This window comes from Ochotona curzoniae, unplaced genomic scaffold (genome assembly GCF_017591425.1).
Source record: "Ochotona curzoniae isolate NIBS_2020 unplaced genomic scaffold, NIBS_Ocur_1.0 contig_2599, whole genome shotgun sequence".
In the NCBI taxonomy this organism is placed as follows: domain Eukaryota; kingdom Metazoa; phylum Chordata; class Mammalia; order Lagomorpha; family Ochotonidae; genus Ochotona; species Ochotona curzoniae.
In genome coordinates this window covers 8,207,166-8,308,365 of record NW_024465520.1, presented here as the reverse complement: position 1 = coordinate 8,308,365, position 101,200 = coordinate 8,207,166, and the positions used below count along the sequence as shown (strand labels likewise).

The following is a 101,200-nucleotide window of genomic DNA, read 5'->3' as shown; positions in this document are numbered from 1 at the left end:
TAATCACTAGTGGAGTGAGCATTGGAATAAACCATGATAAGTGGGAATCCCCAGATATCGAGACTGAAGATGATGCCTGATTTGTGCAAATAATTGAATCTGCTTAGTTAGTTGGGGGTAGAGAAGAATTAGTAGAATCAGAGGCAGAAGAGGTATTTTGGAATTTAAAGGTTAGTGGGTTAGGCTCAGACTGCTGGATCTCCCACTGAGACAAGCAGAGGCTTTGAAAGATTTGAGACAAGAGAGATGGTTCCAGGAGGTGAGGCCAAGCAGTTTGGCTGCAGTAGGGGTGAGGAAGATCACCACGTGAGGTCTGGTCCACCGTGGCGGAAGTGGGTCTGGGTGAAGAGTCTTGAGCAGAACCAAGTCTCTGGTTGAAGAGGAAGGGTGTCAGGATTGCCTAACATGTTCGGGTCAGGACGTGGGAGGCATCAGTCTGCGTGTTTTCCTTGAGACTTGCGAGTGAGAGTCAGAGAAGATAAATGGCCAAGAGAGGAGACTTTGTAGGGAGCTGGAGAAAACCAGGAAGGGTCGAACATATATCAGCTCAGATTCGCTCAATCCCAGGGCCTTGCGAGGGCTGGCCCTGATATGCATTAGGGCCCAGGGGAGTTAATCCACTCATGAGAATCTGAGCTCCAAGGATAATTTTGTGAGGTGGTTCTTGATAATTCCGCTGGTTCTTTCCAGCTTTCCTGAAGCCTGGGGACAGTAAGGAATATAGAGCTTCCAGATGATGTGCAAGGCCTCTGAGACCTGTTGAGTGATCTGTGAAATGAAGGCCAGCTTGTTGGCAGACTGGATGGATAGTGTGATGGACTGGTTCAGCCAGGAGCAATCAGTCCAATGGGAATAGCACCCCGGGAATTGTGGGCAAGGGTTCAGCAAATGACAGACACAACCACTCAAGACAGTTGTATGTGAGTGCTTTTTCAAAAGCAAGACATCAACTTATATACAATGGATTATTGCATGGACATTTTCTTTGTTTATTCATGTGGTTACATTTCTACAAACAATTATTCCAGTGAGCTAAGCGGGTCTGTTGAGAAAAGATTGTTCTCTAATAGCCTGGTGACAGGCTGCTGTTGCTATGTCTTGTGACGTGGTTTGGCAACAGCTGCAGTTTTAATCATTAAGCGGTTAGCTCTCATTGTGCCTTGTGCCTTCCATTGGTTTTAATATTAACCTGTCTATTTTTCTTAGTCTTTCTTCCTGTATGGTTTTTTAAGCTATAGATCTCTACTATAATTTTCTTTTGAGGAATCCTCAAAAATAGTATCAGGTAGGTTTATTAAATCAAGTGACCTGACAGTTTTTACCCATACAGCTTGCAATCTTCGTCCGGTCTCCTGTCAGAAGGCTTCATAGAATTATAAAAGAATATTGAGCATTTGCCCCACATAAATAGCATTATTCCAGCCATAAAGATAAGCGTAAAGAAAGTACAGCCAGGAATGTCAAGATCACTAGAGATACAGCCAAATCCACGAGGCATCCTTCCTTGAAGCTTCCACCTCGGCCTGGTCACTTCGCATGTTGCTTCCACTGGAGGTGGCATGACAGGATAGAGGCAAACCAAACCTGGGAATGAAGTGCTTAAGTAGGGATCAGCCAACTGCTGATGTTTCCTTGGCCCTTGGGAAGTTTCCACCCAACCTGAAAAGGTATCTTCCAGGGCATCTCTCAGTGATGGTATTTTCTGATCCTCAGCATATTGGGTAATGTAAATCTGCAATGATGAATTTATTTCAACTTTATTCTGATTTCTCAGTCAAATGTTAATCTCTCCTGGGGACAAGATCACAAATACAATCCAGAAATATCTTAGCACCTTTGTCAGCACCGCTTTCTTTGCTCCATAATGTTGATACAATGAATTAACCATTGCAGTAGAAACAGACTTAAATAGAGTGCAAAGGCACGGTACCACAGTTTTAAAAAAATGTGAGAGCAGCTATTGACACATGTGCATCCATGCTGTATTTGAAGATACTCTTCAGGGATGTTATCCTATCATTACTGTTGACCCAGCTCCCATGTGTGTTGATGCGGATGTCAGCCCGGCCCTGGGATGTCCACCAGGTCCCTCCATATGACTTAACATCACCAAACTTCTCAAGAACTCATGCCTGTGGTAGTCCTGTCCATGGAAGTCCCAAGGAGCCACCCCATACATCTCAGGCAAGCCCTTGTTGACCCCCAAGTCAGTCTGTGCCAGTCTGGTGTCCAAGGTCATCTGTTCCATCAGAGTGATCTGAGGAGCAGCTCTGCCGGAGGTACAGAAGCCTGATGCTTCAGCTCAGAACCTAGTATATTCACAATTTTCCATTAAAAACTAAATAAGCAAAAGTGTGATTTGTTTTCAATCTTTTTACACAAAAAACACATTTTTAAGACATTGATGTGAACTTCTTGAAGTCTGCCTCAGTGAAGACAAAATGAGCCAAAAGTTGTTCTAAAACCTGAGTATCAGTGAAGCCACTGGCTGAATGTGCAGTTTACCAATCCCAGGAAGTTCATTGTCCTCTTCATAGTGTTTGGCAGAGGACAGGCTTCCAGTAGAACTGATGAATCCACTTGGTTACATCGTGTTTAACAACCTGCCTGACATCTCTGAATGTTGTGTCTGCTCACATGTCACCATTCATTCCATGTGCAGTTTCCTCTTTCGGCAATGTCCATCTGCAAATGGAATGCCTGTAAATTCCTGAAGGGCCACCTGCTCATTGACGGCCTCCCTAGCACAGGCTAAGTTCAGCAGAGCCACATTCCCAGTGCTGCTTCTCTATGCCATGTGACAGGAACAGGGTGGACTGGGTTGTGTGCAGATTCAAGCAGCTGACAGCAGCACCCACATCCTCATTCTCCTCCTAGGTGTTAAGTCAGTCCACATGCTTGAATGGAAGGAGGTGTGCAGAGAGGAAATAAAGGAAGTAGGCAAGGTGTTAATTCCAGAATAGATGGCAGAATACAGAGAAACAAAGTGATGAAAGATGTTCAAGGAACTGTTATATATTCTATATTGTAAAAATTAACAATTATATATATATATATATGGTTCTTAACACAGCAAAAATGCTTACACAGCCAAGCTTTTAACACATATACTGTTTATTGAATCATTGTTCAGAAACACAAGTGATCTATTCTACTGACTGAGGAAGTCAACTCAGGTGCAATATCACATAATAATAAAGAACAAGATTAATGAAGTAAACACAATTAAAAATACCACAGGACTAGATGGAATATCTTGCCTTGATCTTATTATATAATAGGAAGCAAAAGAGTTCAAAACAAATGTAATATAATTGCAACCGTTTTATGGTTAAATTAGCTAGGATATCTACATATGAATTGTATATAAAATCAAGTCGTTTTCAAGGATAATATGGAAATACAGCACCATTTGTACATATTTACTGTAAACACATTCATTTGAATTAATTAAGGGTAATTCAATATAGTACTGAAGAATCATCAAAAAGATATGAAAAATAAATAATTTACAAGAAGTAATTATGTACCTACTTCTCCAGACATTACACACATTTTCACAAAAGTCAAAGCCTATGGTCACTTCTCTACCTGTCCACAGTCTCTTTCCATGTTGTAATGTTGAGCAAGGCCATGAAGCAGACCTTCACGAGCCCTGCCCTGGCTCCCTCCATGTGTCTCCAACAGATCAAATATTGCACAACAGATGCTCAACACAGCATGTTTTCTGAGGTGTAAGATAATGTTAATTTTACTTCGTTTTTATTTACAATATGCAAATGTAGACATTGGAGATTTTAGAGTATCAAGTATTTCCACTTTTTTGTTTGCTTTTTTTTAAATTTTTTTTTTATTGTTGCTTACATTGTATTATGTAGTACAGTTTTATAGGCACTGGGGATTCCCCCCACCCCTCCTATTTATTTGAATGGCAGAGTGACAGAGAAAGGGGAAGAATATTGAGAGAGATTTCATCCTCTGGGCCACTTCCCAGATAGCTGACTCAGAGCCAGGAGGCCTCTCCTTTCCCAAGGTGGCAGCAATAACTCCAGTATCTGGACCGTCTGTCTCTGCTTGTCCATGTGTCCTTGTACACAGCTGGATGAGAAGCACACGACGCAGTACCGGAAGCAGTGCTGTGGTCAGGAACACCTCCTGGCAGGTAGCACCTTAACCCTGCCGCAACTCAGCACCGGCCCCTCAGTTGGCTTGTAGCATTTCTCCCAAGTCTCAGCTTCACTCTGCACTGCCAGCCACTCACCAATGAAGAGCTACTACCTTGTGCTGACACCGTGTTCATCTCCAACTACCCCAAGTGTCTGAAGATTAGGGATGGCTTTTTCTAAAGTGGCCAAGGCCTCCCTGGCCTTAATTTTGGTATAGTAATACAGGAAGAGTGTTTGATGCAGAAGTGGAATTAACAATAATTGTCAATGGTCCCCCATATTGAGGACTGATTTTTAAAGGGATAAAAAAACCATAATTCAAATCAGTGTCATAGAAAAGTTTTTCAAGTTGCGATATATGGTATAGTTAAGTCACCATACCAGACTGTAAAAATATCTTCTTTATTGTGACACTGTTCAGCAATTGAGAAATCAAGACTGTTAATTAGAGATATAAAGACACAGTGCAAGAAAAAAAAAAAAGGCAAGTAGCTATTTTCACAGAAATGAGTGAAAGGCACCTAAAAATTGAATAAATTAAAAATAATTTTTGCTAATGTGAAAACCAAACAAACCAACTCACCTGAGTTATGAGAGTCTTACAAACATCACAGATGATAAACAGTTCAAATGTCAGTCCTGTGATTTCCACTGATTTGTTTCCTTTATTTTCTGTGCTGATACTTGTACACTTTTTTTATATAACATTGCTTATATTTTTGCTATAGGTTTTCCCTTAGCCAACTGAAATACTGTTTTTGTAATCTATTTCCAATTTTGAGCCCATCAAAGAAAAGAGCTCCATGCAGCCCATCATCTACATGGTTATGAGTCACCTCAACGCCAGCGTCCCGGAGTCGGGTCACATACATGATTCCATCATCTCTCAGGACATCATACTGACAGGTCATGACATAGGTCCTGGGCAAGCCACGCAACTGAGCGTCATCAGCCAGCAGGGGCGCTGCTCTCACATCTAGGATCCCTGGGAATCTTTTTGCCACATCAGAACTACCATGGATTGGTTTCTTGTAAATGTGGCCTTTCTTGAACTTCTCAGGGAGCAAGGAGCTCCAATTAACGAATCTGAGCAGGTGACTCGCGTCAGCTGGGACATGCTGATTGTGGAACATGGCCGTTTCCAGTGATCTGTCTGTGGTGAAGTACTCACTCCATAACCTGAGCATAAATGATCTGGGAAGAATTGGACGATCAGAGTTTTCCTTGAATGATGGTGTGTTCATATCAAGAGTCTGGAGGGCAGGATATATTAAAGCCTGGATCTTGACTTTGAGCTTGACTTCTGGGTCTTTGATGAGCTGAAAAACAAATTTTAGTACAAACTGCTTGAATAAAAGTGCTGATTTAGAAGATATTTTTTAATTTGAAAGCAAGATATTATATGCAATTAATCACAGTGATGAAATGCCTACCAGAGTACACTTAAATAGCAGAATGTTAAATTTGTAAACGTTATTAAAGGACTATACTGCTGTAAAAATATGGGAGGAAATTTGGGGAGAGGTCCAAGGGGAGGGAAAATGGGGAATCCCTTGAACTACAACAATATTTCACGGAAAAAGATAACAACAATGGAGAAGAAATGAAAGGTTGTCAGAGACAGCAAAATTATGTCCCAAATTCTTTCCAATATGAATATCGAACAAAAGGTTTGTTTGAATAAGTGCGGTGAACCAATGCAGAATAACTTGCACTAATTCTTCTGTGATTAGAAAACAAAATCACTCTTAACATTGAAAAAATAGCCTTACAATGAATTCTTTTTTTTCAATGGAAACATATGCGTATATTAAATCTAAAACAGTCAAATTAAGGGAAGAAACACCCTGCTGCGAATACAATGTGCTTCTGAAGAAGCCTAGGAACTCTTCTGTGAGATGTATTGATCAGACTGACCTGGTTTAAGCAACACATTTTTAGGCTTCTTATTATCCTTTATGCTGCCATTATTTATATACACCTCCACATTTTCTATAGACAGAAATATCCCAATTGGAAAAGAGCTCTTCCAAGGCAATAGTAGGTTGAGAATCATAAGGTCAAGAATATTTATTAGGGTCTGGCATGATAGCATAGCAGTTAAAGAACTCGCTTTAAAGTGCTTGGATCCCATTTGGGTTCAGGTTCTAATTCCAGCCACTCTATGTCTCATCAACTCTCTGCTGCGGCCTAGAAAGCCAGTCGAAGATGGCCAAAGTGTTGGGACCCTACACTGGCTTGGGAAAATGGAAGAAGCTCTGGGTTGCTGACTTTAGATTGGCTTAGCTCCAGCCATTGCAACTTCTTGGGGAGTGAACCATTGCATGGAAGATCATCTCTGTCTCTCCTCCTATCTGTATTTTTGCATTTTCAATAGAAATAACTAAATCCTTAAAAAAGAGAATATTCAATAAACTTAGGGAATGAAATCCTGTGAATCTATTTCATTGCTTCTATTTCAAGGCAATAAAATGGAATTGTTAAAAAGACTCATGGGTCCAGGGTCCCAAGGCTTTGGGCCATTCTCAACTACTTTCCCAGGCCACAAGCAGAGAGCTGGATGGGAAGCAGGGCCACCCAGGATTAGAACCAGCACCCATATAGGAACACAGAGCATTCAAGGTGGGAACAGCTACTAAGCAACTGCACTGGGCCCTGTTTACACATTTCAATCAAGCTCAAAGAATACCAACAATAAAAACTAAATTAAAAATCAATCCCTGAGTTCCACCAAGCTAGCAGATGAGATAAAGGGAGAGCTGTGATAAGAGGAGCTCAGGTCCTTAGGACTCTGCAATTGTGGGAAACCTGGAAGAAGTCGCTGGCTCCTGGCTTTGGATCATCTCAGCTCTGGCCTTTGCAGTCATTTGGAGAGTGAATGAGTAGATGGAAGGTCTAGATTTATTTAAATGCAATTTAGTGTAATAAATATGGAGAGTGAGAAGGCGAAGACAGAGAGCAAGAGGATAAGAGAGCGAGACTCTCCACCTGTTGGTTCACTGCACAAGCGACAACAGCAGTGCTAGTCCAGGCTGTGACCAGAAGCCAGCACTCCTTCTGGGTTCCACACAAAGGGTGTCAGAAACCCAAGACTCAGTCCATTATCTGCTGCCTCCAAGAACATTAGCTGAAATCTGTTACCAAGACAGAGAAGCCCTGGGCCTCCGTGGATCTGTCAGTCTAATCCAGAATGCAAGCATTGAGAGCACTGGCTTTACTTGCTGGGCCACAACACCAGCCTTGCTGGGTTTTTGTATATTTGTATGTTTTTTTGTTTTGTTTTGTTTTGTAAAGGCCTGAGTTATGTAAGAGAAAAGGATTACTCTGCTGTGCAGTAACAAGAAAATGATTGTAAGAAAATCATGTGGCTTATCCAAGACTGTAGGTAAACACTGCTTCATCTCCAAACATGAATGTTTCATGTTGCATTCTTAATGTGGCATCGGGATACTGCTCAGGAAAACAATGAGTGGTCTATATATATAATTAACTAGAGGAAGTAGCACACATCTGTTTTATTTAATGGGAAGAATCACTAAGTTTTACTTTTGTTTTGGCTTTGTATCAGAGGAACTGTATTTAATAGTACAAAAGCAAATGTTAATACACTTAAAAAAGCATAGCACAGGAATAGCATAAGATTTATTAAAAAATAACTTCAGGTGCAATTTCGAGGATAAACTGACATATGAAATTTATTTACAAAAGGACTTTGATTCCAAAACATCTGAGCCAGATTTTTTTAGTCAGATAACTAATATCAAAACAGTAAATTCGTAATTTAGTGAGCTAATTAAAACAGTCCAATGCTTTAAATTGACACCCATAAACATACAGTTTTAGTTCAAATATATAGAAATATACAAATAATTAATATCAAGAAGTGTAATTCCTTCTGCATTTACATAGCATCTATGAATATTTTCAAATACACCGTTTGATAAATCTGAAAGCAAAAATCATCATACAGCTTTTAATATGCTCCAGTGAACAATATTGGAATCATCCACTGCTTTGGTTATAGCAACTTTGTGAAATAAATGATTGATGTCACAACCACACCCACTAACATAACAAAGGAGATTGGGTAGTAAACTGAGCACATTAGTCATGTTTGACACAATGATATGGAAAATGTATTTTATATTTCCAAATTTATAAACTATTTACACAAATAGTAAGAAAAATAATCCTGAAGTGGAAAACCATGTTCTTCAATGGTCTGAGATATACATATTGATGTATCTTAGTATTTACTAGCATATATTCCTTGATATACCAATGTCTGAAATATATTGAAGTGGGGTTATTTAAAGGAAAACGAATACGAGCACCACACCTGCTGAGCCACTGCTGCAGCTAAGTTCCCACCAGCACTGTCTCCAGACACACCGACTCTTTGAGGATCTACTCCGTATTGGTCAAGAACATCTTGTCGTAAGAACCACTTTAATGCGTCATAGACATCTTCAAACTGAATTGGGAAATGATACTTAGGTGCAAGTCTGTAGCTGTGGGCAGAATAATACATACTTAGCAATCCATACTTAGCAAAAGCTTCATGAATATCAAGTGTAAAAGAACAAAAAGGAAACTCATGAATGCAGAACTTGGACTGAGCTTGAGGATTAAAACAAAGGGGGAGGGCTGGTGTCATGTTCCCCTCAATAACCTTGTCCCAGAATGATACTCCTGAACTCATCACACTGCAGCAATAACCAATAAATAAACAGAAAACGAGAGAGTCACTCTGCTTGAAGCGATCCTAGGCTGGGTTTGGAGAAAAGATTTTTGCTCCTTTTCCTTCTGCCTAATTTTGTGAGACGCTGATTACAACGGAGGGTTTCTTGACATCATACACTGAACTAACTTATTGAATAGTATTTAAAAAAAAAGAAAAATAAATGAAAGTATTTTTACCATCTAATTATTGAAGCAATCCTATTAGGTATAAAATACACTGCCGTTACAGTTTAAAAGCTGATAAGTTAAACTAAAAAGCTAGGATGAGATTACACACAGTCATGGAATTAATTGTAGACCCAGGATTTGAAACTCTTTACTTTAATCTTTGTTCATGAGATTCAATATTTTGATTTTTAAACATTCAATTTTTGATTCCTGTTAGATTTAATGTAATTTTTTTTCCTGTTTAAATTTTTGCTATTCATTCTTGTATTTATTTTATCTGTGTTTGCCATCTCAATTTTATATGAACAACTCCTGGAATTATCAAGAATTGGCCAAGAAACCTAAGCACAATGAGAGTGAAGTCAGCTTTCCAAACAACAAAGAAGGCGGCAGTGTACTCACTTGGTGGAGATGACGACTGTGTCGAGGTGATCAGCTGTACGTCTGGACAGAATATCATAGTTCTGCCAAGCTGAAATAAAGGGAATAGAATCTTACAGTGATGCATGAGTCATTGAGACTGATTTCAGTAGAATGCCTGGTAGAACACTTGTGGGCAGAAACTGTTGCTTGTATTATTTCTGTGTGTATGTCTTACTTGAATGAAAGAGAATAATGCCACACACACACACACATGTGTTTCAAATTTAAATTTGTGTGTAGTTTGAAAGGGGTGAGATTAGGATGCACATGTTTACCATTGGATTAAATGGGGGTTTCTGCCATGTATAGGAATAAGATGACAAAATAGGCTATTTTAGTAACATGTGCTCTAGTTGAAGCTTCAGGATACGCCCCTGTTCCTAAGAGGCACCTCTTATACTGAAGGAAAGTGATAAGAATAGTAGATATTATTTTGAGGGTTTTTTTTTCAAACAGATTCTGAATATTGATATGAAATCATAAAATCTCAGAGCACACACATCTTCAACCATTTTTAACTTCTGTGCTATCGAATCATATTTCTATTAAGTATTTTAATAGAAATCTGGTTTTTGACATAGAAAGTTTAAGATAATGCTGTCTTGCTTTATGGCTTATTTGTATACAGATCATTAAATCTATCTAAGCATACCCTTCAATTTCAAGGACACTTTGATATCAAAAGAAAGCTCTGCAGAAATAGTTTTCACAACAGTTACTTGTGAAAAACCAATTGTAAAGGTCGTATTTCCTGTGGAACCTGTCAGGTATGTTTTCTATCCAGATGTACATCCCTGGATGGATGAATAAAGAAACTGCACAGTGGACTATGACTCAGCCGTATATAAAATTTAAAATTTGAGGTCCAGCGCGGTGGCCTAGCTGCCAAAGTCCTCACCTGGAACGTGCCGGGATCCCATGTGGGCACTGGTTCTAATCCTGGCAGCCCCTCTAACCATCCAGCTCCCAGCTTGTGGCCTGGGACAGCAGTCGAGGATGGCCCAAACCTTGGGACCCTGCACCCATATGGGAGAACTGGAAGAGGTTCCTGCCTCTTGGCCTCAAATCGGCACACCACCAGCCATTGTGGCCACTTGGGGAGTGAATCATCGGACGAAAGATCTTTCTCTCTCTCTCTCCTTCTCTCTGTATATCTGACTTTGCAATAAAAATAAATAAATCTTTAAAAAATTAAAACTTGCATTATACAAAGTATAATCACACATGTGCATAATAAAGCACCCAATCCTAGGCATACCAATAATTTAAAATAAAGATGGAATAGTCTAGACAACCTGTTACTTCTTTTTCATATAACACCATCTTTCTTCATAATTTACACATTCATGTAACACATTTTCTTCATATTTAAACTTAACAAAAGAATGGTCACTGTATTGTGACATTTTCCACACTGTCCAACTCACTTTTTGAATGGTTTTCTTTGTAGTTTTTCATCAGATACACCATTAATAGTAAATTTCTACGCTCCTGAAACACTCTTACTATTGATTTGTTACATTCTTGGTTTTTATTATCCCCTCTTTTCAGCAAGTTAAAGTCATTTCTTTAATTTAATTGATCTCCAAGAAAATTCATTTCACACACATGAAGTGGTTTGTGATGTAGTATATGTGAGTATGACTTTTATGTAGAAGTTCACACGTAATAAAATTGTCTTTACTGTGATAAACTAAAACTTTTAAGAAGGAGGACATACCAGCATTTCCCAGACACCAACCGCCTCCATGAATATAAAATAAGCCCCTTCTCAATGTCTTTGTCTTCCGTTTGGGCACATACACACGGACAGGAATGTTGTTGAAAGTTGTGTCTGTCACGGTGACATTTTCATCAGATGTGGGTGGGACTAACTGAAGACTTGTTAAGAAGTTTGCAATGTCAATGGAATGAGCAATTCCCAAGAATTCAACAAATTGAGCCTTAAAGTTGAGAGAGAAGAAAAAACATTCACGGGGTTACACATTACCAAATGCCATTGATGTTTGCCAATGTGAAAGTGTACACGTAGTTCTGTCTATTCTCACAGGTGAACCTCATAACACAGAAATGGTGTAAGTTTAGTTTCGTGAAACTACGAATTGTTTCAAAGGGGACGGCATGGTGACACAGTAGGTAAAAGGACCATCTGTGATGCTACCATCTAATATGAGAATTGGCTCACCTCCTGGCTATTTTATTTCCGATTCAGATCCCTGATAATGGTCAGAGAAAAGCAACAGAAGATGACTAAAGATTGGAGCCCTTGCCGATTGCGGAAGATCTGGATGTACAAATAACTTTAATAACATTGAATAGGAAGATAAATGAGCTTGCTATATTTGAGAAGTAAAAAATTGAGTTTTTATTCCACAGTGTAGATGAACCACAGTTTGTTTGTTTGTTCTCTGTTATTTGGCTTTTAGGTTGTTTCCATGTTCTTGCGATCGGTGAATGTGCTGCAATGAACTATTTGGGGTGCATGTTGCTTTCTCGTGTAACAAGTCTTTTGGATATATTCCTAGGTGTGGTATTGCTGTGTATAAGGCAGGTGCCGTTTTAATTGCCTAAGTGTTCTTCATACTGGCTTCTATAGCGGCTGCACTAGCCTGCAGTCCCACCAGCAGTGGAGTAGGGTTCCTTTTTTTTGCAACCTCTCCAGCAAGTGTTGTTGGCAGTTTTCTGCATGTGGGCAATTTTTTTCTGGCGTTAAGTGGAATCTTGGTGATGATTTCATTTGAAAAATCCATTATTGCCAGAGAGCTTCAGTATTTTTGTGTGTGTCTGTTAGCCATTTGAATTTTTTCGTTTGTAAAGTGACTGCCTATTTCCCATGCGCTTTTCTGAACTGGTCTGTTTGTTGTGATGTTGTTGCTGTTTGGGGGTTCTTTGTATATTCTGGAAATTAACCCTTTGTCTCCTGTGTAGTATGTAAAGATCTCCCATTCTACTGATTGCTTTTTTAGTTTGTTGATTTTTCCTTTGCTCTGCAGAAGCTGCTTAGCTTAATGTAGTCCATTTGTTTATTTTGGTCTTGACTTTCTTTGCTTTTAATGATTTTTCCAGGAAGTCCGTGCCTACACCTATATCTTGAAGATTATTTCCAACTTTTTCTTTCAAAAATTTGATGGTTTCTGGGTTTAGCATTAGATCTTTCTGCATTTAGATTTGATCTCTGTGTATGGTAAAAGGTGTGGGTCTTGCTTATTATTTCTAAAGGCTATTAGCCAGTTGCCCCAGTAGCATTTGTTGAAGAGATTGTCCGTTTTTCATGGATTGTTTTCTGTTTTCTTGTCAAATATTAGTTGTGTATGAGTGAGTTCTATTCTGGATTTTCTATTCTACTCCATTGATCTACTTCTCCGTTTCTGTACCAGTATCCAGCTGTTTTGATTACTACCGCCCTATAATATGTCTGGAGATCTGGGACTGTGATCCCTCCCACTAGGTTCTTATTCTTCAGGATAAGTCTGGCTACTCATGTTTTTCGTGTTTCCAGATGAATTTTTGTATCATTTTATTTTCAGCTTTTTAAAGAACATTCTTGGTATTTTGGATGGAATCCAGTTGAATGTATTTATTGCTTTTGGTAGTATGGACATTTTAATGATGTTGACTGCTCATCCAAGAACATGGTACGTTTCTCCACTTTTTGAAGTCTTCTTCTATTTCTTGTCTTACTGTTTTTTAGTTTTCCTTATAGAGGTCTTTTGCATCCTTTGTTAGGTTTATACCCAGCCATTTCATCTTCTCTTTATTTTGAATGGTACCATGCTGGTTAGTCCTTCTTCAGCCTTGGGGTAGTTTGCATATATTATGGCTGTTGATTCCTTTTCATTTACCTTGTACCCTGCCACTTTGCTGAACTCTCATATAAGTTGTAGCAGTCTTTATTGAGTCTCTTGGTTATCCTATGTATAGAATTATGTCATCTGCAAACACAGATAACTTCACTTCCTACTTTCCCGTTTGAATTCCTTTGATTTATTTTTCTTGTCTAACAGCATTTGCGAGTACTTCTAGTACTATATTAAATAGCAGTGAGGATTGTGGACATCCTGGTCTGGTTCCGGATCTTAGCGGAAAGGCTTCTAATCTTTCCTCATTCAATGTGATGTTAACATTGTGTTTCATACAATGCTTTGATTCTGTTGTGGATTGCTCCTTTGATGCTTACATTATTTTGTGTTTTCAGCATGAAGTGGTGTTGATTTTATCAAAATCTTTTTCTGCATGTATTGAAACTACAATACAATTTTTGTTCTTCAGGTTTTTGATGTGATGTATCACTTTTATAGCTTCATGAATGTTGAACCATCCCTACGTGCCCGGGATGAATCCCACTTGGTCCAGATGAATAATCTGTCTGATGTATTTTTGCATTCTGTTGGCTAGTATTTTGTTGAGGATCAAAACAAAATACATTATTTTGTGGCCAAATGGGCCAAACTAAAGACCATTATGCTAAGGGAAATGAGCCAATCCCAAAAGGTCAGATATTATATGTTTGCTCTAATATAAGATAATATGATGTCAAATCTAGGAATATTACCTCTGAATCCTAACTCTTCTCACTTCATACCTACTTGTACCTTGCGTAATAAGATCCTATGAAGTAATTCATTAAGCAACCATCCATAAGTGACTGATAGTTTATAATTACTTGAGAAAATCAATGTCCCTTTTGCACTATTATTGGTACTAACTCTAAATAACGAAGATCTAGTCCTCATTGTAACTTCACTGGGATCCTGGTATACAAAAATGAACTAACAACGAAATGACTGACAGCCACCTACATGGTTAGGAGACACTCCAGCGGCAGTGTGATGGATTTGGGAAAATTCACAAAATACACACATTGTGAGACTGGAGCAGAGACTAGAAGGGCGGGGAGAGAACTTGGGGAAGGGGGAAGGGAGACTCCAATGCCAACAAAACTGCATCAAAAGACAGAAAATAAGAAAAAAAGTAACCCCCCCCCATGAGTTTTTAAATACTGGGTAAACTATGACATGAAAACTGAAAGAGCAAAAAAATTGGCCAAGCAAAAGGAAAATATTTTTCAACACAATGCACTCATCATGAAGAAACTCCTATTTACAACCAGAGAACTGGACTAGTTTAGCAAAGCTCTTAAACCAGGGGCAGACAGAGAAATGATACACGGCAGAGACCTCAAAGGGTGAAGGTGAATGAAATCCCAAATGGTCTTTTACATTATTATTACTTACTTTGTATTATGTGACACAGTTTCATAGGCTCTGGGATTCCCCCAACCCTGTGCCCTCCCCCCATGGTGGATTCTTCCACCTTGTTGCAGTATTACAGTTGCTTAATGTTAGAATTCCAAGATGCAAAGACATGTTAAGATTGGTTTCTTTATCTTAAAACAGTGTAGTATGGGCTGAGCCAATCTCACATTGCTTAACCATTAAGTCAGTACAAAAGCAATAAGCAAGTATGTGCATTTTCAACATTGAGTCAGCCCCATCACTATCCTCTTGAAAGGGAAGTCAGGCAATATGGGTCTGTACTTCCTGCCAATGCAGTTACAAATTCAATTATACCACCTTCAGTATTCTTGTAAGGCTAGAGGGAAACAGAAGGAAAGTTGACTCCCTCTGGACCACTCTCAGTATTCATGTGAACACACATGCATGCGTGCTTCTGATTGTTCTAACAACTACTGCATTAGTAGTGCAGGGAGCTAGAAATGTTGATGACTTTGATTCATTGCATTCTAAGGAATCTGTGCAGCCAGCATGCTGGTATAAGCTGGTCAAGCTGCAACCAGAGACACCATCCTCCCTTGAGGCCCTACCTCTTCTTCTGACTGCTCTGCAGCCTGCCTCTATCCCTGCTACTGTCCCAGGAGAAGCACCCTAAGGAGGGCCAAGTTCCTGTGTAGGACACCTAGAAGCTTCAGCTTCAGCTTCAGCCTGGCTCCACTCAGGCCATTGTGGCTACTTGGAGAGTGAGCCGGGAGATGAAAGACCTCTCTCTTTTGTCCTCTGTGGTCTTTTCGCAATTCTGATTTTAAATTAAAACAAAAACACATCTTAAAATTAAGTAAAGATTCTGTACTGTAGTATTATTTTCAGTGTAGCCCACAGGAGATCTCGGGAAGGAGAGCAATTAAGGCATGTTTTTGTAGATAGGAATGCCTTTTTTAAAAACATTTATTTTATTTTTATTGGAAAGTCAGAAATACAGAGAGGACGAGAAACAAAGAGCAAGATGTTCTTCCCACTGATGTCACTCCCCAAGTGACAACACTTTCCATGTTGGCTTGCTTATGAGAGGATATATGGTATTTGTTCTTTTGTGATTGACTCATTTCATTGAGCATAATGGTCTCTAGTTGGGACCACTTGGTTGTAAATAGAATACTTTTATTCTTAATAGCTGAATAATATTCCATGGAGTAGATGTACCACACTTTCTTTAACCACTCCTCTTCGGATGGGCATCTGGACTGTTTCCATGTCTTTGCTATTGTAGATTGTGCTGCTATAAATATAGGATTAGAGTTCCCATTCTCATATGAAGTTTTCATTTCCTTTGGATGTATTCCTAGGAGCAAGATAGCTGGATCATACAGCAGGTTTATTTGCAATTCTGAAAACACGCTCCATACATATTTCCATAGTGGTTGTACTAGTCTTCAGTCCCACCAGCAGTGAAGGAGGGTGTCAACCAGTAGGTGTTGTTAGTAGAGTTCTGAACACAGACCAACCTTACTGGAGTTAGATGCTACCTCCATGTGGTTTTCATTTGTATCTTCCTCACAGCTAGGAAGCCTGAGCATCTTTTCATATATCTGTGACCCATTTGAATCTGTTCTTTTAGAAAAATGTTTGCTCATTTCCTTCACCTGACATGTGATTTCTTAGGATATTGAGGATGAAGACATCCCAAAATATGTCAGGTGTCAGGGATGAACCTTGAGAAATAAAGGTACATGTTGACTAAATTCACCATCAGTGGCAAAATATATCCTCAGGGATCTCTATTTATGATAGGATTAAAATACCAGAGAACTGACATCATTGGATAATTACCAAAGCCATATTTAATCTGTGGTAAGGCATGACTTCTCAACGAAGCCAAAAGCAAAGAACCTTATCGATCTTGATCCCCTGAATAGAATCAGCATGCCCTGGCGAGGCCTATGCACCATTGTCAAGAGTTTGGACTATAAATATGAGTCCAACATATGAAAAGAAAAAAAATCTAATACAGGTACCCTGGGAATTTGATTTTACCATCAAGAATGGGCAATACCTAGATTATGAAAGAAGATACTGGTTCTGACATGACATTAGTTGTCAATGAACAAATGATCCACCAGGGAGAATTAGAAGATACAAACAGGAAATGGCACCTTTGAAGGATCCCTTATTCAAATGATGTGAGTTGGTCAGGGAACCTGTGCTTTGTAAATCCCCCCATTTGTTTTAATGAACAATGGATATGTTTGGTCACCACATTCAATATTTGTTCTGTTAAATGGGAGATAAAATGGAGAGCTAAAACTAACTCCTGTCCCTTATAATATGATAAAGCCAAAATGCTTCCCAGGAAGTCATCCTGGAGATTATTAACACAATCCAATATTTGAAAAATTCAGGTTGTGGTTCAGGTCTTTTGGTTACTATGAGCCTCTTCCTAATTGGTTCTCAAGCTAGCCTTGCGTCAGTACACATCAAGAATGATTTGTCAACAACCTTTACTTCACATTCAAAGACTTTTAAGCTTAACTGTAACAGCTTTAGGTCACACACCTGGATGATTCTCATCTTTCTACTGCCTGCAAGACAAAACTCAAACCTGTAAAAACAAAAACAAATTAAAAAAACCCAAAAACACAAAAACCTGCCCCCACTAGCACTAGGGTATAGTGTAAACAGTCCTAGAGTTAGAGCCCCTTTATGTTCTTTCGTGTTGTGTATCTGTTGCCTACACATTAGGAGTGTGGAAAAGGGCAGAAAAACATTTGACAATATCAGGAGATGTCCTAAGTTTAATCAGGCAGCATTCCACTTGCAGCTGCTCTTGCAGATGTAATCTCTTTAATCCATTATGTCTCATATCTCTATGCTAGATATAGAACATATACACAAACAAATGGAGCAATAAAAATAAGAAATGGCAACTTTGAACCGAATACCCTCTTAGGCATTCTATTATTTCAGACAAGTGATAGGTGAATGACGAGAGCATTTGACAATATTTTCTCAAATCCACTACAAATTGGAATACAAAGCCACAAAAGTTACTTCTACTAAGTAACTAATTAAATAAAAGATATGTTCATAACTGGCATGTAGTATAAATATGTTCATGAGCGTATTTTTAAAACTATGTTGTTATTTTAAGGCATGTGCTGTATTTTACATTCTCAATTTTTGAATGCAGCTGTCTGATGAATAACATGATGGGGCAAGGTAGAGCACAGTGAGGTGTACTTGACTGCACTGCTTCCATTTAACCTGTGCTTTGTGGGGCTTTTTTTGGTTTTTTGTTTTTTTGATACGTTGTGATCTGATTGGTTGAGGATAATGTAGTTTTACAAATTCTTACAGTGTTACAGAATCTACAGTGTTACTCTGTATTTTCCAATAATCTATTCACTGTAATGCTTCTTGGTTAACTTTCAAAGCATGAGATTCAAAGCTACTGGCAACATAACACAAAACAGGCTTAGCAGATATCCTCTTAAACCTACAGGGACTTGTAGCACTGAAGAAACTGCACCATGCCTTGTTGGGAATCTGTGCACTTACAATTTCAGAAAAATGAGTTCTTCTTCTTCCACAATTAAGTGTACCTTCTCTGAGATAAAATTTTGTTTTGTTGTTATGCATCAGTAACACTTGAAAATTTCCCAGTGAAAATGTAGATGCATTGCTTCTATACCTGTCATCTGCACCCTCTTTCTCTACACTTTTATTTATCTCTAGTCAATGAATATGTCAAATGGAAACACAAGGAAGTATATTTATAATTACACATTTGCATATGTATATGTGCTGATACACATATAAAGGATTTTTAAATAGTTTGTCAGCTGCATGTTATAAAAATATATTTGCGGATTTCAAAGAGTTTTGAAGCAAAGTAAAATTATCTTTTAGTTACTTTTTTCAAAAAAAAAAGTTAGAATCAAGATGGCTGAATGGAGTATGGACACATTTAAACAGAGAGATATTAGCCAGTGTGAAGTGGAGAGGGCACATTCCAGGAAACAGAAGACAGAACGACAGCAGAGGCATGTCCGAAAACTGACAGACACAGAAAACAAGCAAGAACAATGCTGTGGTGTTGTAGTGACTGATACCCCAGTGGCATTCAGCAAACAGTAGTCTGAATTGCACCGGCAGCCGAAACTCCACCAGCAACAAGGTGGGAAGGGATTTTCACCAGGAGGTCAGGAGGTGAATCCAGGCAAAGAATTGCTGGTCTGTTTGATTTGACCTGGGGCAGAGACAGAACACAGGTCCCACACAAGCAGTGCAGGAGCAGGGAGGATTTCACAGCCCAGTCCACCTCTTACAGCCAAATTAGGTGCCATTTTGTTTAAGGAGTCAAAAACTAGAGAAAGGACTGAGCATGTGCTGAGCTGAAAGCGAACTCATTGAACTGCAATAATGTGGCATCCTACAGGTTACACCCAAGACAGATCCAGGTAACCCTCAGACCTGTCAACCAGCAGAACTCCAGTAGTGACACATCAGGTGCAATTTTGTACAATGCAGCAAAGGCTTTAAGACTGCAGGGACAACAGTGAGCTGCGCATGTGCAGAGCTGTGAGTGACTCAACTCAGTCATTGCAATGGTCCCACAGGAAAATAATGCCAACTATGTCATCACACAGGTCAAAATAGGTCTGTGTGGCCCTCAGACCTATAGGCCAATAGGTTTCTGCAAGATCACCAACAACAACCTAACTGTATAAGACACCAGGTGTCTCCTTAATCCTGGGACCTGCTCCAACCGGAAGTGGGGGAAAGGTTGTACAGACAACGGTGCAGCCACAGCATAGTATCACAGGAGGTGGAGACTGGTGAGCCAAGAGTGGGGCTATTTAAACCATGGTGGAAATCTAACATAAGAACCCAGACCTGGAACTTGCTGGAGAGAGTGGCAAGAATGACTACAAACAGAGTTGTGTACCAACTGCAATAAGTAAAACGCATTGTAGACCTGTGGATGATACAGCTTAAAAACCTGCCCCAAGGAAAAGACTCTGCTAACCAGAAGTACAATGACCAAGAGCAAAAGGAGAGACAGCGGCACAATGAATATTACTGAAGACTCCCCTGGAAAGGAGCAAAAGTTTTTGTCAACCTCAGAGTTACCTGAGGAAGATATTGAAAAATAGGGAATACAGAATTCAGATCACTTGTTATAAAGCTTCTTATCAACAACGAGAAGCACGTAAAGCAGGCATTTAAGGAGTTTAAGAAACATGTCACACTGGAAATGAACCAATGAAAGCTGATATTAAGAAATTAAGAATACAGTGGAGCAAGTTAGCAGTACAGTGGAGAGTCTCCAAAATAGAATGAAGGAGGTAGAAGGAAGAATCTCCAAATTGAACGATATTTCCTGTCACCAGTGGGAAACAAACAAGAAGTTGGAAGCAGAGCTGGGTCAGGCTAAAAAAATTATTGAAGAATTAAAACATATTATTAAAAGACCAAATGCTTAGATAGACAGAGACCAATAAGGAAAGCTTAGAACCAGACAGGAAAAGGTCAGCTTGGACTCACATATACCTTACTAGGTTGAACACAAAGATTAGTTACTCCTCACTAAGGTATTGAAGATTTTTCTGCACACCTCTCATAAAACTGTTCTGTGCCTCAACTGTTGACATATGCCTTGTTAGAGTTATAAGCCAGTTTGGACTATCCTAAAATTCACCAAGTTCAGTATAAATTATGCTTCAACACTATAGACTGCTAATATAAAAATGGAAATAGACATGAGACAGCTGAATAGTACCCAATAGACATTTTAAGGTGTATAGAATCCGGTTGTGTATATAAACTAAAATCGAAATGTCAATGAAGTAGTCACAGGATGTGGTTAAGAACTTGCATTTTGAAACATATTGGCCGCTCACAAAAAGAACACTCAAAGAAACAACTGTTAAAAATTATAGTTGACATCAGAAAAAGAGAACTTCTTGGGGGTGAGAGTAAAATGAAAGTGAGCAGTTGGTGTTTGCCAGGCGATTGGAGCCAAACCACTGCAATAACATGTATATTCCAGGCCTTCCCCACACACAACTTGCTAATCATTGCCCTAGGACCACACATATCCCCTACCTATTCCTCTCCAAAATTACAGAAGGGATAGGGACCCAGAAGATACCTATCATCTCCACCTCTAGAAAGTGATATATGATGTTTTTTCAGCTTTATATGTGTGGAATTTTTCTAACATTATTCTAACAAAATATCGAAAACTAAAAAAATTCACCGTAATGCCAATCATGGCATTACAGATGATAACACAAACATATAGACAAGTCCTAAGAGTAACTGTAATAAGTAAATTTAAATTCCCACAAGCTGATGCAATGTTGTTACTGTATTTCTCAATGAAAATGACTAATGCAAAATTAGCTGGCATTCTGTGGTTTTAAGCCAATATCAAGTACAAGGAAATCTAAGCTCTCTCTTAGAACATGAATCAATGGACTCAACTGTATACTACTATAAATAAATAAGTAAATATAGATAGATAGATACATTAAACAGATAGACAGATAAACCAAACCAACATGGTATTGCCATATAAACAAACACATAGAACCGTGGAACAGAATGGAAAATCCAGAAATAAAATCTGCATGTCTACAATCAAGTTACGTGACAAAGGAGGTAAAAACTTTCCTGAACAAAGAAAAATCTCTTTGATCCGTGTTCATAATGTTATGTTTCCACATGCAGAACTTCGAAACAAGATATCTTGAAAGGAAACCACCCACCCAGTGAAGAGGCAATGAACAGAGTGAGAAAAATGCACACAAGCTAAGCGTGTGATACAGAATTAATAGCTAGTGCACATGAAGAGCTCAAGAAATTTAGCAAAAACAGTTTAGTAAAGAAGCAAACAAAAGATATGAACAGCCATTATCAAAAGAAAAAATAAAAATAGCGAAAAGACACTTGAGAAAATACTCAGCATCATTAGCCATAAGGAAAACGCACAAAAATTACAAGGGAGGATTATCTCCCTCCTACCAGAATGTTATCAGAAAGTTAATAAAAACAAGCAAGTGATGTTAAAAACGTAGAGAAAACTAATACGCTCTTGGTGTTAATGCAAAATAGTTCAAATGTAATATATATTAATTTTAAACAAGTTTACATATTTACTTCATATATAAGTTGTATATATTCATGTGCACACTATTTTTGAAAAAAGGAATGCATAAAGTGATATTACATACTGTGGGATGTATAAAAATGATCATGAAATAAGTAATGAAGGGTATATTCAGTCAAAATCAGTTATAAAGATTGGATACCAAATAATATGACATCCACTTATGAGAAAAACTTGGAATTTGGTTTTCTGTCTCTATCTTAGTTTTTGTATAATATTCTCCTGTTTTGTTCATTTTAATGTGCATGCCTTGGTCTCATTACTTCCATGGTTGAGTAATATTCCACTGTAGATACTTCACATTTTCTTTATCTAGTCATCATTTGTTAGCAACATTTCATATCTTTGCTATTGTGAATAGTACTACCATAAACATTGGAATACAGTTAGCTTTTAATGCAGACTTAATTTTCTTAATGTTTGAAGATACGCAATATATGGATCACATGACTGATCTGTTTTTAATTGTTGTACATTTTTTGATACCATTTCCCACAATCTTGTGTACCAGCTCTTGCATTTCTAACCAAGTTCCCTGCTAACATGCCTTGAGATGGCAGTGGAGGATGGTTGAAGTACTCGAGCCCCTGCCACCCACCTCAGGACTTGAACAGAGTTCTTAGCCTGTGGCTTTTGTCTTCGGCCATACCACCCTGAACGCACAGGATCTTGTCTGATCTGGGAAGCTAAGCAGGATTGGTCCTGGTTAGTACTTGGATGTGACCTGTGACTTTGGCTGCACAGACCTGCTTGCTGTAGCCTTTTGGATACTGAACCAACAGAATAAAGGCATGTGTGTGTGGTGGGAGAGGCAATGTTTGTGTGAATAAATAGGAAAAGAGATAAGTGGAGTAGCTGGGACTAGGACCAGCACTCTGACACAAGGTGGAGGGGTCCCAAGCAGCAGCTTCAACTTCTAGACCACAATCTGCTCCACAAAATCAATGCTTTTGGAAATGAACTGAAGCAACCCAAGAAAATCTTAGAATTAAGCACTATGTTGGAAAATCCTTTCACAGATGCTGGCAATTCCAGGTCTGGGAGAGGCGTACTGGTGCTGAGCGCAGTGTTTCTCATCAAGACTATATGCAACCTCAGAGTCCTTCCTGAGTGATGCTGAGTAACCTGGCCCAATGACACTGCCGGGGAGCATGTTCAGTACACCTGCTCCAGATGATAGCATTGCATCACAAATTACTGGCAGTTGATTTCATTCAAGTGCTTTCATTTATATCACTGAGTGTTACGTTTGATGGGCATGCATGTACACATTGATTGGTAAAGCAAGGGATACATGTCAACCAGCCCAAGAAAACTGTTGAATTTATTTTGAATGATGAAACTGGGAGGAAAAGTTAGACAAAAAATAGTGTTTCATCAAAAGATGATGGCTCTTATGAAGATTTTGAAAAAATGCCACATTACATAATAATATATTACACTTTGACAAATAAGTTATATCTTTTTATTTACAAAAACCAAGCAGGGTTTGAATTCCTCGCAAATACATACTTACACAACAGGAAAATAGGTGAAAGGGAAACAGCTGAGCAGAGCCCAAAGCCTTACGACCTGCACCCACATGGGAGACCTGGAAGAAGCTCCTGGTTCCCAGCTTTGCTTCAGTTAAGCTCTGTCCTTTGCGGCCATTTGGAGAGTAAACCAGAGGATGAAGGATCTTTCCCTGCCTGGCTTTCCTTTTTCTGTAAAAATTGTCTTTTAAATAAAAATAAATCTTTAAAGAAAATTCATGGAACAATTAGCTAAAAGTGAAAATAGAGCATGCACTTTACAACTACATTATATATCAGAGTGGTGACACATCCTTTCAAAACATGCAAGGAAATACAATAGTAAGCTAGATGTTTATTGCCTACACTTAATATTCATGAGGATTTAGTTTTGCTTTATTTTTTTCTTATTCTGTGATAAGGGATTTCCTCCTCAAGGAAAAGATTAAAGGTGTGGTGCATAATTTCACTCCCAACCAGCTGGCATCACTAGAAAAGAACCAGACAGCAAGCTGTGGACTCACAGCTCTGTCGCCTCCACAGCTTCCTCTCCTACAGTGGGTATTGCCTGGAATCCACCATCCCTTGGGCTTTTACCCATGGACTTTGGCACAGCACATGTCATTAGGAATGCATTTTCAGTACTGAGTCCAGTATCTTTGCATAGAATTGTGGACTTAATCACAGCTCTACTCATCCTTTCGTCCTCATGTTGCATTCATCCATCAGACTCACCATCAAGTTTTTCAGTCTACTTTCTTCAATCAACACATATTGCTCTTTTGCTGTTTAAAAGCAAAAAAACCTGGACTATTTCCTCATATTCATTCTCTTACACATCTGCTTTAAGGAATAATAAAATGCCTATTTTTAAAAGCATTAAATTCAGCAAGCAAACATAAATGGTAAAATGTGCATCTCCAAAATAGCATTTTTGATTGTTTTATGCTTATCAAATTACTATACATATTCACACAGAGGATAAACTCTTGAACTTACCCAGCTTCCTATTACTTTCATTTGTGCGGTCATAGCCATCAGTTTCCAAGGCTCCTCAATATTGTCCGGGAAAGGAGTATAAACATAATAAGCTGCCAGGACCCCCACAGTCACAAGCAAAACTGTCTTCATTCCCATGATGGCGCTCTTCTGCTTTGTGCTTCTGTGGTGACACAGGAAAGACAGACAGCTCCAGGCTTCCGGGTGCTGGATGTTAAGCCGCACCATGACGAGTTGCATAACTTCCTGAATGCAAAGTCCACCATACAGGTTTTCATTTCAAAACCAGTCTAGAAAAAACAATGGCCCATCATTAATATTAGCCAACTTTCTCTAAGCCATTATACTGTAAACTTTGTTATTTGACAGCTTAAAAGGCACTACCCAGATACCTGAAGTACAAGAACAAAGGCAAGGTATGCTAAATCAACAGCATTTATTGTCTGCAAGTTGTCTCAAATCTTACACTCTTACTAGGTTGCTAGGCAGAAGAAGTAAACATGTACTACATAATTACTGGTTGGAGACACTTTGACTGCAGAATAAGACTTTTTTGCAGAAAGGGTAGGTGGAGAGAAATAGAAGTTTTCAATTGTATTGATTGCTTTTACAAACTAAAGTGGCTCTATGTATTATATATTACCACTACTCTTTTAATACAACTAAAAAGATGAGTGCATATTATCAAGTAGATTAAAGTTTTGAAATAATCCCGAAGGCAGCTAATCATTTTTGAGCAGTTAGATTTTACTCCAGGCAGTGTACTAAAACAATTAAAACCAAATAAAACCTCTCAATAACACTAATGACATAGAAGGGGACATAGAGGCGAAAAAGTTCTTTGGATAATATATAATAAATCCATCAAATCCTTCTCTGAGAGCAAATTAAAAACTACTTGCTCCAGTTTTTAATTTCACAACACAGAGAAGCAGGTGAAACCAACACAAGCATCTGATTTACATAAACAATGGCCAATGTCAGAGACATTTTCTGTTCATTGCTATACATAGGACGTTCTGCTGTGCCTCACCAAATCTTAGGTGGTGCAATCTAACCCTGATGGTGATGGTGTTAGGAGGTGGGAAGGGTGCATGGGAAATAATTGGATCAAGAGGTTTCTGCCTTCAGGAACTAGATGGGCACCCTTGTTAAGGAGAACTGGAGGGCAGCCTGTTTTTCACTTCCCACATTTCCTACCGTAACAGGAAATAATTTGGACAGGACTGTATAGAAAGAAGAATAGGCTCTGATGAAACATTGCAACTTTCCCAGGCAAATACACACATCTTCTAACCAGATCCATCCTGATCTCCGCTAGCGGGCTAGTAAAACAGTAGAGATTGCAACAAGTGCTTGGGCCCCTGCATCACTTGGGAGACTTGGAAGCACCTGCTGGCCTCTGGTCTTAGATGGACCACCCCTGAAGTGATGGTGATCTGGGAAGTGAACAAGCAGACGGAATATTTTTCCCTCTGTCTGTTTCTCTCTTTTGTTCTATGACTTTGCCTTTCAAACAAGTAGGCAAGTTCTTGAGATGTGTGACCCTTTTAAATAAAGGTTTCCTTAAGTGAAGCCCAAGTGAAACTGTTAAGGAAAATCAAACCATTGCTGTGAATAAACTTACATTAGGAAACTGATAGGAGCCAGAACCAACTGATTCCTGGGTGAGATGCTCCAGTGATCATCTCCACACAGTGACGCTGCTGGAACAGTTTTTCATGCACTTTGCACATATACAACAGCTAAGAAAGAAAGACAAGCACGTTGCTGTATATACAGCAGCTCAGAAAGAAACACACACAAGACCATTGTGTCAGGTTTCAGTGTAAAAATAAAAAGTGCTTGGCAGTGTAGCCTAGCAGCTGAAAGTCCTTGCCTTGCACACGTTGGGATCCCATATGTGCGCCGGTTCTAATTCTGGCAGCTCCACTTCCCATCCAGCTCCCTGCCTGTGGCCTGGGAAAGCAGCCAAGGACGGCCTAAAGCCTTCGGACCCTGCACCTGTTTGGGAGACACAGAAGAAGCCGCTGGCTCCTTGTTCCTGTCTTCGGATCAACACAGCTCCATTCTTTTTGGCTGCTTGTGGAGTGAATTATTGGACAGAAGATCTTCCTCTCTGTATCTCCTTCTCTCTGTATATCTGCTTTTCCAATAAAAATAAATAAGTCTTTTTAAAAAAAAGTATAAGAAAAGAGACATTGAAGAAATCAGGAAACATACTCTGTACCTGCAATTACCGCATTTCCACCAGCAATGTACGGAGATGTCTCGCCTCCACTTTCACAGAGGGAAAAGGAATTAAACTCAGCTCTCAGACCTGAACCCCAGGAGTTATCTGCCACAGTAAAGTTCAGTGCTGTGGAGTGTCCCAGACGCCCACCTCCTTGTGCTAGTAGTTACAGATTATGCCACTATACTCTAGCTAGCTACACAGCCAAGAAATTTTCTCTATTCCCCCTTGTCCAAATTTGGACACAGTGTGAGAAACTTTGATTTCAGCCTCTGTGGTAGGATGGCAAGTAAGTACAGGTCTTTGACTTGTAGCTCTTTCCAGGCCTGCCATGATAAGATATAGCATGAGATATGGGATCTCTAGCTAAATGCCAATGTTCACAGGTGTGTCCTTTGAACCTCAGACAGGATTAGGTGGAAACCTTTGTCCTCATAAAACAGATTTATATTTTGGTTTGCATCAGTTTCAGCTGCATAGAGATCTGGCCTACAGCTGAGAGTACACAAGTCACTACACCTGTGAGACCAGGTGTGGCTCAGGTTGCTATCAGCCTGGGAAGCCAGAAACGGTCCCTCCCAGAGTCTGGAGCAATAGCCAAAAGCAAGACATCAACCAGATGGGATGAGAGTAGATTAGTGAACTAAGGGCTTTGCCAGTGCAACTAAGTGAGATTCACCATCATGTGCAGCTCAGTGCTGTCTTCTAACGTAGGCTGGTAAAGCCTACTCCTCCATGGATCCTAGGAGTAGCAGACCCACACCAACACCTAGAAAGAGACTCTTGAGCCAACTCAATGTCGGGCAAAGGTCCCAGTGAATAGGACTTACATCATAACCAACAACACCGGTGTTTGGGAGATACCGTCCTCAATTGTGAGTTCACCTTAGAAAGAGGCAGCCCAAGAAGCATAGACCAGACCCTTAACTCACAGTGTCACACCAGGCTTGACCATTCATGGATTTCAAGTGGGATTCAAACCTATGCACATATGGGAAGAATAATTGTTTGCAATGGGGAAGAAGAAAGATTAGTGTCAAATCATTTAGGATTCTCCTCTACGATGAGACAGAATCAAGTACGGAACCATGGTGCAAATCGCAGGAAAATAATATGGATGAAGCTTCTGGGACTCCCTCTGCCAGTGTAGAGACTTGCAAAGACAGAAACCCCAGCTTCAGACATTTTGAAAACTCAGTCTGAACACATCAACTATGAATTTAGGACAACCAATGGAACTGGGTCAACTTCTAGTGCTAAGACACTGACTAAACAAAAACAGCTGCTTGTGGTGCCATGACATTCAGTGCCACACAGTACGTTTAAGCAGCATAAAGTTCTGGATTTCAGAGAAAGTAAACACATGGCTCAGAATTTCTGAAAGTTTGAGCACAAAGATATATTACAAAAACTGGGGAAAAGTATCTAATCCTTAATGTGTGGACATTGTATGCCAACATGAATCAAGTATTTCCTTAGTCATGGCTTCCGTAAGTAAATAAACAAATAAGCTGTTAGAAACTGACCAGTTATTAATTTATATCTGTAAACTTTCATAAGACTCACCATAACCATTTTAAGGAAGCAAAAAGCACAATCAGATTTTAAAAACCACCTAAAACTGATTCAGTATTGTAAAAGTGAATCTTAAGAAAGATTAAAATGATTTTTTAAGATTTCAAACAGAAGTATTTGCATAGCACATTAAAGGAAATGAATAAATTGAACAAGAAAAAGCTTGTGTAGAATTGAGGACAAGTTTTTTTTTTTTTTTTTAATAAGCAGTCTCTGGAGAAAAAAGAAAAAAGAATGAAGAAGAATAAAACAAACATATGGGAACATTGGGACTGCACTGGGAAAGTGAATGAATGGGGTGAGAGGCCTTCAGAAGGGCAAAGGAGTTTAAAGACACAAAATAAAATTTACTACATTGTAGAAAACAAGATACAACTCTTGAGATAAAGGCAGGACAAAAGTCACAGCGTGACTTGATAAAGAACAGGGCAGTTCACATACTGCTGCTGCCAGAGACAGAGGTTGAACTCTGCCGGCAATGGTCTGAAAGTGGACAACAGGTGGAAAACGCACCAATAAGAACAACTGTTGACACAACTGCAGAAGACTATTCGCGTGAGTATTGTGCATGCATCATTCATATGTCAACTGTTAAAGCGGAAAACCAAGTCATTTAAAGACACTGACAGTGATATTGTGGCACAGTGTGCTAGTCCTCCACATTAAACACTTGTGTCCCCTATCACAGTGGGTTGAAACCCTGGCTTGGGATCCAGCTCCCTTTCAATGCACATCCTGAAAAGCTGCACCTGTTGGTTCAACAACTCAACTTCCTGTGTGGGAGAGCTGGATGGGTTTCCTGTATCAGATATGGTGCCAACTTAGCTGTACAGACATTATAAAATGAAACAGTGGATGGAAGGCCTCTCTCTAGTTCCCTCTCCCTGTATGTGTGTGTATTAATCTGTGCCTCAAATATGCAAATAAATAAATTTTAACAAAAAGAATCAGTTGATTATGAGATAAGGTTATAAAGCAAAAATTCAAACCGTGAAGATAAAGGAAAGCTTTAAAAGATAGAGATTTTTAAAGGCATATATTTTTCTTTGTGTTAATTTTTTTTCTATTTCACATTTCAATTTCTATATTCTGTTATCATTTAAAAATATCCTATTGCAACCAAATTTTCATAAAACATGATAACTACAAAGAAAAGTTTATCATAGATACAATAATAGTAAGGACTCAAAATACGCTACTAAAGAGAAAAAATTAAATACAAAGGAAAGTTGTAAGGCAGAGAAAAACAAAGCAACTGTAATAAAACGATATATATATATATGCAAATGGCAATAATAAGAGCCCAGCTGGTGAAAATCACACTAAATAAAATAGATTGAATTATCTAATAAAAAAGACAAAATGATTAAATGGACTTTTTAGAGCTAAATCTATGCTTCCTAGAATAAAATCACTTCATCTCTTCTAAGTACAAAGATTAAAACTGAGCAGTCAAAAAAGATATTCCATACAAATAGCATAAAAAAGAAGTGAGGAGTAACCATACTTAAATCAGATAAGACAGACTAAATCAAAAGTGACGAAAAGAGAGCTACAAGGCCATTGGACAATGAGAAATGGTTCAATCAGCAGCACATGCGAGTCCAACACTGGAAGGCAGAGTACAGAGAGCAAACATTGATAGAACTACAGGAAGCAGTCTAATCCAACAGAATAAGAACAAGAGAATTTAATGCCTGTTTTCAGCCAGGAGCACATCATCCACACAGAAAATCAGCAAATAAAAACCAGAGTGAGACTGCAGCCTGCACCATTGGGCTTGCCATACATCTACAGCGCATTCCACACAGAGCAGCAGATGACACAGCTATCTCATCAACACATCATCATTTTTCAGAACACATAACCCTGGAAACAATAAAACAAATCTCAACACATTAAAAATATATATATATGTATTTTCCAATCAGGATAACTAAAAATCGAAAGACAATAATTTTAAATCAGCAAAAAACAACTTACCAGACATTTGGAAAATCAACAACAGATTATTCAACAACCCATTGACAAAGGAACACATTAAGAAGGAAATGTCAAAGGATCTTGAAACAAATGAAGAATGAAAATAGAATATATCCAAACATTTGGATGCAGCAGAATCAGAACTAAGAGGAAAATTCAAATCAGTTAATGATCGCAAATCAGGGATCTCAAACAATTTAGCACTATAACGAAAGGGTATTGCAGGAAGCCGTGCAGTTGGGTCAGATGGCATGGATATGAGATGAGCACCACTCTTTGCTTGGCAAGACTGCCAGGAGTTTCTGACTGCTTGGCAAGGCCGGGAAGAATGTCTCTAGTCACTTCGTTGTTGCCTCACCCCATTGTGTGGACACTCGATCACCTCTGATAGTCCATAAAATTCTCCTGAGGGTGTTGTTGTTTTTCTGAAAATGTGAAAGGATTCCTGTAACTAGTATAACACCTCTAACTGATCAATTATGTTATGGTAAAAGAGTCTTAAGGCAATGACACACAGCTAAAATCATACAATAATACAACTGAGCCCACGTTGTTCCCAAACGTCCTGTCCACCTTTGTCCTGGAGCTTGCCCTAATGTAAGCAATGTTCTCCTTAAGAAATGACTTGATAATATCTTGGCAATTAATGGAGATACAAAGAGTTTGTTTACCGTGCAGCCTTGAACTGTTACAACACATGGAATGACACATTTTAGTTTCTCACCAGGGAAAGCAGAAAGTATATGGGGCATCTTCTAAAAGAAAACAAATGTGAACCTCCAAAGAAAAATGCCTTAAAACTTCCACCTTATATTGACACTTATACTTGGGAAAAGAAAACAGTTTATAAAGATGAGAAGAAGTTTCTTGTAAAGGCCTTCTGTTCATTGAAAGGCTGAGTTGCCCTGATCATTTTCACTGCCCTTTAACAAAAGAACAGAAAACAATTGAATCAGCACTAGGTGATGGTAATTAGTACATGACTGATTATAAGTTTTAATAAAGTATCTATGATATATGCCTTTATAAATTCCTTTCATCTATGAACTTTATTTTTAATGCTGTATTCTTGATATTTTAACTAATATTAGTTTAGGTTTAGTGAAAATCGATTTTGGATATAAGTAAACCACCTGCCATTATGTAACCGCATATGCTGCCAACCATGGAGTTCGTGGCTTCAGCCAGGTCACTGCAGGTTTGAATGAAAATGCTTTCTTTAAAGTAAAATACTAATAATACTTTTTTAAGAATTGTTTTTGTAGCCATTCCTTAAACCATGAAGTAAAAATAAACAATTGAGTGTTGTGCATAAGCTTGTGCACATTTCTGTAAAATAAAGAAGGCAACTTTTCTGATTTGTCCATTATGAGCATTATGCTGTAGTGGTCCATGTCTCCTCTTCTGGTCTTCTTGCCGATCCACACACCCTTTTGCAAGTTCTCAAGTCAGCCGGAGCAGGTCTCTGGCAAGTGGCACCCAGACCTGGGGCTCTGCAAAGGTAAGCCTCAAGTGTTGGTATTCACGGTGTGGATTGGACTTCATCCAATGGCATCGTAGGCACCCTGATAAGAGTTCAGATCAGGTAGGGGTGAATAGTCAGGACATTTTTCGTTGAGAAGCATTATACCCTCTGCTACAAAATGGGACGGAGTGCATCCAGTGAGAGAAACTTATATGCTGATATTTTTAAATATACTTTGCAGAGGAAAGGCATTAAAGTGAGTAAGCAGCAGCCTCTGGGATTATTACAGTCTGTGCAGACTGTCGGCTCCTGGCTTCCAGAGAACAGGACTCTAGATTTGCCTTTTGACCTCATTAAAGAGCTAAAACATGCTCTTTCTGGTTATGGTGCAAACTCCCTATGGCCACCTGCGGCTCTAAAGAAGCGCCTTCTCTCTGCTCATTTGCTCTCTCTCTTCTCTGCTCTTTCTTTAACCTGCTCTTCTCTCTCTCTCTCTCTCTCTCTCTTTCTCTCTCTCTCTCTCTCTCTCTCTCTTTACTACTGCTTTTTTCTCTGTCTCATAGAAGAATACCTAGCCTCTTGTACCCTATGGACAATGTTAGTACACAATTAAATATAATTCTTAAAGTGGTCTCTAAAAATATGATGTTTATATCAAAGCTAAATTTAGTATAAAATCAAAATTTAAAATGCTGTTACATTGTTTCAACGTGTGAGATGAACCCATGTGTTCTGTGTGCTAGCTTTAGTATTGATTGAAAATGGCTACAGCATAAAATGTGTTCTTGATGATGATTGTAAAAAATTTGTGTGTGATATAATTAATTATAGTCCTTATAATGTCATTTACAGCATTTTTCTAAATATTTATCATTGATACATAGCATTAAAGTCTGGCCCTCTGTTAAAACAACAAAGTTTTAAAGATACATGTTATTTTATATCTCCTTTCAAATGTTTTTTATTTAATTAATTAAAATCTAGTTTATATTTTATTATATGAAAGAATCTATTTCACTCAGAAAGTTTAAGGCTTCTTGGCATCTCTGACAGGCATCTAAAACTACAATAGCTTCAAATTTGGGGACCTTGGTGTTTCTACTGGGGCCTCCTGGATATAATGAAAGAATTTATCCCTTATTTTGTATAGGCAACAACTGATCAGATTATTTTAATTGTACAAAAAACACTGTCAAACGCCAGGAGGGACAAAATTTGGTTATATCAAAATACTATTGCTGATGTCAAAAAAAAGAAAAATTGCAAAAATCTAATTCAAATGTACATATTATCAAGAGTTTCAGAATAAGTAATGCCTAATGATAATGGAACATAAAACACACACACACAAAACAAACAACTAAATAATAGTAACAAAAAAGGTAAATATTTACAGTTTTGTAAATATTTCAGGTTGTCCGCTGTACTCTCCTAGGATAATTTATATTGCTGGGAAAGCTAAAGTATAGGCCTTCAGTGTATTAGATGGATTTTACCATAACGACCATTTTCTCCTTTCAGGGTTTGGATTCAGATTGAATTATTATGGCTGAGTTTTCACTTGCTAATTTTTAATGGGCATTATTATTACCAAGCTTGGTTAGGAGAGATTTCTTAGTAGTTTCTAAATTTGTCTGATATGATATCTCTTAAAACCTGTAACATTGTAGAGGACTCAGTCAGAGGGCAGTGGCCATCCTGTGTTCTGGACCCCAGCTCAATAGTCTTGGGGGGCGGAAGGAACCATGATGATTAACACAGACCCAGCTGCCAATCCTGGCTTCTTGGCTCACAGGATTTACACTGACTTTACCCATATGTGGGTATCTCACCATCTAGATTTGTCTGTTTTGAATACTCATTTGAGAGTCAAGAGGGCTGGTCGCAGCACAACTTTTTGTGTCAGGGTCCAAACGAGGTGTTGCTATGGTCCTTAGGTTTCTAAATTGTGTGGGTGTAGTGGCCAGCTATGTCTGTTTCTGTTAAAAATCGTTTGCTTTAATGGGTCCAATGCCAAGATAATTGGTAATCAGAACTCAGGTGGGAGGTCCAAAAGAAGCTCCTGGTTCATGACTTCAGCACAACTTCGGCCTTGTGGCCACTTGGGAAATGAACCAGCCGACAATGATCTTTTTCTCTGTCTCTCCATCTCTGTAAATCTGCCTAGCCAATAAAAATAAACACATTTTTTAAAATAGAGAATTTTAATTACTGTGAGAATATAACTTGAGATGTTCCATGTTGGGTAATCACAGTGTAAAGATAGTCAATGCAACTTCCACACCCTAAAGAAGCTCTGAGTACATAGCAGAACTAGAGGCACAAGCAGGTACAAACCGTGTGAAGAAGAAGCTTTGGGCTTGTTTAGTGATGTACGTGTCTGCTTCATATGAGAATGAGACAGTTCTAAAATAGTAGGTGACTTCTGATACAATCACTTAAGGGGAGAAAAGTTTGAGACAATGAGTAAATCTCACTCTAGGCCAAAGCCATGCCTGAAGGACAATCCCATTCTATGTATCTGATTCTCACACTGTGCCCCTAAATACGCACAGCAAACATTTTAGAAAATGCTTCATTTTGGCATTATTCCTGCTATGGAACTCATATCGAATTTTTTTTTGAATTCTCATACAATGCATAATTAATTGTTTAATGTCAGAACTACTTCAATATTTCTTCCATGTCCACTTTGTGTCTCACTGTTTTAAGTTGAGAAAGAGCCTTTTACCATAACATGATTGAATGAGCCAGGTATTTTTCCAGTTACAGAAACCAGTCCACATATGCAGATAAACAACAGCACCCTCTAGAGAATTGCAAGAAATATCAAAGTGGTGATCAAGTGCCGTACAGTGGGGTGAGGCAGCAATGAGGTGATTAAAGACACATTCTGCTGGGCCTTGCCACGCAGCCAGAAACCCCTTGTAGTGTTGCCAGCAGGGCAGCCATACTCCCTACAATTTTGCACCATTTGCCCCAACTGCATGGCCTCTAGCAATTCACATATATGCATGGCTTAAATCCAAAATTTAAAGTAACAGCAGACATTTTATCTTATTTTTTTTTTGCCACTTTTGCGTGATGGAGATGAATATATACAAGCGCCTCAGATTTGTATAAATTAACATAAAATTTAAGTAGTCAATAGGAAATATGAGGAGTTATGTAAAGTATTAGCAAAAGGATGAATGATTCTATTATATTGAGTTAATTATGCCAAATGCAATACAGAAAAAGAATCACAACCACAAAAATCAACATAGATGGGTTTTAAATGGCATCAGAAATTTTTATTTGATTTTTTAAATACAAATTCCATAGTTCAGTTTATTATTTCATAGGCAAGCAAGAAATAATTCTACTTAGCAGAAGTGCAGAGACCCTGCCAAACCAACTGGATGGTGCAAGTTTTCTGCAAGTTCTGGCAAATCCAAAGTCTTATTATGTTGCTAGGCAGACAGTAAACATAAACAAACATATCTTGTTGAACGTCTACATGTAGAGTGTGCAGTTTAAAAATTCGTTGAGAAATACAGGGAATCCATAAATTGCTTCCAATTGTAAATCTCAGTAGGACAAAACAAACATTTCCAACGTTATTGAGAGCTTTTTAGAAAATAAGATGAGTGTCTTTATTAATGTTGTATTGCAGACCACAAGTGAGATGAAACAGCATATCTAGGTCCCACAAACTCACACAGTATAAATGTTAAAGACATCATTGTTTGTTTATAGTATACATATTCAACAAACGGCTTATGACTAATCCTGCATTGATGACATTACACATCATGAAATAAGCCTGTATCCCCCCAAAATCAAATGTTTTCTTCAATTTACAGTAGATAATGCATTGAGTACAAAACAAGTAGTATAAAGGAGAGAAATTAAAGTTTTGAGATTTTGTTAGTTTATAGACCTTGTTCATCTCCTGAGGAACAGCACTTGATTTTCTAACTTAATTCTTTAGTGTGACTAAGTACACAAATACTTATATTTACAAAATGAAAGTCTTGCCTCCATCAGGTACCACTTCAGCCAGCAGCATTAGCAGCTGTATGTATTACTGATTTGATGAACACTCAAAGCCATTTTAGTCTCACTTCGCAGGAAAAATTTCATTTGCATTTTTCTTTATCCCAGTGTTTTTGGTTTGGCCATCGCAGTGTTGTACAATTAGGCATTTGGCAATATATAACACAGAGTGTGTTTTACACCTGGACCAAGAGAAATCTGTGTATGCTAAGGAATTCACTTATCTTAATCAAGGTAAGAGAGACCTGCCCAATAAAATAATGATGACATGCTCTTTGAAGTCTGTCAAAAAGCAGTAGCAAACTTCCAGTTGCTTTTGTTTCCTTACGGTTTTTCAGTTTAGAAAGACCACGGGCATCTGCCTGAATCTTTTTCCCTGCACCAAAGCTTTCAGTTCCTCTCAAAGACATGAGTTTGGCCAAGTGCTGGCCTCACCTGCCTTTTTCATCGCCTCTTAAGGATTATTGTGATTGGTCCTCTTAAATTCAGTTTCATGAAAATTACTATTTATATACTAGGTGGAACATTTTCGTTATCTCATGGATTTGTGTAAATACTGTCCTTTGAACTATCATCTTAATAATTTCTGAAAAATTCTATAGCCATGAACGTAGGTTCTGTTGGTAATTAATACTGAAAAGATGTGTGTTATGGTATCGCTAGTTGTAGTTTTTTTCCTAAACACCAGCTAGGTCAAAGTGGTTGCTCGCATTCTTCAGCTCTTTCCTATCATTTTAGAGCTGACTTGGGTCTCTTTTCCCATAAGCATCATAATTATACTTTCTGGTTTGTAGTGACTGAAAGATGGTATTTCATATTATTTTATTTTATTTTCAATATTTAAAGTGAAAGCACAAATCCAGTCCCTTGTGTTGTTTGTCATTGGAAAGTTAAGTCTAGCATTCTTTGAAAGATAGTCTTACTGAACATATAATTTTCATTTGCTCTTTATTCAAATGTTTTAATTGCCTTATAATCTGGCCTATACAGTTTCTGAGACAAATTACACCACTAAATGAAGCTGTGTGTACCCACATAGCATATATTTTTAGCTAGTAGCTGCTGTTAAGTTTTTCTTTACATTTTGACTCTCAGTGACTGAGCCATGATTCAATATACTTTTTTTTTGTATGTGTATTGATGATGTTGGTATCATTTCATGACTCAACGATTAAATATTACCATCAACATTGGAAAGATGTGGTAGTTATTGAATGCAGAAATCTAGCTGTATGTTTTTTAATTTGTTCACTTTGAAGCTCCCAGGTGTTATTTGACTGATTCATGGAGTTACAGTCTGTCTCCTGTAACTTAGCATAACAGTAAAATATTCACAGCTTAGTGTTCCCTTAAGTCTTAAAGACATTCCTTGAAAGATTTCTCAACCCAATTTCTCCCCAAATTTAAAATATTTGGAAACTTATGACATAATTTCTATCTGCCTCAGATTGCCTGAACGTTTGCTGTCTCCTCAAATCAGCAGGACTATATATTCCTTTTGATCAGTTTACCAAAGCCAAGGTCTAGATTACCTTAGGCAAAACATGGGCACAGTCACTGCAATATTATTCATTTTCCTTTTCTCAACCCAGAGTATTGCTAATCTAATAGGGAAACCTGATAAACTCCACTAAGAGTCTAAGAGAACTCTTAAGAGCGTTTGGCAAGCTTGCAAGATTAAAATCAACACACAAGTCCCCAAATCATTTGTATACACAAACAGTGACATGACTGAGAAAGCACTTGCAAGATGAATCCCACTCACAACAGTTACGAAAGAAGTTTCAATACTTGGGATAGTTTAACAAAGATATGAACTACCTTCACAATGAAGTTACAGAACACTAAGGAAAGAAATGAGTATAAGATAACCCGCATGGGAAGTTAATCAGCAGATGGAAGATCTTCCTCTCTGTCTCTCTTCTTCTTTGTATATCTGACTTTCCAATAAAAATGAATCTTTTAAAAAAATAAATCAAATAAGACATTTGTACAGTATTCTATTTATTTTAAAATAGCTCTCTGACGAAAGTTGAAAGTCAAGTGTTTATTTTTCAAATAAGAATTAAGTGAAGCAACATCATACTCAGAACTCTATAAAGTACATTGACCTCTGGCTATTAAAATCACATGAAAATTGAAAATATATGATTAATAGATTCATCTTATCCATAAAAACTAAAAGAAAATTTTAATATATATTGAACTTTGAGGATTTTTTGTATTGTCTATATTACTTGAATGCTTACATTATTATAAGGATTTGTAGTAGTTCTATCATTCTCTCAAACTCATTTATTATACGTCTAAGTTCACATATTTTCCTCCCTCTGTAACCCCTGACAACTACCGAGCTATTTGTCATGATGAAATTTTTATTTCTTCCTTTTTTAAAATGTTCAACCTTAGATGTGAAAGACAAAGAGAAAGTGTTTTGGTAAACTGAGCTGAGACAAAAATACAGGTACACTGGCAGGAAGTTTGATTAGAAGTGGAAAGGACACAGGCGTCATAGGCAACTCTACCTGCCATACCACAACGCCTGTTCCAAAACAGTGTTTCTTTCTCACTGTCTGGAGACAGGCATCTAAGATCGGAGTTCTGGCATGAGTATGTTCTGGGGATGCCTCTTGTTTCCACACACAGCAAAAGAAAAAGAGGGAGAAACTCAAGCATTATCATATTTCTTCTTATATGGACACTAAGAAGAATTAGGATGAGGTCTCCATTCTAATGACAGTTACCTACTAAACAACTTCTCTGCTACTGCATAGTAGATTTTATTGTCCCCACATTGACTTTGTGAGAACTTAAAAACAAATTCTATAGTATCTATTCATGTTTCTTCCCTGACTTGTGTTTCCTTGGTCCTCATCTTTATTCCTTTATTCCTTTTCTCTTTATTTTTTTTCTCACTCTCAGTGCTGCCACTAGATATTTTTTTCCTTAAGATGCAGGTTTGACGATTATCTCAATTGCTCAAAACTCTTCAGAAAATTCTAGTTACATAACTAGTTTAATCTAGATGCCTAGAGTAGCATAGTGGCTAATTTTCCTGCAGAGCTGCCTTGCCTGCTTCTTTCAAATTTCCTATTGCAGTTTTACCAAAAAAAAAAAAAAAATCTTACATCTGCTGAACGATTCATGTACATTTGTGAATATACTATGATAATAATCATTTGTTTTCCTGTGAGAGACAGGAGCATGATGCAGAGGTATTCTTATTCCAAGATTACGGGGGAAATGGTAGGAGGTGGAAGAATGAGGAGGAAGGGGAGAGAGGGAGGAATGGACAATAATAACTCAGCAACAACAATAATACTAATAATGTTAAGAAAGAACAATTACAAACACAATTGTGTAAAGAAATTGTAGCAGCTACCAGAATTTGCAGGAGATAACCAGCTCTCTTGAGGACCCAGTGCAATGGCTCCATTTTCACTTTGCATATGTCAGCCAGTCATGTCCCAGCTAATTCGCTTCCCCTCCAGCTCTTTGCTTGGTGGTCTGGGAGGAGCAGAGGATGGCTCAAAGCTTTGAGACCCTGCACCCCTATGGATGACCTGGAAGAAGCTCCTGGCTCATGGCTTCAGATCTGCTCAGCTCCGGTTATTGTGACCACTTGCAGAGTAAACCAGTGCGCAGATATTATTCTCTGTCTCTCTTTTTTCTGTAAATCTGAGCTGCCTTTCCAATAAAAAGTAAATTAATCTTAAACAACAACAACAAAGAGCTCTCACTGGATCCTCCAAAAGGTTGGCTCCTTCCAGTGTCTTAATGTTGATCCAGTTGCAGAAAATGTGTGACAAGAAGTTTCAGTTATAAAAACCACCAACTTTGATAATTTGTTTTAGCAGTCATGAGAAACAAATATAAAAAAAAACTTAAGAATCTCATGGAAAATGCAATTAAAAGTAGGATGCAAAAAAATTTGCAAACTATGTACAACTTTATCACAATACCCATTTTCTGGGTGCATTTGAAGACCCCCTTGGATTTATGAATTTCCAAATTTTTCTATCAAGATAAACTTATGTTTATTTCATTTTGCATTAATTTGAGATATCACAGGACCCATATCTTTCTTATGGTCCACATATATTTAGCAGTAGTTTTTTCCTCATTAATATCGTTTTCCCATCCATTACTATTATACTTTCTGTGTCTGTCTTGAAACCATCTTCCCTAGTTTTGTAATAACTATTCTTAATCATTGCATGTAGAACAAATATGAGTATAATAAACTATAAGTAAGTGTAACATAAACAAATTACACAGAAACCATTTAATGGCTATTTCAAAGATATACAAATATTGATTCAAATGTACGTTTGGACACTACAAATTACATTGTTCTTTGCAATGAGGCTAGAGAATCACAAATTACAACTCCCTGAGACATATATATTCATATATCTTTATAAGTTTTTATCCAACCAACTGATATACTTGTCTCTTATCTTCAGACCTAGATGTAAATAAAACGGTGATGTCATATATGATAAAGCACCATGGATTCCATTCTCAATATGGTCGTGAGCAACTTGTACCCCAACATTACGAAGTCTTGAAACATACATTAGCCCATCATCTCTTAAGAGATCATGTTGACAGGTAAGAAGATAGGTTCGTGGCAACTTCTGTAACTGGGAATCTCTGGCCAGCAGAGGTGATGCTCTGCTATCCATAAGCGCTGGCAGTGAAAAGCCAGCCTGTCCAAGAATAGGTTCTCTGTAAATGTGGTCCTTTCTATACTGCTCAGGAAGAAGAGTGCTCCAGTTAACGAACTTGAACAGATGCTTGGATTCCAGTGGCATGTACTGATTTCTTCTCATTGCCTGGGGAAGTGCTTCATCTTTGGTAAAATACAAACTGACGAGCTTGATGGCCATTTCCCGTGTCAGAATTACACCATGCTCATTTTCTCGGTGAGAAGGCAAATAGGAATCAATTGCTTGTAAGGCGGGGTAAAGTAAAGCTTGTATCTTGATTTTATGTTTTATTCCAGGATCATTCTGCACCTAAAATGTATATAATACACATATAATATACCTTGTGTGCATATGTATACACAATATTCATATCACATACAATATGCCATATATATGCCATATATTCTATCATATTCTATCATATATATGTATACATATATATATATATATATATCAAGGCAAAGGCTTCTACCATATGAGGAGAACAATTTTAATTGCTTATGTAGCAAACCTGAAGTAAATCAATCTACATAAATTGGTGTCATAAGCTATAATTATTTCCACAGTATTTATAATATCTCTCACTGACAAGAAAAACTTTTAAGCAATTTTCAACACTAGAGTTTTTTGGAAGAGTTTGTGAGAAAGAAAGAAAATAAGAATGACGAGAAGGAAAGGCAGATACAGAGAGACAAAAGTGAAAAGAAGAGAGAGAAATACAGTGGAAATAATTCGATACTTGATATATTCCTGAGGAAATTGATGCTATGGTAATACTGGTTTTGTAAATTTTTTTTTTCACGGAAACTAATCTTAATATGTACAATTATTAATTAGTATTATTTTTATGTTTAGTCCTAAAAATAGCAACATTTAATCTTTTGTCAATCTAAAACTAGTTTAGTTCTTGAAATATTTTAAAAATTATAACAATTTTAAAATAGCATTTTGATCATTAGGCAAATCCTCCAACAGTATATTATAAATTCAAGAAACATGAAAATGCAAAATATGGACAAAATGGGGGGAAATGCCCATAATCAAGTGACTTATATTATAGGAGAATGGTGAAGCATCTGGAAAACAAAAATAGAAAACTGAAAAAAAAAAAGATTTTTGGCTGCAGAAGGGACACCTGTGTGCTCTTTGAGAAGGAGCCCCTGGACATTCGTAGAGATGCAGGGCACGTGAAAGCCATACCTCTGGCCTTGTAGACTGCAAGAGAAAACTTTGAATTAATCTTACAGGAGCAAAAGATGCAAATGCAGCAATGTCATCCAGGCAAAGGAAAATATGTACTGCTGCTTCAAGTGGAAAGTTCGGGAAAGAAGAATTTGTCTCTAACCCGCACCAGCACCTTAACTGCTAGATTCAACATGCACTCCATCTTAGACTTTTCAACATGACCCCAAATTTTTTTATGGACTTGTCCCAAGTACTGCTGCAAATACATAGACAAGAGGACAATCTGCTGCTTAGCATCGATAAATGAATCTCTTGGTGACAATAATATCAATGGTCAATATTCCACATTACAATACCAGTTTTCAGTACCCAAATCTAGCTCCCAACTAACTTCTTGTTAAATATAAAGTGTTGGAGGGAGTTGTCACAAAATTATAAAAGTGAAAATCCCAGAGTATTATGTGGTACAGCAGCATTTTCACTTACATCAGTTTCTTTATCTTGACTTGAGAGGGATGCTGAGAGACATTTGTTCAAAGTCAAAGAAGAGATGTTCGATGACTTTGTTTCCTACATGGAGAGGCCTGGACTGTTTCCAAGCAAATTCAAGGCAATATCTGTTGTATGTATCTATGCTTTCTATAAAACCCACTCTATGGCAACCAAGGTGTTGGTAAATCCTCTTATGTTGTCCAGATGTGACCACCACAAGAGCATAAGACCTACTTGACATTAATTGGTACCCCATGCCAAAAACTATACTGATGTTCCTATACTAAGCCTATTAACCTCCACCACCTTTTTCAATACAGGCACAGGTTGACAAGGAATGGGCTACTACCATCCAGCCCCCTGGATTGGATGTACTATTCAGATTCTTTCATACCCACATCAAGCAATTCATTAACTGTGGATAATATTTATTCACCAAACTAGTATAACAAGTATCTGTTATTTTCAATTCAGAACACCCAGCTTTACAACAGTTGTGACTGCTAACCCACTAATTATCTTATCCATCAATTGTGCTGACACCACCCCACACCCAATTCCATCAATAAACACTTTATTAGTGAGTATCTGGATAAATGATGAGCTGCCAAGAAAAAATCTGAGTGGGGGAATGCCTTTGGCTTCTTCCTGGGACACATATCCCAATCTTAACACAGAAAGCTCAAGAGCACAGGGGGCTAAACCCCTCTAGATGATCAGCCAGTTCTCTTTCTCATGGATTCCTCCTGTTCTTTCCTATTCCTTACTTGCTCCTCAAAACTCCCACCTCCTATTCTAGGGGGCTGCGTGTGGGACAGTGACACAGAATATAGCAATCAAATGTTACTTTCAAATCAAAGTGAAACGCCCAATCAATAAGGAAAGGATAGCCTAAAAGTTCAGTGATCACCGATTTGTAACATTGTGAATTTGAGCAAGTTATTTAACAACATAAAAATATCTCAATTTTGTGATCTCTAAAATTGATAAAAAGTGAATAAATGCAGCATATGGTTTTGTGTTGATTAGGGAGCACTTAAAGTACAATTATGGGCATATACTAAAAACTAATAAACACTAACTACTTATTGCCAAAAAGACATGTACAAGAAGCCCAATGCTTTCAGAAACGTCTATAAATAGTATGGCAAGAACAACGTAGGAAATATTCCTTCAGTTTCAGTTTTGTTTGTAAATGCAGGTATGGTATCTGCACAACCAGCTTAACAACGCATCTGTGTATAAGACTGTGCCATGGAATTCATGCACCTGCATTTGCAGACTTGTCTTCTTTTCTTGGATCGGAAACAAGCTGTGACTATGTAAACAGGTTAGGTATGCGATGGAACCATCCATACCCTTCTTGGTCAAATAGATAAACAAAATACACATGCTTCCAAAAATGAGTAATCATTTACTACTGGTTCCATGGGAGTGCAAGAACAATGTCTATATGTGTTATCTAAATGTGCTCCACAGACACACATTAGGAATAATTTGTGGGATTGTGTTATTATATAAACATCCATGTTGAAGAAAGTTGCTATTCAGAAAAAAAAAAATCAGAAATGGAGCTAACAGGCTCAGATTCTTTGATGAGTGAAGGAGGAGAAAACGAGGAATGTATTTGTGGTGTCAGGATTTGAAAACTTCAGAGATACACACACCTCAGACTTCAAGCACTTACAGCCTAGTTGAAGACAGGCATATACAACAAATAATAGGTTAAACGCTATGCAGTAGTAATGAATAAACTGTTAGGAGCAATATCAAGGTGACAGAGGATGATTTGTTTTAAGAAGATGCTGGATAACAGAGAGCACCCCTGGAGAAATCAACGTGGGTGTCTCAGGACAGTGTTCTCGGGAAGTTGCAGATTTTAGAGTCTTCAACAAACAAATCAGAACTAAAGGTAAGAAATAGCAGAGAATGGCATACATGACAAACTACTCAATGTGGCTTTACAGAGTCCACAAAAATATGGACCAGCAGTGAAATTTTTTCTGACACCAAAGCTTTCAAGCAATAAGCCTGTTACAAATTGTTAACCAATCATAGAACTATGAAACATTAAATTATGAAATGAAGCTATATATTCATTACAAAGCAACTCAAACCTGGTGCAATGAAAAGAAAAAAAAGGCTTTGATCCAAGTGTGATCTTGGTAAAAGTTCTGCAAGTTGAGAGGCATGATCATACAAATAGGAAAAGATGAAGGAAATGACTTTCCTTTTACCAAGTTCTGATATATACCAAGAGCTATTTTTCTTTTTGGTACCTTTGTTAATACTTAGGACAAATCTATTGGAAAGCTATAAGGTATGTCTTCCCATCTTCATAGTTATTTATGGGAACCTAATTATTATAATTAAGCTTCCTTCATTAACAAAGACAACCAAATGTATCAGATGTGCCAGGAGAAATTGTAGGTGTGTCAAGATGATGCCTGATTATTATTGAGTAATGGATAGTTTTCAAAATCTATACTAACAAAACCAGTTTCAGACAAGATTTAAGATCAGGCTGCTCTGCAAATTCAGATAGCATTTAGGAAAATAATCTTAAAGCAGGGAACTCTTCAATTTAACCTTTCTACCACACCACCTTACTCCAATACGATCTTTCAAATCAAAAGACATGAAAAATTAAATCAGGTTGAAAGAGACCTCAGAAATTAGTCAACAGTTTTCAAATTTGTTTTTTGGCAATGATTTTTTTTTTAATTCCTTGGAAATGTTACGTAGAACTCTAAAGCAAAAGAGCATTAAGGTGGAACTGGTTGGGTTAAGGTGTGCTATCCTGATGCCTGGATCCCACTTGTCAATGTAATGTGAGTTCCACTTTCACTTGTAATCCATACTCTTGCTAATGTGTGAACTGGAAGGTTGCGGGTCATGGATCATATTTTTGGGTCCTTATCATCTCTGTGGGCCATTAATATTGAGTTCTCAGCTGCTGCTCCTGTTGCAGCTGCAGAAATTTGTAGAGCAAACCAACAGAGAGAAATTTTCTGGCAATTTGTAACTATCTTTCAGATAAAATAAAGACAATTGGAAAAGCAAATGTTACTGGGGAAACTGTATATACATTTACAAATATCAATTTTAAAAGTTTAAAAACATAAATGTTAAGACTTCACATTTGGGACCCAGCACAATAGCATAAGGGTTAAAGTCCTTGCCTTAACTGAGCTGGGATCCCAAATGGTCGCTGGTTCTAATCCTAGCAGCTTCCCATCTAGCTCCCTGCTTGTGGCCTGGGAAAGCAGTCGAGGACAGCCCAAAGCCTTGGGACCCTGCACCAGCATGGGAGACCCGGAAGAGCTCCTGGCTTTGGACTGGCTCATCTCCAGCCGTTGTGGTCACTTGGGGAGTGAACCATCAGACAGCAGATCTTCCTCTCTGTCTCTCCTCCTCTCTGTATATCTGCTTTTCCAATAAAAATAAAATAAATATTTAAAAAACAAAACAAAAAACCTTCATATTTGCAGCTGCAAAATACTGAAAGAAAACATAGGGACGTTTTCCTGACATTGGTTTAGGCAATATTTTTGTTTTCTTATGTAACTCCAAGAAAACAGGCAACAAAACAGAAAAATACAAGATGTCACCAAAATAAGTAGTTCTATGTAATAAAAGAGAAAATCAATAGAGTCATCAGCCTTAAGAAAAGGAAAAATATTTACCAATCATCCATCTGATAAGGGATTGATATTCAAAATATATAAAGAATTTCACTCAATGGTGGGAAGTGAGATAATACGACTAAACAGTATTTTTCAAAAGAAGAATGTTCAACATGAATGTGAGAAAATGTTCAATGTCAGTGACCATTAGATAAATGCTAGTTAAAAAATCATAGTGAGAAATCATGTATGTCCTTTAGAGTGTTTTTTTTTTATTTTATTTTAGCAGAAACACCTCAGAGACCAAGTGTTGTCAATGACATAAAGAGAAGTGACACTTTATATGTCACTGGTGGGAATGCTCATTAGTGCAGCAATAATGGAAATCCTAAGCAGGCTCCTGAAGAAATAAATATATAAGTAACGTAAGACCCATAGACTTCATTTCTGGGAATATGTCCATTTCTGTGTGTATCATCCAAAGATAATAAAATGAGTAATATCAAGAGATATTTGCACTTGCATATTCATTATAACACAACAGCCACGATTCTTAAAAAAATGTAAATGTCTCTTCATGAAAGAAAATCTGATATGCCTAAGGATATGCATGTGTAGTCCTGCAGAGAAAGAAGTATTATTCAGCCTTCAGAAATAGCTGTTGTCATTTGTGACAAAATGGATAAAGTTGGAGGATTTACATCATAAAGACTATAATGAAAGAACACATGCATAGACAGATGAATTTGGCATACTAACACTGACACAGAGAATATAAAAAAGTATCAAACATAGGGTGGGAGAAGGGAAATGGAGATATGCTGGCCAGAATGCACAAAGTTCAATTTATGCAGGATGAGTAAGATTTGAAAATCTAATATACACCAGGGAGACTGCAGTGAATAGCATTGTGTTGTCTACTTGAAATTTATGATTAAAGAGTAGAACTTAAGTGTTTCCGCCAAATAAGACAAAAATGGTGGTGATGCGAGGTGACAGATATGTTAGTAAGCTTATCTGCAGTTACCAATTCATGTTCACGTATATCAAAACTCCGCATTGTACAACTTCAATAGACACAGTTTCACTTGTCAGTTATATCACAATAAAATTGTCAAGAAAAAAAATACAGTAGTTGAGATGCTTCTAAAGTAGTGACGGTGCAATGTTACTTCTGTGAAAATCTGATGAAGAGCTAAAATGATGACATCAATTTGCGATCCATCAAAACCAAAATCCGTAAAATGTTGTGGCAAATTAAAACTAGCAATATATCAAAAATGCAATCCACTATGAGTAGGTGGGGCTTTTGACTAAAATGGAAAAATAATTTAGCATTTGAAAGGAAATGAACATTAAAAAATAGAAAACTTGCTTGAATATCTCGTTAACAGCATTAGACAAATTTAATGCCAATTTATGGAGAGACTATTACAAAATTAGGGATAGAAATGATAAAACCTGACATAAATATGAAAATCTGGTAATTTGTAATACTCATGAAATAATAAAATAATTTTCCACCCTGATCAAAGTAAATCCATCCTATTCAGTACTGTACTGGATGCTCTAGTCAGTGATTTAATAAATTAAGAATATATTGAAAGTGCCAAAATTAAAATTGCCTTAAGTTACTGAATTGGAAGACAATATAGACATTACTCAGATTTCTTAAAATAAGACTACCATAAAGCCAAGCCATCCCACTCCTGGGCATTTATCCAAACGAAATGAAATCAGCATATAGAAGAATTATCTGTACTCCCAAGTTTGTTACAGCTCGATTCATAAATTTTAAATGTGAAATCAACCCTGATGTCCATGAAATGATAATCAGATGAAGAATATGTGTGTACACACACACACACACACACACACATAACACACACTATGGAATTTTACTCATCCAAAAACACAACAATCTTATGAAACTGTGGACTCCTTACTGCCGGAGGCCAGCTCCGGCTGACTTGAGAGCTTGCAAAGGATGCATGGATCAGAGAGACGATATGAAGAAGAGATAAGATGTGGACCACTATGGCATGATGCTCATAATGGACAACTCAGAAAAGTTGCCTTGTTTATTTATACACAAATCATCACAAGCTTTTGCACAATATTCAATTGTTTCAATTTTACTTCATGGTTAAGAGAATACAAAAACAATCTTAAAAAAATATTATTTTACTTCAAAGAAAACATTTTCAACAAGCCATTACTCGTTGAAACCTGCAGTCACCTGGCTGAAGCCAGGAACTCCACAGTTCACAGCGCATGTGGTTACATAGTGACAAGTGGTTTACTCATACTCAAAATCAATTTTTACTAAAAACAAACTAATTAGTATTACTTAAAATATTAAGAGTACAGAATTAAAAGATCATAAATGAAAGGATTTTATAAAAGTATATAACATGGATTCTTTGCTAAATCTTATAATCAAATCAAACATAAATTACTATCCCCTTCACTTAGTGCTGATTCAATTATTTTTTGTTCTTTTGTTAAAAGGACCAAGGCAACTCAGCCAATCTACAAACACAAGGCCTTTGCAAGAAACTTCCTTTTATCTTTATAAACTGTTTTCTTTCCCTAAATATGAGTGCCAATGTAAGATTGAGATTTTAAGCCATTTTGAGGGGGTTCATATCTATTTCCTTATAAAAGATGCCCCATATACTTTTGCTTTCTGTGGTAAGAAACTAAAATGTGTCATATCATGTGTTGTAACAGTTCAAGGTGCATGGTAAACAAACTCTTTGTACCTCCATGATTGCCATCTGTTCCAAGATATTATCAAGCCATTTCTTAAGGAAAACATTACTTATATTAGGGCAAACTTTAGAACAAAGGTGGGCACATAAGAGGATGTTTGGAGACATTGTGGGCTCAGTTGTGCTATTGTATACTTATAGCTTATGTCACTAAAGACGTTTTCATCATAGCATGATTGAGCAATTTGAGGTGTCATATCAGTTACAGGAATCACTTCACATGAGCAGAAAACCAATACCCTCAGGAGAATCCTATGAAATATCAAGAGAGATGACTGAGTGTCCATACAATGGGGTGAGGCAGCAATGAGGTGACCAGAGACATTCTACCGGGCCCTGCCTCATAGCCCAGAAATTCCTCGTAGCCCTGCTAACCAAGGAGCAGAGCTCATCACACACCCATGCCATGCGACCCAACTGCATGGCTCCCCACATCTTAGTTTTTACTTGATGAATAATATAGTTAGTGGTGAATTTAGCCTGTAGTTATGCGTTTGTAAAAAAAAAAGAAGAGAATGAGAGAAAGAAAAAAGGAAGGAAGGAAGGGAGGAAGGAAGGCAGAATGGAAGAAAGAAAGAAAGAAAGAAAGAAAGAAAGAAAGAAAGAAAGAGAAAGAAAGAAAGAAAGAAAGAAAGAAAGAAAGAAAGAAAGAAAGAAAGAAAGAAAGAAAGAAAGAAAGATGGATCGATCAAACGAAAGATTGAAGAAGAGACAAGTGAGGGAGGTGTGGTTCTTCTTAGAATTGTACCAGTGAAACACATAAAATCCATTGTCTTTATATTAGTAAAAAATAAAAATAAGTACAGTTGAAGTCAGCATAGTATTGACATAGGAATAAACATATAAATCAATGGTAAAGGAGAATACAGAAATAGATTTTATTTAAATTCCTTTGCAAGGTAGTGGGAAAGGATGTTCTTTCACAATTGGGTATGCAATATTAAATATTTGTGTGGAATCAAAAAATAAGCTTCAGCTCTACTTCCCACCCAAAAGAGAAAAACAATTTACCTGTTGGGCCACTGCTGCCACCAACGCGCCTCCAGAACTATCTCCTGAAACACAGATTCGAGTAGAATCCACTCTGTATTTTGTAAGAATTTTAGGCTGAAGGAAAAACTTGACTACAGTTAGGACGTCTTCAAACTGAGCGGGAAAGTGGTGCTGAGGAGCTAGTCGATAGCTTCAACAAAGAACAAGAAGACGTTAGCATTGCATCTGTTCAGACAGTGCTCAACCACCAAATGAACGCAATCAAGCAGCTCCTACTGCATCTTCTAAAAACAATGCATTTTCTACGATTATCACTTGGTTATCATCTTAAACAGAGAATGAAGTGTTTTTCAATCTTGTACCTGAAGACCAGGAAAGATGCTGTATAAGAGAATTCATGGGAGTGGTATGATGTTCCCTAACACTGTAAGCAAATGATTTTGGTCATGTGCATTTTGGATCACAAGCGTTCTACAACATACATCAAGTTCTCAGCGTATAAGGTGATCTGAACATTTTAGAAAATCATTGCTGAAAAGAAAAAAACACTATGAGTCTTCTTTGGAGGCGGTAGATCAGAGAGCATTTTTAGCTGAATGTACTATCTTCAAGGTCATTTAGAGAAAGAGTCTATAGACTAGCAAGACATTCATTATGAATTATGTCTAGCAGTGAGTTCAAAATAAACATCTGAAAAGCAAATAACATTTAAATATTCTGAGGAGCTTATCTGTTTCCAGTAAATGCATTTGTAAGGCAAATTATACCATTATCTTAATAGCTATATAAGGATAGTTGCCCAATTTACTTGTGTAAGTAAAACCCAAGTTCCACTGTAGTGGCCTGTTCTCAGAACTAAAGCATTCATTTTTCTCAGACCTCTAAAATGTAAATATTTCTGCTTGTACTAAGTATTGATGGTAGGATTCCTAGAATTTTATAATAAACTGTGTCTAGGAAGTTCTTTTAAAAGCCTGGTAATACAGGTTTAATGTATTCCTGAAATATGTTAGAGTCCACTACCTAAAATGTGATGTATTTGGGCATTTTAGGATAAAAATGGAAAAAATTGCAAGAACTCAGTGGACAAGATTAGCTGGAAAAAAATATACATTACTGTTTGGAAATGGATTTAAAGTAATGTGTAGATTACCCAAAAAGTTACAAAAGTTAAAATAAGAATATCCTAACACTATAAATTGGTGATATTGAACAAGCAAAAAGTTTTAGGTACCTCTATGATATTGTGACTATGAGAGCAAATACTCTGTTTAAATAATTAATTCTTGAGGTGGTTTTTTTTTTCAATTTCTAAACATACATAACTTTAAAATTAGATAAGCAAACAATAAAACATATGCACCAAACTTAAAATCATATAAATAAATAATACAACTTATAAACTAAATCTGGTGTTATTGTAAAAGAAATGTGTAACATGTTGTTGTTATTACGTACTAGGGAACATGCAGATGTAACAAAATTATTCCAGAGAATGATAAATCATCACATATCTCAGAGATCAAAGATACACTAATTTGGATTAAAAAAAAAAAAACACAGGTTTAAGTTTTTTTTTTTTCTGGCCAAATGCCAAGTATAAACTCACTTTCCCTAAGCAAGGCTGGAAATTCTTGGTTAGTCCCAATTTTTATCATCTACATCATTTCATATAAGAATTATTGTGAAATTAAGCATTTGCTTACTGGTCAAAATATAACATAGCATATCAAATGTATAATTGTAGATTTACTTTGTTGTGTCCAGTTGTGACAAAACTAGAGACTTATAACTCTCTAATTTCACATCTTTAGAGCAATAGCTAATTCAAAGAAACTCCTCTTGGTGTGCAACGAAGGCATTCTCACAAACACGGGAGTATATACTCATTGTCACGGTGTTAATGTGTAAAATACATGAATTTTTTAAAAAAATCACATTTGAAGCATATATGATTGAACTCAACATCAAAACCATGAAGGCGAAAGTCATAACTGCCAAAGAAAGGCGTTCTCTTACTCCACCCCTACCACGACAGCATCTAATTTCTTCGCCGTCCATCTATTCAGAAAGTCAAAAGCCGTCTGCCCTGAAATGAAAAAATAAAAGTGAAAGTAACCTGATGTTAAAAAAAAAAAAAAGTTGGAGGGAGGGGGCAAGAGAACCACTTGTAATCATAAACGGAGAAGCACAGCGTAGGAATCTCTATTTCCCACTATCGTGGTAGGAGATCGGTACAGGGGTGGGGAGGGGAGCTGCACAGGCAGGGGGATCTGAATCAACATCACATGCTTTGTGTGGTCCAATCTTGTTACTCTCTCTAGAGGAGAAAGACGACATTACCCATTAGTATTTGGGGGAGAAAAGCTATTATTCATCCATCTGAATGTTTCGTTGTTTTCAGCTTTCTCTCCACATCAACTCTTCCTGATGCATCTGTGGTCTTTTGCGTGCGGCATTGCTCTGCCACTTTAGGCAGCAAGTGCAATGGGGAGGGGGTCTGCAATTGGTCACTAGGTAGATTCTCACGACTAATTACCCTCTGTGACTGAAGTTGGCTTACCAACCATACCTACATATGCTTCTTCAAAGCACTCATTGGAGTTAATGAAAACATTTTTACTTTCTTTAATCTGAATTTAGTTCAATCTGGAATTGAGAAACAGAAAACTAAGAGGTAATTTTTTACTTTTTGTAGTTTGTGCCCATGAGTTTTGGCATGCTTGGTACACCAGCATTTACTCCACCCCCAATACTCATCACACACACATACCACATTCCCCTAAATATCCATCAATCTGATTTGCCAGTATCCAAGCCAAAACCTTAGCAAATTAAGTGCTATATGATACCACTCTCACTTTTATACAAGAGCTTAGAAACTCAGGGAATTCTAAAAGTGTGATTATTCTCCACTTTCTAAGGCTTCTCTTGCATACTACCACAGTTTCAAATTGAAAACTTCAAATTTAAAATTTGGTCTATAACAACCCGGAAAAGAAAAAAGTAAGCCATTAATCTTTTAGAAACATTATTTCTATTAAATGTTGGGCTGATAAATTGAAAGAAAAGCAATACAGAGATAAAGAGTAAAATGTAAGCTGTAAGAACACCACCCTTCACATAGACTTTTAAGAAAATTTTATTCATTTCAAAGGCAAAGAGAGAGAGAGATTTTTCCATCCACTGGTTCACTCTCCCAAACCAGACCAAGAGCTCCATCTTGGTCTCCAGTGCAGGTGACAGGGTCTCAAGCACTTCAGCCATCCCTTGCAACTTCTCAGGTACACTAGAGAGAATCGAGCTGGAAGCGTGGAGTAGATGTTACCTAACACTGTTAGGTAAAGTAAGTGTCCCTTGTGATTGTTCAGGTAACTGCGCCATAATGCCAATCGCCTGATCATCATTTCTAATACAACGATAAAATTTGAAATCTTTGTCTTGATTTTTATCTCTCTACAATTTTTGATTTGCTTACAGCTAAAATCAAATCAAGAAACTTTATTTGTTATTATCTCAAAATGTTCCACATCACACAGTATTTAAGGATATAATCTCTATTGTCATATTTTCTCCTACTCCATTCCCATTTATTGATTGTTTGGCACTTGTAAGAGCAAATTAGAAGCAAGAAAATATTAAGGAAAAGGTTGACAAATAATAACCAAGAAACTATATTAAAACAAAACAAAACTATCAAACCCCAAATTTCCTAGATTTCTTAATTTTCTAAGCAACTTTTTTTCCCAAAAGAGTACTCATAGAAAGTTTTTTTATAAAGATTGGGTTACTCTGAAGTATTTATCTTTGCTATGCAATTATAGTTTTGCTGCTTCATAATACTTCCACATCTTTCTACTTGAAGTACATTTTTAATTTTAGTAAGTCTGATAGCTTTATATTTTGAAAATTCAAAACTACCACCAACAATAACACAAAAAGGTCAAGTTTGGGCAAGCATACTTCGGAGAAGGCAGAATAAGAAAACTTAAATTAAAAAAAAAAAGAAGAAAGGAAGAGAGATTGGAATCTGCAAACCATAGAAATATAGACAGAGATTTATGTACACCAAAAAAGAAAACAAGAAAAAATAAATCAAACAAGACTTTATCTGAAAGTAACAGAGCAGTAACTTCCTAGAGTCAACATAGCAAAGATATTCTAAATGAAGTATAGCTAAAGGGAGAAATAGCAATGCATGAAGTATTCAGGGAACTACAAGTAACAATATCATTGCAATAAAATGAAATGAAATACTGGCAGATAGCATGGAAGTTAATAAAAGCAGTGTTTAACATTTCCATGCTAAAGGGTTGAGATCTAGTTAATGAAGTTATAGGAGTCTGACAAATTCGAAGAAGCAAATCTTATGACTAGTTTGCATGTTGGAAAGATCTAGGCCATTAAATGTAGAAGACAGAATAGAGTTGAACCAGAAGCAGATGAGAACACAGAAGGAGGTGTGTATGAAAGATGAAGCACTAAATTGTGTTGATGAGAGCAAGATGTTCAGAATAAATGGGATATAATATAATAATTGAGTATGGGAGCTAAGAAGCAATAATAACAATATAAAAACTAGTAAACAATTCTTCACTTACTAAGAGCATTCAAATTATTTCGATTTTGGTTTTGATGGATGAGGGTTTTCATTTCCTAAAGTTATTTGGACATAAAGTAAACTGCGTTTGGTCATATTGAGTTTGTAGTTTGTAGTCTGTCATCCATCCAGACATAAATATTTAATTGATTGTTTATGTTGGATCCCAAACTCAGGGACAATATTACACAAGACAGAATAAGATGCCAGAAGCACAAGACAATAGAGAATAAGGGCTTTGAAAATCAAAACAAGGGGAGGAAGGCAATTTGGGGTCAGAAGGAGAGCTAAGATATTCATTAAGAGTAAATATGGAAAACATGTCATTATATGAGTTTGTTTTCTTTTTAAGTGGAGATCCAGGAAAAAAACAGGGAGGACTACTGAGCCAAAAACAGCAAACATTGGGTAGAATACTGTGGTATTCCGCCCAACAGCCTCAGCAGCTAGAAACTAACTTGACATACAAATTCTCTGGCTCCAACTTGGATTTCCAGAATCAGCAATTCTGTAAGTGGGACTCAGTGATCTGAAGATACAATGCAGTATGCATCTCTACTTCCAAACCAAAGATGGACTCCAGTGAAACTGTTAAATATATCTTGACAGTTGGATGCTGGAATCTCTGCCATGTCCCTACCTGCAGTGTCAGGATACAATTAAATAGCAGAATGACGGACTTAGGAATATTTGTGAATGACTATCCTACTGTAACATTGGGGAGGATGTTACGCTATCTAGACTCTATGGAACTGAATCATAAAACAATTAAAATAAATAAATAAATACATAAAAAGACCCTGCTAGCTGATTCTAAGTCTAAAATTTCTGAGTCATTATCTTAAGGCTTTCCATCTTACTGACTGTACAAGATGATTTATCTCCACTTGCTTGCCAGTTATGTGCTGTCAGTTTCTCAGGTTCTTCCAGAATCTTCAAGAAGGAAAACAGTGCTAGTAAGTGTTGTCTGAAGGCTATACAGAACCCATGCTTCTCTACAGTATGATATTCACATCTCGTCATGAACCCGAGAGTCTTTGTCTCTCCTGCATCATATTACATACTCCCAGAATTGCTTTTTCCAACTATGTGTCTTTGTGTCATTCTATCACATCTATGAGAATTATCATAAAATTAAGAGCTTGCTGTAAAAGTGAGTTTTGAGATTCTCACAATATAATATTCGAAAGTGTCTCATAACAAAGGGCTGAGTTTCTCCATCATCATTAGATTAAAAACCATCTAGTTTTATATTTTGCTTTTCTTTTTTTGCTTTAAGGAATCTAGAAAGAATAAAGCATATATAATAGAAGCCTTGTTTCATCCCAGTCTCCTATCTTTCCCTCGTAACCATTCTTGTATTAGTCACTACCTGCCATATCCCATTGACTTTAAGTAGCTAATAAAATAGATTTCCAAAAGTAACCTAGTTCTATTTTCAGAACTGCACTAACCAAACCAAGCAAGGAACAGAAATTCACTCCATAACTGATATATGTTTCCTTCCATGCTAATTGTCAGAACTGGGTAGGAGAAAACCAAAAGGCCGAAATTCCAGCCTAACCACTTTAGCATTTTTGATTAAGTGTAGCTTTCTAAATTACATATGAATTTATAAGATTATACTGTTTTGAACCAAATGAGATACAGGAGAAAAAAGAGTGAATATTCAAATTCATTTTTATTTGTTCAAGTTTCTTTAAGTCCATTTCTTTGCTTAATTTTATATTTTACTTAAACAGAACAGTGGCCTGGATGTTAGTAGCACTCTATAATGCAGTTTTCTAAGATTTTTATAGGGATAAATGCATTTAAGATTTTGTTATGATTCTGCTGTATATGTCTTCTAAAATTATCATCAGAAGAAAGTAGACACTATACACTTTATGGGAGGGGTTTATGGTGTAGGATTCTATGTTATTTTTTCCTTTTAGAGTAGACAAGCCACTGAATTCTAAATAACCACCATTAATTTTATTGCTATTAGGAAATGCAAGTTTTATTTTATAAAAACTAGTGACATATGTTTCTGATTTTCTCTTTCAAAATGTCTGAATCATTTCAGTGTCTCTATTTCTGGATACTTTATTTCTTAATTATTATTCCATTTTGATAATCTTTACATAGTTGATTATGATCCTAAGGAAAAATTACTAGCAACTGATTTATTCATGTACTGTTTTATTATATGAATATGTTTATTCAAAATGAAAGCAGAAATTAAAATGCTGACAAACACAGAATTGTAGTAAAAAATTTTCATGATATCTTCAAACATATTTATGTTCATGTTTAGTTTTCATCAGGTATCTCATATTTATGGCCATACTTATGGGTCCATAACTGCATGTATGTATAAGCATGTATATTTACCAAAAACAGTTTCTATATTAGCAGTGGTGTTAGGCAAATCCTTTGCCTATGGCGCCTGCATCCATTATGGGTATCAGTTTGTGTCCCAGCTGCTCCACTTCCAATCAAGCTACATGCTAATGACCTGGGAAAGCAGTGGAGGACGGTCTAAGCCTTTGGATCCTGTCCCTAGGTGAGAGATCCAGAAGAAGCTACAGACCCAGGATTGGGAGCAGCCCAGTTCTAGCCACAGAAGTCATTTGGGGAATGAATCAATGAATGCAAAAGTTCTGTCTCTCTCCCATATTTCTTTCAAATGAAAATAAAGTCTTGTAAAGAAATGTTTCTATATCAAAAGCATACAACTAATTATAATTTTTCATTATATGAGAAACTTACTGAAACTTCCGAAGCAGAAAGCCCCACCGTGGACATAGATGACAGCTCGTCTTGCAGTTTCTGACTTTCTCTTTGGAAGGTACAGACGGACTGGGATGTCAAGAAACTCAGTGTCCGTCACTGTGACATACTCATCTGACTGTGGCTGGGTATAATCCAGACGGAAGATCATGGAAATAAACTCCTCGTATTTCATAATACCTATGTTTTCAAAACATATGGCCTGCAAAAGCAAGCAAAATAAACGAAACTAAGCGTAGGGATCTGTAAATAACGTCATCAAGGGAAAGGAAAATTGTTTTCCTGAAAGAGTCAAAAGCTCTTAAGTTTACTAAGGTAATCTTTAAATACTCTGTTTTTTTTTTTCTAACATCTTTTTTGAAGTAAAAGTGCATAATTCTATTATAGATGAACCACGGTGAGCATAAATTTTAGAACTAGATGTATTTATAATGTTATCAGTATCAGCCCCACTGAGTTTTAAACATGCATCAACTGTCAAGGAACATAGCATAGCAGTTTCTCTGTGGAGCCTACATTTGCTTACTAACACATTCTTTCAGTAAGTCAAGGAGTATAAGCATTAGTGAAAGAGGCTGTTATGGAGAAAGTGTCCTAGAAGTGGTTAGAGTGAAAACTAAAAGGACTTGGTGAAGCTCCACCCCTTCCTGAGAAGCCTTTGATGTAGACCAGGCAGAGGTCAGCCACAGCTTCTTACAGTTCCAGGGAAGTACTGCCTACCGTGCAGCACGGTGAGAGAACATGTCTCACACCGGGAATTCTCTTCCCTGAATGGCTTCATTGCCTTCTTCTTGTAGCTTCTTGTTACTAACGCCAAAAAATCTTTTCAGCAATAAACTGCTTTTGCACAAAGAGTACAAGCTTTTAGATAAAACAGTCCAGAGTTGCTATTCGCTACCTTCATGTATTTTTAAATTAATAGAACAAATTACAGAGCAGTGGTCAGCGGGTGGAAGCAGATATTATACAGGTATAGATAGATAGAAAGAAATAGAAATCTGTATGCATTCTGACAATTCAATAATGTAAGCTTCTAACTACAGAGAAATTATTTTTGCATGAAATCATAAATCACTCTGCATATTCAAAATTTTTACAAATCCTAAGACTTAGCAATGTACACTGAAAGATGGATGACAGACGTATACAAATAGTGAAAGTTTTAAGTTAGTATTAAACAGTTGTAGGCATTAGTGACTTTTTTGTATAATATGTGATAATTATTTTCATTGTCACTGAAAAATCAAGTGAAAGTCAACCTTCAAGTAAGCCTTTCTTTACGATTTTCCCTTCAGTCATATTATCATTAAATGCCAATTAAATTTATGGAGACTTTGTACTTGGGCATAAACTCACGGAAAAAAAGAATTCTTTCTCTCTTTTATATATACACATTTAGAACATTCCATTTATTATGTTATTTAATTTAGTCACAAATAAGCAAACAATTCTTCTAAAGCAACAATAGTGTTAAGCTCATAAGCATTGAATATTAGTCAATCAAGTACTATAAACTCCAAATGAAAAAAAAAAACTTACCATAAATGTACATGTTTTAGCAATTGTATCCAAGGCCATTACCTTCCAGCTTTCTTCAATGTTGGCTGGTAGAGGTGTATAAAAATGAGAGATGAACATAACACAAAATATTCCCAAACAGAGAGCTTTGAACCCCATAATACTTCTTTTTTGTAGCCTTTGCTTTTTTACAGCACTAATATTAAAATTTTCCCATAAATTCTGAGAAAGAAGCAACAAAGCAAACGCAGGCCACAAGTCTTGTCAAATGACATAATCATCTTAAGTACTTGAAGATAATGTTCAATTCAACATTGCAACATCAGTATTAACCAGTTTTGCAAATATATAGACTCTATAAGAGATACTCAACAGGTCATGCAGGTATTATCACATGCAATGAAAACCTCTTAATTGTTACTTCATGTTGAAATACCAGCATCAGTACAAAATAATTTTATTCTTAAATCTGATGTCAAAGACTAAATGAAAACCATGGAGTAAAATTTTTGGATCAGCTGGTTGCAATACAGTATAAGAAGAGTTTTAAGATTTGTAAATTCTGATATAGGGAACAGGTTAATATATTCATAGATAAAATTCTTTGAACAATCCTTCCCTTCCTGCCTTTCTCTGTCTATTTTTTTCTTTTTCTGTTCTTTCTTGTTAGTACCTGTTTAATTTACATTATAGTCAAAAGCTTAATGATTCACTAAGGAATTCAGCAAGTAAAAATTTAAAAGACCATAATTTCCCCGGAAATAAAAGAAGAGCTGTAAATAATAATTAAATGAAAATATCCCCATTTCAGTCATATACAGTAAATTTTAAAACAATCATGGCTCACTAGAACTATAATACAATACGATTATTAAACATTTCCCCAATAAATATATAAACAAAGTTTGATGCTATCGGTCAACAGCCAGTGTTGTTAGCAAACCATGCTTGTGATGAACCTGGATCTGGAATAAGCAGCTCATCAATCATCACGGTAGAACTTTACAATAAATTAATGTACAAATATCTCCAAACAACACAATTTTTCAGATGATTACATACTGTTATTGTCTTTATATCCAACATGTATATTGGAACTTAACTGGCATAAAGGAAGACTGCACAACTGGAAACCTCTGCGTGTCCGTAAGGGTGTGTCTAGGAGAGACTGGCACTTTAGTTTGCACACTGAGTAAATCAGACTGCTCTCATAATGCGGATGAGCACCACTAGGCCACATGGGATCTCGCTGGGACAGAGTACATGGGAAGGAGGAATTTAAACTCTGAGTTAAGACATCATGATAACTGTAACAAATATTAACTTTGCCTGTATTAATCAGATTTTCATTGTGCAATGAAAGGCTCTTGTCAGCTTGACAAAAATTTTTTTAAAAAATCATTTAACTCACAGTTTTAGAAATTCAATCCAGGATGTCAGTCTCATTAGTTTGTTTTCTAGTAAGAGTGACAGAAAACGATATTCAGCAAGTATCTATTGGATGGAAGAAGTGATTCCATCTTAAACTAGGGATTGAAAAACTAAGTGGGGTCAAGCTCAATTCAGACAACCCTCTTGAAAAAACACCTTCCAAAGGCATTCCCTCAATAACTTAAGGCCCTCCAAATATGCCTCAACTAAGAGTTCTGATCCACCTCTCATTAGCACCATCCTAGAGAGCCTTTAACACATGGATGGGCCTTTGGGGACGTTCAAAACCCAAACTAGAGCACAGCCTCAGCACCTATTTTTTGCCCCACCCCTGGTTAGTCACTACTCATCCACATAAATTGATGGAGTCTCCACCCAGTTATTATTTTTGTGGTCTAGATATGTAAGTTCCCTTACCCTAAATCCCATGAGCGTGTTATGTCTGTTTCACATCTGGTGAAGCTTATCATGTAACTCCCAAGTTCCCATGCATATCCTCATTTGCCACTGGAAGTAAGAAATCCTACCTCATAACAGGAAATCCATCTAGGTAAAATCTCACACACCCAAGTCTCTAAGTCTCCCTGGTTTCTACCACTTTGTCCTTCGCCTCATTCACAAGTTGAGAGTTCATATTCTTGATAGTTCCCCCTGTACCAAGGATTCTGTGAGTTATGTTGTCGTTTTCCTTCCATTTCCAAGTAAGTAAACTTAATTTCTTGACTTTCCAGTATAACCATTCCACAGTATGTTCCAGCTGACATTGAGAAAACATACAATAGTTACAACAGACTTCCTCATTCTGCCATGGAGTTTTGGAATTCCTTGACACTAGGCCCTGGGGCATTAAGGTTGTATCCATCAGCTTTATATTACCTTAACTAAAATCTCTGAGAGGAGCTTTTTAGGAAGAAAAGAGTATTTTGGCTGACATTTTGGAGGTTCAGAATCCAAGAACTGGTGACTCCACTGGTTTAGACAAAAGAGAGACAACCACACGTCTCTACAGGGAGCAGAGACAGAGAAACCATGCACTTTTTACATCCTCCAAATCATCTCTGTTTATCACACTATCATGATTTGATCATGGACTCCACCCAAAAACCAAAGCCATTTCTACAACTTCCCAAAAACCCACCCTTAGACTCCATAACTGGATCAAGTGTCTACTCCAGTGCATTAACGTAGATTAATGCATTGCCCGTTTATATATTTGCATGATTGTGAGAAAGCAATATCCCATTCAAATCACAAGGACTTCCACCCCAGTCCGCCTCTCCTGAGACCTCAAGTTTCCCCTCTTGGACTGAATCACGTCACCTATGTTATGGGCCCTCCACTTTGTAAACAGAAATCTGCAAAACTCCTCAACTTAGAATCACATCTTTCTAGTATTGCTTTTGTTGTCTGTTCATTGGCAGTTTTACCAAGCAATCATCAACTACACTGATGTCTTAAAGTGTTTCCCCACATTTTCTTCTAGCAAATTCATAGTCTTGGGTATTAACTTTATGTCTCTCATCCATCTTGCATTTATTATCGTACATAGTCAGAGCTAGGGACCTAATTTACTTATTCTACGTATATACATCCACTTTTTCCAGCACCACTTATTGAAGAAATTATCCTTCCCTCAGTGTTCAGTCTCAGCACTTCAGTCTGAGAATTTGACTTTATTTACCTGGTGAAAAATTATTTGGCTATATGTACTTTGTGAAAATAAACAGCCTTGTCTGAATCCATACCTGAGAGAACATGCTGCTACCTTTGCCTTATGGAGTATGATATTGGTGTTTATTTTTTTAAAGATTTATTTGTTTGTTTTTTATTGGAAAGGCAGATATACAGAGAGGAGGAGAGAAAGAGAGGAAGATCTTTCATCTGATGGTTCACTCCCCAAGTGACCACAACAGCTGGAGATGAGCCAGTCCAAAGCCAGGAGCTCTTTTGGGTCTCCCACGTGGATGCAGGGTCCCAAGGCTTTGGGCCATCATTGACTGCTTTCCCTGGCCACAAGCAGGGAGCTGGATGGGAAGCAGGGCTGCCCAGATTAGAACTGGCAACCATATGGGATCCCAGCACATGCAAGGCAAGGACTTTAATCACTACGCTGTCGTGCTGGGCCTGACATTGGCTTTTAAATTTTGAGGTACGTTCCCACTAAATCTAATTTGTGGAGAGTTTTTAAAATCATAAACAGATACTGAAGAATATCAAATACTTTCACGTCTATCCTTACCACGTGATTTTTGTTCATTCTAAGTTATGACTTTTATTGATTTTTGTGGCCTTTTGGTGGTAACACTGTTGATGGAAGTTGTCTCTTCTCAGTAAATAAGAAAATTTAAAAACTTTTAAAATGCCAGAAAATTGAGTATTACAGTAAAAATAGAATTATTCACTGTGACCAGGTGGGATTGAGTCCAAGTTTACAGAAATAGTTCAACGCATGCAAATCAGCAACTGTCATACATCACATAGAAAGCAAGGACAAAAATCATATAATTATTTCAATATACTAAGGAAAAACATTCAATAAAAATCATCCCTTTATCATAAGAGCTCTCCATGAATTTATATAAAAGGAACATACTTCAATATAACTAATGCTATATATGACTAACTAATGGTCAACATCATCCTGAATGAGAAAACAGCTAGCGCATTTCTTGGAGGACCTAGAACAAGAGATAGATGCCATGCTTAGCACTCATAACCAGCACTAGAGGTCTTGACCAGATCAATTAATATAGTGGAGGACATTAAAGTAATACGAATTCATTGCTAAAAAATTCAGATTTTGCATTTGTAGATAATGTGATAGCTATGGTGGTCCCATAATCCCATGAAAGATGTATTTGTCACTTCCATGTAGCATGCTGTTATACAGTCCTTTTCTTCAAACAAGAGATTTTTTGATTTCCCAGGCACAAAGTTGCAATTCTGCTCAATCGATGTCCATACTATCGGCAAAAGCCTATGAGCTAGCGAAAACATAGCACGATGTGGTATTAAGGATGGCCTAAGCGGCCATCATCTTCTGATAAAATATCCTAGGAGACTCTACTTGTTTACTTGGCTGTCTGCTGGCTTTCCCACAGAACGGTGTTTATACCATGATATTGCCTCAACAGACTTCTCACCAAATCTTGAATTTCACATAGGCACATAAGGAAGCAGCACTTTACAGTCGCTTGGTCCCTGCTGGTAAACTAGCCCTTTGTTCAGAAAGAATATTGGTCACTTTAGGTCCTTATTTTGGCCAAAAGTTGACTGTAACATTTGTAATTGGTAATTGAATTATCTTGAACCTGCCCATTTAAAAAAAAAAAAGATTTAATTTTTATTGGAAAGACAGATTTATGGGGAGGAGAGACAAAGATACAAAGATTTCCCATCTGCTGGCTAATTCCCCAAATGACTGGAAAGGCCGGAGATGAGCAAATCCAAATCCAAGAGCCAGGAACTTCTTTCGGTTCTCCCACAAGGGTGCAGGTCCCATGGCTTTGGGCCATCTTCCACTGCTTTCCCAGGCCACAAGCAGGGAGCTTGAAAGCAAGTAGAACAACTGGGACACGAACTGGCATCTATATGGGATCCTGGCACTTACAAGGAAGGAGTTGCCCATTGAGTCATCATACAGCACCTGGACCTGTCCTGTCCACCTGTGCCATTTTGCTTTATAATCACCCAAGTGTGAATGGGCAGTTCAGGTTGCAATGTCTCTGGCTTTAAGTGAGAGAACCATGTGCTGCACTCCCCTGTTTCTACATCCTTTGCTCTCCCCCTCAGTCTGTGTTGCCTGCTCATTTCTATTCATGGGCTGGATGAGTATGCCCACTTACCACTTCTGTCTCTCCTTAGAGCATCCATCTACATGGCTAGCACCTGCAGCCTTGGCTGTATGGTATCCACAGCCCAGTGGACCCTGGCTGCTTGTTGTTTAATAGAAGTACTATAATCATCTGGGGGTGGAAAGATGGGGAGGATGGAAGGAGAAATCCCTTAGCCTGACCATGGAAGCTTGACCTTGGATGCTTGACCTTGGAAGTTTGACCTTGGAAGTTTGACCTTGGAAGCTTGACCTTGGAAGCATGACCTTGGAAGCATGATTAAGGAACCTTAGTGGTTGAATGATCAGTATGTGGTCACTGTGGTTTGGATACGATTAGGGTCTCAAACTCATACATATTTTAGACTCAGATTCATGAGTTAGGGTTAATGGTTGTAAGAGAGTAAAAACTTAATTCTGGTGTTTAGAGATGAGGCTTTGAGGGAAGGATTACATTGGATTTGGCTTTTGAGCGGAGTTACCATGATCTAATTCGTATGGTTTTGTTAAGCAAAGGCATAGATGTATGCAATATCTCCACTTTTTGCAGAAAATATACTTGCAATTATGCCGGTAGCAGATTCTAATGCAGTGGGATTACATTCTCTTGGATTGTAACTAGAAATCAAGAATAGGTAAATTCTAATTTGCATGCAATATGTGAAAAATGCAAGAGAATTTATACTGACAAGAACCAATTAATATATACACTGCAACTAATTAAAAATGAGTGCAATATAAGATAGATGATATTGTAATTGTCCTTCCATATACTTTCACTTCCCTCTTCGTCATCATTGTATCACTTTCTGAAAATCATTACACCTAGTTTGTTATAATCACACTAACATAAATGCAATTGGTATACAATTAGGGCTTATCAAGCAGAATAATATTTAATAGAAATAATACACTGAACATGTTTATTTTAGCAAGATCTTAAAGAAATTAAATAACGTGTTCCAAGATACATAGCAAACTTTATTCTGCATTAAGTGTAGCTATGTCCCAAACCCAAATCATGATTCTGTCCGTTAAACTCACAATAATTCAAATGAGAACCCTTGGATTATACTACCAATTGAAATGATCAGACAGCTAAATATACAATTTACATGTTTACAGATTTTCCTCTAACCAACGAATATATTTATCTTTTATTTTCATCCCAAGACGTAAATAAAGTGGTGATGCCATAAGTGATAGAGCCCCATGGAATCCATCCTCCAAGTGGTCATGAGTAACTTGAACTCCAAGATTCCGGAGCCGTGTGACGTACAGAAGTCCATCATCTCTAAGGATATCATATTCACAGGTGGCAATATATGTTAATGGCAAATTTCGCAACTCAGAATCATTGGCTATCAAGGGTGATACTCTACTATCCATAAGTTCTGGATAAGGAGGGTTCAGTCTTCGAAAAATTGGTTCAGTATAAACATGATTTTTTTTAAACTTAGCAGGAAGAAGAATACTCCAGTTGACATACTTGAACAGATGTCTCGATTCCTGAGGCATGTGTTGGTTTATGCTTATTGCCTGAAGCAGTGCTTTATCGTTGGTCAAATATAGGTGTGCCAATCTAATTGCCAAATCCCTTGACAGAATTGGACCCTGTTCATAGTCTTGGTGAGAGGGTGTTAAAGTATCAAATACTTGTAAGAACGGGTAAATTAAAGCTTGTGCCTTAATTTTAATTTTGAAGTCTGGATCATTTTGTAGCTGAAACAAAAAATAAAAACATGATTATATTAACGGCTTTCCAATTATAGAAGTAAGAAATCATGCTTTAATACTAGGAGGTAACCAAATGTACAAAATTGATATAGTACCAAATGACTATTTTCGTATTTATACTTTATTTGCAAACATGATGCTGTCCTACTTTTGTATCTCTGTCTCACACACACACACACACACACAAACATCCTCGTAATATCTTACTAACATGACCGCCAAACAGAAGTATATTAAGATATTTCCATGGACAGTGATAAGTTTTGTATATTTAAAAATCATTTTTATTGTGATTTAAGTGAGAAAAATAAACATAATCATTTAATATCAATACCTAAACTCAAATATTAACCAAATTTGGGGATTATTCCCAATGCACAACTTACCTTTGGGACAAATAGTATAAAGTGATAGAAAACAAAGTTTCAAGAGGAGTAAGTGAGAAGGAACCTCTCTTTCTTACCAGGAATGAGAAGTTTCCTGAAATCTTAGCTACAATTGCTTTCCTCTACCTTCTCTCTCTCTCTCTTAATTTTTTATTGGAAAGTTAGATTTACACACAGAAAGCTCTTCCATCCACTAGTTCACTCCTCAAGCAGCTACAATGGCCGGAGATGAGCTGATCTGAAGCCTGGAGTCAGAAGCTTCTTCCAGGTCCCCCATGTGGGTGCTGGATTCCAAGGCTTCGGGCTGTCCTCAACTGAATTCCCAGACCATAAATAGTGAGCTGGGAAAGAAGTGGAGCAGCCGGGACATGAACCAGTGCTCATATGGTATCTTGGTGTCTGCAAGTCGAGAACTTTAACCACTAGGCTATGGCAATGGGCCCTACCCTTTCTGTTTTAAGTCCTGTCCAGTTCACAAGAGAACCAATGAGCTAAGCATCCAACTAGCTTCTGAAACAACAAAATTGGAAAAATTAATGTGTCTGCTAACATTCCATTAAAAAAAGCTCCAGATCTGGAAGTCGTTTTATTTGTTTTATGTCACACTCTCACCAGAGTACCTGAATCACACACAAGGAGAATGGCTTAACGTCTCGCCGGCATAAAGTCCAAAGGGAAACGCCCCTGCTCCCACTCGCGTCCCCCTTGAGTTACAGTCTACTAAACAAACTGTATCCCTCATCAACACGGTGGAGGAAACAGCACCCAGCGCAGAACCTGCAGTGAGGCACAGCATCAACGGGGACTGTCCCAGACCAGGAACAGAAGTAACGCAACAACAATGAAGAAGAGAATCTACTAGTACTAGAGAAGTGATGACAGCGTCCATTCAATCTTTTACTTTCCATTCAGAAATTCATGTATTTCTATGTTGAAATCTAGAAGAAGCTTAGATTTTACTCTTAGCACCTTACCCCAATATATACCCATAATGAATGTCAAGTGAACAGTTTTATTTGATTTCAGATATTTCATCCTTAATGTCTTTAAGTCCTTCACTACGTGTCCATTGAACTTTTATTACCATTTTGAATTCGTTCAAGATTCAAGTCAAATTCAAGCTTTGTCAATAAACTAATAGAAAATCTGCCCCCAAACGGTGCAGAGCAGTTTTGCACCAGACACAGTCGCTATGTTATCAGTGTCACACAGAACTCTGTGTGTTCCAGTACAAGTTTCAATTTACCCATAAACAATCATGTATAATTATACATGCAGGACCTAATGAAGAGAATCACTTCTTTTCCTAAACTTTCAATTATTTATCTCAGTTAAGCATCTTGGGCCAATTTTCATTTTATTAAGACTGTATGTGTGTTCATCTCAACAGCGCATTTACTAAGACTGAAATAGTACAGAGAAGATAGCATGGCCCCTGCACAGGGAAGACACACAAATTAGTGAAGCATTCCATATTTTTATATATCATATGTTCTCTGATATAAGGCAGCCTCCTTGCAAAATACATTTTCAATAGTCCTTGAAATATGTTTTTGTTGCATCTCATGGGTTTTAACATTTTTTCTTTTTATTTTCATTTCTTCAAAGGTTTTTTTTCTTATTAATTTCTTCAGTGATTCATAGGCCATACAATAGCATCATTTCCTTCAAGAAAATTTTTTATTTCCAGTTCTTCAGTAACACATTAGTCACTCAGTAGCATGTTATTTAGCTTTACGTTGTTGTACATTTTCTATTTTTCTTCCTGTTGTTGATTTTGTTTTATGACTTTCATTTAAGGGGATTTATACTAACTGTGTAGTAGAGACTAGCATATCCAGAAGTGAAGATACAATGCAGTATGCATCTCTATTTCCAAATCAAAAATGGACTTGTAATGAAATTGTTAAACATACCTTGAAAATAGGATGCTGGACTCTCTGCCATTGTCCATACTACAATGTCAGGGTTCAATTAAATAGCAGAATGATGGACTTAGGACTGTTTTTGAAGGACGATACTACTGTAATAATATGGGGGGCAGAACAGGAGAATTGGAAATTTGGGGAACGAGTAAAGGGTACCCCTATGGAACTGTGTTGTAAAAAATGAATAAATAAGTATGAATGACAGGAAATCCACCTGTGGGACCCAGAGGAAGCTCCTGTTCCTGAGTTTGAATGGGCTTAACTCCAGTTACTGCAGCCTCTTGGGGAGTGAACCAGCGAATTAAGAATCTCTCTTTCTGTGTCTCTCTTCTCCCTGTAAATCTGACATTCCCATAAAAATAAATAAATCTTTTTTTAAAAGACTATATGTAATGTTACTCCTTATGTTATACTTTTATGTGGTGATATAAATTGCAACAATATGTAGTGCTTTGCCTGATCCATCATATTTCTCCTTGCATATCTATCATCCTTTCACATTTACCATTATGTATCTAAATATGAATTTTATGTACTGCATATCTATTATATCATAACATGTTGATTTATAGTGTAATATGACCTATTGCATACATTACAAATTATACCTAGTATATGATAAATGGACAAATTAATTAGTTAAATAATCAATATTGTTATACAGCATTCTATTATTTAAACAGGAAGCAGGATGTTAGCCCTGTAACCAAAAAACAGTATTGGAAAAGTAATATCAAGCCTATGACATGTAGGTTTTTACAACAACTATTGCTTGTTAAACAATGCATAGAGGCTGACAGCCTCAAGAGGTCAGACTTGCCATTGGAGACAGAACTCACTTTCAAATAGAGGAAATGAAACAACCATGAACATTATTATATTATTTCTTGCTTATGAATGATTTTTATATTGCAATCATGTTTCTTATACTTTGTAAGTAGAGTGTCCTTTAAGGAAAAAATAACTTAATGTTATCTTTAACAGCAACTGTTTTTGATTTTTGTAGAAGTGGCTCTGAATTTTCATTTGGCCTTGGACCCAGAAGATGTTTAGCCAACTTCCTAACAGATGAATTTGAAAACAGTATTTGAAGCCAGGTTACAAAAGGCCTTGTGTCCTGATAGAAACTTTCTTACCAATGGCAATAATGGATCTGTGACCCTTTACATTTATTCCCAGAGTCTAGAAAGTTCGATAGTATCTAAGTAAACAATGGGCTATTGTAAATGAATAGCAATGGTACAAGCATTTTGGCTTTATCCCAGCAGACACACTCAATCCATGCTGAATGCAACAGGACTTCCAGCTAAAGTTTCCAAGTTACTACTTACCTTGGAAATATCATGGCCTAGTGACTCCACTTTCCCCACTTGGGAATGAGTCCTTTCTATTCCTTCTCAAAACTTCCCACTATGTGTCTCTGAAGTAAGACCCTAAAACAGTTTTATAATTATAGGTATGTTTGTGATAATAAAATATTCAAGTCAATACCCAATCTACAAGAAGGGAAGAGGCAAATAACAATATTACTCAGTGATTGAAAATCTAAATGTTGGAGTTCTTTGTGTGTTAGCTTGAGGCTTTTTTTTTTTTACAATGTTTTAATTTAGCGTGCTTAGCATGTTGCCTAACCTTTCACACTCTATTTCTTAATCACTAAAATAGAGAAAATTTTAACCACTGTGATATACTTTTTCATGTGTAATGATAAGATTGCTTCAGGAAAGAAAGTTTCTAGGAATGTAGTAAGTATCAAATTAACATTAACTATATTTAAGGTGACATGGAAGCTATTAAAAGTTATATACTATGAAAGTGAGTGGGTTGGCTTCCTTTTTTTTAAAGATAAATAGACAAGGACATATGTGCTTTGGTGGAAAACCACGTAAACAATTAGGCCACCAGTTCTATAAGATGTTAAAGTATAACAAATGTCAAGAAAGTAACAGAGCTCTTATTGCATGAATGATTTAGAAATAAAAAGTATGTACACATTTTACAGTAAGATCCTTGTAATCCTAAAGGCAATGAAAGAAATACAAATATAACAAGCAAATTTTAGAAGTTGGAATTTTTAAATGTAAAGATACAAAAAGAAAACTCACAATCACAACAACGAAAGCAGATTCAGAAGAAAATAGCATGTTAATATTTTTAGTTAGCAAACAACAATTATTAACCACAAAAAAACTCTTCTAGAAAACAAACTAAAGCGATGCAAAGCCCACTGCAGCAGAAACAAAATCTCTTATATTTTCTATTAACACTAAAAATATTCCATTTTGGCGACAATAAAAGAGGAATGTCCATGAAAACCATTGGTAAAATATTCCTTTTTATGTGTCCAAAAATAGGTCACTGTGACTATTGCTGTATTTGATATGAAACAAAATAGATTCTATTTACATTTCTTGTATCAAAGCAATTTTTTACAGATATTTGGCAAAAAAAAGTCTTCCAGTCTTAATTATTAAATTTTTCTACCTCTGATAATATATTTGAAGGCAGTAAGACTGAATACAGAAAAGGAAGCCTGTCCCAAGAAATCTCCCATACTTCTCTGCACTATGATTCACATAGTGTATACTTTTACTTTCCTCTTAGAAAACACACGCAGACACACACACACACCTACACCCCTCCTCTCTGGTGGTTTGCTTACAAAAATTCATTATAATCTTTTTAAAGCCTCTATTAGAATAACGAGGATTCCAACAGAGGAATAGAATAAACAGTTGCAGAGAATCTTTTGAAGGATTATAAGTTTATATGGATTGGTCAATCTTCCAAGGTCAAGCTTCCAAGGTCATGCTTCCAAGGTCAAGCCTCCAAGGTCATGCTTCCATGGTCAAGCTTCCAAGGTCAAGCTTCCAAGGTCATGCTTCCACAGTCAAGCTTCCAAGGTCATGCTTCCACAGTCAAGGTTCCAAGGTCAAGCTTCCAAGGTCAAGCTTTCAAGGTCATGCTTCCAAGGTCAAGCTTCCAAGGTCATGCTTCCATGGTCAAGCCTCCAAGGTCATGCTTCCAAGGTCAAGCTTCCAAGGTCAGGCTCAGGGATTTCTCCTTCCATCCTCTCCATCTCCTCCGCCCCCAGATGATTACAGTCATTCAGCAACAGTCAACTTGTAGGACTAGTGGACTTGGTCAGGTTCAACAGCTCACTGTACCTCAACCAGGTTTTGCTGATCTCCTGTCCAGATAGAAGTCATTGGTTGAACACATGTAGGTTCAATGATTTCAGCTAAAAGTTGTGAAATGGTGGGTTCTGTGATGGGAATGTTCCCATTAATGGTCATGTTGAAATTAAATCCTGAGTGAAGTATCAAGAGGGTAGACATTAATTGGACTATAGTATTGGGAAGCAGAAGCTATGAAAGTCATTATGGCCCATGAATGAGCCTGTCATCCAACAGGACACAAACTTGGTTCATTTTCTCGTTTCCTTTTGCTCCCATTTTTCCTTTTCCTTTAGGATTTTACAGTAGTTTAATAATAGAAGCAACAGTTCTCATAAAATGGAAAACAGCCTAAAGAAAGGTTATGTGCACCATTGATACTATTGGAATCAACTTCAAAACACTAAAAAGTGAAACGAAAGTATTATGTGTGGAACTCAGGCACACAGATTCGTGTCCTAGGGGAAGATGGGGAATGAGCATCCAGCCCATCCTGGTGCCCGACCACTGGCAAAGTCCTCCCAGCACTGCCTCATCCCTGGATTGAGACAGCCCCGGCCATCTTTGGAATTTGGGGATGTGAAGCTTCTCAGTACAGGCAAGGAACATGCAAATCTGTGATCAAAACCCACCGGTTTCATCTGCTTCAAGATTCCCAGGCGATCCAAGGGAGGCTGTGAGATCCCATCAAGAATCATGACGGAGGCCAATTGTTCTATTGTCATGTACTAAAGGAGATTCCAAGAGATCGCTATTGTCTATGTTGCTTATTTTTATTTGAAGTTATTAGAAAAGCTGAATGAAGTTTTGACACCATATTCACTTTGTCAGTTGAGACACATCTCTGTGTTGTAAACAATATCCAATCCCCCCTCCCCATTTAGGCTAAATTTGCTCAATTATACAAAACAAAAAACAAACAAACGTTTCAGAGATGAGAACTAGCTATCAGCCTGAAATCAATGAAAATGCATTCTTGGTTGGCGGACTGTTTAAGTACACAAAACAAGATTTTCTTTTAGCATGAGATAATTTCTCTCTTTATCATAGCAGTAGGTTTCTACTTAGGTATGTCAGATGACCTAAATGTCATCTTGTGGTTCTTCTTAGGATCTAATACATCAATTATAATGATTGAAATTGCTTCACAGGGCCCGGCGCGGTGGCACAAGTGGTTAAGGTCCTCACCTTGCACGCCCGGGATCCCATATGGGCGCCGGTTCTATCCCGGCAGCCCCGCTTCCCTTCCAGCTCCCTGCCTGTGGCCTGGGAAAGCACTCGAGGACGGCCCAAAGCTTTGGGACCCTGCACCCGCGTGGGAGACCCGGAAGAGGCTCCTGGCTTCGGACCGGCATAGCATTGGCCGTTGCGCTCACTTGGGGAGTGAATCATCGGACGGAAGATCTTCCTCTCTGTCTCTCCTCTCTGTATATCCGCCTTTCCAATAAAAAGAATAATAAAAATAAATCTTAGAAAAAAAAAAGAAATTGCTTCACAGATTTCACAGCCTACCCACCGAGTGTCATAATTCCATATCATTTTTACATACTTGTATTGCACTGCAGTATGTTTCTTAAAAATAGTGTGAATATTTAGCATTATATGTAAAACCACACCTGTCTAAAGACAATATTATGAGAAGAAGGACAGAAAATGGTTTGAGTGGGGGGTGCATTATTTTCCATATCTCGGTTTAAAATAATAGACCAATACAAATACTGTAATTGAGCTAAAATGGTTGTACTAGAGTGTGTGTGTGTGTGCATGCTGTACATACCAGTTGAGTTGCTTCCGCTGCTAGCGAACCCCCAGAACTATCTCCCGTTATGCACACTCGAGTGGGGTCCACTCCATATTGTATGACCATCTTGTCTTTCAGAAAGAACTTGACCACAGAAACCACATCTTCAAGGGAAACCGGGAATTGATGCCGAGGGGGTAATCTGTAGCTTCAAGAGAAAACCAAACGTCACAAAGCATGCATTATAACATTTAAGCTTCTGTGCATACAACCATCTACAAACCAACCAACAGCTTCACTGAGCAAAACTGGCGCTAACTTGTATCTTTAACGTCAACAACTAAACCTGAGCTTACTGCCAACTTCCGTTTCAAAACAGGAAGAAATACCTGGAAAACAAAAATGGTTTTAAAATGCTTGTTCTGCAGGCATATGTGAAAGAAAGGCTGAATATATGGAAGAGATTCGGCACAGCTAGCACTGATTTTGCGGGTGTTTATTTGATCCATAAAGTGGCAGGCGACTCGCAAATTTCAGAACCATTGATGGGACTGTAGAACTTACTTGGATGTTGAAAATCTAGATAAATTGTTTTGAAGTAAAATAATGAAATTAAGTGTGGGAAGATCTTTTCTTAATTATTACAAGTTCATGTGTAAAACAAGTTATTACAGCACCTTTCAATGCCTAAATACACACTTGGGAAAGCTTGTGGGGAAATTGAATTAAAAGTGGAATTTCGGGCCCAGTGTGACAACCTAGCGGTTAAGGTCCTCGGCTTGCACACACGGGGCATATGGGCATCGGTTCTAATCCTGGTGGCCCCGCTTCCCATCCAGCTCCCTGCTTGTGGCCCGGGAAAGCAGTCTAGGACAGCCCAAAGCCTTGGGACGCTGCACCCATGTGGGAGACCGGGAAGAGCTCCTTGCTCCTAGCTTCGGACTGGTTCAGCTCCAGCTGTCGCGGCCGCTCAGGGAGTGAACCATTGGATGGAAGATCTTGCTCTCTGTCTCTCCTCCTCTTTGTGTATCCGCCTTTCCAATAAAAACAAATAAAAATCTTTTAAAAATTAAAAAGTGGAATTTCATTTTAGTGCAAAATTTTAGTGCACTAACACGTAAAATAGCTATTATGAAAAACCTAAGTCAAAGATCATTTTCCACCGAAACAAATTGTAATTTCAGTTGCAGTTTTCCACAAAGTATTTGACATACTTTTTATGCACCATTTAAGCATAAAATCATATACACATACATTAGCAAAGCTATGCAAATACATAAGCAATTATTATATGTGCGAAACTATATATTTCTAAATATGTATCTATTATAATAATCTTAATACCCTTAAGAATTAGTGAAATATCCACATGCAAATACTTGTTACAATTCTTAGGTCAAGCACAAAATATATATTCATTTCAAAAATGATGGAGCGGGGCCGGCATTGTGGAGCTGCAGGTTGTCACCTGAGACACTGGCACCTGTTCATGTCCTGGATTCTTAAGCCAGCTCCCTGGGAAAGCACCTGGGAATGCAGAAGCAGAAGGCCCAAGTGCCTGCACCTTTGCCATGCGCATGAGATTTCCCAGTGACATTCCAAGCTCCTCCCTTCAGCTTGTTCCTGCCCTGGCTACCATTGCCTTTTGGGTTGTTAACAAGTAAAAAGTAATGGATGTTTACAATTCCCACTGGAATATTGTTGGAAATTGGGGCAAAAAAAATTAAATTTAATTTTAAAAACATGCAACATTGAAATATCCTTCTCTGAGAATGACTTAAAATACTCAGAGGCTTCCAACCTTTGTCACATTCTCTTCCTCAAATCAAAGAAACCTCTAAAATGTCTTTCAATCATCAGTTCAAAATAAACCAAGCATCCCAAGTCTGTAATGAGAAAAGCTCGCCATTAAGTTAATTCTAAAACCCAAATTCTGTGTCCCTATAGATTGACAGCTGCTGCTGATACAATGGATACTTTGTCACTTTATAGAAACATACATGTTATGCTGATAAAAATATTAATAGAAACTTCAAAATTCTAGGGTGGTTTGTTTTGGAAATCAAGTCTTTGTTGTAGGACAAGGACTTAAATATTAATATGTATCTTTGTATGTTTATTTGTAGTCTCTTACTCCACTCCAACAACTACAGCACCAAGTTTGTTTGCCGTCCATCTATTCAAGGAGTCGTAAGCCGTCTGCTCTGAAATAAAGACATATATAAAAGTAAACTATAAATAAAGATGGTGGGAAACTACTGAAATTCATGAAATACAACAGAAATAAGGATTTGATTAACTGACGGGATCCCCCTTGTCCCACACGCAAGAACAGTAAGACTTTACCAATCTTCCACTTCCTGGATCAACCCCCATCAAACAAGAAGACACTTGATTGGTGACAGTGACAAGACAATCTTGTCATGCCCTAGTGACGCTTCTTTGTGGTGTCAAACCATTGCTTTCAAGGTTAGTGGGCTGCATTCTTTGAACAGGCACTAAGCATCAAAAATGGACAACACACTTTATGTTGCACTCTTTTCTTGGCTGGCTCCATCAAGGGAAGGCCGTGGTTGTACAGCAGTTGGAAGCTAAACCGCATAAATATCTAATCAAGGATAACCCACTAACAAGACCTAAGGACTGATACTCTAAATTTTAGCAGTAGTAAACATAATATTTGAACTCTCCTCTTCATGAATAGATATCTCTCATTATTTTCAGAACTGAGAAAATGGTGTGCTCTGTAACTGAAACACTTGACTCTCATTCTGTCCCTTAAAACCTGAAGATACTTTTGTATCCACCATAATTTTCATACATTCATAGGTTCAAATGTAGCTCTCCATTTTTCCAGAAACTACTAATCAATATCCTTGTCATTGTGAATAAAGTAAAATTAATTAATCCAGTGACAGACAGACTTATAAACATATTTCCAAAACAAAGTGAGGTTTTCCTTTACCAACGTTTCAGATAACACATGATATTTAATAAACTTGTAAAGAAATCTGTCTTCTTCCTGAATGGGTGTCACAATTTAAAACTTAGTCTACAGCACACCAAAAGTGATGCTACATTGCACTATGTATCTTTACTTCTGAATAAAAGATGAATTCCCAATGAAATTAACTAGGATAAATATATATTGACACTAGGATGCCGGAATTTCTACCATTTCTATACCTCCACTGTCATGATACACTTGCACAGCAGAATGAGATGCACCTGTGACTGTTACTGAAGGACTATGCTATTGTAATAATAGAGAGGAAAATAGTGGGATGGGGAGGATGGGAGGGAAATCCCTGAGCCTGTGCAACTGTATCATGAAAAAGAAAAATTTTAAGAAGGAAAACATTATTACAGAATAAAATTTACCACTTAAGCATTAAAGTATTTAAAAAGTTTAGTCTATCAAAGAATAAGACGTTCTTGACATCCAATTTCTTATCTACATAAATCACTAATTGAATGTGCCGGTTGAATACTTAAAAGTGGAGGGAGGATGAAAAAGATTGAGTAAAAAACATGATGAAATCCTATTAAAAATCAATGTTGAAATTCCTTTCATTCAATATATGTTTATTCATTTATTCAAAAGGCGCGAATTTGGCAATCAATATGTGGAAGACACTCTGTCATGTAGCAGTGACTCAAAGATAAGGATATGACGGCTTTCATCCTATGAAGCAGGATACTACAGGGAAAATTCCTCTCAAAGGTTAAAACTCGTGAGAACACGTGGGGAGACTGAGGAAATATGTGCAGATACAAGCATTTGAGATTAAAATATAAAGAATGGGTTAAAACTGAGACAACACAGCAATACAGAAAAATTGATATAGAACCTGGATACTATATATTAAGTATTTGCCAATAAGTGGTGAATATTATTTAAAAATTTCACTAAAAGGTTAAATAGCAGCTGGAGCTGTGGTCTCCTAGACTTGGTCCCGAGCTGTAGCACCAGCATCCATATGGGGACTAGTTCCTGTCCTGGCTACTCTGTTTCTGTTCCAGCTCTCGATTGCCTGGAAAAGCAGCGGAAGATGGTCCAAATGCTTGGACTCCTGCACACTCACGGGAGGCCCAGAAGAGGTTTCTGACTTCAGATCAACTCATATTTGGATGAGGATATGGAAGTAAATAAACAGACTTTGTATAATGGAGGCAAGTATACCATCGAATGGAGATACATGGCAGTATGCATTTCTACTTCCGAATAAAGGATGGACTCCTAGTGATACTGTTAAATAGCATGCTGGATTTAACACAGTTGCTTATACCTGCAACGTCAGGAGAAACTTAAATAGAAGAATGATGGACTTGTGATTGTTTTTTTTTTTAAGATTTATTTGATTTTTTTGGAAAGTCAGATATACAGAGAGGAGGTAAGGCAGAGAGGAAGATCTTCCATCCAATGATTCACTCCCCAAGTGAGCGCAAGGCCAGAGATGAGCCAATCCGAAGCCAGGATCCAGGAACTTCTTCCAGGTCTCCCACACAGGTGCAGGGTTCCAAGGCTTTGGGCCGTCCTCTACTGCCTTCCCAGGCCACAAGCAGAGAGCTGGATGGGAAGTGGAGCTGCCCCTGGGATTCGAACCGGCACCCATATGGAATCCTGGCGCGTTCAAGGTGAGGACTTTAGCCAGTAGGCCATGCTGCCGGGCCCGGACTTGTGATTGTTGCTGAGGAACTAAACTATTGTTAGAATATAGGGGGAGGGGATTGGGATGGGAGAGGAGAAGAAGGACAGAAGGGAAAATCCCTGAACCTAAGGAATTTTCTCATGAAAAATAAATATTAAAAAAAACCCTAAAATTAAAATACAAAAAAATAAAAGGAAGAAACAACAGGAAGGAATCTAAACTCCGTTTCTTTTACTGTGACTGAAAAGGGAAAGATACTCAGAAGGTGAAATGTCAAGGAAATAGCTGCAATTGTAGAAGATATAGAAAAGTTTGTAATTGACCGCTGGGGCCATTTTCTGACAGCACAAGTTGAGGAGCATTTCCTTAGCTTACTTTGTTGTAGTTTTATCATCGTTCCGTTGTTTCATTACTGGGAGAGAGAGATCACCAGGTTTGCTAAGCCTAGGAATACAATAGGCTTCCCCCAGGCTTAGCATTTCTCAGCACATTCACTAAGCTAGAGTTTGTGTTAAACTGAGAGCATCTCTGATTCTCCTAGGTGCACTGGCCCTGAACGCAGGGAATAGTGTGATAGCTGGGGACACAAAGCCAACGTTCAATATCATGAATGTGCGGAGTAGGATGTTGAGGGCAACATAAAGAACTTACACAATTAAAAATTGAAAAAGCGAAATTCTGGTGAACACAGGCATGCAGAAAGCGTACAGAAGCTGTTTTAAGATTTTTAGTCGTTTTGCATCAAAATGAGAGAGGCAGATGAAGACGTAGGGAAATGAGACACATGGAAGGTCAGAGAAACTTGTTTGAGAGAAATCAAAGGGGTGTAAGTTTCACCAAAATAGAGGACAGCACTTGTTCTCAAATTACATGATTGGGACAATTATTCAAACAGGTCACATTGGTAAATGGAAGAAGAAAAGACAACTATTGATAAAATCAAATCATAAAGAGGCATTTTATCACCATCAGAAATAGGATTTAGTTTTGACAAAATACCAAAAAAAAAAAAGTACTTCCTGAGACCAAAGGAGAACAGGCATGTATAGGATTCATTAAGTTACAAATGGTTTTTAACGAAGTGCAATGTGGACAAGGGACAAGGGAGTGGAGTGCAAGGGTGCTAAATAAATGGACTTACATGTTCAGTAGCTGATGCATAATGAGGAGGGAGGCTTAAAGTGAGTAACCCCCAGCTGTAGGTTAACATTCAGGGAGTTAGCAGGGAGTATCTGCTGCTGAGGTGGTCTCTTTCAGCCACATCGAGGGCATAAGGGATTCCTCACCAACTGTATAATGATTAAATCTAAGATATTTCTGTAATGGGATTGGATTTGCCACTGGTTCCAGCACTTACTGGCAGCAGGACTCTGGAAAATTACTCCACCCCCCTGTATCTATGTCTTCATCTACAAAGCTATGGCAATAAGGCCCTTGTTTGCCAGGTAAGCCAAGTGAAAGTTGGCCACCCAACTGATTGCAACAGCATCTGTTGTACTGGGATGCTGATAGATCATGGAACCACAATTCTGAGGTTATAGTTTCTTTGTGGAGAAGTGTCATTCTATTTACTTCTCACATTTTCCAGGTCCCTAGTATGACATCCTGTGTAATCTGTGCTGTGTAGTCTGTGACATTTACCAACAGTTTAAAACAGTGTGTGAATTCAGTGTTGTGTGTGAGTATGTATGCGTGTGTCTGTGAAAACAATATTCCTTGCAACTCCTGGATTCGTCTCCAAATATTAGATGGGAACACAGACTTCAGAGAGGAACTTATTTTCAGTTCTGTTTCATTTTTTCTTCTAAGATGAAAGTTATGCATTGAATTCTAAGCCTGAGCATTATTGCTGTTTTCCAGTCTGCAACTTGAACATGTGTTTGCTCCTTGGTGACTGTAACAGTAAAGCACTTCATTTCAGATTCAGTAAATAAGACATTTTTCTCACTGAACCTGACTTACACTCCCTTAGTAATTTCAAACTTGTTTCAAGTTTATTGTTGAGCCTTGCATTCTATTCCATCAATTTAAGTTTATTTAAAGGCAAAATATTTTTACAGATGCTTTAAAATCATGTGAGTATCAAGTTATGTATGAACAAATATTTATGAATCATAATCGATATGGTTTATCATACTGGTAGGTTATATGCATATACTGACCAAAAATAGATGTTATGTCACATATTTTATATCCACTTTATATATATTAATATGATACATTTTAATATGAATATATGAGTTGTAGAACAAACACACACATGTATATTAAATAAAATTCACTTACTACAACTTCCTAAGACAAAGGCACCACCATGAACAAAAATTACAGCTGGTCTCTGTCCTTCTGACTTCCTCTTTGGCAAGTACAAACGGACTGAAATGCCACCAAACGCCGTGTCAGTCACTGTAACATTTTCATCAGATATTGGTTCTGTATAGTCCAGTGTTATTAACATAAGGAATAGTTCTTCATATTTCATAAGACCTATATTTTCAAACAAGATTGCCTGCCAAAAGAAAACAAAATTTACATCTTAGAACATTTTAATTTTTTAGAAACATCAAATGAACATAAAGGTAAAATAAAGAGGAAGAGTAAATAGCATAAATAATGTTGTAGTGATTTAACTGCACATCCTAAAACACGCATTATTGTCGCATCTAAATTATGTAGTATGTTAAAATAAGGGACATCTCAAAGCATTACTTTATAGGTAGTGAATTTCACACTGATCCAGTTATAAGCTTTCATATAAAATTATTTTGGAAATAACACCATATACTTCTTTGTATACATATTCTAATAATTCCATTTTATTTTGTTGGTCATTCTCTTAAAAAAGCACCTTGTAAAGCTGCAATGCTAATAAACTAAATTCCCCAAGTCTCCATTTTCCAACTACAAATAATCTCTTTTGTTTTTCTTGAAATAAGAAACCTATTTTTAAATTTTATGCTATTAAAGTGAAGCCCTCTTCAGTGGTTTTGTTTGTAAACTTGTTACTATATAGTTCACAGGAATAGAATACTCCAGAAAACCATGACAGAGCTGTGACGATTATGCATAACTCAGAAAACTAACATTCACAAGACAGGATAGACCACCTAACCTAGTTACTTTAATGATGATAATGGAAGTCCAAGTTATCAATCTAGGTTATGTACTAACTAGCAAAGAAACATGCTAACCCATTTTTCTTCACCAGTGTTATACATGTACCTCTCTTTATAATTAGTTGGCAAATTATGCTTTTAGAAAAGAGACAAAGCGAGAGAAAGAAAAAGAATGACAGATAGATAGGTAGATAGATAGAGAGAGAGATAGAGAGAGAGAGATGCAGGAAGTAAGTTACCATTTGCAAAGCCAACATTCGATATTGGGATATAGTTTGAGTCCCTCCTGTTCTACTTCTAATTCAACTTCCTGCCTAGGAAAAGCAATGGGGGGATGACAAAAATACATGAACCCCTGCCACCCATGGAGGAGGCCCAGCTTCTAATTTTGGCCAGCCTGCTTCTGGCTGTTCAGTCATTTTGATTAGTGATTCAGTGAAAAATTCCTAATCTCTCTCTCTCTCTGACACTCAAGCTCTGTTCATAGTCAATCCACTGCTAGCACTCATGCTACTTCATTTTTCAGTTCCTTCCATAACAGTTATACTTACTAACACTTATGAGAGAACTCAGAGGACAAAGTGAGTAATAGGGCTTAATGTTTCAACAAGAAATTTAAAAAGACACTAGTTCTGTTCTTCCTTCATTTAAATTTGTTTATTTTTACTATTCACCTAAGAAATATTGAATATGAGTTCCACCCATAACTTACTTTATTTTTTCCGGTATCTGTAAGATCTGAATCCATTTGTTTAAAATCAAAGTACTGAAAAATTATCTTACCTGATGACTTAACAAGAATATATTCACAAAACAAGCGTTTTCAGATTGACTACAACCCCATTTTATGTTAGTCTACTTGAATATACTTAATAAATAAAATGTATACACAAAAATAACCTAGCCACTAATTCTTCGGCTACAGAGTACCAGAATCCCATGCGTGTGCTGGTTCATGTTCTGGCTGCTCTACTTCCCATCGAGCACCCTTCTCATGAGCTGGGAAGGCAATAAAGGATAGCCCAAAATCTTGTGACCCAGCACCCGCATGGAAGATGCAGAAGAGTATCCTAGCTTCAGATCAGCTCAGCTTTGGCCATTGTAACCACCTAGTGAGTGAACCAGCAGAGGAAGGATCTTTCTCTCTCCTGCTCTCTGAAAAAAACTTCCTTTCCAATTAAAAAAAAAAAAAGTTAAACAGTATACTTGTCTTGTTATATTGAAAAATTATGATGTTTTATTAATTTATTTTTATCACTTTAAGAATACACACAGGATGAATATATTTTTAAATTATAGATTCTAGTGGCTTTTGTTTTTTTGGTCAAATGGAGGGCATGCTTGTTCAAGACTCTCTGTCCTCTTGATTATGTCTATATCAAACAGTAGCAAAGAAAGTCAGTACCCTGAGAAGAAAGAATAAGAAGATGAAGAAGAGGAATAAGAAGGAGGAAGAGAAAGGAAAATGGAGAAAAAAGAGAATGAGGGGGAAAAGAAAGAGAAGAACACGAAAAAGGAGGAGGAAATGTTTTGAGGAAGACGAAGTGGAACGTGAAAATTCAGTAAGGACTTATAAGAGAGAATCTAAGTTTAAATTTCTCTTTCACTCTTATTACCTTGACCTGAAGACATACTAAATCCCAGAATCACACACTGGGAGATGAATTTATATATTTCAAGAAAAGTCCTCTATTTCCACTTATATGTCTCTTTCACATGTGTCTCATTCCTCAATGTGTTGTGAGTGAGGCGTAAGGGCAGATATACCATTACCGTGTTCATATCCTTTGTTTTTCTCTTTTGTTTCCCAATATGGGCCATTATAGGCCATTATAGTAGAGGTTGAGACATGTAAAACACTGTGTGAAGACCAACACACACTGGCAAGGACTGGGGAAAAGGTACCCCACTCCATTGCTGATGGGACCATAGACGTGCAGCCACTTTAGAAGCTGTTCTGGAGAATACTTACACAATTGAAAATTCAACTACCATATGATCCAGCAATCCCACCCCTGGGAATATATCCAAAGAACTGATACACACACATAAGGAATCAACCTGTACCCCTATACTGATTACAGCACAACAACAATTGCAAAATCATGGAAACAACCCAGATGCCCACCAAACGAAGATTAGGTAAAGAAACTGTGGCACGTCTACTCTATGGAATCTACTCAGCTAAAGACAGAGAGAACACCTCCATCTACTGTTTTAATCCCAAAATGCCCAGAAGAGCTTGGGCCGGCCATGCCAAAGCCTAGCGCCTAGAACTCAGCCCAGGTCTTCGATGTGAGTGGAAAGGACCCAAGGACATGAACTACCACCCTGTGTATCATGGATACACGTTAGCAGTATCATGAATCATGAATCCAAAGCAGAATAGGCGGGTCTCAATTCCTGATGCCCTAGTAGAGGGCATGCTAACTGGTAACTTAAACTATAATAAATGCCTGCCGTAAATGTATCTTTTCATTTTCCATGAACCTTCTGGAAGTATCCTTGTGTGTGAATTCAACAGATGTGACAACTACACTATAAGGGGAAAAGTGTGAAGAAGCTGACGGAGTTAACAACCTCTGCTTTACATAAAGGAGCAGACGGTCTGTATAGGTTAGGCAAATGACTATAGTCGGCAGACAATGCCATTTTCAGAAAAGTATAGGGAGATGTAGCTAAGCATGAAATTTAAAAATCAAAACTGGAACACTAAATATATATTCACATAATCTGAAGAAAGGCAGGAAACTGAGAAGAATTCAAATTCACTAATCTTCCCTTAAAATATAAAAGAGAGGGCCTGGCGTGGTGGCCTAGTCACTAGAGTCCTCACCTTGAATGTGCCAGGATCCCATGTGGCTGCAGGTTCTAATCCCGGCAGCTCCGCTTCCCATCCACCTCTCTGCTTGTGGCCTGGGAAAGCAGTAGAGCATGGCCCAAAGCTTTGGGATCCTGTACCTGCGTGGGAGACCCAGAAGAGCTCCTGGCTCCTGGTTTCAGATTGGCTCATCTCAGGCCATCGTGGCCGCTTGGGGAGTGAACCATTGGACGAAAGATCTTCCTCTCTGTCTCTCCTCCTCTTTATATCTGACTTTGCAATAGAAACAAATAAATCTTAAAAAAAAAAAAAAAAGAAGGAACATTCTCATTTTGAAAGTGAAGAACAAACACAGAGGACTGTAAGTAATCTGATTTCAGAAACTGAAGCACTGTGTTAGCCAATGTAATGTAGCATTGTTGAAATGCTAGATGTAGATAAAGGCAAGAGAATAGAGTCAGAAGGAAATCGATGCAAACATATTCAGTTCATCACTTACTGTTTTCCACAAAGAATTCAATTAAAAATGAAAATATCAAGCACTGACAAGGATGCAGAACAGCTGGCCCTTTAACCTGTTGCTGATGTAACTACAAAGCAGCAGATCTTTTTGTAAAAGTGACATTTTCTGACAGGTTTAATAGCCCCTTGTAATATGACCCAATAAATCTAGTACCAACCAATTACTGACTTTTGTTCATGTGAAACCTTGCGGTATCTTTTAGTAACTTTATTTTTGTCCATCCAAATGTGGAATCCTTCAGCTGATTATCATGGACAAAGTATAATATATTCATATTTTGAAATACTAACGCATAGCTTATTTAACTTTTGACACTCTTCACTTGTGTATCACTAAGGATAAGCTAAGTAAAAGAAGTCAGACGCCAAAGGCCACAGGCAGTATGTCCTCAGGAGCATGACAAGGAGAGTGCAGCTTCTAAGGGCTTTTATTTTCTGACTGCCTAAGTTCCTCATGGTTTACTCAGCAAGTTTCCAAGAGAACGCATGATAGAGGCAGTCACAACAGACTAAAGGGGGAATCTGAGAAGATAATACAGATGTCCTCCATAAGAGAAGTGCAAAAGGGTTTGTGCAAAAGGCAATAATGTCACCATCAGAGCCACAGTGTTCCTGTTAAAATGGATTTCATTTCAACAAGAACATAACCCATTTCAACTTTTAATGAGATCATTACTCTCATTATTAAGCAACTAATTCCTAAAGCAGTTAATATCAATAAATATAATTGCATGAAAAAGTATGAGAAGCACTTAAAAGGCAACAAAACAGTAAAAGCAAACAATCTATGCACACATGAAGACAAACTTGCTACGTGCGTGTAAGCTCTAACAGAAGAGATGTGGTAAGTTTCAGTTGCCAACCCCTTAGATTTTCCTTTTAGATAATATTTTTTTTATCCTCACCACACTGCGCGACCATTAGACAAGGACTCAGCAATGGTAGCGTTTCTCTTTCTCTGCTTTATACAGATTCAAGGAAATATGTTGAAGATTAATTAATTAAAATACAATAGAATTTTCTCATTTATCATAAAAGAAAGGCAAACCCCCTTCAGAGTACTAGCTTTTGTTGAAGTGTCTCTGATTCCTCGGGTGGGGTTGGGGGAGGGCAATTACCGTCATTGAAGTGAGTTTTATGCCAGCGTCCACAACCATTACTTTCCAAGGTTCTTCGATGTCTTCTGGTAAGGGAGTATAAATAAAGTAAGCAAAGAGAATACAACACAGTCCAAACCACACGCTTTTGTACCCCATGATATTCTCATTTGAATCTTCATAGAGCGGTAACTTTAATGTCAGCCCATATATACTGAATGCTAAGTAATAGGACAAAGGTGGATGCAAACCTTCCCAAGTAACATGGGTGACTGCTTTAGCAATGCTGACTTCACACTCAGTTCCAAGTTTACACTGACAGTAGTAACGAGTTCTGCAATAGCAAGTCTTTCTGAAACTGAAGTCACAGCCTGTTCTATTGGGCATGCACTGATAGCAAGCAACTTAAATGTCATTCGTCCTTTCATTGTGATACCCTCATTGTCCCTGCACAGCACACTTTATTAGGAGCTGTGCAAGAGCATAGAACCATGAAATCCATTTTTTGATGTTTATTTTGCAGATTATTAGTAAAAAGAGGTTAATAAAACAAACCTACCAAATAACACTGGATCTGCCTCAAGGTTAATGCCTTCGGGATAGAATATTAAGAAAATCTTAATCCACTGACGAGGAGGAAGGAAACTGATATTCTTATCTGTGTCCCAGAATTCATTTATTTAAAGCAAAGCATTTATGTAGGGTTATATTGCACTAGACTGGAACATTTTAATCGTTTCATAATCACGGAGAAAGGATATATTCATTAAGCAAATGTACACTGCGTGCCTTGTAGATCCTTTGTCCATTATTAGCTGAAAGGGTTACAAAGCAGCAAACTCTAGCAAAGGTTCACGCCCTTACTGAACTTCATCTTTCCCTTTCTCGGTTTCCTAAGACTATGCTGGAAAATTTCTCAAAGAATGATTTCCTCATTGGACGCTTCTCCCAAGTGTCTCCATAATTTTGCAGCAGAAGTTACGATGGTTATACTGATTGCTTCAGGTCATTGCATGGATTAATTTTTTAAGTGTAATCCTGTTTTCTTATCTATCTATATATCAGTGAACAGACAGGAAGAAAGATCAGTTGAAGGATTACCTCAAGACCATGGGCTCTTGTCTTTTCCTACTCTGTTAGAACCTCCCAAGCAAATTTATCTGCCTGTTTCCACTCTCCTATAGGAACTTTGCCTTCAGAGTCTCCATCTCCAAAATGGTAGCTTTGGTAACTCAAAAACTAGCTTAGCCTTTTGCAGCAAACAGCATTAAGGTCAAGCAGGAAACACCTTGGCCTATGAGTTCCAGGCATTCAAACCTTCATTGATGCTGTCAGTGACATTTTTTTAAAGTTAAAATATCCTGTACAGAAAACCAATTTATGGATTAACTGTCATTTCTACTGGTTCATCATTTCCCCAGTCAGGTCCCAAATTTTAATCAAAATGATTCAGCCCATTTCCCTTCCTCCCGATCCCTCCTACCACCAAATGATTCACCAATAATAGCCAAAAACTACAAACATGCTGTGCTGTAAAAATACAGAGTTAAAACTTTTAGGAAGAAGGCTGTAGCTTGTGGAAAACGCTTGTTGAGAACTTAGAATTTCTTCTTGTTCTCTTACACATCCAATTCTGCAAGTTTTGCCCTTTGTAAACATTTTACTTTCCTCAATAAAGTGCAGATCCTGCTGCCCTCAAATGGTTATCCCCACCTGCCCCAGGTTCAAACCATACATCTTGGACAACCTTTAGCCTCTAAGCTGCTTCAGGGCACAGAAACTATGCTGGCACTTTTACTGACATCCTCTCAAGCAACGTCTGCGGTGTCATGACTGGTAGAAAATCCACAGACGGATCTGAAAGGGCTGGTAATTTCTGTTATCGCTTTGTTGTCATCCTCTATGTGACATATCAACCTCTCCTCAGAACAGGAAATAGCAATCTGTGGTCAACTGATACTGGCTTCTTTATCCATCTCATCAGGAACATGAACTTTCTATTGATGTCTGTATCTACAATAATCCACTGCAGCTCCAAACACCTGGGACGAAACCTTGCAGCCTTTCCGACTCTTGGGTTTGCTCTCCCCTCCCTTATCCTCAGAATCAGCTGTGTGTGTATCTCCTTCCGACATGCTGTTTTCCATGACTATGGAAACTCAGCAGTGAGGTTGGGGCAATCCAGATTCTCTTCTGGATGCCTTATATATTCATCTGAGAAACATTTCTACTTTAGGAGGTACTGTACTTTGCCCTTTAAAAGTCACCTGTCAACAAATTTTTCAGCCACATATTCCTCTTTTGTCTAGCACCTCTTCTATTTTCTTTCTGTTTGTTCCCCCCCACCACCCACACAGCACCTGCCAGCTTCCTGATGTAAGGGGTGACACAGCTCAAGGCAGAAGCCAAGAACTCAAAAAGAATCGGGGCCACCTTGTGGATGCATTGTATTGGGCCAACTGGGGTGTGATGTCCAGAAAACAAACCACGTGGCCACAGATGAGCCCCTCACTAAAGCAGCGTAACACAGACCCTGACTGATAAAGGAATTTTTAAGAAAATTAGCAAAATCTTAGATATGTATGCAATACCAAATAGCCTGATAGGTTTTGGTAACAGTAAAACTTTAACTTTTTCTACTTTTTTCCTTGAACAGCAAAGAGACACTGAGAGACAATGAAAGAGAGAACTCCCACCACTGGCTCACTTCCAATAACCAGCAACAACCATGTCTGAGCCAAAGCTGAAGCCAGTGGCTGGAAAATCAATCCAGCTCTCTTCTACAGTTAGCAGGGAGTTGCTGGAGCTACCACCTATTCACTCCCAGGGTGCACATTGGCAGGAAGCTGACATTGAAGCATATCCGGGGCTCAAACCTATGCACTTACATGTATGTTACAGAGGTCCCAAGGGTTAACTGCCATAGCAAATTCCAGCTCTCCGATACATGTGTGGTTGAATGCTCCTGGGAAGAAGCAATATTAGAAGAAGATAAACTTGAGAAATTTCCAAATTTGATTAAAGACATGAACCCATAATTCAAATACCCTAATCAATTTAAATACAAAGTAAGTCACATATAGGCATATCCTCATTTTAATCGTTGAAGAGCAAAAACAAACTATTGCATTAAGAGGAATTCTAAAATGGTCAGCCAAGTTTCACAGTCATCAAAACACACACATTTTATTCTAGCTATCTAAACACTAATACAAGCATTAATATAAAATAATTTTTTAAATATTGAAAGTTCATGTCTGGTAAATTTGAAATGGGAAAGTACATGGAAAGGAATGAGCTAATCATATAATCTTTTCAAAGTGTGTGTTTTCATTATCTGGTCAGAAGAGAACAAATCAGCTATTTGAACAACAAAGCAGATTCAACATGTGAGATGTTTGTGAGTGGCTCAACCATGGAGGGGCTCACAGAGCAAAAGCGAACAGCCTCTGAGAGCTGACAGTGGGTCTCCGTCAAGAGTTGGTTAAAAACACCAAATAATAAACTAATCACCTCACTAGTACTACAGCTATAGAGAGATAAAGTCGGAGACAAGTGAGCAGTTCTCCAGGAGAGACCCAAGCACCACCACTGCCGAGATGTGAGCCATGGAAACTTTGAAACAATGTTTGTGCTTCTTAAATGGCTGCATGTGCAGTGATTTGTTACATAGCAATAGAAACCAATAAAAAGTTTACAAGTATTGAATGGAGAAGAGATGATATTATTAAAGGAAACAAGACTAAAATATGTTCCTGTGTCAAATAACAAAATTAGTTTTTTTTTTAAAATTATTGAAAGGGGTAGAGTTAAGTATCCAATATGCAATTCTGCACATAGCATATCCTTAAAGGAATAAAAAGTAAAGACATGGGCCCGGCGCGGTGGCGCAGTGGTTAAGATCCTCGCCTTGCACACCCGGGATCCCATATGGGCGCCGGTTCTATCCCGGCAGCCCCGCTTCCCTTCCAGCTCCCTGCCTGTGGCCCAGGAAAGCAGTCGAGGACGGCCCAAAACTTTCGGACCTGCACCCGCGTGGGAGACCACAAAGAGGCTCCTGGCTTCGGACCGGCATAGCATCGGTGGTTGCGGTCACTTGGGGAGTGAATCATCGGACGGAAGATCTTCCTCTCTGTCTCTCCTCTCTGTATATCCGCCTTTCCAATAAACAAAATAATAAAAATAAATCTTAAAAAAAAAAGTAAAGACATGACTATGAACAAATGTAAACCATTTTGTCATAAGTGGCCATTTACAAGGAATACTGACAGAAATTCTTCTGGGAAACCAAGAATTCTCCATAGAATGTTCTTCTCCACGGAGGAAGAACCACAGAACAGGCTTAAAGTAATGCAAGTCTGTACATTCCTATCGCTTCCTTTCTACCTTTTCCTGGAGGACTTGTCCAATGAAGCAAGCCAAAAATAAAGTAATATGAGCATCACGGTTGAAAACAAAGAGAAAAAATCTATGCAATTGAGAAGGATAGATACCGTTCCAACCAAGATTACTCACAACGTGTGAATATGACAAGTACAGGTCCTCATGCCAACAATAAATAATGAGAATATAAACTTCAAAAGCAAACATTTAAAAGCGTTTGCTTTTTAAACATTAAGAACTTGTGTTCAGGACAAAATAGACCAGGAATGAGCATGCATCTCTACCCATTTATCTAACATTTTTAAGTACATGATATGGTAGTTTTATGTCACCGAACATCACAGAGAAGACAGTGACCCCTGAGAGCAGGTCACTGTGAGCAGGTGTGCAGGTGCAGTGAGTCTCCCATGATTCTCCTTTCACTGTCTTGTGAGAAGTTCTCTTACAGGTGACATCAGGCACACAGGAAAATCAGGGGCAAGAGAGATTTTCTGAGGCAAGGACTTGGAAGACTGAAATAACTGTGGCTCAAGCACAGAAAAGCATTGCTCAAAGACTCAGAATTCCGCACTGGCCCCTCAGGCATATATGGTTAACTTCTGAATGGTAACCACATATACCAACGCAAATGTACTCCAAAATAGACTTCTGGTCTGAAAAAGATGGCACAGACTAGTCTATCACTTCTCCTGCCAAGTTTTACAAAGAACATAGAAAAAGGAAAACTCTAAAATGTTGAAAAGAGTGGGTAAAACAGAAACCGCAGAACTGAGAAAGCAAAATGACAGTGTGGGATGCAACAATCCCCCTAACCAACATCAGACACCTGTATCACAAGGCCAACACTCTGATATTTAAGTGCGTCATGGCATTGTAGGCAGTCATAAAAATCAAAGTGTCAAGATACATGTAACAGTTTCATTGGGAATATTTCTTTGACTCAAAAGTGGCGTCTAATACTGCAATGTGTCTTCAATTCCTGCCATGTTAGTCTCCATTCCACAGTTAATCTGTGAGAATATATGTAGACGTTTGTTTATCTGTGTGTATTTTTTTTGAATTTTGCATGAAAGTTGACTTATATCAGAGGAAACATACGGTATTTGCTTTATTGCACTGAGTATAATGATTTCCTGGCTTTCCATCTTCAGTCAGTAGATCAGAAAGTAGACTCAGAGTCCGGTCAGATGGGCTGTGTATCTGAAGCAGACATTTCCGATGTAGAGGAATGGTTAGAACTGATTTCCCTCTGGAGTTGTACCCTATCAGGCACTGCACTTTCTACTAGTGACTTTTCTGAAAATTCTCCAGCTCCCACTCATTGTAAAGCATCCTACTTTGACTTTCTTTTGGTCCTGTGATACTCCCAAACTCCTACCAAGATGTATTTTTTTTTCTCATTATTTGGCTACACACAGGTTCTGCTGCTTATAACTAATGGAAATCCACCAGACGTAATCAGTGTGTGGAGTGAGGACGGCTGACTAAGAGCTTTCTTGTGTACAGTACCACAGATTTTAAAAATGTCGTTTTTCTAAAAGAAGATTGTAACGCTGTTTTGGAACATTTTGGAAAATAGTACAGAAAGCATCAGAAACACTGTTCAATTTGCTTTACTTTTTAAAAATTAATTACATTGCATTATGTGACATAGTTTCATAGGTTCTGGGAGTCCCCAACCCCTCCCTATACCCTCGCCCCATGGTGGATTCCTCCACCTTGGTGCAGTATTACAGTTCAAATTCACTCAAGATTCTTGCTTTGCAAGCATATACCAAGCGTAGAGTCCAGCATCTTATTGTCCAGATAAATTCAATGTTTTCTTGGGGAGACCATCTCTGACCTGAAGGTAGAGCTGGCAGAATATCATCCCGATCAATTAAAAGCCACAACACAACATCAACAATTTACAACATTATGGAATTAATTGACATGGTATTGAGTAACCAATATGTTAGAAAATGCAAGTTCTTAACCACATCCTGTGACTACTTCATTGACATTTCAATTTTAGTTTATATACAACTGGATTCTATACACCTTAAAATGGCTATGGTGTCTCGTGTCTCTTTTCATTTTGGTATTTAGCAGTTTATAGTGTTGAAACATAATTTTGCTGAACTTGGCAGATTTTAGGATAGTCTAAACTGGCTTCTAACTCTAGCAAGGCATATGTCAACAGTTGAAGTGCAGAACAGTTTTAGGAGGGGTGTGCAGAGAAATCTTCAATACCTTAGTGAAGAGTAACTAATCTTTGTGTCCCACCTAGAAAGGTATGTGTGAGTCCAAGCTGACCATGTCCTGTCTGGTTCTAAGCTTTCCTTGTTGTTCTTTGTCTATCTATTCTAATTTGTGTGTGTGTGTGTGTGGTGTGTGTGTTTTGGGGTGGGGGGCTTTGGAGTGACCCTGATTGTCATTGCAAGAGAGGGTGGGGATCCAAAGTTGGAACTAAGTAAGAACCAGAGTTCCTCTCCCTAGGAAGCTTACTGTTCTTCTGTTTCTGCGGACCACTCAGGGCTCCTGGCTGTTGTTCTGATGCCCTTGGATCCTGCGAGGAAGGATTTGGGCTTCTTCCATCCCACGTGGTAGATCCAAGCATGAGTGAATGACCTCAGAGTTTTTGGCCTTCGAAGGCACTCCAGTTCCCCGTGGTCTCTTTGACAGTTGGGATGTAGTCCTTGGTGCTGTACTGATAGCCCTTGATGGGGATCCAGGAGTCTCAAGGATGGGGCTGCAATCCTCCTCCTGTCCACCTGCTCCACTCTGGGGTCCCCCCTGCTTTGCGCGTATAACCTCCTGTTAAGAGGGTGTCAGGATCGCTCTTGATGCCCCCGTATGTCTTTGTAGTTTTATTATTGTTTAATGCTGATTCGAGTCTGTATAGACTCAAGCATTCCTCTTTTACGTCCTTCATTTGTACAGTATCACACAGATTGTCTTTTAAGCCCTTTTTCCATGAAATGACAATAGTAGAGGTGAAGGATGCCTCACATGTCACCTCATCCAGCTTCCTCATGTGAGTGAAGAACTCTGACATGCAATGATGAAATGACATTTGCAGTATGAGCAAATCCACTTTAAGCCGTTTAGACCAAAACCAGGTCAGTTGTTTCATAATACTTTCTTTCATGCTTGTTTTTTCCTGTCCTTCTCCTCTCCTTCTTTCCTCAACCCCTCCCCCTTCCAGAATCTTTAGAAATTTTATTTTGCCCACTTTCTTAAATCTAAGCTCTGATCCAATCTGAAGCATGATTTATTTTTACTTCTGAAAACATTCCACCTGTTATTTCTGTCTAGCTCATGTTTGTAAAATTCTACTCAGGAAAAAAATTTTTTTTTCTGTTTGCCATTACAATTATTCTTCCCCCTTGAATATTTTTTCAGAAACAGAAAAACTTTACATAATAGAAGAAGATATTTGGTGAAGATATATCAAACCCTAAAGTCAAATGAAAACTTAAAAAAAAAATAAAGTCTAAGCAATCCAGACTATAGAAATGTGAGTTCTTACACTATTCTTCAGTGTAGATTCATCTCTTAAGCACTCACCTAAGAGTATTGCCACAAGATTAACCCTGCCTTCCTCAGAATGGGAATGGCATGCAGGGCTGCTTTAAAAATTTATCCATTTGAAACGATATATGGAAGACCAGTACCTCTGGCATCTTTTTTGACCCAAAAACTCAAAATCAGATAAGGCATATTATCAATCTAGGTCAGATACAAAATGTAGACTTGGACTCCGATGGGGTGTGACAATAAAGTTTTCCCAGTGCCAAATCCTTATCTTTATGCTTGGAAAGATCCTGTAATAAAAATCAATACACGCCATTTCTAACTCCAATTTGACTAAAAGATATTCTAAACTGCCCAATTTTACAAAACTTTGAAATTTGAAGTATGTCAACATCAAGATTTAATATATACCAGTTTAAATACAGTCATTGAATAAAATATGTTTTTGTTTAGATTCTCAAGGAACAGAATTTCAATTTAGTTTAAATATATCCATTAGTTGCATATTTGATTCTATTATTTGGGGAAAATTATTTTGTTACCCATCCAAAATTTTGGAGCTCTTTTTGCACTCAAAGAAATATACCAGCAGTGTCACTCTTTTAGCCACAAACTGTACCAATTTAATATGCCTAGAGAGAAAAGAAAGCACTTAAGGGTTCCAAGAATGCAAGAAACCAAGTCACACTGAAAAGAGTTTATTTGATTCCATTGCAAATTTGCTCTGTGCAATCTGGGCAGCCCTTTCTATTAGCCAGGTGTCTCCTCTTTAATAGAGGGTTGTACCTTAGTTTATCTTTGTTTCTGCACACAAGGAAGGATACAAAATACATCCAGTGGATATAGGAATCAACCCAGGAGGCTCTTCCATATCCCCAGAAGCTGTGGCCTAACAGTAAAAAGTCAACCTTCATTTTTTCTTTTTTCCTGAGTAATATCCCCCAGACCTAAGTTGCTCTGGCCAGGTAGAAGTTGGGTGGCCGGGAGGTGGTACAGAAGGCCTGATTTGTCCTTTGCTTCTTTGGCAACAGATACACTGTTCAGTTACTTTCTAAGTTAGTAATTTTTTTTTAATCTGTGGAGTGCTTAAGTATTTTGGGTAGAATCATGACACTCTTATAGAGTGTCCACACTGTGTGAGAACACAAACTTTTCATTGTTGGTTAATCACTTGACCCTTAACCATTGAAGACCACTGATAGCCCTCCCTAGCAGCAAGGTAAGGATGAGGGTATATACAGCCTTAAGTTTACAGATGGCTTCTCCTGCTTTTCATTTGGCATGCAAAGATTTTCTATGTAAACTTAGAATGAAAATGAATGGCAATTAAAGAAACTGTGCTGACATGGAAGCCAGAGAGAGCAGTGGTGTCTGCTAGAATGTTCCCCTTATAGTCTCTGATTCCTTCAATGGCCTCTACATTGCATCACAGCTATTTCATTAGGGGCATGAATCAGTTCTAGCAGTCAACTGTCTGGCCCGTGTTTAATCTCTTTACCATTATCTTCTTAAATGGCTTTATGAATATAAATAACAGGAAAGGGATACCTAGAAGCAATCTACACTGCATTATTTTTTATCTTTCCGTTTCTAACCCTCTGGTTAATGTGGTTAGTTTCATCTTTGGAGCTGAGGTAGTCAGTGATAGTTCCTCAGCTTCCACGAGGGAATGTCGGGACACTGCCACAATGCCTGGTCTGTCTGTTACAAAGCTATTCATATCTAGCAGCTACGTTTCCTTTTCCGTATTAGATAATGGTTTACAATGGAACACTGGCTAACTACAGTAAACTTGTTCATTCACCTGTGAGTAAACAAAGCTAATAGGTCAACTGGGTTAAGGGAGGAGGATAACTAGGTTCAGAAAATAACAGAGATTTATGGTCTTCTGAGGGCGGTCTGACAACACAGCTTGGTATGGTAGTGCTTCATGTGGAAATAGCCAAAAATGCCTTTTACGTTCTCAAAGTCTACAGACTTGCTGGGGAGGAGCCAACACTGTCACAAGTTTTGCCATGGTTTCTTTGTTTCCTAGACTAGGAGATGACTGTAAATTATAGACCTCAAATACACAGAGCCATGGTTTACCACGCCTTTCAACTTCTTTGAATAGGTTATCATTCTTTTTAAAGGTTCCAAATTTAGGTTAATATTTCCTATAGCTATTCCCTGCCTTTTATGAACACAAAGATTGAATGCTTTATTTAAAGTTTGTTACATCCAGGGCAGGTTCCTCCATAAGCAAACCACAATTAAAATTTATTGCAAATTTCACCACTTACCCAATCCATTTAATATTATCTGTTTCTTGCCCCATAGTTTATCATAGAGTGGTTTAGTCTTCAACTCAAAGCTACAGATCTAAATGCAAGAAAAGCCAGCCATCTCCAAGAATTTTCTCTCTCAGGGAAGACTGTGGTGACCTTTTGAATTAATGAACACCAAGTATTTTACTGTTTTCACGTATTTGTGCCTCACTTGAGACATTTCATATCACTGCTGGTTACTAAGTCTAACACGGTGATGGTATCATTATCAAAGATTTTTTTTTTTGAAGGCTGGGCATGAAGATGTTATCTACATACTGTAATACTCTGTTGTAGTTTTAATTTTCCTAAATCTTCACTAGAATTACCCTGACGGGCCCGGCGCAGTGGCGCAAGTGGTTAAGGTCCTCGCCTTGCACACCCGGGATCCCATATGGGCGCCGGTTCTAATCCCGGCAGCCCCGCTTCCCTTCCAGCTCCCTGCCTGTGGCCCCGGAAAGCAGTCGAGGACGGCCCAAAGCCTTGGGACCCTGCACCCGCGTGGGAGACCCGGAAGAGGCTCCTGGCTTCGGACCAGCATAGCATCGGTGGTTGCGGTCACTTGAGGAGTGAATCATCAGACAGAAGATCTTCTCTGTCTCTCCTCTCTGTATATCTGCCTTTCCAATAAAAACATAATAGAAATAAATCTTTAAAAAAAAAAGAACTACCCTGACAATATGGGATGTAGTGTTCCTTAATGGTCAGATTGAGATAACCAAGCAGTACCATTGCTTTTGATTGAAATTTGTGTCCTCTAACTCAAAAGCAACTACACACCTGGATCCAAAATTCAATAGCATGTGTAAAAGATAAAGCATCTTTTGAATACCACTCTACGTTATTTAGAATCTGTTAGACATCACAGGTTGTACACCTCAGACAGTTGTTGAAAGTAATCAGATTTGAATAAATGTCTTTTCCTATGTTTGGTTTTTTAAGAAGATTGATTTATTTTTATTGGAAGGGCAGATCATTTTTACAGAGAAAACGAGAGGGAGAAAAATCTTGTTCACTTCTTAAGTTCACCCAACAACCGGAGCTGAATCCAGGTTCCAGGAGCTTCTTCCAGATCTCCTTCATGGATACAGGGTCTCAAGGACTTGGGATATTCTCTGCTGTTTCCCCAGGGCACAAGCAGGGAGCTGGATGGGAAGTGGAGCATCCAGGGCACAAACCAATGTCTATATGGGATTCTGGCATTTACAAGGTGAGGATTTTGCTAATTGAGCCGGGCTCCTATGTTTTGGCTTTTGAATAGATAGAATTTAGATATTATATAAGGATTGCTGTGGCTTGTTCAATTCCTCTTCTGTTTATTGATCAAATAAAAGAATTTCTCATATGTTTGCATGGCAGCTGCCTTTCCTATGGTCAAAGATATTGTTCTAACTTTACTCCTTCCAGCACAACGCTGGTTATTCGTCCCACTTGGCTGTGTTCCTACACTTCTTAATTAATTTGGCTTAAAATGCCTGGAAGGATCTTCTGACTCAGGCACTGATATCTTCTGTAATCATTCCATGAATTCAACCCCTCCACTTCTATGGACTTGGGCTTCATTTTTTTCTCAGTTTATTGAGATCCTGTATTTAGATAATACATCTCCCCCTAGAAAGGCAACAGGGCATTCTGGTACATATTGAAAGTAATGCTTCAGCATTTTGGACTCTGTGTTGATAATCAAGCTCTGGAACCTCTTAACATCTCCTTTCATTCTTGGTACTTCTTTTATGTTTCATTCTTGATCAGGACAGGCTCTCTTTAGACTGTTTAACACTAAGTGTATGGGTCCAGGATCAAGCTATAATTAAGGTTACATGGGAGCCCCAGAAGAGAAAAAAATCTGATAGTCTGGAACAAACCAGGCTCAGTTATTGTTGAAGATGTTGTATGCTGCTCCTCATAGCACAAGTCCTCAGGTCCCAAAATAAATAAATAAATATAAATAAAACATCAAGTACACCAAATATCAAAACAGTAACATCCTGTCTTGTTCCAACTTAAACGCATGTGACCATTTTCCATTTGTTATAAAGAAGGAGAAGAGGAAGAAGAAGGAGCAGGAGGAGGAGAGAAGAAGGGAAGGAGGAGGAAGTTGTGACATGAAAAGATCTGACCCATCTCATATTTTTATCCTGGGCTCAGTTGTTGTACTGTTTAAGATTTTCTATGCTGCTTCTCATAGCACGAGTCCTCAGGTACCAAAAACCAAAACATCAAGTACACGAAATATCAAAACAGTAATACACTGTTTTGCTCCAACTTCAAGACATGTGACCATTTTCCATTTTTTCCCAGTTCTGGGAATTGAGGTAAGTTTATTCTGTAACTATCTACAAACATTTTTATTTGCGAGACATAGGGAGAGGGAGAAGCAGAGAGAGGAGAGAGAGACATCTTTCATCTGTGGGTTCACTACCCAAATGGCCACGTTGGCAACCAAGACCCTGAAACTCCATCGGGGTCTGCCATGTGAGTGGAAGGAGTCCAAGTACATGGTCCTTCCTCCAGCGTTTTCTCAAGCATGTCAGCAGAGACCTGGTTCACAAGAAAAGCAGCCAGAGCACCAGCTATTGTTGCGACATGGAATGCCAGAATCCAGGAGGCAGCTTAACCTCTGTGCCACGAAGATGGCCTATTAGTAGCAGTTTCATTCACTCAGTAAAAAGGAAAAATATTGCTGCTACATCCAGGGAAAATCTAATTTTGGCAGTAGTGGTGAGCAACCTTTGACATTTGTTTAATTTTTGTTTTTCTCTTTTGAGATTATAAAATAACATAAGCAACGCATGGAGAGAAGTGCGCCCATTCTTTAGACAGTATGTTTCTAATGCCATTGTGTGGAGATCTGAGTGCCCTTACCACATCTCAGCCTGAAATACACACTGTGAATGTACCAGCCCTGCCCTAGCCCCAACATTTCAAAATGTCCAAGAATATGTATTCTAAAGTGAAGTCCTAACACCACGTACAGTGTTGTCCTTGTTTGTTTCCATGCTGTAGCTGCTTTCTCACTTTGTGTTGGGCTTCTCTCTTCAGGATGCCTTAAGCCAAGAAGTCACTGCCTGGGAGAGCACTGACTCAAGGGCAGTGCAACATAAATGTGTGTGTGTGTGTGTGTGTGAAATGAAGACAATAAGGAGGGAAAACAGGTTCCAGGGAGATGGGAAGTGCCAACAGAAAGCTGATGGGAAATACGAAAGTGGCTGGAAGCTCAGCCAGCAGGTGCAATGGAGCAGGAGAGCAGAGAGAAAGAGAATCTGGGAGACTGTATGTTTAGTAAGATGAAGGAGTGTTCAGTCTTAGCTTTCTCATGGATTGAAGTAGCTAATTTGAAAAATGCACAAAATAGAGATATTTTGTACATGATGTTCATGCTCGCATTGAGGTCTTACCCTGGTCATCAGCTATACTGTGTGTGGAGTCGGAGTCAGTAAGCCTAAAGTCAGGCAAGTTATGTTACAAACAATACACAAGTAGGAGACAAAAAAGCCAAAGGTTATACACATATCAGAGTTTCAAACAATTATGTCAGGATTATAAATGAATGCTGAGGCAACAACTACATTAAACAAACAGGAAAATATCAACAGTTACTCAACACTGCATAACAATGGCGTATTCTCTGTGTTACAATACAAATCCCTGTCTGCAATACAATGCTTCTCACCTTCTTTCCACAAGGGCCTTTGTGGAGTGCATAAACAGCTTTTAATCCTCTGTGTAAGGGTGCCTAGCTTTTTAAATCACATGTTACATTAACCATTTCCTTGTTCTGCACCTACTTACACTGTTACAAACTTCTATCCTAGTGAATAACATACCATATGTATTTATATGTATATATTTCTGTCAGTAAAATTTTTGTATGTACAGTTACGTAATTTAAATCCTAAGTAAGTTCGTATTGCCATTACCAAGAGAGTTAGTGTACATTTTATTAGTGTTTGCTTTTACTTAGGAGGAGATACTGGCCTAAGTGCAATGGAAAAAAACTGGCCACGATAGAAATGCTACCTTGTTTTACTATAGTGCAGTCCAAGGCTCCGCTGTTATCTAAACACAAAATTTGAGCCAGTATCCCCAACATTAATCTTTTTCTTCCATATACAAGGACTATTTTAACATTTTGGTATGAATGCTGTACCTGGATTTCAGCATTAGATGTGAAAATATCAAGCAACATATCTCATCATCTTCTCTCTCTTGAAACGATGGCCATCTAAAAAACTTGTAGCTGTGAAAGAGTTCTTTGAGAAAGTTACTATCATGCAATTATATTGCATTGTGTTTCCATAACAATCTCTTGATTTATCTGTTTTTATTTCAGCTGATTGCAGGTACCCATTCTGAAACCCGATATGGCAACTTTCAAACTTTGCTTTTGTAATCAAGGTCTTTGGCGGAATACCTCACTGAAAAATCATCATCCGGAAATGATTTCAGTCATCCTGGCTGGTAGCTGTCCTAAATTAGTTCCACAGCTGGTGGGAAGTGACTAACTGGAGTCAGTGTCAGAAACCCTTTTGGCCACAGTTGAACAGAGAGATTTTTAGAAGGGATTCTTAGTGAACTTCACTGCACTGTATCATTCTTCTAAACTTTGTTTCACAGTCATCTCAGGGTCCAGGCCAGAATTGTTTTGCTGGAAACTTTACTTCCGTAGAATTCTGTCAGACAATAGGCTTAAAACCCTAAAAGGAGAAAACAAAAGCAAGACATTACAAATAAGTTATACATCTTGAAAATGATGAAAAGAGCTGTAATCCATCTGTAGAATGAAGAGCGAAAAGCTGATCTACCATACAGAAATCTCGAATCTAAGATAGTCTCAATGTCACAATGCCTAACCCAGCCAACTTTAGACTTCTTTGTAATTTATTCTTCTGAAATTTTAGGACCTACCAAGAAGTAACAATACTACTGTGAGATAAGAAGCCTTGACACCAGAAATTGATTCTATCAATTTACATACATTGATGTTTTCAATTTTATCCTAATATGAAAATAACAGACTCATACTGAATTTACATGAATAGTGACAGTGTCAAAAAATCACTAAATGGTTTTGTCTTTTGGAAGAATTAAATAGGAAAAACAGAAGAGTGTTTTTATCATTGCTTTAAAAAAAACACATTTTACCAGAGTGTTATAAATCTTAGAAATATTTTTTGAAAGTTTCTTAAATCCAGAAGGCAAAATATTTAAGGATAGGACTAATATCATTTTAACTAAAAGTCATGGAAATCTAAAAATCTTGCCTGCTGATTTGATCACATGTTCTTGATTATACAGTTTATCTCAACAGATTCATGAATTCTTAATTAATCAGAACATAAACATCTTTATCAGTGTTTTTCAAGATTTTTATTGTAAATGTTTTTAGATGATAATCAAAATGGTGGATGACAAATGACTTAAAAAAGCAATAAACTTCTGAAACAAATCAACAACTAGGAAAGAGAATCCATTATTTCGTTATATACAGAATTTTAGGAAGAACCTATCTGGTTTCTGGAAAATTCTATTTCATCAAGCCTCCAGGTCTTTGCTGGAAATGGCAACCTCAAACATCTTTGAAGAATTATCCCCACCCCAAGATCCTTCCAAATTAAATAACAAATTAAGTAAACAATCATGACACATAGCAGCATACCAAGACAATCAGACTTACAACAACTTTGTATTATCCATAAAACAACTCAATAACATTTCCCTGGAACTAGAACTTAAAGTTGATCATCGTTTTACCACATGATAATGCTTTCCATATCATCCAAAGAAGCCTAGTTAGCTTTTATATCCAGACGATGAGAGGTATATCCTCTAAGGATCTCAAGGATCAGATTGGAAAACTTAGAAAGGATTTTAATTTAGAACTTAGGCTTTAGTGGAGAATTTAGATCCTGAGGAAGCCAACCAGATGAAATAGCTTTGAAACGTGCTCATGGTGAAATAATAGCTATATTATGAATCAGGGAGATTTAGCGGGAGTGATAGGACAGATTTAATCAGAATTACAAAGCTGATTGCTTAAATATTTTTAGAGAGTTTCTAAATCTCTTAAGACTCGGGTCTTTAAAACAAGCAAAGTATAATAAAGATAGCAGAAAATACAAAAAAAATTTTTTTCTCAAAATATCTAAGTTTGTTATAAGTCGGGTTTAACATT

At 37.7% G+C, this 101,200-nt stretch overlaps 3 protein-coding genes and 1 non-coding gene across 4 annotated transcripts; 1 reads left to right on the top strand and 3 right to left on the bottom strand.

Moving 5' to 3' along the window:
- Positions 1–3,925: 3,925 nt before the first annotated feature.
- Positions 3,926–24,698, bottom strand: LOC121152660 (arylacetamide deacetylase-like). Its single transcript, XM_040974803.1, has 5 exons — positions 24,416–24,698; positions 11,221–11,443; positions 9,480–9,549; positions 8,506–8,677; positions 3,926–5,485 (listed from the first exon to the last, which is right to left on the bottom strand). Exons 1-5 carry the CDS (start codon positions 24,653–24,655, stop codon positions 4,889–4,891), a joined length of 1,302 nt encoding a protein of 433 aa, XP_040830737.1. The 5' UTR covers positions 24,656–24,698; the 3' UTR covers positions 3,926–4,888.
- A 15,429-nt stretch (positions 24,699–40,127) lies between these two features.
- On the bottom strand, positions 40,128–58,540 carry LOC121152738 (arylacetamide deacetylase-like 2). Its single transcript, XM_040974921.1, has 5 exons — positions 58,403–58,540; positions 56,843–57,065; positions 51,511–51,580; positions 49,510–49,681; positions 40,128–40,730 (listed from the first exon to the last, which is right to left on the bottom strand). The coding sequence occupies exons 1-5, from the start codon at positions 58,538–58,540 to the stop codon at positions 40,128–40,130; spliced, it is 1,206 nt and encodes a 401-aa protein (XP_040830855.1).
- A 6,064-nt stretch (positions 58,541–64,604) lies between these two features.
- On the bottom strand, positions 64,605–85,231 carry LOC121152659 (arylacetamide deacetylase-like 2). Its single transcript, XM_040974802.1, has 6 exons — positions 85,072–85,231; positions 84,842–84,906; positions 79,551–79,773; positions 74,747–74,816; positions 72,649–72,820; positions 64,605–65,366 (listed from the first exon to the last, which is right to left on the bottom strand). Exons 1-6 carry the CDS (start codon positions 85,205–85,207, stop codon positions 64,764–64,766), a joined length of 1,269 nt encoding a protein of 422 aa, XP_040830736.1. The 5' UTR covers positions 85,208–85,231; the 3' UTR covers positions 64,605–64,763.
- LOC121152775 lies at positions 67,142–67,247 on the top strand. The gene has a single exon (XR_005883309.1). It is a non-coding gene; the product is annotated as a U6 spliceosomal RNA (small nuclear RNA).
- Positions 85,232–101,200: the final 15,969 nt, after the last annotated feature.

What these genes read in the sequence shown, in the direction of transcription:
- LOC121152738 (XM_040974921.1), bottom strand. Translation starts at nt 58,540, where the DNA reads ATGGGGTTCAAAGCTCTCTGTTTGGGAATATTTTGTGTTATGTTCATC. An exon ending in TTTCTGCTTCGGAAGTTTCA is followed by an intron (nt 51,581 to 56,842) that starts GTAAGTTTCTCA and finishes TTTTCATTTCAG; the next exon opens with GGCAGACGGCTTTTGACTTT. An exon ending in TGGCAGCAGTGGCCCAACAG is followed by an intron (nt 40,731 to 49,509) that starts GTAAATTGTTTT and finishes TATACATTTTAG; the next exon opens with GTGCAGAATGATCCTGGAAT.
- LOC121152660 (XM_040974803.1), bottom strand. Translation starts at nt 24,655, where the DNA reads ATGCAACTCGTCATGGTGCGGCTTAACATCCAGCACCCGGAAGCCTGG. An exon ending in TTGGTGTCTGGGAAATGCTG is followed by an intron (nt 9,550 to 11,220) that starts GTATGTCCTCCT and finishes CCTTTATTTCAG; the next exon opens with CTTGGCAGAACTATGATATT. An exon ending in CTGCAGCAGTGGCTCAGCAG is followed by an intron (nt 5,486 to 8,505) that starts GTGTGGTGCTCG and finishes TTTGTTTTTCAG; the next exon opens with CTCATCAAAGACCCAGAAGT.
- LOC121152659 (XM_040974802.1), bottom strand. Translation starts at nt 85,207, where the DNA reads ATGCCCAATAGAACAGGCTGTGACTTCAGTTTCAGAAAGACTTGCTAT. An exon ending in CACCCATGTTACTTGGGAAG is followed by an intron (nt 84,907 to 85,071) that starts GTTTGCATCCAC and finishes CTCCCTTACCAG; the next exon opens with AAGACATCGAAGAACCTTGG. An exon ending in CTTTGTCTTAGGAAGTTGTA is followed by an intron (nt 74,817 to 79,550) that starts GTAAGTGAATTT and finishes TCTTTATTTCAG; the next exon opens with AGCAGACGGCTTACGACTCC.